Genomic DNA, 144,179 nt, shown 5'->3' with positions numbered 1-144,179 from the left:
TGATGGTACCCCCGTACCAGGTCCACTTTGGAGAAGAAGCGATTGCCTGCCAGGTTCGCTGCAAAGTCCTGGACATGCGGGACCGGGTAGCGGTCAGGCTTGGACGCGTCGTTGAGGCAGCAGTAGTCCCCACATGGGCGCCACCCACCATCTGACTTAGGGACGATGTGCAGGGGAGACGCCCAGGTGCTGTTCGAGCGCCGAACGATGCCCACCTGCTCCATGTGCGCAAACTCTGCCCTGGCGACGGCCAGCTTCTCCGGGTTGAGGCATCTGGCCCTGGCATGGAGGGGAGGCCCACTGGTCTCAATGTGGTGCTCCACCCCGTGTTTCACCATGGGCGCGGAAAAAGTGGGCTTGCTAAGGTCGGGGAACTCGGCGAGCAGCCGAAGGTACTGGTCACTTTCGGCGAGTGTATTGGACCACCCGCTGTAGACGGCCTCCCCCTGCGCAGTCCCGGCGCCATGGGCGGGCATTAGGGGGCCGGGCCCGCCCACTGAGTCAGCTGTGCCCACCCTGGTAATTATTTTATTTTATTTATTTTTTTGTCAATCAAAGTCAACTATCCAAATCCTTAGTCGGGGACAGCCCTAGTGGGCACTGATGTCAACAACAACACTACTGAAGCTAGCACGGCACTCTGTGATCATTCGTTTTCTACCCTCAAGAACGTCTTTACAGAACATCGCCTTAGTATGCTTCATCGACGCAACTAAGGCCAATTTAATTCAGTTGGCATTTGAGAAGGACTTAACAAAAAAGTTTAGGAATGAGTGGAGTGTTTTGGAGGGCAGTGTTTTAAGAAGATTTCACTCTGTCCCCAAACACTGCTTGCCTCTCTACTTATGATGGTGAGTAGCCTCAGCCTGTGGAGGAATTTTGTTTGCTTTTTTATGCACCTTATTTTTGTCAGTTCAGTTCAGTTTGTCAGTGAATTCAGAAGTGTTGAATAAATGGAGACTTTTCAAAGATATAGAATAGAATAGAATAGAATAGAATAGAATAGAATAGAATAGAATAGAATAGAATAGAATAGAATAGAATAGAATAGAATAGAAATGTATTATCCTGAGGGAAATTTGACACTGCAAATCACTCAACATTAAACATTTAGACAGAACAAGTCACGAATAAGAATAACAAAACAAATGGCCTAAGAATAGAATAAAATGAAATAGAATAAAAATTGAATAAAAGATACAGTAAATAAATAGAGTAAAAATATACTGAAGTCTACAGTAGGTGTAATATTGCACAGTGCTGTTTAAAAAGTAAGAGTCCAGGAAGATGGTAACTGTCACTCTGTGCTCAGTGATGCAGTGAGGCACAGTGATGCATTGTATAGTCTGATGGCTGTCGGAATGAAGGACTTCCTGTGCCGTTCAGTGCTGCATTTAGGTAGTGTGAGCCTATAACATGCTCCTCCTGTCAGCCAAGTCTGTGTATAGTGGGTGGGAGGGGTTTTCCCTGATGGCCTGGAGCTTAGCAAGGTTCCTCCTCTCCGCCACCCTTGCTAGAGTCCAGCTCCACCCCAACCACGCTACTGGTTTTCTTGACCATCTTATCCAGCCTGTTTGTGTCCCCTGCTCTCAGTCCGCTGCCCCAGCACTGCAGGTCTGTTATATATATCCGTTCAGTCTGTTTTTGTATAAGTGAAAGTTCTTAAGATAGAGAGAAATTCGATTTTTCAATTGCCTCTCTGCTGTTTAGTTCAGCACTGTGGGCAGCGCCAAGCAAGCCACAGTGCCGCTGTCCCAGCTGAAACGTATAAAAAACGTGTTGAAAAACCATTGTGCCCCCCCGAGAACATTTTATGCCCCCCCACTAATTTGTTTCTGCAGCCTGGTCTGCCCCTGCGTACAGGCAAAGGAAGCGAAAGTCTGTGAGTTGACCAGGCGCTTGTTCCCCACGTCCACTAGCAGGTTGTGGGCGCACAGAAAATCTGCACAAAAAAGAGGGGAAATGTGACAGCCGCAACGACAAAATCCCACAAAAAACATTGTCCTCCGAAGCATACGTCCACCGCCCTTGTGCCGTAAGAGTGGATGGGTGTGCCATCCGCACCCGCCAACTGCGGACCGTGCTCCTCCTCAGCCTGTGGAGGAATTTTGTTTGCTTTTTTATGCACCTTATTTTTGTCAGTTCAGTTCAGTTTGTCAGTGAATTCAGAAGTGTTGAATAAATGGAGACTTTTCAAAGATATAGAATAGAATAGAATAGAATAGAATAGAATAGAATAGAATAGAATAGAATAGAATAGAATAGAATAGAATAGAATAGAATAGAAATGTATTATCCTGAGGGAAATTTGACACTGCAAATCACTCAACATTAAACATTTAGACAGAACAAGTCACGAATAAGAATAACAAAACAAATGGCCTAAGAATAGAATAAAATGAAATAGAATAAAAATTGAATAAAAGATACAGTAAATAAATAGAGTAAAAATATACTGAAGTCTACAGTAGGTGTAATATTGCACAGTGCTGTTTAAAAAGTAAGAGTCCAGGAAGATGGTAACTGTCACTCTGTGCTCAGTGATGCAGTGAGGCACAGTGATGCATTGTATAGTCTGATGGCTGTCGGAATGAAGGACTTCCTGTGCCGTTCAGTGCTGCATTTAGGTAGTGTGAGCCTATAACATGCTCCTCCTGTCAGCCAAGTCTGTGTATAGTGGGTGGGAGGGGTTTTCCCTGATGGCCTGGAGCTTAGCAAGGTTCCTCCTCTCCGCCACCCTTGCTAGAGTCCAGCTCCACCCCAACCACGCTACTGGTTTTCTTGACCATCTTATCCAGCCTGTTTGTGTCCCCTGCTCTCAGTCCGCTGCCCCAGCACTGCAGGTCTGTTATATATATCCGTTCAGTCTGTTTTTGTATAAGTGAAAGTTCTTAAGATAGAGAGAAATTCGATTTTTCAATTGCCTCTCTGCTGTTTAGTTCAGCACTGTGGGCAGCGCCAAGCAAGCCACAGTGCCGCTGTCCCAGCTGAAACGTATAAAAAACGTGTTGAAAAACCATTGTGCCCCCCCGAGAACATTTTATGCCCCCCCACTAATTTGTTTCTGCAGCCTGGTCTGCCCCTGCGTACAGGCAAAGGAAGCGAAAGTCTGTGAGTTGACCAGGCGCTTGTTCCCCACGTCCACTAGCAGGTTGTGGGCGCACAGAAAATCTGCACAAAAAAGAGGGGAAATGTGACAGCCGCAACGACAAAATCCCACAAAAAACATTGTCCTCCGAAGCATACGTCCACCGCCCTTGTGCCGTAAGAGTGGATGGGTGTGCCATCCGCACCCGCCAACTGCGGACCGTGCTCCTCCTTTGCCACATCCGATCTCTCTGCCGGAATTATGCTCCACTGGGCACCCGTGTCGCAAAGGAAACTGCGACCAGAGGCGGTGTCTCGGATGAAGAGCAGCCTGTTGGTGACGCCAGCACTCAGGGCCACTACTGAGCGCCGGCCCCGCCATTTCCCGTAGGTCCGAAGGTGCAGGGTGAGCGGCACTGTCTGGCCTTGGCGCCAAACGTGGCATGGAAGAAACAATGGCCCGCTGCGTTACCGTGCTGGCCAGAAGGCCTGGTGTCATCCCTCGCTCTCCTGCGACGGTCCGGTGGCGGGGCGGTCGCGGGAGCGAGCAGGTCGGCGGACCGCTGAGGCATGGCCAAAACGAAACGGTCCGCCTCCCTGGCCAGGGCGCAGGGGCCCACGATGTCGGTGTTGGCCAGCGCCATCCTAACTTGGGCCGGCAGCGTGTGCATGAACAGCTCCGTAAAGAGGATCATGGGGTCTTCGGTACCGAGCAGATTAAGTATCCTCTCCATGCGCGCAGAAGGTCTCTCGTCTCCCAATTCCGACATAGCAAATAGGCGACGCACCCTCTCCGCAGCGGACAGTTCAAATGTATCTAGAAGTAGGGCCTTGAGGCGCTCATATTTGTTCGTCACCGGGGGATCAGACAAAAAACCTACCACTAGAGCTGCGGTGGAGCTGCCCAACATTGCCACAGCATGGTTGTACCGGTCGTCATCGTCATCCACGTTGCTCTTGTTGAAATGCACCTCCACAATAGCAAACCATGCAGCCGGAGTCGAGTCCCAGAACTCAGGTAGCTTGAGAGTGGGAGTGCGCGCACCACGAGTTTCCCTGACAGAGGATGGTGATGGCTGCCGATGGCCTGAACGTCTTCCTCGTCCGGACATTTTGCAAGAATGTTCGTTCGCTGATTATTGTACACAATCATGTAACAAAAATCCACGTCGGGGTCACCAGTGTAGTGCCGGAGGAAAAAGGTATAAACCTAGGCAACATAATGCTTGTTTAATGTACAAAGCAACGTCAGTCAACACAGAACAAGAGCACATGTAATCGCTAGCACAGTAATGAATAACAACAGCGAGTGCAACCGCAATAGATGTCCCCTCTGGCCGCGGTGCCAGATCAGTAGTTCCCTCCCACTACACAACACAGTCAGAGGAGAACACGAACCAATAATGTAGTCACTACACTATATTGCTAATAGTTTGATCATTTTCAATAAAATACTGAGGATAGCTTACTTTTCTCTAGCCATTCCTAATACCATTTAATATATTCCAAACACCTTTAATATTATATTTGTTGTTATCTAATATTCTACTATAATAATCCGTCTTACATATTCTCATAATATTAGTTAACTTATTTTTATATTTCTTATATTTATTTTCTGCCTCTTTAGTTCTGTTTTATAAATTCTCTATAGTGTATTTTTATTTTTACGTGCATTCTGTAATCCCCTTGTGATCCATGGGCTGTCTGAGTGTTTATGTTTACTGCTATATTATTTTATTGGACAATGTTTATGATATAATAAGTTAAATATAGATACGAATTTTTTACTTTATACATTTAAGTTCCATGTGGATAATCTTGCCTCTAAACTGCGACAGAAAAGTGGTTTCCACATACAGAAACAGATCCAATTGTCCTCTATTTAGTAGGAAAATTATTGTTGAATCAGTCTTATCAGTTTTGGATTATGGTGATGTAAGTAATGTTGCAGCATCAACTCTTATTAAACCTCTGAATTCTGCATATCACTTCTGTAGCTCTTTTTGACTGGTGACAGATACTCACCATTGTGTCTTGTATGATAAGGTGGGTTGGCCTTCTCTTGCAGAAAGGCGCAACAACAAACACTGGTATTTATTTATTTTTAAAGCCCTTATTGGTAAACAACCTTTTTATATCTCTTCTAATGGACTACTGCAATGGTTCTCAACACAGGGTCCAGGGACTCCCAGGGGTCCTTGGTGAGGTGTCAGGGGGTCCGCAGACAAACAGGGAATAGTTCATTAAAGTTAATAGTTAATTAATGTCACTGTTTTATTAACTGGAAGTACAGTGAATAGGCCCTTGTTCTATTTCTTTACAGATATCATGTACAGTATTCTGATCGGTTTCACTGTCTCCACTGTTATCTCCTCAACAGTATAAGCAGTCAAGTCAAGTCAAGTGTAACTTTCTTTATTAATCCCCTTGGGGACATTCAGGTGTCATAGCAGTATGGGGGATGGGGGAGGGGAGAGGAGGTACAGGCAGGAAAAAAGATAATAATAGCGTAGAACATATAGTAATACATGTTACATGCATATCGTGCTGTATATCGTAGTAGCACATTGCCCCAGAGTCTGTGCAGTGTGCTCCAGCCGTTAGTTCTCCAGCTATTGGCAGCAGTCTATGCCCACGGTTGTGAAATTCTGGACATAATCATATCTCAAGACTAAAATCTTGTCAGATAGAGATCCCTGGTCCATGGTCTGTGTAGGTGGAGAAGCACTGTACACAGCCGTGGGCTAATAATACTAAGGCCCTGCTAGAATCCCATTCATTCCTTCATTTCCGTTATTCATAATAATCAATAACCAGGCTTTAATTTTGGGTCTGAGAGAAAGGGGAGGGGAGGGTGGGTGGGTCTATGGGACTTATGTCTTAATCTGCTTAGGCACTTCCCTCTCTGCCGGCTGGCGGCTGGGGTTGATGGGGAGTTTGTGCTAGCTTAGCGCAGCTGTCAAGAACTGCCTGCCGGTGGATCAATACTTGTCTCTCTCTGGATCACTCTCTCTCTCTATCTCTCTCTCCACCCCCCCCCCCCCTCCCACCCCCCCCCCCCCCCCCCCCCCCCCCCCCCCTACTTCCTCAGCCACAGCTGATATCGGCTCCCCTCGCAGCTTGCCGGTTGAAAATCAATGGGTCCTGAAACTGATTAGCAGGTTCAAGTTCAGGTCAACGGGCACTAGTAAAGTATGTTTACCATATTTTATTTTGTTGTTGTTTTGCATAATTTTTTTATGTACAGTAAATTTGACTATTTCTGTCCTTTATTTTGCTCACTCCACTAATGCATTTGCGAGGTACTTCCAGCATAGTTTCTAATTTTAGAATTCCATACTTTTTCTAGACCCTCATTTCTTGACCGGATTTGAAGATTGTGGTTGGTGTTGAGCATGATGACACACTATGCCTATATTGGCTACTAGGCAATAAAACTGTCAACCGGTCAATATCACTCTATGGAAGATTTCACCTTGACAACATAAACGTTCTAAATGTACTATATTTGATTTCCTGTCAGCTACTGATACTAGCAAACGGAAAGGGATTAGCCTTTGAAATCTGTCCATTTTGAAGGAAAAAACGCCAAGGCCCTTGTTCTATTTCTTTACAGATATTATGAGGATATTGAGCTGGCACTATTTATTCATTTTGGGAATATCCACACTAGCTATCATCTTCATCACAAAGTTCAGCAACAATAAATACCACGTCATTGACAGGTACAACTATATTATTCCGTGCTTGTAGTGCAATTCCCAAATACACTGAACCCCTTGAACCTATCGGGATTGTTTTTTTTAGACTTTTCTAGGAACCCTGTAGGCTACTTGTATTTGCTGTGGATGTAGACTAGAGCAGTGCTTCTTAACCTGGGGGCTGTGGAGATGTATACAAGTTACACATTATCATTTATAATCACTGGTAAATAATAATCATATGAAGTCTCATTAGAAGTGAAGTAGCCCCAAAAAAGGCAAAATAAAAGTAAACTTGGTGTTCTCTCTATGCTTCAACATGTTGGGGGGTAGCACACATTCCTCTCAGTATTTAGGGTCTGTGAACAAAAACATTGAAAACCACAGCACTGGAGCACAACTTACTGTAAGGGACCGACCAGTGTGCTGTTGTGGGAAACTTAAAGAGATAGGGCTAGGGTTCCAGAAATCACAACTATTTCCTATACTTACCAATGATAATATTGCCCAGTAGGGTCCTTTCTCAGCACAATCCATGTTGTTCCTCATACTAGCTCCGGATAGTTAGCCACAAACTAATGCAAAGTCAGGTTTCACGCTCCTGTGTAGAGTGTACTGACTTTGCATTGGTTTGTGGCTAACTATCCTGACTTTTATGAGGAACAGCATTGGTTGTGCTGAGAAAGGACTCTAGTACCGATCAACATCACCACTGTGCAGCTAAATAAGAAATAGAGCTATACGGTTCCAAAAATCATAACTATCTCTATACTAAACTACAAGTCTGTGCATACAAGGTCTACTGTGACATGAACCGAACCTAAATCATGCATTCTATTATTTGTCTACTGTATGTGAAACTGACACCAAGACACATTCCTGTACATACAGTATTTAGTGAGTTATGATGAATTATGCCTCTATTGTAGCAGTAAGTACAAGTTCAACTGAGAGAGTACGCTCAATAGTGTGTGTGTGAGTAGGGGGAAGGGACTCTCTTATATGTATTCTTTATTTAACATTCCAAATGTAGCCATATAATCAGAACAGTGATGATTGAAACAGTACAAATGTAGCCAAGAAGAAAAACAGTGTTACTGTTCCTCAGCATCCGAACGCCCTCACTGAAAATACAATTGCGCCCCCAAGTGGAATATCATGTGCATAACAAGCCTCATGCTGCGAGGCAACATCTACATACATCAAGGTGCTGTGAACAGATCATTCCTGTGTCCCCATTGGTTCCAGAGTATGCAACTAAGTATGTTTTCTGAATGCATACTTAGTGTGTTTTTTATGTATTCAGAAAGTAAACTAAAGTTGTGTTAAATTGAAACCACTAAAGTTGTACTTACTTAAAGGTTGTTTGTACTTAAGATGTGCTTAAATATATTGAAATCATACTTTTGATGTATTTTATGGTTATTTTTGTTTATCAAAATAGTACACTTGGTAAACATCTCAAATGTTTTTAAGTGTGCTTAGATTACACACAGCATATTCATGACTATCATACTAAACATGTGCTTTGAATTATACATGAAAGCACATAAGAAGCACCAAAATACATTGCAAGTTTACTCTCAGAAAAGTACATAATGGGTATGAATATTATTTTATCACACTTAATTTACTAAAAGTATACTTTCAGTATGAAAAAATATAGAATATTTTGACTTGGGTTAAATATGAGAATTCTGTGGTTCACGTGGTACTGATCGGACATGTTTTATTCCTCAGGAGGACAGAAATAAAAGCCACCTTGTGAGTCGGCCAGGGCTGCACATGCAGCTTTCACACTGTCTTCTGTATATATTCCAAAAGCCATTGGCAGTAGTTTTTCATTTCCAAATGAGCAACAGATATGAACTGAGAGATGAATTCTGGAGCACATGGTACATTTTATAATTTTATTGGTGCAACCAGATTTATGTTTCTGAAAAGTGAGTCTTCTTCAGAGTCAACAAATAAAGGCTTGAATGACAAGTAAATACACAGTCGCTCATGTCCAGCACATAATTTAACCAAATAAGGCCGATGCAACATTTGTGTGTATAGTACAGCCAATGTCATCTCCCCTAGAATTTGAGGGAAGCAACAGAGCCAGTGATATAATATTTTATATAACACGGTAGTTTGGGGGATACAGTGGCCCGGGAGGTAGAGCAGTCTTCTGGCAATCCGGAGGTTCCCGATTTGATTCCCGCTCCTCCCGGGCAGCGTGTCAATGTGTCCTTGAGCAAGACACTTAACCCCTAATTGATCCCGATGAGCTTGGCCCCGTTCCCCGTACCTGGTTCAACTAAGTCGATCAAGATGTCATTATCCAGATTCAGTTAACCCGATGTTTGAAGCCGGGATTTTCCTGTTCCTCGAAGGTGGATTCAGTCTCGTTAACTCAAGCCAGACTTGAGACCCAGGCTAAGTGCGCGTGCCCGCCTCAGCCGAGAAGGCAGCAAGTGTCGAGAGCAGAGATCCTGATTCTCTAGCGGCATTGATTGATTAATTGATTTAAAACTTTAGTAACATATTGCAGTACGGCTCAATCGCCTCGCCGACAAGTTAAATGCGTTATCTATAGGCTAATTTTAAGTCCCTCATTACCTCAATCAATCAGATTATATTTCTTTAAACTTGCCTGCTGGATTGAATAATCAAATGAGATCTTGCTAGCGAAAATAATTAGTAAAACTGTTATACAGAATAACGATACGGCTCCCTTACCCATTGATTGATGTATGGTCGATCTTTTACTTATCTTCTCTGTGGTGTAACGGGTTCTTCTTTTGACTTTCACGCAGACGACCGGGGTTCGAAACCCAGTCGTCTCCTTCTTTTTGCAATATAGGAATAATTCAATTTGGTGCACGTTGAGAGCTATATAAAGAATGACATCCTCAATGCATGTAGATTTATAATATTTTAACTTAAAACCAGGCTACCTTTGCGTATAATAATTAATATTCAAAAAAATTATAATGGAAATACGGGGTTTCAAACACCGGTCGCTGGGTTGCCAGGATTGAGCACTACCGCTAAGCCACTGTGCCAGATGAGATAAATTCATTGTTTATACATTAATGAACGAGAGACCCGTGTTTAGAATATTATTTATTTTGTTGTTGTTGCACCGAGCGAGCGCCACGGTATATAACGTGCATTATTTAGGACAAAGTGAATTTAGTATCAGCATTTTGGGTCTATTTTACATTTCAAAAGACCCCTCTGGAAGAATGGAGCACAAAAACGTAATTCAGAATGGTATAACGCAGATCCTAGACTGTGGGAATAATTTCAGGAAACGCGCTGTCACTCCTTTGCGGGGGCGTGGCGATGGTTGATCCGGCTAACTTGAACTTAAACCCTGCTTTCGACCAGGCTCAAACTTTTGGATCTGTTGTCATGGTGATTTGGAAAATCCAGGTACGGGGAGCCGGAAAGTCCGGCTTAAGTCAGACTTAACCGAAAGTTATCCGGCTAACTCAGTTATCCAGGTACGGGGAACGGGGCCTGGTTGGCACCTTGCATGGTTGCCTCCGCCGTCGGTGAGTGAATGTGTGAGTGAATGGGTAAAATGTGAGTAACAAATTGTAAAGCGCTTTGGATAAAAGCGCTATATAAAAAAGCAGCCATTTACCATTTTAGTTTGGTTCTTTTTTAGGAATGTGTTAGGAGGGACACCACATGATCGTGTCCCCTTGGGGTCCCACCACCACCTCAGGGTTCAGACTCAAGTCTTCTAAACCAGTGGTTCTCAGCGTGTGGTCAGGAGACCCCCAGGAGGTCCCCAGAAAAATGGTTTCATAATTCACTAGAAGTTAATACAATGAAAGAATGTATAATAATAATAATAATAATAATAATAATAATAATAATAATAATAATAATAATAATAATAATAATAATAATAATAATAATAATAATAATAATAATAATAATAATAATAATAACTATGCTTATAGGTTTCACTTTCTACTCTTATCTCCACACACAGTTATGGAATTCTCAACTAAATCATATCTAACACATAATCTTCTCAGGTAGGGGTCCCTGACCAATTACACATCAATGAAAATGTTTGAGGACCATTGCTCTAAACTACTGTATCTACAATTGTGAGCAGCCAAAAATGGGGTGACATATACATTTAGTCATTTAGCTGATGCTTTAATAAAAAATGTAAACGACTTCCTGATCTCGTACAGTGATCCATCTCCAAAGCGCATCACTCCATGGCCTTGCTTCTGGTCCAGAAGCCCATGCACCTCCCTCGTATTGATCCCCGTTCCTGTAGAACACAAGACACAAGGTCAAGGTCTGACATCAGGCACGTGCACACATAGAGCCCAAGGGGTGCTTGAGCACCTGCCTTTTTGAGCCTCATAAATCATGCTTGCCATGAGACTCCGGTATCGCTTGCCTGACCGCAGCAGTTCAAAGAGGCAGTTGTTTGGGTGGCTGGAGTCTTTGATTATTCTCTTAGCCTTACTCATGCAGCGCTTGTTGTAAATGGCTTGGAGAGTGGGAAGCCCCCCTCCAATTGTGCGTTCGGTTGAACGGGCCACTCTCTGTAGTCTGCTACGGTCTTGTGCGGTGCTATTCCCAAACCAGGAGGTGATATTGCAAGTCAGGATGCTCTCTATTGTGCATGAGTAGAAGTTCTTAAGGATCTTCTGACTCACTTGGAACTTCCTTAGGCGCCTAAGGAAGTAGAGGCGTTGCCTTGCCTTCTTGATAACACTGTCAATGTGTGTGGTCCATGTCAAGTCCTCGGATATGTGGACTCCGAGGTACTTAAAACTGTTCACTCTCTCAACCGGTGCCCCGTCAATGCTGAGGGGGCTGTAGTCCCTGACCCCCGACCTCCTAAAGTCCACAATCATCTATTTTGTTTTGCTGACGTTCAGGGAGAGGATGTTCTCCTGACACCATCCCGCCAGAACCTTTACCTCTTCCAGGTAGGCCCTCTCGTTGTTTGCAGAGATCAGGCCCACCACTACTCTGTCGTCAGCAAATTTGATGATTGTGTTGTTGTTCCGCTGTGCCACACAGTCGTGTGTGTACAGGGAGTAGAGGAGGGGACTCTGAACACAGCCCTGGGGGTGCCCTATGTTGAGAGTGATGGATGAGGAGTCTGCCCATCAGGAAGTCCAAGACCCACTGGCAGAGGTCATAGTTCAAGCCCAGGTCCCTGAGCTTGGCTATGAGTTTGGAGAGGACTATGGTATTGAATGCTGAGCTTTAGTCGATGAATAGCATTCTCACATAGTTCCCCTGCCTCTTGTCCAGGTGTGATGCTGCCGTGTGCAGCACATGGGCTATGGCGTCCTCCGTGGACCTGTTGGGGCGATATGCAAATTGCAGGGGGTCCAGGTTGATGGGGAGGGAGGAACAGATGTAGGCCTTCACAAGATTCTCAAAGCACTTCATGGCTATGGAGGTGAGAGCTACAGAGCGATAGTCGTTGAGGCAAGCGGGCATGGATTTTTTGGGTACAGGGATAATGGTGGACCTTTTCAGACAGGTGTGTATGACAGCCTGTTCTAAGGACAGGTTGAATATGTCAGTGAATACCGGGGCCAATTGGTCGACACAGACTTGTAGGACGTGGGCGGGGATACCGTCCGGTCCTGCTGCCTTCCTGATATTCACTTCTTAAAGGTCCTCCTCACCTCATGTTCTGTTATCCTGAACACTGAGTCTCCATCGGCAGTGGCTCCCCCTTCTATTGCAGTGGTCTGTAGGCTGGTGTTATTCACAGCCTCAAACCTTGCATAGAAGGTATTGAGTTCATTTGCCAAGGAGATATCATTGTTCAGCTTGAGGGAGGTGCCTTTATAATCTGTCATCGTTCTGAGGCCCTGCCACATACCTCTGGAATCAGCCTGTTCAAACTGAAGTTCAATCTTATCCCTGTAGCGCCGTTTTGCCTCTGTTAATGTCCTCCTGTGGTTTGGCTGTGGTTGGGAACTTTCAATAAACCAGTAGTAGATGATCGTAATGTTCTAGGGGGCACATAGTTGACAAGAGAATTGGCAATGTAGCTTGGTCCTGTTCCATTTAGTGCTTTGTATATAAGGAGGAGGACCTTGAAATCGATTCTAAATGTTACCAGAAGCCAGTGCAGAGTAGCTAACATTGGGCTGATGTGGTCTCTCCTCTTGGTTCTAGTTAATAATAGCCTAGCTGCAGAGTTTTGAAAGAGTTGGAGTTGGCTTGAGATAAAGGCATGGATATGGTTTTCAGCGTCCTTTTGATTTATAAATGGCCGTACTTTAGCTATGTTTCTAAGGTGGAATAGTGGAAACACTTCTGCATCAGGGCAGGGCAGGCTACGCAGTACGCAGGCTACTTTCTCGCAGCTGCTGCCTCTCTGTTGGACTCCGGTACTGCATGTTACTCACAACACAAGGATGTTTTTTTTAAAGATATGATTGATTTATTGATTGAAAACTTTATTAACAGATTGTAGAATGGGTACAATACAGTACGGCTCAATAGGCGGCTGGGTGGCGCAGCGGACATTGCGCTCGTCACCAACGCGAGAGACACTGGTATCGAATCCGGCTGTCAGCGTTGCCTCCGGCTTGGCCGGCCGTCATACTGGCTCGATTGGCAGAGTCAGCGGGAGGGATCTGATCGTTGTAAAATCGCCTGCACAGCAAGGACAGGAGATGGCGAGGGTAGTGTGAGCCTCCCACACGTTACACCTCGCCAATGAGAGTCCGCGCTGGCAGGTGAAAAGAAGTGGCTGGCTGACTCCGCATGTATCGGAGGGGACATGCGATAGATTCTTCAACCCTCCCTACGACCGGCCAGTGGGGGGCACATGCGAGCAACGATCAGGACATGGGAGGGAGAATTGGCACGAGAGGAAATTGGGATGGGAGAAAAAACACAGAAAAAAGAGGAGAAAAAGTGGATCAATTAAAAATACAGTACGGCTCAATGGGGTGAGGGGGGTGCAAGCATAGGGAGGGGGGGTTTGGACATTTACGGGGGCCAGTTTCGAATTGCAGCCTCTCGTATGTGCTCTTCGAGAGCGGTTTTGAAGGTGGGTAGGGATTCACATTTGTTTACGGCTGTGGGTAGGGTGTTCCACATTGATGTGGCATAATTGCGAAACGTGTTTAGTCCCTTGTTTGAGCCGAATCTGGGTTGAACATGATTTGTGGAACTCCCTCTGGTGTTGCGGTCATGGTATTCACTGACCTTTGGGAAGTATTTCGACATGTACATGGGTACCTTAGTGGTGTAGTGTATCTTGTAGACCAGGCCCATTGCAAGTTACTGTACTCTTGTCTGTCATCTACTCTAAGCCATCCTAGGTTGTCAAAATGGGCAGAGGTGAGGTGGGTTCTAGGAGTAAGGTCAAGCAGTAGTCTGACCAGTTTGTTTTGTGATGTTTGTAATCTTGTTTTTAGTGCCTTTGAGGTGCTTTGGTACCATGAGGTGCAAGCATAGTCGTAGTACCCTTGAATGAGTGCTCCTGTTAGAGTCTTCAGGGTATTCTTCTGTTCTATTCTATTGTTCCAGGCCACTTCAAAAAAGCTATAGTTGAACCTGTGTTAAAAAAGCCAAATCTTGACCCTTCATCTCCTCAAAACTACAGGCCTATATCTAAACTCCCCTTCATTTCTAAAGTCACTGAAAAGGCTGTAGCAAAACAGCTTCTTGAGACTCTGGAGGAACATAATATTTTAGACAAATTTCAATCTGGTTTCCGTCAGCGGCACAGCACAGAAACCGCTCTCTTACGAATTACAAATGATATTCTAATAAATGCTGATCATGGTCAATACACTGTCCTTCTACTACTTGATCTGACAGCTGCATTTGATACTGTAGATCACAACGCACTTCTTCACAGGCTTGAGCACGAGGTTGGGGTAGGTGGGACTGTACTGAAGTGGTTCACTTCCTACCTGTCAGGAAGGTCTTTTTCTGTTTCTGTTGGTGGTGTAACAAGCTTGATAATAATAAACAAACCTGTTCAGCTATAAAGAATGAGAGTACTGGAACAGTGTTAAATTCAAAGTGTTGTATTAACCAAAAAGAGGATCAAAATAAATGGGGCACCCCATAGCAACGTATGGTACAACAAAAATCATCTCAAACCAATAAGAACGGTCCTGTCAGCTTTACAGTCCATTAGCCCCAACATAACAAAATAAATGTAATGTTAAAAAATAAATGTTACCATGTATGTTTACCATGTATGTTTACCGTGTATAATGTTACCATGCCTATGTTACCATGTATGTTTACCATGTATGTTTACCATGTATAATGTACCGTGTATGATGTTACCATGTATGTTTACCATGTATGTTTACCATGTATAATGTTACCATGCCTATGTTACCATGTATGTTTACCATGTATGTTTACCATGTATAATGTACCGTGTATGATGTTACCATGTATGTTTACCATGTATGTTTACCGTGTATAATGTTACCATGCCTATGTTACCATTTATGTTTACCATGTATGTTTACCATGTATAATGTACCGTGTATGATGTTACCATGTATGTTTACCATGTATGTTTACCGTGTATAATGTTACCATGCCTATGTTACCATGTATGTTTACCATGTATGTTTACCATGTATAATGTACCGTGTATGATGTTACCATGTTTACCATGTATGTTTACCATGTATAATGTACCATGTATGATGTTACCATGTATGTTTACCATGTATGTTTACCGTGTATAATGTTCAGGCCTACCAGACCATGCAGCCTGCATGGTAGTTATTAGTGTCCAATAACACTCAAACCTTTGAGTGTCCAAAAGGTGATAAGTCCTGGGTTGATCCACATCTTAGAAAAGGAAAGGAAAAAGAAGTAATCCACTGGGAAGCAACACTGCAGCTGACCTGTCCTTGGTTACTGAAGAATCTTTTAGGAGGCCTGGCAAAATCCCTCCTTCCTCTCACAATAGCAGTAGCAAACAAAACTCCATGAGGCCATGATTCCAATCCAAGATGGCCCCCTGCTGGTTGGGACCGCCCCTAACCACACCCATACCTGGAATCTTAAAGGTCAAGTGACCCAAATATGCTGACATTGGCACATCCTAACATATTGGGCCCACACTTCATTTATCAACACATTGACATCTTCTTCATAAAGTAACGAATGTTACACATCCCCCCCACCAAGCGTAGTACCACCGCCATAAAACATCTTCATGTTCTCAACATGCAAGGTTTCATGGGTGGTGGGACTGCTATCCATGGCTACTCTGTAGTTCACTGACCCTAAATGTCTGAGAACTGTGGCTGGCCCTCTCCACTTTGGAGCAAGTTTTGCCATAAACATGGCCTTGGCATCAGACTGTGGGTGCAGCTTAACCCATACCTTCTCTCCTACTTGGTATGTGACAGGAGACCTCCTTCTATTGTAGCTTCGAGCTTGATGCTCCTGGGCCTGAGCCACATTTTGCTGAACTTGTTGCAGGATTTGCTGTTGCCTTTCTAACATGGAGTAGGCCTTTTGGTCCGGCTTGGGAGGCTGATATAGAAGTCGCTCCAGAGGTCCTTTCAATTTTCTTCCCAGCGCAATCTCTGCAGGAGTGAACCTAGTACTCTCATGGTAGGCGGTGTTGATGGCAAAGTGGAACTCGCCCAACCACAGATCCCAATCCTGATGCTGATCTTTGACGTAAGAGGCCACCATGGTCTTCAGGTTTCTGTTGACTCTCTCGGTCAAGTTAGTTTGGGGGTGGTAGCTTGTGGTCAGTTTTTTTACTACACCCCACTGGCGACAGAGTTCTTTTAAGAGATGGCTGGTGAACTGTGGGCCCCTGTCAGATAAGAGGTACTTTGGGGTTCCCCAGCGAAGGAAGATCTCCTGTCTGAGGATATGTATTATCTTTGGTGTTTTGGAGTCTCGTAAAGGGAAGTGTTCCACCCACTTAGAACAGTAGTCTACTATAACCAGAAGATACTGATTCCCCTTCTTACTTCTGGGGAAAGGACCCATCAAGTCAATCCCCAACATCTCCCCTGGTTCGCTGACCGTGGTGGACTGAAGGAAACCCGCCGGTTTCTGACACCCAGGTTTGTACTGCTGGAATATGAGACAGTTCTTTGTATAGGCCCACACATCATTCCTGATTTGAGGCCAGTAGGCTACCTCCAGCAGTCGCAACAGTGTCTTCAGCCTTCCCATGTGACCACTAAGAGGGTTGTCATGATAATACTTCAGAAAGGACTCCCTTAGTGATCTAGGCACGAAAAGCTGTAACTTGTGGCCTAGAGTTTGACCAGGTATTTGTCTGAACAGGATTCCATTTTCAAGAACATAGACTATCCGACCTGCTTTAGGATTTCCTTTTCCTATCTCCTCCATCAACGCTTGGGATTTTGCGTCAGAAGCTTGGGCGTCAGCAATCTCTGCCCAATCCGCTGGTAGATCGCATCCCGAAGAATCACTTTTGTTCTGCTTGGTCACACAGGCCGCAGCGATGGAGTCTGGGGTTGTGAATGCCCGTGACAAAGCATCAGGTACCACGTTCAATTTTCCCTTCCGGTATACCACCTGGAAATCAAAATCCTGAAGCCGAATGGTCCACCTGATGAGCCTTGATGTGGGTTTGGGGTTGTTGAAAGCCCAAACAAGGGCAGCGTGGTCGGTAATTACTTCAAACCGTTGACCCTCGATCAAGGCCCGCCACTTCTCCACGGCCCATACAACAGCAAGACATTCTCGCTCTGCGACAGAATAGTTGATTTCAGCTGGCTTCAACAATCTTGAGGCAAAAGCAAGAACATGGTCCTGTCTGTCTCTCTGCTGGGTCAGTACGGCTCCTAAGCCAATCCCACTAGCATCGGTCTGCAGTGTGAATGGCAGGCTGTAGTCTGGCTGTTGCAAGATAGGAGCTGACTGGAGTGCTGCCTTGAGGTCCTCGAATGCGCCTTGGCACTCTGGTGTCCATTGCCATTTTACATCTTTCTTTTTCAGGGCATTAAGGGCTGCAGACCGTTCTGCAAACCTAGGAATGAACCTATGGTACCAGCCCACCATTCCCAGAAAATGTGCGACCTCCGGTAGTGTCCTGGGAGTAGGAAAGGCCTGGACTGCCTCAACCTTTTGGTTGTCAGTGACAATTCCCTCGGTAGTCACAATGTGTCCAAGGAACTGCAAGCAGTGTTGCATTAAGTTGCACTTCTTGAGGTTCAAGATGAGGTTTGCCTTCTGCAGGCGGAGAAAAACATCAGCCAGATCCTGAAGGTGCTGTGCTTCAGATTTTGAATAGACTATAATGTCATCTATGTAAACAAAGCACGTGACTCCCTGAAGATCGGCTAGCACCACTTCCATTAAGCGCTGAAACGTAGCAGCAGCATTCTTCAAGCCAAAAGGCATGACTCTAAATTCAAAGAGTCCGGCATGGGTCACAAAGGCAGTTTTCTGCCGACTGGCTGGATCCATCCTCACCTGCCAGTAGCCACTTTTGAGGTCTAAGGTGCTGAACACCTTTGCCCCATTCAGCGATTCCAAGATTTCATGAATGTTTGGCATAGGGTAGGCATCAAGAGGGGTCTTGGAGTTGAGACCCCTATAGTCCACACAGGGGCGATCGCCTCCATCCTTTTTCTTAACGATTACCATAGGCGCAGCCCAGGGAGACTTGGAAGGTTGGATAATTCCTTTTTCCAGCACGGACTTCACTTCCCTATCCACCACAGCCTTTTTCTTCGGTGAGACCCGATATGCCTTTTTTCGAACTGGCTGCTCATCTGTCGTTTGGATGGTGTGTGTCACCACCTCTGTTTGCCCAAGCTGCTCTGAACAGACCTTTGGCCACTGGAGTAGAAGGTGATGTAGGGCTTCCTTGGTGGACTGATCCACGTCAGCCTTGCTGACAAGTACTTGGAGATTGACTTCTTGCTGGGCTACAGGGGTTGCTGCTAAGTACAGCCCCACCAAGGGCTTCCTCTTTTCATCCCAGTGACCCTCCCATCCTACCTCCTCTTGAAGAAAGCGATGGAACTGGAGTTTCCCTCCATGCCTAATCCCATATGTCCCCGACTTAAAGTCAAGTTGGATTCCCATCTTAAACAGGAAGTCAAGGCCTAACACAACTGGGAAGGCCAAGTGTTCTTTGCTCATAACGTAGGCATCCATCAGCCATAAGTCCTCATGCAACTCAAAACAAAGTTTAGCCCGCCCCCAAGCAGGATGAACTTTTCCATCTGCCAGGAGGAATGATTGCTCTGGACTTGATGTCAAGGATTCCTGAGGTTTCTTTATGTGTGTCCAGAGAGACTCTTGCAGCAGGGTGTATGTAGCTCCTGTGTCCAGCAATGCATTGCACCTCACTCCACGAACCAATATTGGAACTACAATCTTACTCTGGTGTCCTTGAATGCTGGAGTCACTAGGGGAGTCATGCATGAGTGTGCTCACCCTGGTCCTAGTCCCCTGTAGCTCTCCTTTGGCTGGGAGGGATCCTTACTCGATTTGGGTCTCTTTCCCCACTCTCTGTCTCTACTTGCATTAGCATTGACTTTATCCCAATAGGAAGACTGACTAGCCCAGTCAGCTTCAATGAGAGTCCCGATTCTCACCAGCTCATCAACTGTGTGGGCGGTTCCTCTAACACTACTAGCTAACTTGGGATTGCAGTTGCGCAAAATGAGATTGACTATCTCCTTTTCACTGTAACCTGGCCTCCAACGCATACACAACGCCCTATATTGGAATGCAAAGTCTCTAATACTCTCCTTTTGGCCTTGAATCCGATCCCGAAGCCTTTTCTCTCCTTCCGCCTCATAGTCTTCTGAGAGGAATGACCTTAGAAATGATGACTTAAACTGTGCCCATGTCTTGACCCTTGACCTTTCCACCCGCCACCAATCTTTGGCGGTGTCCTTTAGCACAGTATTTAGGGTTGCCAAAATACCTTCGTGGGTCAGCTGATGAAGGGCCAGGAACTCCTCACACTTCTCTATGTATGACAGCGGATCAGTGTCGTCCTCTGGACCACCAAAGCAAGGAAACTCGACCTTCACCGGCAGTTTGTAGCTGTGAACAGGTGCTCCCATTTCTCTCCATTTCAGCAGGCTCGCTCCTAGGGTTGAAAACAGAAAAGTGAACAGACGGTGTATCATCCCGTACAGGAGTGCTAGTCCTCCTGATGGGGTTTTGTGGTTGGGCATTAAGCTGTTTGTCTCGTCTTTTCAAACACTCCACCATTGACTGTTGGAGGTTATTAATATCGCTCTGAAAAGTCTGTTGTAGTCGTTGACATTTACGGTCAATGTAATACCTGAGCATGTCATCTTGTCTAGTTGTATTTATATGGAAAGCCTGGATCTCTCTTTCCACAGCACTCAAACGTGACTGAAGCTGTGTAATGTCAGTAGCTACTTCGGCTTCCCCCATCCCAGAGGTAGATAATGCGCCAGAATGGATAACAGTGACCTCAGGTTGCTGTTCCTCACTACCCCCAGAGCAGTCATTATTCACATATAAGTCATTAAGAGTCTCAGCTAGCTCCTGTACAGGATCTCTCCTTGTCACAAAAGGGCCAACCGTGAAGTCTATGAGAGCTTCAGCAAGTTCTCCCTCTCCCTGGTCTGAGGCAACCTCTTCTTGGTCTGAGGCAACCTCTTCTTCAACAATACTCCCTGGAGTAGGAGAATGCATAGATGTAGCCATGGTATAGCAACCCCAAACTAACAAAACAAAACAAAAGCTCTTAACAACAACATAGAGAATATTTTACACTGTTTTTATTTTATTTTTTTTTAAGTCCCTTCGTGGTTGCCATTTCTGTAACAAGCTTGATAATAATAAACAAACCTGTTCAGCTATAAAGAATGAGAGTACTGGAACACTGTTAAATTCAAAGTGTTGTATTAACCAAAAAGAGGATACAAATAAATGGGGCACCCCATAGCAACGTATGGTACAACAAAAATCATCTCAAACCAATAAGAACGGTCCTGTCAGCTTTACAGTCCATTAGCCCCAACATAAATGTTACCATGTATGTTTACCATGTATGTTTACCGTGTATAATGTTACCATGCCTATGTTACCATGTATGTTTACCATGTATGTTTACCATGTATAATGTACCGTGTATGATGTTACCATGTATGTTTACCATGTATGTTTACCGTGTATAATGTTACCATGCCTATGTTACCATGTATGTTTACCATGTATGTTTACCATGTATAATGTACCGTGTATGATGTTACCATGTATGTTTACCATGTATGTTTACCGTGTATAATGTTACCATGCCTATGTTACCATGTATGTTTACCATGTATGTTTACCATGTATAATGTACCGTGTATGATGTTACCATGTATGTTTACCATGTATGTTTACCGTGTATAATGTTACCATGCCTATGTTACCATGTATGTTTACCATGTATGTTTACCATGTATAATGTACCGTGTATGATGTTACCATGTATGTTTACCATGTATGTTTACCATGTATAATGTACCGTGTATGATGTTACCATGTATGTTTACCATGTATGTTTACCGTGTATAATGTTCAGGCCTACCAGACCATGCAGCCTGCATGGTAGTTAGTAGTGTCCAATAACACTCAAACCTTTGAGTGTCCAAAAGGTGATAAGTCCTGGGTTGATCCACATCTTAGAAAAGGAAAGGAAAAAGAAGTAATCCACTGGGAAGCAACACTGCAGCTGACCTGTCCTTGGTTACTGAAGAATCTTTTAGGAGGCCTGGCAAAATCCCTCCTTCCTCTCACAATAGCAGTAGCAAACAAAACTCCATGAGGCCATGATTCCAATCCAAGATGGCCCCCTGCTGGTTGGGACCGCCCCTAACCACACCCATACATGGAATATTAAAGGTCAAGTGACCCAAATATGCTGACATTGGCACATCCTAACATATTGGGCCCACACTTCATTTATCAACACATTGACATCTTCTTCATAAAGTAACGCATGTTACAGTGGACCACCTCTCCACTGACATGTGGGGTCCCCCAGGGGTCAGTTCTGGGGCCGCTGTTGTTTTCCATCTATATGCTGCCCCTTGGACAGCTTATCAGCTTATTTAAAGACATTTGCTATAATTTTTATGGTGACGACAGCCAGTTATATTTTTCTTTTAAACCCCAAAATGTTCATAAGCTGTCAGCTCTTGTTGATTGTTTTTCCAAGATCAATTCATGGATGAATAGTAATTTCTTACAGCTGAATAAGGGAAAAACAGAGTTACTATACTTCTGGCCTGACACACAAAAAGCTGATGTTGTAACTGCACTTGGTCCACTAGCCGCTTACCTGAAGCCAAGGTCAAGAAATCTGGGGGTCATCTTTGATCAGTTTAAAAATTTTAACGGCACTTAAAGTCACTCACCAGTCACCCGGTCTTGTTTTTTCCAACTAAGAAATATTGCAAAATTGCGCCCCAATATCCCATATCATTGTCTTGAACAGGCTATTCATGTCTTTATTTCTTCACGAATTGAATACTGTAATTCTCTGTTCACTTGCTTTGACAAATCAGCTTTGGCTAAACTTCAAACCATTCAGAATGCGGCCGCCAGATTGTTAACCAGAACCAAACGCAGAGAACACATTACCCCTGTATTAGCCACGCTACATTGGCTACCTGTAAAATACAGGATTGATTTGAAAATTGCGCTCACCACCTACAAGGCTTTAAAGGGTGAAGCCCCAAGCTACATTGGTGAGCTTATAACCCCTTACAGCCGTAATAGGGCTATCCGCTCCTCCGACCAAGGAGCGCTCGTCGTCCCCCGGACCAAACTAAAAACCAAGGGTGACCGGGCTTTTTCAGTCGTAGCACCCAAGCTATGGAATCAGCTACCTTGTGAAATCAGGTCTGCTGTTAGTGTGGTGTCTTTTAAACAAGGTCTAAAAACCTTTATATACAGTCAGGCTTTTAATTGATCATGTATGTGGTGTAACATTTGTGTATGTAGTTGTATTTTAATTAATTTAGTTTTTGAAGTATTCTACAATCTTGTATGTGATGTAACATGTGTGGTTATTTTATTCTGATTAACTTTTTACTGCCTGTAAAGCACTTTGTGATTTTAATCTGGAAAAGCGCTATACAAATAAAATGTACCTTACCTTACCTTACCTTACCTTCTTTTTTACCAGAGAGGAGATCCGGTACAAGAATCTTGTTCGTTGGTTGACTTTTTTGATTACATTGGATGCCATCTTGTCACAGGAAAGATTTGCCAGGATGGAACCCAGGTATGTAATTTGATCTTTCCTTGTGACAATATAGAGAGTTCAAATAGAGAAGGCATCCGCGAGGTACTTTTCGACCTGTTCATACTACTACTACTACTATACTATCATACTACTACAGACAATTATTTCCATGACTTTCGAGATGGAGGAAAGAATGGAAACAGGGCATATTTGCCTGGGTCTAATTTGCTACCTTTTTTGTGCAGGGGGGTCACTCTCGCAATTTTGAAGTCTTTGGGGACGTGTCCCTGTTATATATCGTATATGGCTATCGTGTCCCGCTCTAGCCTAATGAGATACCCCTTATCTCCTAGTACCTACTGTACATCAACACGAACAACTTAATGCACCCATACCTGATCGGGCCCCGCCCCTATGGAGGCGTAGCCTATAAAACCATGGCTATGGTCACCAAACACTCTTCCTCTATTTTCGTTCCATCGTATCGGCTGCGTGCACCGTATGTAACTAGTAGGATGAAAAGATCAGAGAAGATTCATAATGTTGAAAGCTTACCGGAGGATTGCTTTTCCCTGGCTTCTTCGGAGCTTGTTTCAGCGACACATGGGGCCTGTGCTGATGTGTCCTCGGCTGACGACGGCAGACCGAGGGGCAGCGTGCAAGGTTTGACTAACAAGTCGGCTTGTACAAAGGTGAGGTCTGTGTCAGTAGGCATCAATGTCGGTGTTGGTAATGCTGTGGAGTATGTTTCGGCGCCAGGGGCGGCTTGGCGATCGTTCCACTGCAGTGGACGGTTTCCTGGCAATTCTGGAACACGCTGTTAACACTAATGCTGCTACTGCTACTTCTGCTAATGCTGATGTTGACGCTGAAATGGATCGTTGTTCTAATAATCCCCGCCGCGGGATACCGCTTTTCCCTCCTCTTACCAGCTTCATTGATGAAGGTCAGTCGGTGGTGGATGTGGGGGGTTTCGCTGAGTCCTATTTACCTTTTTTGCAGGTAAAGGGGTGCAACAACAGGGTGCAGGCCGGGGGTACCGTGGCTAAGCAGCCAGGTAGCTTTTTTCCTGTGCCCAGGCGGGGATGAACAACGTTCCGCCCGGCCGATGCTTGATAGCGAATCGGATCGGAATGAATGAATGAATGAAAACTTTATTTAACAGATTGCAGAATGGGTACAATACAGTACGGCTCAATACATACAATTGTTAAGGGGATGCAGACCTGAGAAAGACGTTTGTCTTGTTTCCATCAGGGTCCCCAATTTTCAATTCATATAGGAGGGTGGCAGTATGGTCGGATGAGTTGTATACTGCTACAGGATGGTATTTAGCGGCGGCCAGTGTTATGGCTCAGCTGGCTAGTTTCCTATCCACAATGGCGTCGGGTAGTAGGACTTTGGGTCCAGCCGGCATTGTAAACATGGTTCATGTTTGTGGTGTTATGGAGATCTTGACTCAGTCGCAAGCTATAACTGCAGGGAGGATTAGGATGCTATCAACTTTGGTTGTTTGGCATGTTTGGTTGGAGCATTCTCCTCTTGGGGAAGAGAATAGGTTTTCTCTCCTCACGACTCCTTTTTCCACAGATAGTCTTTTTGGGCGTTCTGTGGAGGCGCAGGCGGTTGTTGATCTGGGTCCTACACCGCCTCACGCTGTGCAGCCAGAGGTGGGAGCACGGTCTCGTCAACGACTGTGGTGAGATCCTCGACAGGCAGCCATGTTTCCCCCGCCAGTGGTGCCCTGGTTGGAGAGTCAACAGGGTGCCGCGAGGCCGACAGCCTTGGCGGCCGAGGGATCGGCCATTTTGGGTGAATTCGAGTTTGGTAAAACAAGCCGTCGTCATTTTGCTGCGAGCAGCCCGCTCCCCGTTCAATCCTCTCTCTGTTACTCACGGATGCGGGGCTCTGATCGTTCTCCTTTGGCTGCGGGCCGCGAACCTTCATTGAAGCGTATGCGGCCCCATTCTTCACTTCTCATGGGGACAGGGGCTGACACCCAGTTGATGGCTGAGCCTGGGTCTGTCCGTGAGAATGTTCCGTCGCGTGGTTCCTACACCACAGGTTGTGGGTGGGAGGAACCTGGTGTTACAGCTGCCACTAGCTACAGTGGTCAGCTGGGGGACTCGTTGCCTCTTCTGTTGAATGCTCAGCAGGGGTTACCCCGGCTTCGCCTTCGCCAGGCGGGGTATCGCGCTGTTGCCTCCCACTCCCGTCACAGCGGCAGTGGTCTGCAAAGGAGAGGCGAGCGTGATTTGGGTGGTAGCAATATCACTGCAGGGCTTCGGTGTGTAGGAGCCCATGGGGTCCTCATGCCTTGCGTGTCTAGCTGCGGAACAACTCCTCAGCATGCGCTAGAGGGGTGTTCAGGGGGGGGGTGTGTGTCAACAAGTTTGATGACAGCTTCTCCCGTATCAAACCGGCCCTTTCTGTCGGGGTCCCCCCTTGGGTGCGTCGCACAGCGGGAGGGACCGGGCCAACTATCTACTGTTCCTTGCGGCCCAGCGTCAGTTGACGGCGGGTGCGCTGTGGGATTATGTTCACATATGGCGACAGGAATGCCGTCTGAATCGGTGGATGGAGAGAACATTGGAGGGGGGGCTTGTTTTGCAGTTCGCACAACCCCATCCTCCGTTCTCAGGTTTGGTGCCGACCCTATTGTCAGGGTCAGACGCAGTGACAGCCCTGGCCGACGAGATCCAATCTCTGTTGGCGAAGCAGGCCGTCGTTGTGGTCCCGAGAGAGGACGCAATGTCAGGCGTCTACTCCCGTTATTTTCTGGTACCCAAGAAAACAGGGGGGGTCAGACCTATACTGGATCTGTCCGCGTTCAATCGGTTGATTGTAGCGAGACCATTCAGAATGTTGACCGTCAAACTCCTTCTGCTTGCTGTCAGGAGGGGAGACTGGTTCACCTCCATAGACCTGAAGGATGCGTATTTTCACATCCCCATTTTCCCTCCTCACAGGAAATTCCTACGGTTCCTGTTTCAGGGCGTAGCGTACGAGTACCAGAGGATGCCGTTCGGTTATTCTCTGGCTCCCACAACATTCACCAAGTGCGTGGCGACTGCACTGGAGCCCTTACGTCGTCGGGGGTTACGAGTTCTATTCTATCTCGACGACATTCTACTCCTCAGTCGTTCGGAGGAGGTTGCCAGGTCTCATACTCGGCTGGTGGTGGAATTCCTCACCAGCCTGGGTTTTGCTGTGAATTGGAAGAAGAGTACCCCTCTTCCCAGTCAACAGGTGGAGTACTTGGGCTTGACATTGAGGTCGAGGCCCATGATTGCAACCCTCTCGGAGCGGCGTCGGGGGGTTCTCCGTCACACGCTCTGGGGTTTCCGTCTGGGAGGGACGGTTACGGCGCTGCAAGTGATGTGTCTGCTGGGCATTATGTCGTCTGCTCACACGTGGTTCCTCTTGGCCTCCTCTTCATGAGGAGGATACAGAGGTGGTTTCTCTCGTTGAGAATAGATCCGGTGAGGGACAAATGGAAACGGTTGACGGTTCCTTTGTCGATATGGGGAGATCTCGCCCACTGGAAGAGGCTGGGTATCCTCACCATTGGGGTCCCCATAGGCAGCAGGGGCTCACACATCACGGTCTTCACCGACGCCTCTCTCACGGGTTGGGGAGGGACGTGTCGGACCCATGCAGTGGGGGGCAGCTGGACAGGTCATGCTGGCCCGGCTACCCTGCATATCAATGTGTTGGAGTTGAAGGCGGTCCTCCTGGTCCTCAAACGGTTCGACCACCTGGTGCTAGGCGAACACGTTCTGGTCAGGATGGACAGTATGACGGCGGCGGTGTATATCAACAGGCCGGGTGGGACTCGTTCCATCCACCTGCTCCGGGCGGCGGTCGAACTGTTGCTATGGGCATCCCGCAGGCTGCGCAGTCTCAGGGCGCTCCACATTCCTGGTACAGAGAATATGGGGGCGGATATGATGTCTCGGGGCGGTCCTCATCACGACGAGTGGGAACTCCGCCCCGACATAGTCAGACAGATCTGGGATCGGTTCGGGGAGGCCTCGGTAGATCTGTTTGCGTGCCGACGCTCTCACAAGTGCCCCTTGTGGTTCTCGCTCAGTCAAGCAGATCATCCCCCCTTGGGGGTGGATGCCTTCTCGACCTTTCCATGGCCGCCCGGTCTTCTGTACGCCTTTCCTCCTGTACAGCTGTTGAGTCAGCTGTTGGAGCGGATACGGAGGGAGCGCAGGACGGTGATCCTGGTCGTGCCGGACCGGGGCACGGCAGTGTGGTTCCCGGTCTTGATCCAGCTTCTGGTCGCTCCTCCTTGGGTCATTCCGTGGTCGGCGACGGCCATCTCACAGCACGACGGGTCACTGTTCCGTTTTCCGGTGTTGAACCAACGCCTGTTGGTGTGGCTGGTGGGAGGGTGAGTCTGGAGAGGATGGACCCCTCTGTGGTTGATACCATCCGGTGTGCGCATGCTCCCTCCACTGTCGCGGTTTACGCGGGCAGATGGCGTGCATTCCAAGAGTGGTGTAAGGGGGGGGGGGGGGGCTGGGACCCAGTCTCCTGCCCCCTGGATGCTGTCCTGAGTTATCTCCAGTCTCTTCTTGATAGACTGTCGGCCTCGACGGTGAGGGTATATGCGGCGGCTATATCCTCCTATCATGAGGGAATTGAAGGGACTGTTTTGTTCAGCCACCCTCTTGAGAAGCGTTTCCTGCTTGGCGCTCGACGCGTTAAGCCGGTCCAACGCTCCTTGGCTCCGACTTTTGAGCCGCTCGAGCAGGCGCCGTTGGGACAGCTGTCTTTCAAGACCGCGTTCCTACTGGCTGTCACTTCCGCTAAACGCGTGGGTGAGCTCTGTGCTCTCTCGGTACGTCCAGAGTGCCTGTCTTTTCGGGCCGATTGCGGTGCCACTCTGCGACCTAATCCTGCTTTCATGCCTAAAAATATCCGGAGTTCCTTCCGCTCCCGGGATATTGTGGTTCAGGCGTTTCGTCCTCCTCCTCACGCCAGAGTTGGATGCGGGCCTTCACCTGTCATGTCCAGTCCGTGCTTTGGGAATTTACCTCAGCCGTACTCAGGACCTCAGGGTTACCGATCAGCTTTTTGTCTGTTACGGTGGGTCTCGTGCTGGTAAAGCACTGTCGAAACAGCGCCTGTCCCATTGGTTGTGCGAGGGCATTGCCCTCTGCTACACATTGGCTGGGCAGGATCCCCCTGGGGGCGTCAGGGCGCACTCCACTCGTGGGGTGGCTGCCTCTGCCACTCTCCTGGGTGGGGCCTCGGTGGAGGACATCTGTGCTGCAGCTTCATGGTCCTCCCCGGGCCCCTTTGTAAGGTTTTACCTCATGGACATGACCGGGGGTTCTGTCTCCCAGGCGGTTCTGGGGTCTGTGGCCTTTCCTGCTTCCCGTCCTTGGTAGGGTAGCAGGAGTGTGTGGGTATGGGCCACGGTGTGTTGAGTCACACGTGGGTTCCGCCTGTGCGGTGTGTTCAAGGGGTTCTAGTTCCCTCTTGTTCGCATTCAGGTGGAGTTGACTGCGCCCCCCCTTCATTAGGAAGGATGGGGTGACAGGGCTCCCCGCACCCCTTGATGTGGGCTTACGGGTCCTCAGGGGGTACATCTGTCGGGTCTCGCGTCCGCTCTAACCCATATCTCATTAGGCTAGAGCGGGACGCGATAGCCATATACGATATATAACGATAGGTTATGTATATAACCTAGTTATATTAGTATTGGCTGAGCGTCCCGCTCTACGCGGCCCTGAGTTCCCTTTGAGGGATCTTTTACTGGAACGAGATTTGGCGAGGAAGAGTGTTTGGTGACCATAGCCATGCCTCCATAGGGGCGGGGCCCGATCAGGTATGGGTGCATTAAGTTGTTCGTGTTGATGTACAGTAGGTACTAGGAGATAAGGGGTATCTCATTAGGCTAGAGCGGGACGCTCAGCCAATACTAATATAACTAGGTTATATACATAACCTATCGTTTTATATATAGGTTTATTATGTGTGTGATGACTGCAGGTGATGGTGGCTGCTGAGACTCTGAGGAATTTGGAGGGGATATTGTCATGGTCAGTGGCCTTGTTAGGGTGGAGGGCGATCAGTTTTTTTAGTACCTCATCTGTTGTTACCATTTCAAGTTTGAAGTCGTCTTAGGTTTTTGTAGTATGCTAGGATGTGCTCTACCCCAAAATGCCCTGAGTGGGAGGGTAGTTTATTAACCAGTGTTGTGGCTATGTTACTGAAGAATATGTTTAAGTATTTGGCCACATCCAGCTTGTCTGTGTTGAGAGTGTTTTCTGCCATTATGTTTATGTTTGTAAACCTGATTTTTTGTTTTTTGCAAAGTTCACAGGGTTTGTTTTTGTTTTCTTCAGTTTTGTAATTTGTTTGCAGATTTGATCTTGGTGTTTACATCATTTGTTTGTATTTTGAGTTCATCCATGGAGAACACTGTTTGTTTGTTTGTATTTTGAGTTCATCCATGGAGAACACTGTTTGAGCTTTTGGCAAGCTTTGTCTGACTTTTATGAAGTTCAGAGCATTTTTTGTCTCTGGTTTTCATAGCGGTCAGTATTTCAGAGTGCATCCATGGTTCAGCACGATTTTTAACCCTGGTGGTTCTTAGGGGGGCCATGTTATTAAGTATTGTTGTGAATTTGGTTTTAAATCCAAACCATGTTTCTTCAACTAGTGTACCACTGAGCTCATCTGACCAGTCCAGGCTCTCCAGTTCTTGGTTAAAAGCCTCTCTAGAGTAGGTTTTGAGGTCCCTAGATGTGACTGTTTTCGTGACAGCCAGCCTTTTGATTTAGCTTTTTGCGGGTACAGAATATAATGATCACTTAACCCGCATGCTATCACCCCTTTGTTGGAGATCATGGACTTGTCAGAGGTCAGAATGAGATCAATGGTAGTTTGTGTTGAATCACATATACTCTTGTGGGTTGGGTGATTAGCTGGCTGAAACCGTGCAGATCACAAAACCTACTGAAGGCCTTGAAGACGGGTGCTTCTTTACGTAGCATATCCATGTTCCAGTCCCCAATAAAAAGAAATTCTACACCTTCCACCCCAGCTAAACACCCATCATGTGTATCATAAAAGCCACTCTGTTCTGGCGGTCTACACTGCATGCCATGCTGGACGCAAGCCAGAGGGCATAGAGGAAGACAAGGCTCTAGGAAGAGAACGGGGTAAGTTTTAATAAAAAATTTAACACACACATTAAAGTATTTTATGAATAATATGTAAAAAAATATATATCTGATCTAGTTTCATTAATTTAATTCTTTTTTTATCCACTTTTTCTCCTCCTCCTATTTTTTTATTTATTTTGTATCCACTTTTTCTCCTTATTTTTCTATTTTTTCTCCCATCCAAATTTCGTATTTCCAATTCTCCCCTCCCCTGTCTTGAACGTTGCTCGACTATGCCTCCCACTGGTTGGTCGTAGGGAGGATAGAAGCCTTGCATCACGTGCCCCCTCCGGTACACGAGGGGGCAGCCTGTTGCATCTTTTCACCAGACAGCGCGGATTCTCAGTGGCGAGGTGTAACGCATGGGAGGCTCACACTACCCCTGCTACTTCCTGTCTCTGCTGTGCAGGCGTCCCCCAACCGACCTGTAGGAGTCGCTGTCCACAACGTCCAATCCCCACCCATCGACTTCCACCCATCGACTTCCACCCACTACCTCTGCCAATTGAGATAGTATGACGACTGGCCCAAGCCGGAGGCAATGCTGACACCGGGATTCAAGACCGGAGTCTCTTGCATTGGTGACGAGCGCAATCTCCGCTGCGCCACCCAGCCGCACCTTCCTCCTATTTTTCTTGTATTTTCCTCCCATCCCAATTTAGTCGTTATGCCAATTCCCCGCTCCCCTTCCTGGTCGTTGCGCACATTTACCCCCTACTTGCCGGTCGGGGGTCAGGGACTACAGCCCCCTCAGCATCGACGGGGCACCGGTTGAGAGAGTGAACAGTTTTAAGTACCTCGGAGTCCACATTTCCGAGGACTTGACATGGACCACACACATTGACAGTGTTGTGAAGAAGGCACGACAACGCCTCTACTTCTGCTAAACGAAAAAAAATAATCGCTAAACGAACAATAATCACTATGCAACAACCATCAAATGCACACAGCACACACACCCACACGCACACACTCACTCAAACAAACAACACACTGCAGCGCCCACTCTCCACACTTTAGATCACACAAACACACTTACACTTTATATTTATTGATAAAGGATTTGCACTACAACTCGTACACCTACTGTGAATTGTACCTAAACTGCACCTTGTCCATTTATGCCTTGCACTATATAGTATTGTATATTAGTACACTGCACAGTATTGTATATTGTATGGTAACTACGTCTACGAACATTGTACATATGTCTAAACTGAACACTGTGACCTCTTTTTTTACTCTAATTTTTACTATGTTTTTATTTCATACTTATCTTGTCATGCACAGTCTCTGGAGCGCAACAGTAAGAAGCATTTTGTACAAAAGTATTCTGTACTTCTGTATGACAACTATTAAAGAAACTTGAAACTTGAAAACTCAGGCACCTAAGGAAGTTCCAAGTCAGTCAGAAGATCCTTAAGAACTTCTACTCATGTACAATAGAGAGCATCCTGACTGGCAATATCACCTCCTGGTTTGGGAATAGCACAGCACAAGACCGTAGCAGCGCCTCTCAGGGAGGAGTCAGACTTTTGGAGGATACTGTGATCGCAGACGTTAATGTAGCCTGTAGCCTGTAGGCCTTGTGTATGTATGTATGTGACAAATAAACCTCTTGAATCCTGTCATATATTCAATCAGTTTCAGTAACTACAGAACACATAATACTAGACAACTCACTTGTTGAGGTCCGGCCGTCTGGACGGTCTGGGCTTCCACAGCACATTCCATGATAAAAAAAAAGTATCCGTTTAGTTAGATAGATGATAGATCATCATCCAACACTGTCTACAGTATCCTATCCTGTGTTCTGATACGACCGCAGGCGCCGGCACGGTCACCGGGCGTTGTAATACTAATAATAGTCTCCACCGGAGCAGCCTGTGATCCCGCCTCCTGCTGCTCTGTCAGCTTCACTGTCTTCGTGAAACCAAAATTGGTTAGGCTTACTTGTTTTCGTTTAGACATTATGCATTCCTGAGTGACCTTATTTACTGGCTGTCAAAACGATCACTGTGTCAACAAGTCACAGCACAGGTTACAAAGTGGGTCAAGTTTGATTTGTGCCGTGCGTGCGTGCAGGCTGCAGCGCCGCCGCGCTCCGAATGGTAATTGCAAGAATAGCATGCATGTTGCCATATTACGTGTGAATTAGTGCGCAAATCATTAATCATACATCCAAAATAGCATACGTTTATTATTATACACGATGATGATACAGAAAATTACAGAAAAATGAGAAATGCATGGCAAAAGTAGCATTTATTTTCAGTAATTTAGAGACCCCCAGGGGAGCTTTAGAGACCCCCAAGGGAGCTGATGTCTGATCTAGGGGAGCTATAGCGGACTGAGCTCCCCCCGTGGATCGCACCCTGCTCATTGGGTGAGTGTAACGCGTGGGAGGGCACACTACCTCACCCAGATCCCTTCCTCGCTGTGCAGGCGCCCTGACCGACCTGTAGGAGTCGCTGTTTACAACGACCAGATTACCACCCACCGGCTTCCCTGCCGCTGACACTGCCAATTGTGTCAGTATGACGACCGGCCAAGCCGGAGGCACCGCTGACAGCTGGATTCGATACCAGTGTCTCTGCGGTGGTAGACAGACGCTTAGTCCGCTGCACTACCCGGCCGCTTCTTTCATTAATTAATTCATAACTTTTGAACAGTAGATTATATTTCTAATCTGGCAGCTGTTCTATATTGCCAACAACATTGTCTACATTCCACACACTCAAATATTTGTCCTACCAAGTAAGGAAAGTGCTTGAAAATACATTTTTATCTTCAAGTTCAAGTTCAACTACATAGAAGAACAATAACAATAACAATGATGATAATCATACACATATCTTATATAATTGGAAATCCCTAGTTGTTAGTTTCAAAATGGTATCAAATATGAGGTACTTTGACATACCCAGTAACTAATATTCTATCACACACCAATCTAAATTCAAGTTCATGCATTTTCTAACCGGGCCTGGGGGGATTAGGAGGGTTATACAGACAACAGTCATAACACACACTCTGAAACACAGTTATACAAACAACAGTCATAACACACACTCTGAAACACAGTTATACAGACAACAGTCATAACACACATTCTGAAATGGTTATACAGACAACAGTCATAACACACACTCTGAAACAGGTATACAGACAACAGTCATAACACACACTCTGAAACACAGTTATACAGACAACAGCCATAACACACACTCTGAAACACAGTTATACAGACAACAGTCATAACACACGCTCTGAAACACAGTTATACAGACAACAGCCATAACATACACTCTGAAACACAGTTATACAGACAACAGTCATAACACACACTCTGAAACACAGTTATACAGACAACAGCCATAACATACACTCTGAAACAGTTATACAGACAACAGTCATACTGTAACACACACTCTGAAACAGTTATACAGACAACAGTCATAAGACACACTCTGAAACAGTTATACAGACAACAGCCATACTGTAACACACACTCTGAAACAGTTATACAGACAACAGTCATAAGACACACTCTGAAACAGTCATACAGACAACAGCCATACTGTAACACACACTCTGAAACAGTTATACAGAAAACAGTTGTGGTATCCTTGACTGGCATTTCATAACAAATATGTTATTATATGTGTATATAATTAGAAAACCAAAATGCTAAAGTCTGGTGTGCCATAAGGAGGGATACTAGCGTGACAGAAAACCAGGTAAAACTGTTTGAGCCCCTATGAAACCCCCGCAGGGTTGAACTGTATTCAGGAGACAGTCAACAAACCCCCACACAAACAGATGTACTCAACTGTTTAGAACAAAGGAACTAGAAATGTCACACCCAACTGATAGCAGAAACAGAGACAGTCAACCAAGCCCCACTCGAATGACTGAGGACTGTGTGACTCACTTGAATAGAACTGTTTAAATCAATACAATTAGAGATTAGAGACAAAACACACTGTTACATCATCACTGAAAACTGCAAATATCTGTGTATAATGAAAATGGTCATAAACAAGATCATATTAATTAAACTGACTTATTAGATAAAAGGTATTTGAATGTCATTTAGAGTGTCAGTCTGGTAAATACAGATTGGTGCTGGCCTCTATGATGTTTGGTATCAGTCTAGAAGCAATGACTGTACTGGGGTGATATTAGAGATCTATAGATCATTGCATGAACCATGTACATTGGAAAATCAAATAATATAAAGGGAATGTTAAAATGTCTGATTCATCCAGAGGGGAGAAAATGAGCCTCTCCCTCCTTAGCAGCAAAGGAGGGGGCCACAAGCAGACCCCCCTCTGTTTGCTGTAGGAGACCACACGAGGAGGAAGACAGGGGGGCGGACCGCCCCCCAGAAGACAAACCTGATTGGAACCCAAGAAACAGAAGAACCCCTGTTTTTAGAATCAAGAACCAATTGGAACTGTTATGGTTTGAAACCGACCCCAATCGCACAACACAAGACAGGTATTAGAGTAAGCCAAAACAGGGCAATATTTATTAAATAACAAAAAGCGCCACAGTCCCTTTAAGGGAGAACACAAAAAACACAAGAGTCCATGAAATATGAAACTCCGGCACTGTGCCTTTAACAGGCGAACAGGCTAAGGGACCAGGGCTAAGGGACCAGGGCTAAGGGCCAGGGCTAAGGGCCATGGCTAAGTGTCAGGGCCAGGACCAGAGCAAGGGCCAGGGCTAAGTGTCAGGGCCAGGACCAGAGCTAAGGGCCAGGGCTAAGTGTCAGGGCCAGGACCAGGGCTAAGTGTCAGGGCTAAGTGTCAGGGCCAGGACCGCTTACAGGGATGAGGACAGGGTTACGACGGCAGAGGCCGGGCACGGGGACAGGGGCCCGACGGCGGAGGCCGGGCACCGGGACAGGAACCCGACGGCGGAGGCCTGGCACGGGGACAGGGGCCCGACGGCGGAGGCCTGGCACGGGGACAGGGGCCCGACAGCGGAGGCCGGGCACGGAGATCCTCCTCCCGTCCCTACACCGAGTAGGGCTCTGCTGCTCAGGAAGGAATCCTCCTCCTCCTCCTCGGATGCTGCAGACGGGCAGCGCAGAACAAAGGGGGTCCGAGGGGAAACGGGATGGGCACACGCCATCCTCCCGTGGAATACTAGGGAGCGACGGCGAGCCTGGGTCCGAGGGGAAACGGGATGGACACACGCCATCCTCCCGTGGAATAATAGGGAGCGACGGCGAGCCTGGGTCCGAGGGGAAACGGGATGGGCACACGCCATCCTCCCGTGGAATAATAGGGAGCGACGACGAGCCGGGGTCCGAGGGGAACGGGATGAGCACACGCCATCCTCCCGTGGAATAATAGGGAGCGACGGCGAGCCTCACCCCAGGAACGAGGATCACGAAGAGACGCCTTCCTCCCATGGAATCGGGAGCGATGGCGAGCCGGCTTGACGTCTGGAGTGGGAACACTGGAAACCTCCCGTAGAGAATTAGAGAGCGAAGGCGGTGTCCCACTCCAGGCAAACGGCGACAGGTGGTGATGGCTGGCACGTCGTCTCACGCCAGAGACGCGGCAGGTGATGGTAACGTACAGAATACAGAACGAACACAGAGTCCAGAACACAGAACGACCCGACCAGGACTGGAGGGGTGTCTGCAACCTAAGTACTCTCCCGAGCCGATTGCAAACTCCCAACAGGTGCGTGAAGGTAGAGGAACAAGAATGTCCAAGGGTGGGGGCTGGTGAAGAGTATGAGACAGTGAAAAGTTCTCGCAAGGGTGGGGGCTGGTGAAGAGTAGGAGACAGGGAAAAGTTCTCGCAAGGGTGGGGGCTGATGAGGAGAGGAGACAGGGAAAAGGGGTCCAGGGACAGGCGAATCCTCACAGGAACAGAACGCCAAATATATAGAAATAACTGATTGGCTATGGATCAAGTCAACTTGTGACATCATTTTGAGTATATAAAGATGAGAACTAGGGATGTCCGATATTATCGGCCGACCGATATTATCGGCCGATATCGGCAGTAAAATGTGATATCGGAAAATATCGGTATCGGTTTAAAAAAAAACAAAAAACAATAACAATATTTGTTATATATATATCCAGTGAAATTATTAGTTACCTGAAATTATTCCGTTTTTTGGACAGGGCAACCCTGCATATATCGGTATCGGTTGATATCGGTATCAGAAATTAAGAGTTGGACAATATCGGAATATCGGTATCGGTAAAAAAGCCAATATCGAGCACCCCTAATGAGAACTCATTGTATAATTAGGCCAGACAGATACCACCCGCACCACAGGGGGTGCTGGCCTCCACCACTCCAGAGACTATGCGGTTGCCATGACGTAAGTAAACCATAGAGTCACTGTTGGTGATGTTTAGTTTAAAGGTAAGGTCCCTAGTTGGGACCAGGTTTAACTATGTGATGGCAAAGGTGTAGTCTATTTCATTGAAGTAACATGACTGCTATTATATGTACAGAACTTGTTTGATGTGTAATTCTCAACAATCCCTTTTGTACAAGCATGTTTTACTATGAAATGATCCCTGTATGTAACTGCTGCATTTCACCTTTGGGCCTCTGCAATAAATATATGAGTTTGAATTAGAGCTCTGTTGTCTGGCTGCACAAGTTTATTCTCTACTGGCTATTTTTGGGAGTCAGATGAGGACCATGTTTCTATCACTCTCCTTCTCTCCCTCTTGTTGGCAACCTCAATGCACTGTAATTAATCTAATGTATTGACTTAATATACGACACAGTCATAAGACACACTCTGAAACAGTTATACAGACAACAGCCATACTGTAACACACACTCTGAAACACAGTTATACAGACAACAGTCATACTGTAACACACTCTGAAACACAGTTATACAGACAACAGTCATAACACACACTCTGAAACACAGTTATACAGACAGCAGTCATAACACACACTTTGAAACACAGTTATAGCACCCAGAACACACCCTGAAACACTGTACTGTACAGATTACCCCTGAATTTTCTGCAATATAAATCTTCTAATAAAAAAACTTGCCGTGGTCTCGTCCATTGTCATTGGTCTCAACATGTTTCTGCAGTGATCTCGCCAAGGTATTGGATTTACAATATTGATGTCTATACACACAAAGTTAATGTGTGCAAAACAGTTTAGAGCCTTGGGATAAGTGTGAGACTATGTGCAAAGTTTATCTGCATGGTTTTTAGATGAAGTGCCCCTGCATTATGGTGTTTTGGCATTAACACTTTGGGTGCCAATCACGTGTTAACATGTTTCTGGGCCCCAACCGCTGAGTGCCAAAAATGTGTTAACACGTTTCTGGGTTGTCTTTCATTTTTTTTCATATTTTTATTCATTATCCAGCCAGGGAGGCTGGTGTTACCATAGGGAATGGGTCTGAGGTCGCCAAAGTGCAATACCGTCTGCATCCAGCTAGACGGCGGTATCGAGCACCCTTTGAAACCTTGTATATTGGCCTGTGCGTCGATCTAATGTCTCCAGGTAGTTTTTTTTTCCCGTGCAGGGGATCGGTTATAATGGTTGGATTGAGATGAATCAAATGCTCCCGATGCATGATGTGTGGTGGATTATGTTGGCGACACGATGGACATCAATACTTGGAATCGTGATCAGATAATTGGAATATTTTTTTGGGGTACATCCTAGTCAAGGTAAGGGCTATATGATATCAATCTTGCGTTGATCCAAGCATGTCTTCACCTTGATCCGAACGTGTGTGTGTAACGTTAGTCCACAACGTATGCCGTTGTTGACGATCGAAGCATCAAACCCCCCCCCCCCCCCCCCACCCCCTTTCATGCATTTATGATGAAACATGATACCTATGATATACAGATGAAGCCTTTAGTTTTCATGGACACTTTGCCACGAGGGGCGCATGGTGATGTCACGTCATTGGAATTCATTAGGAACCCAGGCTGCTGTTCTGTTTTATGCCGCCAGGAGGCGTAAAGCCGACCGGCGGCGGTCTATTGACTTCCTCATTCATCACTGTGCCTTTGTGTCGATAACAGACGAGCCACTGTCAACGTTGGGATGGCGCGAGACTGAGAGAGACTTTATTGTGAATTTAAAATACGCTGGTAAAGTGGGGAGGGAGATTGTTCATTCAAGTAAGCTATAATACAGTTGTAAAGGCCATATGAGTGTTTTGTTTATTAATATTATTATTATTGTGCTTAGGATAGTATCTTATTTATGTTTGAACACTAGAGGGCTCTCCGCCTCCATTATAGCCACTCTTCTATAAATAGCCTAGCTAATTAACGTAATCCCATGCACCTGTGATGAGGATACATTTTTCTACCTGTCTCACCGTTTGGAACTCTGAATGGAGCAATTGACAACTGTTCCGATTTAACCCTTCATTCACCATCATTCACCCTTGGACAACAATAAACTCTGTAAACAGCAGCAACTTGGGACATTCCATATTTACACCACAAACTTTGGGACTGAGTAAGATAATTAATTGCGGGTGCATCGTGGACGTTTGTCGATTCATTGGGGAGCGACAAGCGGACACTACAACAGTATTATATGGCCACCAGACATATTCTCTCCGTGAAATTGCATTTATCCGTCGCGCAAAAAGCTGTTTTCTTTTACTTTGAAAAATTGTCACTTCCGCCTCAGTATTGAGCTACAGTACAGTTGATTGAAAATACTGTACGTTGGTAAGCTAGCGAACATTGCATTCCTGTTATGTACTAGAGGCCTGGGCCCTCATTCATCAACGTGTTCTACGCACAGATCTGTGCTTACCCTGTGCGTACGATCATTTCTAAGCAAAGAGTGGGATTCATCAATTTCGATTTGAACTTGACTCCGTGCTTACATCTACGCACAGGTCAGACCACACTTACCTGACGCCCAGTGGTAGAATATATTATTACAACAAGGAAATGAGCTTCTGTGCATAATAACACTGGCATGTTCTGTACGAACCGTAGTTCATTATAGTTCATTGTAAAATAGCAACAGTAGTGTAATTATGGTCAAAACCCTATAAATAGCATTTGTAATAATAGATCTTTCTCTCAGAATGAATGCAGCATGGTTTATATAGCGTTATCGCAATATACGGGGTGTAGGCTACTGACTGACTGCGCTCCGCGTAGCTTGATTGATTGATTGATTGAAAAGTTTATTAACAGATTGCAGAATGGGTACAGTACAGTACAGCTCAGTACATACAATTGTTAATTGGGGATGCAGACCAACTTTCGTCTTGTTTACATCAGGGTCCCCCATTTTCAATTCATCATAAATCATAAAGCTCAACTCGTTATTATTTTGCGCACAGACCGCCGAAACACGGGAACGTTTTGATTATATTTAAAAGGCTTTACGTTAAACGAAACAAGTGGAATTTCGAAGCTGTAAGCAGAATAAGTCATATGAATATAGTGTTCTTCCCCCTTTTTACTGTATAAGAAAGAATAGAAAACGCATTGCAATGACACCATGCAGATAGTGGACAGACTATGTATATGATGGGATTCAAGTTCGCGTTTTTGTTGCTCATAGGCATGCTGTCAGAGTATGATATCTTAATCAAACATTCTAGAACATTTGTCGTCACAGATCATGTCCTAATAGAACATAGGCTATGGCATGGATCGTGATATTGTGTGGACTGTAATTATTACTGTACCGGTACCACCCATTGTGACAACAGCCTTGTGAGTCCCGCACACAAACATGATGGAATTCAAGTTCATGTATTGAAAGGCATGCCTACATCATACATGCAGTGAGATTCATTGTTCTTGTATATGCTCTCTATTATTGTTTATATAGGCTACCCAATACTGACATCAAAATAGATTGTAGTATGCCTCTAGAATTCATATGCAGCAGGTAGAAAATTGACGGGAGATCCATCGCGATTTGGAATAGAATTGAGGAGAACTTTAATCCCTGGGTATCAATCAAACAACACGGGAAAAGGCAGTCATATTCCAGCGCGGTCTTTATTAGCCGACAACAAAATAGATGCCTCTAAAAATCATATAGCCAATCGAACACAACTAATAAAGGCATTCATATTACAGCACGGTTATAATGACACACAACCAACGCCAAACAGTGGTCAACGAACGGTCTTTATTAGTATTCTGAGCTGTCCAGGCAGAATTGCAGCAATGGTCTTAGGGAGCCGTTGATATCTGACATCACCGTTTACAAGTCCGCCTTTTATTATTTATCCCATAATACGCGATAGTGTCTTCTTGGTTCGACAGCAGTGAACAATCTTCGTGGAGTTTCTCAGGGTTCCGCTCGGGTCAGTCCATTATTTCACATCCCATGGGGGGTGTTTCCTCATTTTCATGACCATATATGGATAATCATGCACGAGCATTGACGGTAGAACAAAGTGGTATTCATCAACACGGAGGGGCATAGAGCCTGCGTACGCACCTGTGATGAATCCCGACTTCCCTGTGCGTACACTAGTTCTACATTCCGTGCTTACGTGTGGAAATAGAAATGTTCTACGCACACTATTGATGAATGAGGGCCCAGGTCACTCCTGTGTCACCAGGGCAGGCAGGTGAGGGCTGCCAATTAGCCAATTAGTGCTGATTGGTTACCTGCTGGGGAGCTTCAAAGGCAGACCCAGAAACACACATGCCTGTGCCTAGTGAAAGAGCTGTCAGGTTCTTACAGTCCTTGTCCGTTGGGTTACCAGTACATTAGCTTATAGTTATATTAGTAGTTCCTTGGTTTAGTAGCATTTTTGAGTTAGAGCACAGGGTTTTGGTGTTGATTACACATAGGTTGCGTACCCATGAGCCAGGGTCGTAACAATTCCTTATTCATTTCGGTAACGTTATGTTTTCAAAGAATTAAGGACATGTCAACAACAGGGTGGATCTGGAATGCAACTGGATTATGCATTGAAACTACGATGGAGGACTACGATGTGTTGGCTTTGTTATTACACAGACGACGAACGAGGTAACGTAACGTTTACTCCAGGGACAACGATGGAAATAATGAATGAATGAATGAACGAATTTTATTTAACAGATTGCACGGAATGTTTGTGTCATTATACTTCTTTCAGTATGGCTGCCTGTAACCATTGATGACCACTTTCAAAAGAAAATGACTAATTTCTGTGCAGTGATAGAGTAGCCTAGGTAAAACACTAAAAAAGCATGACATTACAATTATACTGTGACTTGTTTACAAGATCCAGTAATAAGACACAAAATTATTATTATTTTGTTGATATAATTTGTCATATATCATTTGTCATATAGCAACTATTATGAATTGAAAATGGGGGACCCTGATGTAAACAAGACGAAAGTCTTTCTCTGGTCTGCATCCCCTTAACAATTGTGTGTATTGAGCTGTACTGTACTGTACCCATTCTACAATCTGTTAATAAAGTTTTCAATCAATCAAATTATCTTTATTCATTGCCTATAACATTTTTTTTACAGACAGTCATGCTGGAAGAAAGAGAACTACACAAACATTCAGTGCAATTTAGAAATATAGAGTATATAATATACGTTTAATTAAAATATGTCCACTATAAACATTTACACATTGAATAATCAATTAATAAACAAACAGTTCAATGATACTATGTACTTTATCTTTACAGGAGCATGTGGACCATTCCACGTCCCTGTAGTTGGTGGCAACATATCAGTGACAACTGGAACAACAGAGACTGGCAACTCAACTTCAGGATGAAAAGTGTGTCCTTCCTGCACCTGTGTGACATCCTGTGACCCAGTTTGACACGCCAGAATACCAGCTACCGACGCCCTGTCCCTGTTGAGCTACGGGTGGCAATATGTCTGTGGCAGTTGGCAACCAATCTGGAGTACAGATCCATCTCTCACCTGTTAGACGGGACCCACATTGGCATCCTGGCACCAGCTGATGACCCTGCAGATTACTACAACAGGAAAGGATTCTACTCGGTCCTGATGCAGGGTGTAGTGGACCACGAAATGAAATTCTGGGACATCAATGTTGGCTGGCCAGGTAAAGTCCATGATGCCAGAGTTTTGGCCAACTCATCTCTATATCATCGAGGCCAGAATGGCACGTTGTTTCAGGGCTGGACTGAGAGACTTGAAGGTGTGGATGTGCCCCTGGTCATTCTCGGCGATGCCGCATACCCACTTCTGCCTTGGCTGCTGAAGCCATTTCAAGAGGGCAGAGGTGTAACACCAGCTGAAACTCAGTTCAACCATCGACTCAGTCAGGCACGAATGACTGTTGAGAGGGCCTTTGGACGTCTAAAGGGTAGATGGAGATGTCTCCTCAAAAGATGTGATGCACACATTTTCCCGGTCAGCCACATCATCACAGCATGTTGTGTTCTACACAACTTTTGTGAAATTCACAATGAACAATGGGTAGATGAGGATCCTGAAGATGATGGACAGGCTGGCAAGCCAGAGAACCCCTATCAGGCCAACCATGGTCGCCACATCAGAGATGCACTGTGTGCCCATTTCGCACAATTAGTAGCATTTGTTCTTGTTGTTGCAAAATATTCATACCATACCATACTGTCAGTTGAACTGATCTAAAGTTCCATGACAAATATTCATGAGGGAAACTGAAGCCATTCATTCTCATGTATGTTCTGCTATTTACACTGTTGTGGGTTGTTTTGGTACTATGTACCACTTCCGGTTTGGATTATTGTGAGTAAAATAAGATGTGGACATATGTTGTGCATCAAAGGGTTAAGGCTGTTTATTTTTCTGTTTGATATCTCAATGTTTTGTAATAAAAAAAATTATTCTGATTGGACAAGAGATAACAATTATTTGCATCTTTGTTGTAACAAATGTATGAACAGTCAGCAATAGATGTCAAATGATTTACAGTAATATCAAAAGCCGTTGTAAATGCTGGTATCGAGAAACAGTGCAACAATTTTATAAATTGTAATTAGTCAAATATACATTTGCTGTAGGTTTGTATTAACCATTAATCCAAATAGTGCCAACAACATGTTGCCCACTTTGCGTGGCGTTCATAGAGTGTTGATACGGACATGCCGCTACATGAGCAGAGAGACCTGCTGCAGACAGAGTGGAGCTAATTAATACAAAATGGTAACTGAGTGTTTTGACTGACAATACGCATTAAGCATCAGGTATATTGCTGTGCATTGTTATGAGATGTAATAAAATTGGTAGTGTAAGGTATTTCATCCAAATTGTGAAATAATCCTCACTTGTAAATTGTCAAATAATCCAGTCTGGCCTTCACCCAATTTAACTCGTATATCTGACTATATTCAATATCCAAATTGTCATGGTCAATCATATCCAATAATGAAAGGTAGAACTGACATCTTTCAATGGTTTTATTCAAAGTGAATCAGCATAAGTTTATACAATCAGCACAGGTATACAATATGTTGAAATGTCATAATTTCAACGGGCAGACATTCTAGGTTCTGCCAGGATCAGAAAGTAACAAGTGACTTATATCTCGACCATTAGCCAATGGAAATGCATCTTCAGAAATAGGATCAGAGAAACAAGACTGACACAAAACCAAATAGGGAACAGGTATTGGTCAGCTAGGTAAGATTGGATTACAACTGAGCTCAACATGATTAGAACACAGACTCTCTGGTGCCTGTTGTATAGGTCCACAGGAATGACATTTTACATAGTGTCATACATAGTCATATATTCAATTCACATAGAATCAGTTTTAACACAGTAGATAAGTACATTGTAGGCACTGTTTAAGTAATTTACAATAGTAAATTATAATACAATTTCCTGTATTAAGCTAGGCTTGCAGGGTTTGGTTATAGCTCGTATCAATGTGTGTAGCCTGAGAAATAAGTGCTATGAAATTGAATGTATGGTCAAACCTAACTGGATTAATATCCTTGCCATCTCTGAAACGCACCTTGATGATTCCTTCTCTGATTCTGCTGTAACTATAGAAGGTTATAATATTTTTTAGAAAAGATAGAAACAGGTTTTGCATTTGGCATTTCATCTACATGTATTGATCATATTTATACAAACGTGCCAGGCCAATGCTCAAAGGCAGTCTCTGTTCCTGTAGAGACTGTGCCATCTGATTAGCACTACACTCAGTAGTACTAATTTGTATATTTACAGTTGAATCACCTGTACATTGTATATTACTGTTGCACTTTACTGCTACATTTGCACTCTGGTTGGATGCCAAACCTCTTTTCATTGTACTGTACTTGTGCTGTATAATGACAATACATTTTAATCTAATCTAATCTAATCTGATCTAATCTAGAGGAAGGTGCTGCAGCACATGGATCATCTTTAGACAAGGTTTAATAAGGTGCAAGGTTCAAAGTAATCAATTATTAGTATCAATTTATTTGTCTAAAGATGATCCATGATCCTTTTTGATGACTGCTATGGTCCAAGTGTGAGTAGCACGGTCCTCATCTGAACAGGTTTAGAGTGTGAACTCTCTCAAATGGCAGCGATGTCAGTCGATCCAAAAGGCATAATTTTTATATAGTGGGGACAGAATTATTAACATTTGTTAACAATTCTCGTGAAAGTTGATGGATCCAAAACCATGTCTCGCACAAGGTTTACAGAAGCATGCGCATCCAAACGATAAATACTAGGTGCTGGACAATTAGCATTTCAATGGTGTGTGTTTGTGTGTGTGTGGGGGTTGCGCCGCATTCCAATGTTCCCGGCAGCGTGTCAAAGTGTCCTTGAACAAGACGCTTAACCCCCAATTGCTCCTGATGAGCAGGTTGGCACCTCTGCCGTCTGTGAGTGAATGTGAGGTATAAGTTGTAAAGCACTTTGGATAAAAGCTCTATATAAATGCTGTACTCTGTCGTCTACTCTAAGCCATCCTAGGTTGTCAAAGTGGGCAGGGGTGAGGTGGGTTCTAGGGGTAAGGTCAAGTAGAAGTCTGACCAGTTTGTTTTGTGATGTTTGTAATCTTGTTTTTAGCGCCTTTGAAGTGCTTAGTCGTAGTACCCTTGAATGAGTGCTCCTGCCAGAGTCTTCAGCCATGTCCTCCAACACAAAACCTAAAGAAGTTTGACATCCAACCAGAGTGCAAATGTAACAGTAAAGTGCAATAGTGATATACAATGAACAGGTGATTAAACTCTGTGTAAAATATATAAATTAGTACTACTGAGTAATAGTGCTAATCACTACTCAGATGTGATTTTTCCCTTCCTTTTTGTTGTATTTAATTGCAGTGTTGTATAAAAAGCAGGTAACACAGTGGGTGAGCCTCCTTCCTGCCCTTGCAGTGTGTTAAACAGTTCTGTCTGCCCCTGAGCGCTTCCTAACCACCTTATCCCTGTTCACCTGGTCCACAGCCAGCGTCTCCAGCTCTGCTTGGGGAGGGACCAGGGGAGGGGTGCCGTGTGGGATCCTGTGCGCCACGCCCACGTGTACCCGATACTGGCGGTCCCTTGCGGGGCTGTGGTGGGGGCTGGAAAGGGTGCTCAGGAGAGAGACGGAGGAGCACTCGGAAGCTATAGGGGGGATAAGCGCAGGCCGCTCTTGCAGGACCTGAGGCTCGAGTGTCTCTCTGCCCGCCTGCAGGAAGGGGGTGGGGTCAGGCATGGCATCCACCACCTCCCGGAGAACCAGGCGCCTCCCATCTGAACCCAGCCGGTAGACCTCCGTGAGCTCCGGGTGGAAAGATTGGGACAGGCTCTTCTTCATGCGGTGGCGGGGGGTCTCGGGCTGCCTGTCCTTGGCGGGGGGAGGGGTGGGCTTGTAGAAGCAGACCGGGCTGACTTCTTTTCCCGCTCCTTGATGCTGCTCTCCAGGACCGAGATCATGGCGTTCTTCTGCTCCAGGTCCCGCAGCAGCTCCGTGTTCTCCTCCTCCTTCTCCTTCAGCTGAGCCTCCAGCTCCTCGCACCTCCTCTGCAGCTCTTGGCAGCGGGCCTCGCTGCTGTCTGCACACACACAGTATCACACTGTTAGTACCATGCATTATGATAAAGCCAGATATGGACACATGGAACGTAAACACTATTATTAGTACAATACATATGATAGGAGCTGGAGCACATAAGTACACACACACACACAATCACACATGCACAAGTACACAAACATAAACACAATGAATGGGAAAGACATCGATACAGATGCATGCACACACGTGCACACACACACACACACACACACATCCCCTGACCATCAGACCATCAGTCCATTAGTACATTAAAACCAGACACTGTCCGCAGACTCTTTACATCTTTACTACCTTAGGCTCCATCACCTTGGAACAGATAATACTTGTGCAGGCTCTATCACAACATTATAGAAAGATGTGTTTGTTATTAATCAAGCAGGCTTGGATCCCATACATGTAGGTTTAACAATAGAGATGTTTACAGGCTCAAGACAGTTTTCTGCTCTGTTGTGAGTCCTGTTTGTTTAAACGGAGGAAGATTTTAACCTTGTCTGGCCAACAGTACCACTTTCTGGCCTGTGATTGTCTCTCTCTGGCCTGTGGTTTTGATTGTGACTGGCTGGCTGTATTCCTACCTGTTTGCAGTCAGTTCAATGTACAGTTTCCTCCCCCTCAAATGTATATATTCTCTTTTAGAAACTGTCTATATATATAGACAGAGTTGTCTGTATATCCTGTATGTCATAAATGTCTGGATGTAACAGTAGTGTATATCTGTATGTTGTGTATTTTATAAATGTCTGGGGACCCTGATGTAAACAAGACGAAAGTCTTTCTCTGGTCTGCATCCCCTTAACAATTGTATGTATTGAGCTGTACTGTACTGTACCCATTCTGCAATCTGTTAATAAACTTTTCAATCAATCAATCAATGAATTTAAAATGGGGGACCCTGAGGTAAACAAGACAAAAGTCTTTCTCTGGTCTGTATTGTACCCATTCTGCAATCTGTTAAAGTTTTCAATCAATCAATATATTGTTTAGTAACGTTAGCTAGCTAGCTAGTGATTGATCGATTGAAAACTTTATTAACTAGGCAGCTGTATGCTAACATTTGCCTATGTGTGATTGTCAACTGACAAAACCTACCGTGCTGTTTTTAGTTGGAACAAAGTCCTTTCGGTTGGTATTCTTAATCCACTTCTGGCGAATATCTTGGTCGTCTGCACGGCCAGGGAATCGATGCAAATGGTATGGTCTCAGACACGGGCAGTGGTCGGTCAAGTTGAACACAAGTGAGGCACAGAGCCACGAATTTCATAATAAAAGCGGCGACTTAAAAAAATTATAAAAAACACGCTTGCGCCCAAAGGACATTTTATAAAACGAGGCATGATACAATACTATACATACAATACAATACTATGTATTTTAGCCAAAACATGTGGTCAGAACACAGTGGATTTAGTCCATTCGCTCTCATTCTCTCTCTGCCTCTCTCTCTCTCTCACTTTGTCGAGGGCGGAGCTCTTCCTGAATGAACAGAAAGCATGCACCTCGGCACGTTGTCACACCAGCTGTATTCGAGCGCCCCCGCTGGTCATTGTTGCCCAAACGGTCCCCAAACAGTGGTTCCAGGACTAATCCTGGCTTCATCTGTAGATTTGATTTGAGAATAATAGCGGGTCCAGGCAAGAAACGGCAATGGTTATAGTATAATACACGCATAAGGCTATATTCCTCAGCATTTCGGGAATTACCCCAGACCGATCTAAAAACATACTTATATTCACCACGGTATAGGCTAACGGGTGAATGTATGCATGGAAAAATTCTCTCTTTTTTGCATCTTGACCGAAAGAAAGTCACTGTCAAATGACCATAGTATTGTATCCATAGCTAGAATATAGAATATAGTTATAGCTCTACAAACAAGGTGACGGACTACTATCTTTTTTAAAGCGTGGCAGTGAATAGATGGGGACCGAAAAGGGGCCGTGGCACCCAATGTGTTAAGCATGAACAGAACAGGAACAATTTCTGCAAACTTAAAGGATAGTAGCAACATTATGGGACATTGCCGTTTTCCCCAGAGTTAGACAAGTCCAATTTCCTCTCTGTACATTCAGTAGAAAGCTATCCGGCTGCAAGCTAGCCTAGCTTAGCACAAATTAATGGAAGTGGATACGGACCACTGGCCTAGCTTAAAACTCCGGGAGAGGTATTTTTGGCTAACAGCCAGGCTAGCTGGTCTGTATCCGCTACCATTAATTTGTGCTAAACTATTCTAGCTTGCAGCCAGATAGCTTTCTATACCCACATCAAGTCCAGACAATTAATGTGGCAACATGTGGGTGTTTATGCAAATAATGCTTCAGATCAGGACAGAGAGAAAAGAAAACTGTCAAAAACTTGAGAATTGTTTTCATGCATTTCTTTTGTCCAAATTAAAGTCCCTTTACAGGTTCCGACTATGGAGGTATGTGAATGCTGTGTGGGGATCTTTGTACTGTATCATCTCTAGACAAAATCTGTACAACCTATAGGGTTTAGTTAGTTTCGTACATTTTGGGGGGAAAACTGTGATAACAGAAACAGTGATGAACTTCACAATTGACCATAGGCACCAGCTATGAAAACTGGACAATCTCAGAAGATTACTGATTACTATTACTTACATACATAAATGTAAGATTTAAGGCTGCTGCTATAGCACCACATTCAGGACTGTTCATAAAAGGTGATATTTGGCTGCAGTTAAAAATATATATATAATGTGAGAATGCCTGTATTATGGGCTCAAAGTAGAACTGATATTTGAGACAAGAGAACATTGGGACATCAAAGCATTTATTTGGGAGACAGAATGGTTAATGTGTAACAACGGCATTAGAAAAAACACAACAAGAAGCATCACATTTCAATTAGTACATAGGGAATTCAACACAAGGGGGATGGGAGGGGGGGCAGTCGATATCTGACGACATGCTACAAAATGCATTGCTATAAATACATGTGAGAGGATTAGTAGTCAATGTCAATGTTTGCAGTTTGAAGCCAAAGCTCTGTTGGTCTCATGCTGTTTCATGTAGGCTGCAGTGACTAGAAGAAGAAATACTAATAAGAGCCAAAGTGTTCTATGAGGTTATCAACCTTCACTGTAGCAGTTCCCAATCTGTTTACAGCAGGCAAACCCCACATTGAAGTCTGAGAAACTCACACAACCACAGCCTGTAAAGCAACGTCTCATTCCATCGTTGGACCATGCAATCAAACTGGTCAGTGACAAACTACTAAGGCAGCTTGGCTTCTCCTGTGTCAAGAAGCCTTGAGCGGCATGTCAAAGATGATGTCAGATGTTAGATCATTACTGTAATTTGAGTTTGATTATGAATCCTCTAGGACCCCCTTTACTGTGATGTGAACCACACATTTTTCTTTAAAATACATGTTCACACATGAAAAGGTAAGCTATGGCTATAAAACAAGACTGTATTTCTTCTTCTTTTTTTCGTATTTAATTTTTTTTTTTTACTAATAAAGCAAAGATTACCTATAGAAACCAGACTTAAATTATTCACACAGAGGATACATTGTATCGTCTCCTATTGACACTATGTGATTATAAGCTAGTCGGTAAACATTTCCTTTAATCTTTGCCTGAGGTTTCTTGGTCTGTGTTTCCTCGTCCACCGCCCAAGCGGCGGCTCAGCTCTGTCGTCAACACGGAGCAGCACGATTTCTGCAAAGGAACAGAAATTAGATGAGACCTTGTCATGAAATTAATATACCGTAGAACCTTGTTTAAAGGAACATGCCAACATTATGGGAAATGTGCTTACCGTCTTCTCCAGAGTCAGATAAGAAGATAGATACCAATTTCCTCTCTATACGTTCAGTAGAAAGCTATCCCGCTGCAAGCTAGCCTAGTTTAGCACAATGAATAGAAGCGGATGCATAGCGGCTAGCCTGGATTAAAACTCTGGGAGTGTTGCTAGTTGGCTAACACTTACACTTGCCGCTGTGCATTAGATTCTGGAGAAGACAGTAAGTGTGTGAACTCGCCTTGCTGTTGCATTGAAAAAAAGTTTTGCAATGCACACAGTTCTACACATTCACACCTAGGAGTTGCCCAGTACAACCACAGTCTGACACTGTAGCATTTGGGGATTAACACAATGTCTGCCACGCAGTTTGACCATCTTATAGCGCTCACTGCCAGCGCTGTAAGCCTATGGAGTCGCTCACCTTCTTTGCAGGGCTATAACTTTTTAAATATTATAGCTATATCGACGTTACTATGGCCCATTCAACATCGGGTATCTATCGTTGTGGATGTGGGAACGTTATATTTTTCCATTCATACATTGCCGTGTTAATACCGTCGTGAATATAAGTACGTTTTTAGACTGGTCTGCAGTAATTCCTAGAACGCGAGTTATAGGCCCCGACGCATATTATACATAACCGATTGGCGTTTCGTCCCTATACACGCTACATAAAAATATTCAAATGCATATGATCGGTATACATTATGCTCCATCATGCGTGAAGGAAAGGGGGGGGGGGGGGGGGTCGTTTATGATTCCTTGATTGTCAGTAACGGCTTTCTTTAGTACGACATCATACGTTGATCAGATTGATTGCAATGAAATAAATGGACAATCGAGCTGGAATTAACGGTAGATTCCTCTTACCTGTGGCCGATGAGTCTGGAGAAAAAATATTCCAATTATTTGATTTCCATCTGCTAGATCCGTTTTCCGTTTGTACGATGCAATAAATTCCGAAAGCATATTGATTCTTGCATCTCGAAAGCAATCCAATGCACTAGAGTGTTTGTCTGGATCCACATAACAAGAGAGCTCTGCCCGGAACATTTTCACCGATGCACAGAACGCACCATCCGGTTTAGAGTGGGTGCAACATCGCCCGAAATCCACTGAGCCGTTGCAATATCAGACAGAGTCCAGAGTCTCCCAGCGCCTTGCTGGATGAATTATGAATGGCAATAGCGAATAAAGGAAATAACGATCATAAAAACGAGTAAACTCGTTCTTGGCGCAGAAGCCGTTAAGTGCCTTGCTCAAAGGCACTTCTGCTGTTGGTATTGAGGGACAGGAGAGCGTTATTCATTCACTTCCCCGCCCATATGTCTTCTGCCAGTGCAGGGGATCGAACCAGCGACCATCTGGTCACGAGGCTGCTTCTCTAACCTTTAGGCCACCGCTGCCTCATATTGCACTTGGAAACAACTTTGCAGTGTACTTTATCGAATTAAACATTTCAGAAGAGCTTCCGCATATATTTTCACACATATTTCTACGATACGAACATTTCAGTCTAACGAATGACGTCCGTTCCCGAGGGGTTCGGGTGAGAGAGGTTGTATTGTGGTCGGTAGAGCAGTTCCCCTCAATACCTTGTGTTCCTTGGCCTGGCTGCGCGCCTTAGACACAAGCTCCAGCAGTGCCAGCAGGAGCCCCAGGACAAGTCCCAGACCCAGGAGGAGGAAGAGGCCCCGCAAGCTGTGGGCCTGCATGGCCATGGAGGACTGGGCCCCGTCGGCCTCCTTGCAGCTGTGGGGCCACCACTTATTCCTCAGGTAGGTCAGCTCACCGGACTCGCTCAGTTGTAGGATGGCCACTGTCAGGTTCTTCATCATGGGGAAACCTGGTGGTAGAACATAATAATAATAATAATAATAATAATAATAATAATAATAATAATAATAATAATAATAATAATAATAATAATAATAATAATAATAATAATAATAATAATAATAATAATAATAATAATAATAATAATAATAATAATAATAATAATAATAATAATAATAATGGATTGGATTTATATACTGTAACACTCTTCATGACACCCCAGTGACCCCAGAGCGCTTACAGAGTCCATTATTTGTTCATACACAGTCATACCGGTGGTGGTAAGCTACAATTGCAGCCAGAGCTGCCCTGAGGCAGACTCACGGAAGCGTGACGAATAATCATCGCCTACGGCCCCTCCGACCACCACCAACATTCATTCACATGCATACACATTCATACGAGGCAAGTAGGTTAAGTGTCTTGCCCAAGGACACAACGGCAGTGGGATGGACATGGGCTTGAGCGGGATTCGAACCACCAACCCAACATAGGGAGGAAGGGGTTGTGAAAGACAAGTGAGCGTGTGTGTGTGTGTGTGTGTGTGTGTGTGTGTGTGTGTGTGTGTGTGTGTGTGTGTGTGTGTGTGTGTGTGTGTGTGTGTGTGTGTGTGTGTGTGTGTGTGTGTGTGTGTGTGTGTGTGTGTGTGTGTGTGCGTGTGTGTGTGTGCGTGTGTGTGTGAGAGAGAGAGAGAGAGAAAGACCCAAAAGGTATAAAAGCCAGGGAGCCCCATCTGAGAAGACCTTTGTTGTTATATTTTGTCCAGATTTCCACAACTGTCCATATGGTGTGGAGATAACAGTGGAGAGAGGGTGAAACCTATGATGTAATTTTTAATGGACGTTGGGCAGTCCACCTCCTTTGGCATGTTGTCCTTTACTTACTGTAGATAGTAGGAAGGCTAATGGTGCAGTTCCACCTCTTACAGCCAAGTAATTTCCAATGTAGAGGAGCGTATGCCATACCTTGTGCATACCTTGTGGCTGCATACGCTCCTCTACATTGGAAATGTAGACTTCACTTGGCTGGAGTCAGTGGAACTGCACCTATAGGCCTTTCACACCGGCCGGGCTCCGTGCCGGAGCTGGTTCCCGAACGTAGTGTGACGGAGCCCGGCCGGTGTGAAAGGCCTCAGAGGACACACAGGGAGAGTAGGTTCTAGTAGGAGCAGATCCCAGGCCAGTAGTGCATTAAGTACATGTGGTTCCAGAGGCAGGGGTCTTACCTGCTTGACTATACTGTATTTTTCTCATACACTCTCTCATTCTGCTAATTTCCTGTGAAAGATAGTGAGATTTAACGATCCCCTGGAAACCTTTCAAGGACTTCATTTGTGAACCACAGACACCCTTGTACCCAGCCTTGCACGCCCCTAGCTACTCACCCAGAGGTGCTGCGATACTGTAGCCCCTTTGCGCGATCTCGTCAGGGGAGCGGGTCAGTTCGCAATGGCGGCCAACAACCAGTTCCAGGGACACAGCCTCGCCAATGAAGGCAAAGTTCCCTTCCAAGGTACGGCGGATCCCCTCCTCCATGCTAGCCACGTAGCTCTGCCTGCGCTCCATTTGGTCGTAAATACGTTGGTAGACAGCGATTTTAGAATTCTGGAATGGGGGAACAAATAAAACACATCTTGAATCTGGAAATAATACAAAATCCTTAGTCACAGTTTTAGATTTTTCATTTATTTATTTCGAAGTTGGATGTCCCTTTTCTTGTACCACCACACTAAATAAAGGCCATTAGAAAAAGCTTAAAATTATTAAAGTATTTGCTTAAAATAATAGCTTACAGATCAACTAACAATCACACACAATACAATACATATATCTACAAACTATTGATTTAAGCCTATAGTGACAATTTTTAATATGTACAGAACAAAATAGTTTGTGGTAACTAGGATGACTACATATTAGGGGTGGGAATCACCAGGGGCCCAAAGATACAATATTATAATTTTGTAATATCACAATATTGCGATTTATTAGCTTTTTTCAACTGCAAATGGAAAACTTTGTCATCTGCAATAAAAATACATAATCTGTTTTTATCTAAAAAGATAACGTTTTCAGTTTGTTCACCTCATTCCAATAATTTTTATTGCAGTAAAATGAGATTGTCAAGAAGAAATAAAGTATTTTATTAATTTATTAATATTGATATTTGGCACCACTGTATTGATATACTATTGGAATGCAACATATTGTGATATACTGCTGTATAAATGTTTTCCCCACCCCTACTTATATCCTAACAATGACCTATGTACAGTACCTTGAAGAAAGCCATTGAGGCGCCACCTTCAACTGTCCCATAATCTATGACATCCTGTTTGGAGAGATCATCAAAGCTCTGGATGGAGACATGCTTGGTGTCAGCATGCAACATGGAGTTGAAGTTGGCAAAGTAGCAGGCCAGAAGAAGTACCGCAAACACCCACCAGATGGCAGTGATGAAGCGTCCAGACAGGGCTTTAGGGTGAGGACCAGCACCTGGGGGAGGGAACAAACGATTGATTGATTGATTGATTGATTGATTGATTGATTGATTGATTGATTGATTGATTGATTGATTGATTGATTGATTGATTGATTGATTGAAAAGTTTATTAACAGATTGCAGAACGGGTACAGTACAGTACAGCTCAATACATACAATTGTTTAAGGGGGTGCAGACTAGAGAAAGACTTTCGTCTTGTTTACATCAGGGTCCCCCATTTTCAATTCATCATAACATATATGACACACACGGCACATTGCAGGGAGCGATCATGGAGTAGACGTGTTTCACATGAGCTCCCTTCTACCGTGCTGAATATACGTTTCTCCCCATTAGTCTTTATTTTATTTTTATTTGTTTTTTATCTGTTTGCTAGGTCGTCGTGTTTAGTATACATTCATCGACTTTGACGATGACGGGGGTGGAGACCAGAGCCATGACTGCCCCAACCAGCAAACCATCACCGCCGGGCCTGGCAGCACCGTCGCCCGTTGTCGGGGAGTTAAGCGAAGCTGTGCTCTTGGTCATGACCAAGCTACACGCAGACTCTGAGACACGCATCGCTGAAGCACAGAAGAAAGTGTTGGCGGATTTCTGTGTCAGCCTCCGTCGTGAGATATCAGAAGAAATACGGCTGGCGGTAGTACCGCTGACAGACAAGATGGAGACGATGCACGCTGTCTCCTCGGCTAATGCTAACGAACTAGCCACGCTAACGACGGAGGTATCATTACAGTGCGAGAAGATGGCGGGTCTCGAATCCGCCCTGCTGGCTAGGCAGGCTGAAGTCAACAAACTACAGTCGGCAATGGAGGAGATGCAGTCCCGGGATAGACGCCACAACGTCAGGATTGTTGGAGTACCGGAGACCAGCGGTGAAGGCCGTCTCTCTGAGACCGTGCCCGAACTGCTGCAGAAAATACTAGGGACGGACGTCCTCCCTTCGCCTCCTATCTCTGAGTCGGCCTACAGAGCGGGCAGGTCCACTCCTGGTGTGAACAAAGAGCCGAGGCCCATCATCGTCAAGCTGAACAGGCTTCAGCAGAGGGAACTCATCATGCGGTCGGCTCGTGCCAGAAGGGGTAATCTGAGGCTTGGCGATCACAAAGTGGCCATTTTCGAAGACTTTACACCGGAGGTTCAAGCACAGAGAGGCGAATACAAGGTGGTCCTGACTAAGCTATGGAAACTAGGCCTGAGGCCCACGTTATTCGCTCCCGCGAAATTATCTGTGTTGGAGAAGGTCGGTGGTCAGCGTTTGTTTTGGTCGTTGGCTAAAGCGAAGGAATATCTCGCGGAGATACCCGAGTCCGTTGCTTGATATCTATGGCGGGTGAGTGACTTGGCGGTTTGGGCCTATATACATTGATTAGGCCGACTATTCACAAATACTTGCTGTCATGCCCAGACATGCTAACTGCCCAATGCCCATCCAACTAGCGGGGCTTCCCAATGACTTCTGTTACTTGCTAAAGCTGACCTCATGGTCATACTTGTGTATCGCCTCTTTGGAAGCTAACGAGCTAGCTGAACAATGTACATAATAGGCTAACGTGCTATCCGGATTCATCACTAGCTTACGCGCTAGCCTCGGGCTAGCCAGCAGGCTTCGTCTATAGTCTGCGCTGAGACATTCGAGACCCGTTAATGGTTACGTATTTTGGTTGCTGTTGCTGTTCAAAGGGACATTGGTTTGCACAATTCAAGAGTGATCGAATCCCTAACTAACTTCTGGTATGCTTTTATTTTTATATCCAGGTTGTTTTGAGCTTTGGGATCCATAGTAGAAGCCAAGGTCGGTTGAATATGCATATACAATATATGATAACAGGTTGGGTCGGGTATGGCTTGCACTTCATGGCTATATGGTTATATGGCCTGCACTTTAGCCATGACCCTCTTTTCCTTTCTTTTTTCTTTCTTATTGTCGCTGTTTTTATGTCATCTGTATGCGCGATTTAAATGTGATCCGATTCTACCTTGGACTAACTGCTGAATTGCCTTAATTTTGTTTTGAATTTTCCGTGATCCATTTATGCTATAACGTTGCGACATTAATATGCAGACTCCAAGGTAGATGGTTACAGGGTTGATGCTGAGTAATTATATAATAATTATTGTCGCTGTTTTAATGGCATTTGAGTGAGCAATTTAACTGTGATTCGATCCTACCTTGGACTAACTGCTCCGACCGATATCTTTATTGAAACAATGTATGATAACAGGTGGTGTCAGGTGTTGCTTATTACCATCCCCGGATTGATTAATTAATGAATGTGTTTAATTCTATTCTTACATAGGTTATGTCATTTCAGCCGTTGTGCCTGATCAGAGGGACAGCTAAAGGGGTGCACTTTGACCATAACCCTTTTTTTTCCCTTCCTTTTTTTTGTCATTGTTTAATTGACATTGTTCACACAATTTTGCACAATTAACCTGTGACCCGATCCTGCCTTAGACTATCGGCTGGGATGCTTTAATTTAAGTTTGTTTTGAATTTTCCTATACCCTTTTAGGCTATAACAATGCGACGTTGAAGCGCAGATTCGGAAATAGTTGGCTGCAGGTTGATGTGGAGTTATTATTTAATAATGGCTATTTTTACCATTATGGTTGTCTCATGTTGGGGCCAGGGCTCAGGTGGGTTTCGACCGATATCTTTATTGAATTTTATTTTTATTATTATTTGTGTTTATTGGACTAGTGGGGGTTTACTCAGGGGTTTATCTAGAGGGGGGTTGGAGTGGGGAGCGTCTTATTGATCCATGTCTCTAGTGGGAAGTGATAGGAAGATGACCATCCTCAGTGGATGGGGCATAGGGTGGGGATTGGAGAGTGGGTATAGGGGGCCTTATAATAGGACGGGGGGGGTTAGGGTTTAGAGTAGAAGGAGGGGGGGTTGTAGCTGGGGTGGTATTTTTATGTGTTTTATGTACTGTTGTCTTATATGTGTGTAATTGTTCCTCCTCTGAACTCCTGGGATTGACCATCCGGGCCCGCCGGGATCAGCACCTCTGTACTCAGCCTGGCTGCACTGGTATGTTCTCTACGCATTTATACAAGCTCGACCATGGCTAAATTGAATATTTTAATTTGGAACGCAGGAGGGCTTAACGCCCCACACAAGCGTGCCAGTGTCCTTTGGCTATTGAAGAGGAGAAATATTGACCTTGCTCTCCTTAGTGAGACGCATTTATTGGTAGGTGACGTGTCAAGACTGGCAAATCGGCAATATCACGTTATCTCCTCATCCTCAGCCGATGATAAGACGAAAGGAGTAGTCATAGTTACAAGACGTAACCTTGATATCAAAATCTTGGATGTATGGTCGGACACGGAGGGAAGGATTACTATAGCAAAAGTTGAATTCTTGCATAGGAAGATGGCTATAATAGCATTGTATGCTCCTAACACATTTGATTCAGCGTTAATGCGTGCTGGGATGCGGAGATGGATAGGTCCGGGCCCTCTGAAACGAGCGACCAAAAACGGGCCTCTAAGGCCCTTAGGATGTGGGCGAAAGACACGGGGCTCACAGACCTTTGGCGCTTATGCAACCCCACCCTCAAAGATTACTCTCACCTGTCAGCCAGACACAAAAGCTTCTCTCGAATTGACTATACATTCGCGTCCCCTAATATGTTTGATAGTTTCGATGTCTCATTGGTTCCCTTGGCTCTCTCAGACCACAAGGGGATTTTCCTTACGGCAACCTTTGGCAGGCTCTCCGCAAGAGCTCCCAGATGGCGTTTTAATTCGACCTTGCTAAAGAACGATGACTTCTGTTCTGAGTTCAGGAGTAAACTAGCTGAATTTTTGCAGAGCAACGTTGGCACAGTAGAAGACCCTAGGGTCCTGTGGAACGCATTGAAAGGATTTATCAGGGGTCATGTCACACTATTTGCCTCCAATTTGCAAAAATCCCGGTCAAAAAAGCTAGAAGGACTGGAATCATTATATGCGGACCTATACGCATCCTTGCAAACTAACTATAATGAACGACTAAACACACAACGTAAGATAGTCAAAAAAGAAATAAACTCCATACTTAAACAACAGTCTGAGTTCTTGATACATAGGACAAGACAAAATTACTATTTTCACGGCTCCAGACCTAGCCATCTATTGGCAATGAAAATACGCTCAAATGATCATTTCTCGGATATCCCCTCGATTAGGACGAGCCAGGGTGCAGTCACTACTGATTCTAAAAAGATCAATGACACTTTTAAAGAGTTTTACTCACAGTTATATAGCTCAGAGGGTAATCTTGATGACTCTAAATTTGAATCGTTCATTGGCGGGCTTGAGATACCCCACATTTCTGAGGAAGAGGCCAAGGAACTGGGGAGACCGATTACTCTCGTAGAATTGAGGGAGACGATTGTTGAAATGCAGAGGGGTAAGGCACCAGGCTGGGATGGTATTCCACCCGAAGTGTATTTAGCTTTCTGGGACCAACTGGGTCCATTGATGCTCGATATGATCAATTACGCTATCGAACAAGGGGAGTTCTCAAGAGATGTCAATATGGCGTTGATTTCTTTACTTCTCAAGAAGGACAAAGATCCCAATGATTGTGGTAGCTATAGACCCTTGAGTCTTCTCGGGGCCGATTTAAAGGTGTTTGCCAAGGTGCTGGCCCGTCGCCTGCAGAGATTTATGTCTGTATTGGTACACTGCGATCAAACTGGTTTTATCCCGAGGCGTCTGGCTGCAGATAATCTTAGGAGGCTGTTGCATGTAATCGATAACAGTAAAGACAATACAACTCCATCCACAGTTCTGTCTTTGGATGCCATGAAGGCGTTTGACAGACTTGAGTGGTCATACCTGTGGAAGGTACTTGAGGTCATGGGTCTTGGAAAGAGTTTTATTCATATGATTAAAGTCCTGTATGCCTCGCCGTCTGCGATGATACTGACAGGCAAAAACTGTTCCACACTCTTTCCAGTCTCCAGATCTTCTAGACAGGGTTGCCCTCTGAGCCCGGGACTGTTCGCGCTTTCCTTCGAACCTTTGGCCCAATTTATTAGGCAATCGGAGGACATCGTCCCCATAATGGTCAACAATACTCCACACAAAATTGCTCTCTATGCGGATGACCTGCTGATTTTCATGGACGACCCCTCCCGGTCGGCCACAAAATTATTGAGGATAATCGACGACTTTGGTAAATTGTCAGGTTTTAAGATTAACTGGAACAAATCAGCCTGCCTACCTCTTAATGAACTGGCCAAGGCGGTACGACTACCAGCTGATATCCCCATAGTAGAACATTTTAAATACTTGGGCATAGAGATATTCCCCACGCTGAACCAAACTACTAAGTACAACTTCACGGGTACTTATGATAAAATACGCCAGGATCTAGACAGGTGGTCGTCCCTTCCTAACTCCTTACAAGCCCGGGCTTCCATAATCAAAATGAACATCCTGCCTAGGATAAATTTTATTAGCTCAATGCTCCCCCTGCCCCCTCCAATAGACCACTGGCGCAAGGTACAATCGATGGTATCTAAGTTTATCTGGAATAACAAACGCCCGAGAATCAAAAGGGCTACTACTCAACGTAGAAAACAAGATGGGGGCCTCGCAATCCCTGATTTTAAACTTTATTTCTGGTCCTTTTCACTGAGACCTCTGATGTGCTGGCTAGACCCTGTAGAGGCTGTATCGTGGCGCTCCTTAGAAGCGGCGGCGGTATCTCCGCTAAGATTGTAGGATGTAGTGTACTCCACAGTCTCTATTTCGAAATGCCGGCTGAGGTATGGACCGATCATAACTCACGTGATCCAAACGTGGCGTAATGTACAGAGGTCGTGTGGGGTTAAATGCCCTTGGCACCTGGACTCTCCAATTTTTAATAACCAGCAATTACTTGTTGGACACAAGCCGGTTAATATTCCTCAATGGCAAAGGAGGGGAGTGCATACTCTGGAGGATATTTATGATAAGAACGGCCTCCGTGCGTTTCAGGACTTAAGAGAATTTTATGATCTTCCCGGCGAGTCCTTCTTTCTTTACCTTCAACTAAGGTCAGCACGGTCTCTTGGGAGGGGGAGGAGGAAATGTTTTGTCTGTCTTGTCTTTTGTCTTGTCATCTTGAGTTTAGCTGGGGATATTATGGGGGGGCAGCTATTTAACTATTTCTTCACTGTTTGGCCACTTTTACACGGTCTCTGTGAGTCTATGGAACACCTCTACAGGTTTTTGTTTTTTCATGAAGGTTCATTGCTCTGTTTTCGGGTCGTGTTCTCAAAAAATGGTCCTTGTGGTGGATTGGAGATGTACGTTTTATTAATATAGGGTCACACGGCCGGGAATCGGGGCTGAACACTGGGAAAGACCATTTATTAGATAGTGCCCCTTGGAATTTAAATTTAGAAGGTTGAACTCTGTTTTCTTTTCTCTTGTCTGTATAATTGTTAGTCTGTATTATTATTATTGTTTTTGTTATTTTCTTGTGAAGTTCTATGTACTGTGATTGTGGTTAATGTGTTGTCTTGTTTCATGTGAATAATAATAAAAAATTTGATAAAAAAAAACATATATGACACACACGACATACAGATAGACAGTACTGCTACATCTATACATTTATGACATACCAGATTTGCAAATACAGTACTGTTTGTGATACAAAAAGTGTCCAGAAAAAGAGTGTATATACATTTGACGTAGAAACTGTACATTGGAGGAGGTTGGGTAGGTGGGGTGGGGTTGGGTGGGTGGGGTGGGGGGCTGTACATTGGAGGTGGGGGGGGGGGTTGGGTAGGGGGAGGGGGATACGTACATCGACTGAGAGGATGTGGTTTACTGAACCAAAAGGTCTTGATGATGTCACAATGAAGTCACATGGTTTAAATGCAGACTTTGTGTGCCAAGTCTGGTATGTCATAAATGTATAGATGTAGCAGTACTGTCTATCTGTATGTCATGTATGTCATATATGTTATGATGATTTGAAAATGGGGGACCCCGATGTAAACAAGACGAAAGTCTTTCTCTGGTTTGCATCCCCTTAACAATTGTATGTATTGAGCTGTACTGTACTGTACCCATTCTGCAATCTGTTAATAAAGTTTTCAATTCAATTCAATTCAATTCAATTAGGTGCTGGATATAAACAATGTCATCCCTCCTCTGTCCAGCAATCAGTATGTCTGAACTCTGACTTCATAACCCTCAGCAATACTCTCTTGGACTCAGGTCCCCTCCCCTTTTCCTGCTTCAGGGTGCCATGTGTTTAGCAGGATACATAGCCTCCACATCTGGCTGAACGGTTACTGCTGCTCATCAGGCATCCCCTATGTGGACACGTTTACACTGTTCTGGGGAAGGGATGACCTCTTCGCCATGGATGGCCTGCACATAAACCAGACTGGCCCCCGCTTCCTGTCCTGCAATATGGACCTTGCCCTTAGGTTGGCCAAGGCATTCTGTGCCTGAAGTGGGGTCTGATGAAGTCTGACCATAAAGTGGTTATAGGCAATAAACCAAAAAAAATTATCCAAAATACAGTTAAAAGTCCTGGGCCCTCATTTATCAATGGTGGCCTTCATTTATCAATGGTGCGTACGCACAGATATGTGCGTAACCCGTGCGTACGATCATTTCTAAGCAAAGTGTGGGACTTATAAATTTGAACGTGTGCTTGACTTTGTGCGTATATATACGCACAGCTCAGACCGTGCGTACCTGGCGCCCAGCGGTAGAATAGGAAGACTGCAGGGTCTGCAGCACGGAAATAAGCTTTCGTGCATTACACTGGCGTGTTCGGTACCCGTAATTCATTATAGTTAATTGTAAAATAGCGACAGTACCGTAATTATTGTCAAACCCTATAAATAGCATTTGGAATAGGTCTTTCTTTCCGAATGAATGCAGCATGGTTTATATATAGCGTTATCGGAATACTACGGAGTGCACTGGCTGCCCTCTGCGGGGAACTGTTTTGAATTGAATTAAATTGAAAACCTTTATTTATCCCCGAGGGGAGATTAAGATGTCCTTTACAGCATAAACAGCGTAACAGCAATCTAAAAACAGCAATTAAAAAAACAGTTTATACATAACATACATAACATACACTTATTAGTATTTGTTAAAAACAAGATGGACAAGTACACAGGGATAAAAATAGATAAAATAGGACTAAAAAGAGCTAAAAAAGTGGTGAAAAAGAAACAAGTCCAATCATGAATGTGTTGTTAAATAATTAAATTAATTTGTTACAGTCCACAACCCAGCTCCTCCAGTCCACAGCAGTTAGCCCGTCCTGGCCCTGCTTGGTTGTGGAGCCTGATTGCCACCGGCACAAAGGACTGCCCAAAGCGCTTTGTGGTATGTCGGGGGGGATGAGTCTGTGGCTAAACGTGGACCGCATTGCGGTCAGCTCATCATAAAGGGGGTGGCAGGGGTTCTCAAGGATAGCATGCAGCTTCCTCCTCGTCCTCCCCTCTGCCACCACCTCCAGACTGTCCAGGTCCGTTCCCACCACAGAGCTTGCTTTTTTTTACCAGTTTGTTTATTTTGTCTGTGTTGGTGTTGCCCCCCCAGCATACCACAGCAAAAAAAAGGGCACCCGCCACCACAGACTGGTAGAACATCTGCAGCAGTTTGCTGCAGACATTAAAAGACCTGAGCCCTCTCAGGAAGAACAGTCTGCTCTGTCCCTTCCTGTAGAGGGCCTCGGTGTTGTCCGTCCAGTCCAGTTTTCAGAGATAGGGTAGTCTATTTGCCGAGAGAACATAATATTATAGAGTCCGCTATACCCGAGACACATTCTCCTTGATTTGTAGAGCAATTTGGGACCCAACTTAAGTGTGGAACAAAACGCACATGCCATCCCCATGCACACATTCAAGTCCTCTCCACCCTCGGGTCTTTGGCCACCGGCATGGTCCATCGTAATATATTGGAGATGGATCGAGCAATGGACTGTTACAGTACCACCCATAGCTGTCAAAGCTCCATCACAAATTATGTGAATAGAAAGGGATTCCACTCAGTCAATGTTGCGATGTGCATTTGGCTGATACATGTTGTTGCTGGTGACAGGCACGCATTGTATTGAATTAAATTGTAATACTGGGGTATCTGTAATTAAAATATCGCTTAAATGCAGGTGGTTGGGGTTATCCACTGAAGCCATAGTTAATGACTCTGACCAACCCAACGAACGACCCAACAGGAGTGCGTTTGGCACGGGGGGGAGACGCAGAACACCCACCTCCAAACACAATTAAATATTGTTTAAAATAAAAAGCGAAATACTATTATTTTGTGTCATGTTTCCAAATAAGATTGATCACAACGAAATGCTTTCTACTTCAATTTGTTGGTTAGAATAGATGACCTCCGTTGAAACTTCACTGAGACTAACACAGTCTATTTGTGCACAGATGTGATGGAATTCAAGTTCGCGTTTTTATTGATCACATGGCAGGCTACACATGGTCTTTCTATATGCAGGCTATACATGGCAGTGAGATTCATTGTTATTGTATGCTCTCGTGTTATATTATGCTATTGTCAAGAAAGGAAGTACATTATTTTCAATCGTGGCTTTAATTCGTAGCCGAGAAGCAGTCTAGTCTTAGCAGCTTCATTAATCCCGACCCGTCTCAGCCACATGCATAACTGAGACCGGCTATGGAAACAAATCATAAAGACTACTGTAAATAAAAGAGCCTATAATATTATAAAGGATAGGCTATACATAGGCTGCACGTGAACCGGACATCACGGTAGGCTATTTAGAGCGGAGTGTGCAAAATGATTCCTTTTTTGTCAATACACACACCCACTACTAGGCTATGCGAGGCGAGCCCCACTCATTTAATATATAGTGCAAATTAAGTGTTCAAATGAAGGCATCCAATAATAGATTAACCATTGTCTTACCTTAATGCAGCAAAATGCGACGTTTCATCTTGGCATCAATGATCTTTTCTGCTTTAACTTTGTCTGTGAGATCACTTTCAATGTGAAGCAGACTGGCGCATTGTTGTTCTTAGCCAGTTTTGGATGTGATGTGCCTCATTGCTGAGAAAGACCTTTCACAACTTGAATCACAAGTTGCAGTGCTGACAGCAATGAAGGGAACGTTTTTCGTAATTTAGATCTCATCATGCTTTGAAAACAATGTACATACAGTAGCTCTAAAAAGTTTCCACGATTTGATGAACTCGGACTCTCATCATGTCCTCTTAGAGCAAGCCCTTGTTTGCCAAGATAAAACAACATACAGCCTCAGGTGATCGGTAGTTATGGCCAGGGCCAGCCCGGTGCAGCTTCTAAATTACTTTGGCCTTGGAAAAATACCGTATATCCATTTAGCTTTTTGAAATTTGACTCAAAATAGTGTGCTGGTGTTCGCTACAAAGCGATCGGCGGGCTGAAATTCGGAACGCAGATGTTTGCTTTACTCGGCCTGCGGGATCAGGATGATGTGATTGGCTACATTATTTAACCTGAGCCTATGCGTGATTGGTTACTGCCTGTACCTGGAATGTTAAACGCTGCCACCGATTGACACCTTCGTCGTTGACACCTCAGCCAGCGGGCTGCAGCACAAGACACACACAATAGCCAGCGCACATTATATATACATTTCAAAATTCCCAGCATAATATTTTGGGTAGGCATAGCCTAGCCTGGCCTTATATACCTGCCGCCTATGGCTATATAGCAGGGGTAGAGGCGTTCCCAACCGCCCCATGATTCCTTGGAGACATAGGAATATGATATAAGGTATACTGGTCGTCAGCGAGGAGATATAGCCCACAGCGGATAGCAATTAAATGCCATTTGAGAATATAGGCTATTAAGGCAAAACGACAGCCTATAGCCTATACATAATATTTATTGTTTTCATAAGCGTAAAGATACAACAGCTAGATTAACGATCAAGTTAGTTTACTGTATGCAGGCTTCGCAGGGCTGTGCCATGTGTTATATATGCGTTGTTGCATAATGTAGGCTATACTATTATATCTAATTTATATAGGCTACCTAATACCGACAACAAAATAGATTGTATGCCTCTACAAATCATATTATACCCGGTAGCCAATCGAACGAAACAAATAAAGGCATTCATATTCCAGCATGGTTATAATGACATTGACACCAATGCCAAACAGTGGTCAACGGTCTTTATTAGTATTTTGCGCTGTCCAGGCAGAATTGCAGCAATGGTCTTAGGGAGTCGTTGATATCTGTCATCACCGTGTACAAGTCCGTCAGCCTGTCACGTATTTCTCCCATAACACACGCTGTGTCTTCTTGGTTCGACAGTGCGTTAAATTCGTTGGTTAGACCTCGGTGATCAATCTCGCTCTCAGTGAAGTTTCTCAGAGTTTGCTCGGGTTAGTCCATTATTTCACATCCCATGGGGGTGTTTCATTACCATATATGGATAATCATGCATGAACATTGACAAATGGTATTTATCAACACAGAGTGTGCGTATGACCTGTGCACGCACGGTTGATAAATCCAGATTTTTCTGTGCGTAGAGACATTCTAAATTCTGTGCTTAAGAACGAAAATAGAACAGTTTCTAAGCATTGTTGATAAATGAGGGCCCAGGGCACGATTTTAAGTATTTGCATATAGAACCGCCCGTAATTAACCATATACGGTAATGAAACACCCCCATGAATGTGGAAAAGTGGACTAAACCAAGCGAACACGTGGGAGAAATACGCAACAGGCTGACAGACGTGTACACGGTGATGTCGGAAACAATCGGATATGATATTAACTTCCTAAAGACCATTGCTGCCTGGGCAGCGCAAACACTAATAAAGACCGTTAACCACTGTTTGGCGTTGGTGTCATTAATAATAACCATGCTGGAATATGAATGCCCTTTTTCGTTTCGTTCTTTTAACACTTTCTTCGCCAGGCTTATGTACATCATTATACCATCCTCTGCCAGCTCTATTTGTCTATGGAGAAGTTCCCCTTCTTTGCAGGGCTATAACTTTTTAAATTGTATTGCTAAATTGACATTACTATGGCCCATTCAACATCAAGTATCTATTGTTCTAGTGTAGCAACGTTATACTTTTTCATTCACATATTCATACAAAAATACGGTCTAAAGTATAAATATTTTTTTATCGTTTTCTGCAGCTTTCTGCAGAACGTGATTTATAGCCCTAAATGCATTATATTGATGATTGTATACAGTTTGATAGCGATCGGCGCGAGATAAAAAATTTCAAATGGATGTGCTTCTAGAAGTTACTACTTATCATCTGATGTTGACCGGATGGGGGGGGGGGTCGTTTATAATTCCGTGGCCAACGTTAGATGATTCATCTAGTAGGTGATATGATCATTAGAGCAGTTTGTATCGAACACGGTAAAAAAAAACGCTGAAACTCACCGCAGCTTCCTCCTAGCGTTGGGCGATGAGCGTGGAGCAAAAATATTCCTATTATGGGATGTTGAAATATGCGATCCATCTCCAGGTTGTATAATAGTATATACGTCCAAATCATGTTGTTTATCGAGTTATTGGTAACGGATTGCTATCCATTGTGTCTAGCTCGAGTCCCAGGACTATTAGCGAGTGATCGGACCGAATTGGAATGATCACCAGTTTCCGTTTCCGGTTACCGGTTTGGGCGATCCGCCAATCAGCCACCAGATGGCGCTCTTGAACCGTTGGAGAGTTGAGAGGGGATCAACAGTAGATCTCAAGTCTCCGGGGGAGAAATATGATTGCGATCACAGATTTTTGAAATATTGATTTCAATGACGTGTTACGGCGTCATTGGCAGAATGAGCATGGCGGGGAATGACGAGTTTAGGCGTCCTTGGCAGAGAAAGTGTTAAAGTTCTCCGTCAATTTGATTCCAAATCTTGACGGATTTTCCGTCAATTTTCTACCTGCATGGTTTAATATGATTTGTAGAGGCATACAATCTATTTTGATGTCGGTATTAGGTATAGCCTATAAAATTATATATGCATAGCCTACATTATGCAACAGTAATTTGCGCATAACGCAGCATGGCACAGACATGTCACACGGAGCCCCGCGCCTGCATACAGTAAACTAACTTGATCGTTAATATAACTGTTGTCCTTTATAGGCCGTCGTTTTGCCTTAATAGCCTATATTCTCAAATGGCATTTAATGGCTATCCACTGTGGACTATCTCCAGTATATCTCCAGTATATATCCAGACGGACCAGTATACCTTTATATCATATCATATTCTTTTGTCTCCAAGGAATCGTGGGGCTCTGGGGAATAAAGGTTGGGAACCCCTGCGCATAGCCTATCCGCTATTTTATTTACAGTAGTCTATTTATGATTTGTTTCCATAGCCGGTCTCAGTTATGCTGTGGCTGAGATGGGTCGGGATTAATGAAGCTGATAGGAGACTGCTTCTCGGCTATACGAATTAAAGCCACGATTGAAAATAAGGTACTTCCTTCTTGACAATAGCATATACTATAACAATAATACGAGAGTACAAGAACAATGAATCTCACTGCCATGTAGCCTAAGCCCTGCCTATGTGATCAATAAAAATATATGTTGTGTCTGTCCACTATGTTTGTTACTTTGTTATTTCCCCCCCCTATGTAAAGCGACCTTGGGTCTCTTGAAAGGCGCTATATAAAATGAAGCTATTATTATTATTATTATTATTATTATTATTATTATTATTATTATTATTATTATTATTATTATTATTATTATTATTATTATTATTATTATTATTATTATTATGGTTGTTGTTGTTGTTGTTGTTGTTGTTGTTGTTGTTGTTGTGGTTGTGGTTGTGGTTGTGGTTGTGGTTGTGGTTGTGGTTGTGGTTGTTGTTGTTGTTGTTGTTGTTGTTGTTGTTGTTGTTGTTGTTGTTGTTGTTATTATTATTATTATTATTATTATTATTATTATTATTATTATTATTATTATTATTATTATATCACGTCTGTGCGGGAGCTCACAAATAGACTGTGTTAGTCTCAGTGAAGTTTCAACGGAGGTCATCTATTCTAACCAACAAATTGAAGTAGAAAACATGTCGTTGTGACCAATCTTATTTGGAAACATGACACACAAAATAATAGTATTTAGCTTTTTATTTTAAACAATATTTAATCGCGTTTGGAGGTGGGTGTTCTGCGTCTGCCCCCCCCCCCCCCCCCCGTGCCAAACATGGGATGGGAGAAAAATACGGAAAAAGGGGGAGAAAAAGTAGATAAAAAAAAAAGTCCTGGTAACTTAGAAACAGTTCGGACTCACAACAAATGAGTGATCATATATGTCAAAGCAAGTTTATTGGTATCCATTTTAGATACAGTCTCCATGCCAAAGAACGTGTCATTTATTGCTTTAAAGATCCAGTTGGGACCCTCCTCAATGGTTGTAATAGGTGTGTATAGACCCCCAGCTGCTGGTACCGAGCTAACCTAATTTCTCTGGCTAAATAATAACTTGGATCAACTAAAGGAAGTCAGTGATAACCTAAACCTAACCCAGAAGATAACAGAACCGATTAGACCCAACTTGAAAGACTGCTCAAAATCCACACTAATTGACTATACTTTCCAACAGAATTGACAAAATCGTGGCCACTGGTGTTTTTGAACTGGGCAATAGTGATCACTGTCCTACTGCATGTGTGAGGAGTGAGAAAATGGAACAAACTAGGTCACATACGGTCATGAAAAGGAATTCAAAGAGCCGATGTTCAGGTGACCCTTCACAAATACTTTTATTTCTTTGATCAATAAACATGCTCCTTTTAAGAGGTTCAGAATTAAAGATAGAATAGCACCCTGGATCTCACATGATGCTGTCAACTCTGCTTAAAGAAAGGAATAAGGCCTGGTTGTGTGCTAGACACTCAGGTGATCCACAGCACGTGCTTGCCTTCAAACAGTTCAGAAACAGATGTACCACAAAGTTCCTACACAAACCCGGCTCAGTTTTGGAAGGCAGTTAATCATTAACTTGTGTTGACGATTGTGTTATTTCTAGCCAGAATGAAATATGTCTTGCATTTAATAAGCGCTCTACAGAGAATATATCAGACAGACTTCTTCCTGTTGATGTTAATGTTTATATAGATACTGATTGTGTGAGTCCCATGGATCACACCCCTCAATTTTCCTTTCGTTCCTTTTCACATGATGAAGTATTAGACACTCACACTGATCCGTTCAGAACAGGGTAAATCTGCATTTCACTATGACGTCCCTAGCTCATGGAATGAACTCCAACAGTCCTTAACACTTTGAGTGCCAACGACGAGAATTCTCGTAATTTCATGCCAACCGTTCAGTGCCAACGACGAGAAATCTTGTTATTAATTTTTTTTTTTTATTTTTTTTGCGATTTCCATAATTTTTTCATCAATCTAGCCTCACGTTACCACTGGGACTCTCTCTGAGCTCGAACAGGGAAAATACCGCCCCCTATCATCTCCCGGATGGTAATGCACCCTTTGGAATGGAGTCAATGGAAATGCATGGGGAAAAGAAAATCCGGAATCCACATTTTACTTGTCAGGCATGTAATCCGAGCCGATTGCAGTCTATGTGGTCCCTCAGAACAGTATGGAATATGTGTTTCAAGCACCCAGCGTTGGATCAATAAACGCGATAGATATTTGGAATGGCGATCAGGAATTGGAATAATCTTTTTGGAGAACATCTGATCTGAGGTAAGGAATCTATTTACCAGTCTTGGGGTAATCAGAGCTTTTTTCACAGATATATCAACGTGGGCCCTTTATGTGTATGTGTGTGTGTGTGTGTGTGTGTGTGTGTGTGTGTGTGTCTGTGTGTGTGTGTGTGTGTGTGTGTGTGTGTGTGTGTGTGTGTGTGTGTGTGTGTGTCTGTGTGTGTGTGTGTGTGTGTGTGTGTGTGTGTGTGTGTGTGTGTGTGTGTGTGTGTGTGTGTGTGTGTGTGTGTGTGTGTGTGTGTGTGTGTGTGTGTGTGTTGATCAGGAAATAGATAACCGATTTTTCAGCCCGCTTCTCTAGCGTGCATAAGTACACATATACTATCGATAATCTAGCGTTTATTTGAAAACTATTCATAAATAGGCCGAAAAATGACAACGTTTTTTGTGTATTCCAGTAAAGGGCGATTCCTGTGGAATCTCTTTTTCTTTCTGGAAATCTCCAAAAACTAGCGTTTTTCAAAATGGTATAAAACGGAAATGTACAGATGAAAAAACAATCCGTTTCGACAATGTTGACTGCAAGCAAGTCATTGATAAGCGACAGGCGTATTAGACACATAGCCATAATTTAAGATATAGTTTATGCGTTCGCAAATGTGCTCGCCCTCTCATTGAATAGAGCACTGGCACTCAAGCGCTAAATCGTGCGCCCCCTGCTGGCACTGAAAGTGTTAAAGCTTGAGATTCTCCCCTCTACTGCAGAGTTAAAACCTTAGTCTCCAACCTTTGTCAATTAAGTTCTATGTGTTTTAATTAATTTGTTATCATTGCTCTTTGCCTCGTCTTGTTGTCTTATTGTAATGATTGTATATGCTGTGTGATTTCTTCTACTTTTTTGTAGTACACTCCGTAAATGAGGGAAACCTCAGTTGCCTTTCGAGTTTAAATAAAGGTTTGAAATTCAAGTTCCTAAGTAGAGATATATCAATACTGCTATTGGATGATGATACCAGATAATTACCAGGCTAAAGCAGAGTATCTGTAACAGATAATTACCAGGTTAAAGTAGGGCATCTAGTAACAGATACAGATAATTACCAGGCTAAACCAAGAGCCATGTGAGAAATGCCAGAAATCAAATAAAACACAATTGATTTTCTGCATTTTATTTGGGTACAGAAGCATATTAGATATCTCTAATGGAGATAAAATGGACTCTATCTCAGTCATTTTTGTCCTACGATGGCCGCTACTAGTTTTTAGATGGAGAACGTGCCTGGGGCGGAGGTTAGCTCTCTGCCACGTTACCTTGCAGTGCGAGTGCTCCTGCGATGTACCAGAAGCTGTGGAGCAGGGTGAAGCTGTGTTTCTTCGTGTCTGGCTCCTCCCACTCACAGGGGCTGATCCTGGAAACAAGAAGAAGGTAGAGGAGCAGGGGGAAAACAGGAGAAATAGCAGCAGGTCTGTAAACCATGTTTTTTATTTACATTTTTTTGTATAACATTTGAGGCAGGAAATGTTAGCATTAGCAATGCTAGTGGAAGTCAATGGGGGCAAGTTTTCAGAGACAGGCTTGATGCCCCCATTGACTTCCACAACATGGCATACAAATGCTAACATTGTCTTGCTCAAACAGTGGAACACTGGTGCATGTGCTATATGGATGCAGTGAAAGGACTCAAGAGTTTGTAACAAATCACACAGGCTTCTTGAAAATGTGGACTATCCCTTTAAAGTTACTGTTCAATCATAGAGTTTACAATCATAACTGGTGCTCAGAACAAGTGTAGAGACCAACAATGGGAAACTGAACAAAAGTGTGGTCTGCACTAAAAAATAAATGTCTTTAAATAATTTATTCCATTTAGGGGACAGCAGAGAGGAAGGCAGGCATACTCTGTAAAGACTCAGTACAAGCAATGCAGTAGGGAGATCCTCTTAGGTTATCCTTAGATTCTCTAAGGTCTCAATAGAAGCCCGGTTTACATTAATTGTTTATTTTGGTTTGCCATTTTTCTTTTAATGTAAATGTTATGTGGTTTCACCTTCTGAGCCACCACTATGTCACCAACATCTTTATTTAATCACATTTTGGTAATTTAGCAGGCTACCATCAATCTTGGTGTCCAAGTCGATATAATAACTGCATTAATGGAAAGAGCAGGAGCTAATCAGTCATATTTTCCCAAGCACCATTGAGGATCTGGTGCAGTGAAGTAATAATAATTAAATAACCCATATGATTAGTAAATTAATAGCTTGTTATTTATTTGTTTTATTTTGATGTGTACATGCTGGTACATGTCAAGTAATATTCATACTGGTTTAAATAAACAATTTGATATTTCCCATGTTTGCTGAGCAATATTTTTGTGAAAAAGGAATTAAAGGCCTGTCCCCAATCAGCCCAATCTCACTTAAAATATGTAAATAAAGTACTTGTTGTTATGTTATAGGCATAAGTAATGTATTGACATATATATATATATATATTTTTTTTATACTTTCTCTTTTTCCCCCCTTTCTTTTTCCGTTTTCTCCCATCCCAATGTTAGTCGTTATGCCAATTCCCAATCCCCTACCTGGTCGTTGCGTGCTCTGCCCCCTACCGTCGGTCTGGGAGGGCGGAGACTATCACATGCTTCCTCCGACACATGTGTAGCCAATCCCCACTTCTTTTCACCTGGCAGTGCGGACTCTCACTGGGGGAGTGTAACGTGTGGAGGACACTACCTCCCCCAGGATCCGACCTCGCTGTGCAGGCGCCCGACCGATCTGTAGGAGTCGCTGTTTTACAACGACCAGGACCCACCCTCGCCGGGTTTCCCACCCTCTAACACTGCCAATTGTGTTAGTATGGACGGTCGGCCAACCCGGAAGCACCACAGCTGGATTCGATCCCACTGTCTCTGTGGTGGTGGGCAGACGCTTAGACCGCTGCGCCACCCGGCCGCATTGTATTGACATATTTACAAAAATGTACAATGTAGTGCCTGCTCGCCTGCTACAATGTGGCACCCATATAGACGCCTGTCCCATATAAAGAGTTCAGTGATTTCAAATAAAAGCCCAGGCTATTAATTTAAGTTTGACTGTATATACTTGATCAAAACCAAGTTATTACTTAATATGATTTATTAATTAATATTTATGATTTAAGTTATTATGGTATCATGTCCAGGGACTCACCTGGCCACCAGATAGATGCAGAGGCCAGTGAGCAGGAAGGCGATGAGGACACCCACCCACATGTCTGAGGAGAATGGTGTCAGGAAGCCAAATTGACTCTCCTCAGACTCCAGATCCTTGCTCAGGATGAAAGTGATACCCGTTTGCATGAAGGGTGTGGTCATCTCCACAGCCTGCTCTCGGACCGCCGTGAGGGTCAGCGGGGCCACAGCCAAGTCCGCCTCCTGATGGGGTGAAAACACACACCAACATTATGGGAAATGCTCTTCTCCAGAGTCCGACAAGAAGACATGGGCTACATGTATACCAATTTCTTCTATGAGCGTTCAGTGCAAATCTGGCTGTAAGCTAGCCTAGCGAAGCACAAACGGAAACTCTGGGAGAGTTTAGATGATGACTACTTCCTGATGACTTGTCGTACAGACATGTAAGTCACTTTGGATAAAAGCGTCAGCTAAATGACTAAATGTAAATTAAATGTAAATGCGGGAGGTGTTTTTGGCCAACAACTAGGCTACAGCTGGCTTCTATACATTGTGCTAAGCTAGGCTAGTTTGCAGCCGGATAGCTTTCTATTGAACGCAGAGAGGAAATTTGTATCCTTTTATGGTATCTTAACAATAACAATAGAGAGCATCCTGACTGGTAACATCACCTCCTGGTTTGGGAATACCACCGCACAAGACCGCAGCAGAATACAGAGAGTGACCAGTTCAGCCGAGCGCACAATTGGAGGTGGGCTTCCCACTCTCCAGGATGTTTATAACAAGCGTTGGAGGGCCAAGGCTAAGAGAATAATCAAAGACTCTAGTCACCCAAACAACTGCCTCTTTGAACTGCTGCGGTCAGGCAAGCGCTACCGGAGCCTCATGGCCAGTACAGAGAGACTCACAGCCCAGACACCAGCTGCGCACAAAGGCGGGCGGGCGACCAGTGCATCACTTTCGCTCCCATGTTAACGGACGTAGCTGTGCCCACCGGCCGCACGCGACTCGCGGGCTGGAAGCGATCGTTTTCGCTGTGGTTGGATTCAGAGGCGTGTGCCACGCGCATTTTCACAGAAATACACTCAATATCTGCATTATTATCACACATATAGATGTTGTTCAACCAGCTAATGTGTCTGTGTCTTTCCGAATACAAATAAACCATATTACTATACTTTTTCAGGAGTACAGTCACACTGATCATCATTCTAAAATTAATTCTAACATTCTAATTAATTATATAATAACTAAGGCTGTCAAAGTTAACGCGGTATTAACGCGTTATCGGCCGATTCTATTAATGCCACTATTTTTTTTAACTCACAATTAACTTTTAAGAAAAAAAAATATATAGGCTATATATATTTTTTTAAACTTTTTACTAGACTTCACTCAGGTGTATTATTGATGCTCTCATTGATACTATGTTTGTTTCTGAAGTGTGTGTGTGTGTGTGTGTGTGTGTGTGTGTGTGTGTGTGTGTGTGTGTGTGTGTGTGTGTGTGTGTGTGTGTGTGTGTGTGTGTGTGTGTGTGTGTGTGTGTGTGTGTGTGTGTGTGTGTGTGTGAGATATATATAGAGAGAGAGGGGGGTGAGAGAGATGAGGAAGGGGCAAGAGAGAAAGAGAGTTGGGAGAGTGTGTGTGTGTGTGAGAGAGAGAGGGGGCGTGTGTGATTACTCAGCCCTTGTGTGGGTGAATGTAACAAGTTCCTAACATTTTCGTTCCCCTATTATTTCATGCACACTTTATTCATTGTTTTAATTATTATTTTCTTTTAAGTTATTTTGTGCATCACTCTGTTTTGAATTTGATGCAAATTTCAATGCATGAGGGTCATCCTTTTGTGTTAAATGGCTGCATAAAGCAAACATTTGTTGACTCTCATGTTGATAAGAGTATTACAACTTAAAAAATATCCGTTTAAGGTAGATACAAAATAAATAAAAATAAATGCGATTAATTTGCGATTAATCGTGAGTTAACTATGGACAACCATGCGATTAATCGCGATTAAATATTTTAATCGATTGACAGCACTAATAATAACTGGTTATACATGCAAAATGGACAATAGAACAGAACTGGAAATCTTTCAAAAATCTTCAAATGGGGACTGACTTAGGTTAGATTAGGTTTACTTTATTTGTTCAAGGGGGACAGTGTACATTAATAAAACATTTTACAAATGTAAATGCACCCAATTTTAGCCAAAAGGTAAGAATTCGCAATAGACTAGGCATTTACAGCTGTTCCAATGTAAATGTGTCTTCCTCTGTGCACTTTCGCCCGCTCTGAAGTCGGACTCATGTGCCCCGCCATGTGCGCGTTCTCGCGCGGAACCCGCGAAAGCATGCACACGCGGCTGGTGTGCGTGGGCCGTCAGAAGGAGCTTCTATCCCCAGGCCATCAGCATGCTTAATGACAATGACACTATGTAACAACCCATCATCTATTCTACACACACTGCACACACATCCACATGTACACACTCACTTTAAACTAACACTCACCTTACCACTCACTTTATTCACTTTAGACACTTTAACACACTTTATATTTATCTATTATTAAAGAGATTTGCACCACATTACGTCATTTGCACCCTACCCCAAGTTTTGTACCTCTGCATTCTACCTCACTGTTACTCATTTTACTCTGTATTGTATATTGACTTTACCTACTTTTTACTTCTTAATTTCTTTACTTACTTTCTCTTTACTGTATGTAGCACACTCTCAGGGGCTCAAGCATTTCATTATAAAGTATACTATATTTTGACAAATAGAGAAAACTACCTTGAACTTGAACTTGATCTTATCTTTTTTGGTAAATTAAAGTAAAGCAACTTAATTTCATGCATTTTTGGCACAAAATGTTGGATCTTTGTAATGGAGACTAATGGATTCATATCTTAATCATATTTGTACAGTGATGCCAAGCTAATGGTCTAAACCTATTATAAGTGGCTGAGGGGAATAGTGGTTGATGGCTTCTACATTCCCGCCCGTTGGCTCCTCCCAATGGAGAAAAGAGGACTGACTGGCTATACCAGTACACAGTGTTGCCCTTTGGCCTGCACGGAGCCCCAGCCACTTTCCAAAGGCTAGTGGACAAAGTGTTTCACCTCACCAAGAGTATGCAGCTGCATATCTAGATGGTGTGGTAATTCACAGTGAGGACTGAGAGAGCCACATAGACAGGCTTGCAGCGGACGGTATTAGAGGCTCTCCCCAGAGCAGGTTTAACAGCCAATCCAAAGAAGTGCAAGCTTGGTTTGGAGGAGGCTGAATACCTGGGTTTCACCATCTGATGAGGAAATGTGAAACCACAGGAGCGTAAGGTCTATTGAGGAGTGGCCCCTACCAGCAACTAAGAGACAGGTAAAAACCTTCCTGGGACTTACCTCCTATTACTCTTGGTGCATCCCTAACTACTCCTGTACAGCTGCTCCCCTCACAGACCTAGCCAAAGCCACCAAGCCCCACATGGTGGAATGGACGGAAGAGGCAGAGAAGGCATTCCAATACTCAGAGAGACGCTTTGTGCACGGACCGTTCTGGTATCCCCGGATTTCACTCAGGAGATGATGGTACAAACGGATGTGTCAGAGGTGGGAGTAGGAGCCGTACTCTCTCAAGCGATACAAGGTGAGGAACATCCACATCAGTAGGAAGCTGAACCAAAGGGAGCAAGGATATGCTACGGTAGAGAAGGAAGGACTGGCTATCAAGTGGGCACTGGAGCGTCTAAGATATTATCTGTTGGGCCGACATTTCTCTCTGGTAACTGACCATGCCCCGCTGGTCTGGATGTCCAAAAAGAAGGAGACCAATGCTTGAGTCAGTAGATGGTTTACTTCCTTACAAGAATTCGATTTCTCTGTGGTCCACAGGTCGGGAGCGAAACACAGGCACACAGACGCCCAGTCCCAAAGAGATGCCCTCTGGACCTCGTTTGTCTCTCCCAAGCAGAGACTGGGGGGGGGGGGGGGGGGGGGGTGGTATGTAAGGGGCTGAGGGGAATGGTGGTTGATGGCTTCTACGTTCCCACCCGTCGGCTCCTCCCAATGAGAAGAGAGAGAGAAGAGGACTGACAGCTTCACACACACACCCACACCCACATACAGTACACAGCTGTCTCCCAATTAAGCAATCAGCATGCCTCTCAAAGAGGACAAACAAAGAACCTCAGAGTGTGTCTTGGAAGGGAGAGAGCAGGGCCCTATTCCCCGTACCTGGTTCAACTAAGTCGATCAAAAGTCCCATTATCCAGATTCAATTAACCCGACGTTTGAATCCAGGCTTTCCCTGTTCCTCGAACGCTGATTCAGTCTCGTTAATTCGAACCAGACTTGATACTCAGGATAATTGTGCGCGGCCGCCTCACCTGAAAAGACAGCAGGTGTCGATCGCAGAAATCCTGATTTTCTAACGGCATTGATTGATTGATTGATTGATTTAAACTATATTAACAGATTGCAGAATGGGTACAATACAGTACGGCTCAATAGCCTCGCTGACAAGTTAAATGTATAATCTATAGGCTAATTTTAAGTCCCTCATTACCCCAATCAATCAGATTATATTTCTTTAAATGTGCCTGCTGGCAGTAGGCTTAATGGAATGAATAATCGAATGAGTTCAACTCTTTCAGAATAAGTAGATAAAAACAAGCCCAAAGAGTATTTAATTGATACGAATTAATAGATACTTATATCTGTACTGTATGTGCTTAGGTATCATGTACTATATAAATACATGGTTCCCAAAGTTTTCAAGGCGCGACCCCCGAAATAACGTGTCAGAGAGGCTTGGAGGGAGGCTATACAGTTTCACTATTAATCAGGTTTTAATCTGTTTCGGACATCATCCATACATGCATTGAATTGATTAACCTTTGGTTTATACCAGTGACACCAGTCATGTTAATCACCCTCTTGTTCATCATCAGATAACAGTGCTTGAACAGATAAATGCATTTTCTCAAATTCATTCATCAAAACGTCAAAAGCTTGCAATTGCTCATTCATTTTCTCAAGTCACGTCCACGTCATCAAATCCGTCAAACAGCGCATCTCCTCCTCAGACATTTTAATCCCAGTTACAATATCACAATAACGTGAGTGACAGTGATACAATTCAACAATCCACATATTCAGATTTGTCGTAATTCACATCCACAATCCATGCATAGACGCTTCAATGTATGCTTGAATGAAACACAATCCGGGCGCTCCGTTAAGCAAAACATCCACAGCCGAGAATATGAAACGACTCAGAGCCAAACATTAAAAATATCGCTGCGGGATTCACATTTGCAATGATCCGTTATTAAAATAACCACATTGTGTGTGTCGCGACTCGCGAGCGCCGTATCCGTACGGTATAACTATGACGTGCATTATTTTGACAAAGTAAATCCATAGGCCGAATATGATTTATTATCAGCACAAAAACATAATTCAGAATGGTAGGAATGGGATCTAGACTGTGAGGATTATTTCAGGAAGGGAGCTGGCATTTCTTTGCGAGGGCGTGGCCATGCAGGTTATCCAGCTAACTGAACTAAACCCTGCGCTGGAGCAGGTTCACATTTTTGTATCTATTGCCATAGTGATTTAGACAATCGCGCGTTGGGGAACCGACAGGTCTAGCTTAAGTCAAGTTATCCTGAAAATTATCCGGCTAACTCAGTTAGCCAGGTACGAGGAACAGGGCCCTGTTGGGACACATCTAAACCGTGAGTTGACAACCGGTAAGCCGGACAGCGGTCCGGCCTAGTTAGGGACTGGCCTTCAATAAAGATAGTTATCTTATCATACTGGCCAATCACGTCTCGCTCTTCGCCATAATGAGATATCTCTTATCTTCAGCACCTACTGTGCTCATGAACAAAACAATTGCACCCATGCACCTGACCAGGCCACGCCCCAGCGTCCTCCTATAAGACGCCGGACATGGTCATACTCTACCTTCCTCTTTTTTTTGTTTCCAACATGGACGCTGCAGTGCACTCCATGAACTAGTTGTTATGAAATGCAGAGAGAAATTACACAATGTTGGGTTTTCGCCGGAGATTCACCAGCCCCTGGAATCTTCTCGGCACATCCTAACAGCACATCGGGCCAGTCCTGGGGTTTCCTCATCTCGTGACAGCGGACCGAGGGACGTCGCACGGCGGCTAGCTGCCGGGCTAGGTATTAATGTTAGCATTTGTGATACTGCTCGTTGTCCCGTGAGACAGCCGAGTTGTGTATTGGCGCGAGGGGCAGGATATTTGGGAAAACATGGTCGTCATGACTCTGTTTTGGGTGTTTTCCCGGCTATCCTAGTGCGCGCGGCTAATGCTAATGCTACAATGCTGGGTCTCCGTTCTTGTTCCCCGCCGAGGGCTGTCTTTTCTAAAAGGTCTTCCCTCCTCTTAACCATTCATGCTGACGGTCAATCGGTGTCTACTGTTGGGAGTTTTGACTGGGGCTTGTTTACCATTTCATGGGTGGATGGGCTGAGGCCTAGGGCTGGTGTGCTTTTTGTGAATCTATGAATTGTGTGCGGGACTGGTGTTTCTCTGGTCTGCATCCCCTTAAAATGTGTGTGTATGGGCTAGCCCATTCTGCAGTGTGTTAGTGGAGTTTTCGTTCATTTATTCATTTACCCCTTCATGGGTGCACACCACAGTGGAGGTTGCTGCATTCCTACTAGTGAGGCAGTGCTTCACTAGTAGTAGTCTTTTGTTGCAGCCGCCACTGGTGCTCCGTGCTTGTGAAGTAGGTGGCATCAGTCCTTTGTCTCTGACATGGTGGAACGGTGTCCCACCCGGCCGACGCCATGAGGCAAGTCGGCCCGGCAGGTGGCTGGTGGGCTGTTAAGCCTATACCGCCACGGTATAGAATTAGCAGCGACTAGTAACATTGTTCGAATAGCTGTTTTTTCTGTCAAAAATGGTGTCGGGTGGCGGGGCCTTAGGGCCAGCCGACGTCGAAACATCGCGCAAGGTTTTGAGGTTATTAGCTTTGACCTAGCCGCAATCTATAACCGCAGGGAGGGCTAGGATGCTGTCAACGCTTGTTTACAGACATCTTTGTTGGATCAGTCTCCCCTTGAGGAGGAGAGACGTTTTTTCCCTCCTCAGGGCTCCCCTCTCCACAGAGGGACTTTGGTCTTTCCGCAGGAGCGCAGGCGGTATTTGACCTAGGCCCCACACAGCCTCACACCACGCAGCCAGAGGTGAGGGTGCGGCCTCGCCAGCGGCTGTGGCGAGGCCCTCAACAGGCGGCCATGTTTCCCCCGCCTGAGGTACCCTGGACACAAAGACAATAGGTGATCGCAAGGCCGACAGCCTTGGCGGCCGAGGGATCGGCTACATTATATGAGCATGCCCTAAAAAAACGTTGCCGTCTAGCTGTGTCTAGCTCGCTCTCCGGTCACTCCCCCCCCCCAACACCAGCGGGATAAGGGCTCTGATTTGTTTCCTTTGGCTGCGGGCCGCGTGCCTTCGATGAAGTGCAAGCGGCCCCACGTTTTGCTTCTCATGGGGACAGGGGCTGACACCCAGTTGCTGGCTAGGCCTGGGTCTGTCCGTGAGAATGTTGTGCTGTCAAGCGGCTCCCACGCCACACGTTCTGCGTCTGTGTTTGGTGAGCCTGGTGTTGTCTCTGTCAACAACAAAGGTTGTCAGCGGGGGAGCTCGAGGCCCTTGGGGTCGCAGCGCGAGTTCCCCCTGTCCCGCCCTCGCCAGGCCAGGTATCACGTTAGTGCCTCCCACGGCCGGAAGACCGGCAGTGGTCAGGCAGGCGCGTGTGATTTGGGTGGTAGTAATATCACTGCAGGGCTACGGTGTGTAGGAACCCACCCTATCACGCAGTGTGGGGACCTCACGCCTTGCATGTCCAGCTGTAGAACAGTTCCTCAGCAATCTATGCCGGGGAGGTGTTCAGTGGGGGAGCTTTTGTCACCCAGTGTGATGTCAGCTTCCCCCATATCAAACCGGCCCTTTCTGTCGGGGTCCGCCCTTGGGTGCGATTGCCTCGTTGGTAGTGTCAGGGTCCGATATCCCGACTCCGCGAGACACCCTGCTCGCGCGGTTGGCGGGTCCAGGGTTGGCAACGCACAGCGGGTGGGACCGGGCCGCCTATCTGCGGTTCCTGGCGGACCAGCGCCAAGTGGCGGCGAGTGCGCTTGAGATTATCATCACATATGGCTACAGCAGTGACATATGTCGAGGTGGATGGGGAGAACGCTGAGGCGGGGACTTGTGTTTACACAACCCCACCCGTTTTCAGGTTTGGTACAGACCCTATTGTCGGGGTCAACAGCAGTGACAGCTCTGGCCGACGAGATCCAATCTCTGTGGGCGAAGCAAGCCATCGTCGTGGTCCCAAAGGAGGACACGATGCGTGGCTTTTCCTCCCGGTATTCTCTGGTGCCCGAGAAATCGGGGGGGGGGGTTTCAGACCCATACTGGACCTGTCACATGGAAGGTCAGAATTTTGACCGTCTCCCACCTGTTAGACGCTGTCAGGTGGGGGCCTGGTTCTCCTCCATAGACCTGTAGGATGCGTATTCGCATCCCGATCTTCCATCCTAGGGCTTACCTACGCTTCCTTTGCAGGGCTTAGCGTACGAGTACCAGAGGCTGCCGTTCAGCTATTCTCTGGCTCCCCGCATCTTCACCAAGTGCGTGTAGACTACACTGGGGCCTCTGCGTCGTCGGGGGTTACGAAGTGTATTCTGCCCTGGACGACATTCTGGTCCTTGGCCGGTCAGGGTAGATTCCCAGGTCTCATACCAGGCAGGTGGTGTCTCACCAGCCTGGGTTTTGCTGTAGACTGGAAGTAGAGTTCTCCTCTTCCCAGTCAACGGGTGGAGTACTTGGGCTTTTTCTAAGCTCAAGGTCTATATGGGCATCCCTCTCGGAGCGGCGGCGAGTGGTTGGGTTCTCGGCGCACTCGGGAGGTTCCGTCCGTGATGCGCCTGCTGCTGGGGTCCCTCTTGGCCTCCTCTTCATGGGGAGGATGCAGAGGTGGTTTTTTCCAGTATGGAAATGGACCCGGTGTGAGCCATATGGAAGCGGCTGAAGGTTCCCATGTCAGTACTGGGGGACCTCGTCTTCTGGGGAGGGTCTGGTGCCCTGCGGGGTCCCCTTGGGCAGCAGGCTGTCACACGTCACAGTCTTCACCGACGCCTCCCTCATGGGATGGGGGGGGACGTGTCGGACCAACGCAGTAGGGTGCGGCTGCCATGCTGCCCGGTCTGCGCTACATTCAATGTGTTGGGATTGAAGGCAGTCCTTCTGGTCCTCAAACGGCTCAGCTCTTGGTGGCCCCGCCGTGGCCTGTTCCATGGTCACCGCGGGCCCTCTCTCAGGCACGTGGAACTCTGTTCTGCCTTCCTGTTCTAGGGAAGCCTCTAGGCTTGGCTGCTGACAGTGTGAATCTGGTGGGGATGCGTCTTGACTTTCTGTGGTTAACGCTATCCGACTCCATCTTGTTATTCCCCGCGTACCAACAAAGATCACGTGACGCCGTCGTGTCACGTGAGACAAAGAAGTGGACTGACGAATCAGAGGCCACGCTCCAGGACGTGTTAGCAGACACGGATTGGGATATGTTCCAAGGCAGCGCCAGTGACGTCAGCGAGCTCGCAGACACAGTGGTGAGCTATATAACAACAATAGCTTATAGTATCGTCCTCACGAAAAAGGTGCGGGTTTTCCCAAACCAGAAACCGTGGGTGGACAGTACTATTAGAGCAGCTCTGAACTCTCGCACCTCCGCTTACAACCTGGGTAGAGAGTCAGGAAACATGGAGGAGTATAAGGCTTCAGTCTATACTCTACGCAAGGCTGTTAAACTTGCTAAGAGGACATATGCTGACAAACTGGAGACACAAATGGCACAAAACGATACAAGAGGATTATGGCAGAGACTGAAGACAATAACTGACTACAAAGTCAGCGCCCCCTCAATGGGGAGCGACGACGCCTCACTCGCGGACAAGCTCAACTCTTTCTACGCTCGGTTTGGTGTAGACAGTGGCGCTGCTGGCTCTCCGGCTAGTGACGTCACTGGCGCACCGGCTGTTGTGGAGGGGGGGGGGGGCAACCGGGGGGGGGGCGGGGACGCTCTCTCGTTGTCGGAACACAGTGTGAGAAGAGCATTTATGCAGGTGAACACCAGGAAGGCTGCTGGCCCAGATGGTATAACAGGACGCATACTTAAGTCCTGTGCCAACCAGCTGGCCCCGGTGTTCACCGCCATATTTAATCAATCCCTGGCGGAGTCAGTGGTCCCTGCCTGCTTCAAGATGTCTACCATCATCCCTGTACCGAAGAAACCCTCCCCAACATGTCCAAATGACTACAGACCGGTGGCACTCACCTCTGTGGTCATGAAATGTTTCGAGAGGCTGGTCAAGGACCACATTTGTGCCTCCCTCCCCAGTGATATGGACCCTATGCAATTTGCATACAGGACAAACAGGTCCACTGACAACGCGGTCTCCCAGGTACTGCACAGCACCCTCTCCCACCTTGACCGTCAGAAGGGGGGCTATGTGAGACTGTTGTTCATTGACTACAGCTCAGCGTTCAACACCATAGTCCCCACCAGACTGGTGGACAAGCTGATCGAGCTGGGTCTGAGCTCCGCCCTGAGCGCCTGGGTACTGGACTTTCTGAGTGAAAGACCCCAGGCGGTCAGGGTGGGGGGTCAGACCTCCAACACCATCACCCTGAGCATCGGGTCCCCCCAGGGCTGTGTTCTGAGCCCCCTGCTGTACTCACTCTACACACACGATTGTGTGGCCAAGTTCAGCTCCAATTCCATAGTGAAGTTCGCAGACGACACGGTGGTGGTGGGGCTGATCTCGGACAACGACGAGAAGACCTACCGGGAGGAGGTTGAGGTACTGGAACGCTGGTGCCAGGACAACAGCCTGCTCCTGAACATTGGTAAAACCAAGGAGCTGATCGTGGATTATAGGAGAGGACAGCAGGAGACACACACACCACTGATGATTAACGGGGCTACCGTGGACAGGGTGAGCAGCTTTAAGTACCTGGGGGTCCACATCTCAGAGGATCTGACATGGTCAACACACATAGACACAGTAGTAAAGAAGGCGAAACAGCGCCTCTACCACCTGAGACAGTTAAGGAAGTTCAGAGTATTGGGGAAGATACTCCAGTCCTTCTACTCAGGAGCTGTAGAGAGCATCTTGACCGGAAACATCACTGCCTGGTATGGAAACAGCACGGCACAGGACAAGAAGGCCCTACAGAGAGTGGTGCGCTCAGCCGAGCGTACCACGGGTATTGCACTACCTCCCCTGCAGGCTCTATACAACAAGAGGTGCAAATCCAGAGCAGCCCAATAACAGCCTGTTTCAGCTGCTGAGGTCAGGCAGACACCTGAGAACCCCAGCTACTAGGACAGAGAGGCTTAGGCTCAGCTTCTTCCCCCAGGCCATCAGAGTCTTGAACAATGAACATTGAGTACCACAGAACACTGAACTATCCACACATAAGCACACATGAGCACACACACGTCACGCACGCTGTGCACGCTCACACACTAGCAGCCACTTTAACACTTTAACATGAGCGGACACACACTCATGCCGCACACACCCACACTTATTGCCAAAAGGAAAGGCCACTTTAAATTAGTATTAGCAACAGTAACAGTGTATTGCACTACCAAAGCTACCTAGCATGTCCTATATGCTCTGTAAATAACTATGTACAAATACCGAGATGTCACACCATGTTACCTGTTACCTGTTACCTGTTATTGCACAATGTTTTTGTATTGGATTCTATTATATGTTGTACCACTGTATTGCACATCATTGCGGGCAAGACCACCCGCATTTCATTGTATACTCGTATGCCGTGACAAATAAAACTATTGACTTGACTTGACTTGACTATCCGGTACGCGCACGCTCTGTCCTCTACCGCGGCTTACGCTGGGGAGTGGCGTATGGTCTGGTGGGACATTCCTGCTTGGCACTCTGCGTCTCAAGCCTGTGGAACGTTTTCTGTCTCCGAGTGGGACCTCCAACTGGTCCTGGGCCGGTTGTCGGAGGCCCCGTTTTGAGCCTCTTGAGCAGGCGCCATTGGATCTGCTGTCTTGAAGACCGTGTTATTTTTGGCCATCACCTCCGCTAAACGCATGGGTGAGCTGTGTGCTCTCTCGGTGCGGCCTGAGTGCCTGTCTATTCGGGCCAATAGCGGTGCGACTCTGAGGCCTAATCCAGTCTTTGTGCCAAAGAATATCCGGAGCTCTTTTCGCTCCAGGGATATTGTGATTCAGGCGTTTCATCCGCCTCCTCACGCTAGTGGGTTAGAGGCGAGCCTTCATCTGTCATGTCCTGTCCGTGCTTGGGGTTTTACCTCAGTCGGACTCGGGATCTCAGGGCTGCCGATCAACTGTTTGTTTGTTACGGTGGCCCTCGCGCTGGTCAGGCACTGTCCAAGCAGCGCCTGTCACATTGGTTGTGCGAGGGCATTGCCCTTTGCTACACGTTGGCTGGACAGGTTCCCCCTGGAGATGTCAGGGCGCACTCCACTCGTGGGCAAGGCGGCCTCTGCCGCCTTGTTAGGGGGGGCCTCGGTGGAGGACATCTGTGCTGCGGCCTCCTGGTCCTCCCCGGGTCCCTTCGTTAAGTTTTACCTCATGGATATGACTGGGGGTTCTGTCTCCCAGGCGGTTCTGAGGTCTGGGACCTCCCCTGCGTCCCGCCTGTTGGTGGGTTAGCAGGGGTGTGTGGGTGTGTGCCACGGGGTGATGTGTCACACGTGGTCCTGCCTGTACTGTGCGCTTTTAGGGGTTTCTGGTTCCCTTTTTTTCGCACATTGGTGGACTTGACTGCCTCCGCCCCTTCGCTAGGACGGGCGGGTGGACGGGACTCCCCTCCCCCCTGGTAGTAGGGCTTGCGTTCCCTCAGGGGGTACACTTGTCGGGCCACGCGTCTGCTCTGCCCCATATCTCATTATGGCGAAGAGCGAGACGCGATTGGCCAGTATGATAATATAACGAAAGGTTATCCTCAGGGCCGCCTGGGAGAAATGCGAGGCCCTGTGCGAGATTTAACGCGAGCCCCCCCCCCCCCCCCCCCCCCCCCCCCAAAAGGTTAAAAAAAAATATATATATATATATTTTTTTATTTTTTATTTTTTTTATACAGTCAACATATTCTTAAATAATAGCGCTGCCCGAGGCGGGGCATGATACAGTCAACATATAGCAAAAGAGAGAGCGAGAGAGAGCTCCCGTTCTACAGTCAATATACAGTGTACAGAGAGAGAGAGAGAGAGAGAGACACATTGGAAATAAATTGAAATGCTATTTGGCCCTAAACAGAGAGTACACAGTGGCAGAATACCTGAGCACTGTGACTGAAGATCCTTGAGCACAGCCTAGCCATCGAGAAAGGCCGCCATAGGCAGACTGTGTGTGTTAGAAAGAGAGAGAGAGAGAGAGAGAGAACATGTGTGTTTGTCATGTGTGTGTGTGTTAGAGAGAGACTAGAGCATGTATGAGAGATTCAAAAGGACAAAGATCAACACTTAAATCCAAGAGAGAGAGAGAGAGAGAGAGAGAGAGAGAGAGAGAGAGAGAGAGAGAGAGAGAGAGAGAGAGAGAGAGAGACACACATTGGAAAGAAATTGAAATGCTATTTGGCCCTAAACAGAGAGTACACAGTGGCAGAATACCTGAGCACTGTGACTGAAGATCCTTGAGCACAGCCTAGCCATCGAGAAAGGCCGCCATAGGCAGACTGTGTGTGTTAGAAAGAGAGAGAGAGAGAGAGAGAACATGTGTGTTTGTCATGTGTGTGTGTGTTAGAGAGAGACTAGAGCATGTATGAGAGATCCAAAAGGACAAAGATCAACACTTAAATCAGAGTCGGCGCCAGAACCAACTTAATGGGAGGGCATATTGTAACAGCGGGGGGGCATACATAAATAAAATATAGGCGTCAGAAAACGAATTTCCCGCGAACCAACACACGTTTCAAAACATGAGTGCGCATAAGAGATAAGACATGTCTCTCTCTCTCTTTCTCTCTCTCACGTCACAAACACACTCACGTCTCACACACACAAATTAAACAGTATGAAATAGCCCGAGGCTGGGCTTAAATTCATTAACAAGTGAAAGTATTATTAATAATAACAAGGGGCAAGGCGGCTTAAATTAAACAGTATGAGTCGTACTGTATGACTTACCCATTAGAAGAGTTGGAGGCGGCGAGTCGTGGCACTGAATCTCCTCAGGACGGTGTCCCACTTTCGCGTGAGGTCTTTTGCAACTTCAAACTCTGCCTCAATTATAGGCGATATTATCCATTATTATTATTATGATGACATATTATGATTATAGACCACGCTAGCTTCTGCTGTGACAGATGCAGCTGCAGCGGCAGCACCGGGCGCTTCTTGGCAGACTTCGTCTTCATGGCGCCTTACCGAAAGATCTTCAACGTTAGATGTTGGAGGACCGTCACCAGGGAGGAGGCCGTGAAGAAGCCTTAGGTGCCCCCCCTGCCCCACCATGCATGGCATGCAACCATTTTCGTATATATCCATTTTATGTCCGTCTCCAAGTGTTATATTTTACCCACTGACTCTATTGTACTTTTCACGCTCACTCAAGTCACGCAGTCACGCTCTGACTACCCTACCCATCAACTCAACGTGACCAATTACGCAATAACAAATTCAAACACACACACCAATCAGCGTGCGCTCAAACATACACTTCTTTTAAGACTTTTTTTTGTTTAATTTAGTTTAATAATAGGCTAAATAGCCTATTTATAAAGGAAAACATCTGACTTTTACTATAATAAAAAAAAAAATGTATGTTTAATTATTTAATTTTTTTATAACAATTGCCCATGACGTTTGGAGGGGCACAGTGCGCCATCTGGGGGGGCATGGCCCGCGAATGACCCCCCATGGCGCCGACACTGACTTAAATCCAACAAGAAGAGGGTCTATACCAGAGAAACCAAAGCAGCAAGGAGCCAATGGCCGACATCAGCTAAATAGGCTAGCCAGGTACTGTGACACCAGGCCACACACAGCTTTGGCCAACGGCCCAACGCTACCCAAGCTACACAAACGACCATTCACACACAGCACATGTCGTATCTCCAAATGTTGTGAAGTAGCATATGTTTTGCCTGGAAAAAAACATTGTTATTAACAAAACATTCGGGAGGGGAAGGAAGGAAGAGTGGGGTAATGTCATGACATTTTCATTAATCTTACCTGCACAAAAGGAACGCAGGGCGAAAGGCCGCAACACAGGTCTCCACGTTGACGAAAGGCCTCTCGCTGTCGGGACAAATAAGCTATGGCCAGAGCCTTGTCATGGTGCAGGCCCGACTACATCTTCTGTCAAAGATGATGTCGTAGTCAGAGTGCCAGGGCCTGCTATTCTCAAGGCTAACTGATAGCATCAAACGAACGTTCCCAGCTGACGCTAAACAGCTAACTGGCTAACAGTTAGCTCAATCAGGCACCTGGCTGTATGTAGCCGCATAGCTTGCTTCTGCGTTCTGCAAGCTATGCGGCTACATACAGCCAGGTGCTCTCACCAGGCACACACCGTTAGCTACTAGTAGTACTATATTAGCTAGTCGACCAGTTTGGCTCCAGAGAGAGAGAAAGAGAGATAGGTCAGGTCCACGGCGGGAATATAATCATAGGTTGACTCACCATAACGCAGTATCAACGCGGCGCCAATGGTAAAGTTGGAAGGAGACTTTCTTGGCCCACGGTGTAATTTCTTCTTCTTCTTCTTCGAGTACTTTCCGGCAGACTGGACACCTTTCGGCGTATTGCTGCCTAACAGATTTATCTGCTCACAAGTTCTCTTCTCCTTCTTTTGAAAAGACATCCACTCGCCTCGCTCCTCTGAATAGCGCTGAATTAGATCATCCCTGTACCTCATGTGTCCGAGAAGAGCCCGGAAACACTATCCTAAAATCTGTAGAGCAGCAAAGCCTGAGAAACCGGAACACTGCAGTCTGCAGAGCCGCAGAGGCAGGAACAAGTCAGACACATTCTACAAACGTGTCTAATGTGAAATATATAAGCATATAAGCAAAACTAGATTTTAGGTCTGTGATGAAAAAGGGCCTCGTGGGAAGGTGGGCCTCGCAAAAAAAAAAAAAAAAAAAATTTTAATTTTTTTTTTGCGATGCCCCCCTTCCCGCGAGGCCCTGTGCGACCGCACTGCTCGCACACCCCCTGAGGCGGCCCTGGTTATCCTATAACCTAGTTATATGAATACTGGCTGAGCGTCTCGCTCTTAGTGCCCTGAGGTCCCTTGGTTGGGTTTTCAATGTTGGAAAAAAAAATTCTGAGGAAGGTAGAGTGTGACCATGTCCGGCGTCTTATAGGAGGACGCTGGGGCGTGGCCTGGTCAGGTGCATGGGTGCAATTGTTTTGTTCATGAGCACAGTAGGTGCTGGAGATAAGAGATATCTCATTATGGCGAAGAGCGAGACGCTCAGCCAGTATTCATATAACTAGGTTATAGGATAACCTTTCGTTAGGTGCTCCAATGGGAGCCAGTATGATCTTGTTGTTTTGCTAAATTGTCTGTTCTGCTTAAATAAATGGCCCTGGCCATTGTCCAGCGGGGAGCTTCAGCTATTGACTGTGTGTTTGATTAATTGTACAACCATATTGCACCTTCCATATGATCAACCCCTTCTGCTACCTTTGTTACCTTTGTAAAGTAATTGGATCCCAATCATTGTACTAACAGCTGGTGTGGCGCTGCGTTCCCTTCGTCCCCTTCTTCCCACAGTTAGTTATACTCACCCCTCGGACCACCTCGCCAATCATCCCATTCCAGTTCCCGCTGGCATCAAGGATGCCGTAGCGGCCGTCTTTCACCAGGTGCAGTTTGTAATTGAAGCCCACCTTCTTTGAGAGCTTGGCGAGCAGGTCGACACAGAAACCCTCCAGCTCAGAGCCACGGGGCATGGTGTATGGATCTTGCTGAGTTACAAATAACAACCAAAAAGCCCCCCACCATGGTTAAAGGTTAATGGTTAAAGGCTGAAACCTACTCCACAGTGCAGTGTTTATTTCAGGGCTTGTACAGACTGGAGCTGGGCCCCATTGACTTTGCATTAGTTTCGTGCCTAAGCTAGAACTGTGGACATCCAGTATGAAGAACTGCATAGATTGTGCTGAGAAAGGACTCTACCCAATAGACAACATAATTGGTTAGTAGGATATAGGGCTAGGGTTCCAAAATTATGAACTAATATTTAAAAAAGTATTGGTCTCAAAAGAACACCAACATTTATATGACTTGTGTTGTTCCATCCGAGGGAACACAACCTCCTCGACTCAAGAAATAATTAGTCATATCAATGATTTTCTTTTTACTTAACCAACAAATCTGTACTACAACATTTCTGGTACAGCGAAAGGTCAATACCTGTATAGTTGTGATGGATAACTCCTTGGAATCTATGAGAAGGGGAAGACACACTTCAATAAGGACTTCTGTTAAAAGTAATCAAGTATTTGTACAAATAATGATAGGATTTAATCTAAGCCATGTCTTTGCCTAATTATTTATTTTCTTAATTCAGCTAATTAGCAGTTTTGGCTCAAGACTACAAGCCCTGATGTTGTGAAACCCTACTGAGGCCTAGCACTGCTTTGTGTTGCACTCGGCGGTTACTCTTCCAATTACAGGAGTAAATATCCACAGAGCCAGCAGAGGATAATGCCTGTCTTATGTGATTTCTTTCTTCAGGGGCCGCAAGCAAAGAGTGGGCACTGGGCACTGCACACTGTGATGAAGCCCTGTACCTCCAATACTAGCACTGGCACTATTAGAAACTTGGGAGAGTTTATACTGGCATGATTCAAAACTAAATGTAGCCAGCCAGGCAGATGAGAGAAAGTATATACTGGTACTATTATAAAATAAAGGTAGCCAGCCAGGCAGATGAGATAATTTATATACTGGTACTATTATAAAATAAAGGTAGCCAGCCAGGCAGATGAGAGAAAGTATATACTGGTACTATTATAAAATGAATGTAGCTAGCCAGGCAGATGAGATAATTTATATACTGGTACTATTATAAAATAAAGGTATAGCCAGCCAGGCAGATGAGAGAAAGTATATACTGGTACTATTATAAACTAAAGGTATCCAGCCAGGCAGAGGAGAGAGCGTTGATAGTGGCACTATTATAAACTAAAGGTATCTAGCCAGGTAGAGGAGAGAGAGTTGATACTGGCACTATTAGAAACTAAAGGTATCCAGCCAGGTAGAGGAGAGTTTGATTGATTGATTGAAAACTGTATTAACAGATTGCAGAATGGGTCCAATACAGTACAGCTCAATACACACAATTGTTAAGGGGATGCAGACCAGAGAAAGACTTTCGTCTTGTTTACATCAGGGTCCCCCATTTTCAATTCATCAGGAGAGAGTTGATACTGGCACTATTAGAAAATGTAACCAGCCAGGCAGAGGAGAGAAAGTAGACCAAGGTGTGTTTAAATAATGCAATGTCGATGATCTTATTATCTATCCTTCTACTGTGCCCTGCCTATTTTGCTCTCTCCACTAGTTCAGTTAAGTTGAACCTTTATTAATCCCCTTGGGGAAATTCTCTGCATTTGACCCATCCTAACTATTAAGGAGCAGTGGGCAGCCACACATAGTGCGTCGCTTGGGGACTTAACTCCAGTTGGTCAGGGACAATGGCAGGAAACATAACATCCAACAAGCATCTTTTGGGCTGAACCCGGCGGCGAGCGCAGCTCAGTCTCCTATCTGAAAGCCCTCCCCTTAGCTGCCCTCCTCCCCCTCTATGTCCGGTAAGTCTAGCACGTTTCCCCACGACACTACAACTCGTTTTTTTTGCTGCAAGCCGTGACCAATGGCATTTGGAGCATGTCTGCTCAGGACCTAACATGCCCTGCCAGGCTTTGGTGGAAGCAGGGGAGGGGGGGACAAGCGGTCCATGCTTCTTCCTAACCGCCTGGCATAGGAAAGCCAGCATGCTTGGGTATAGGAGATCAGTGCGGTGCCCTGTCATTCCCCTGCAGAGCTGATGACACCCTGTCAATCTCCTTTAGAGAAGATGGCAAGACCTGCGAGCTGCGGAGATGCCTGTCAGTTTGCGGCCTGCCCGCCGAGTCATCCCCCCACGCCGTTAATTGATTTATCACAGTCCTTTGTGAGCGGCCTCCCTCTCGGCTCGTGAGAAATGGGAAGCTGCCACAACCAGTGATCTCCCCCCTCCCTCCCTCCGTCCATTGCTTTGATAGGACTCCAGCGGCTTCGTCCAGCTGCCAACAGGGAAGGGGTCAGATGTTGAGACCGTTATAAACCATTTCAAAGCACCCTCCCCCTCCCACCATGGGCCAACCAGTGAACACTGGGATACTGGAAGACCTTCAAACAGAGCCTTCTAGTCTGGTTTATGACCAGACAGATCACTAAGAGACTATTCAAAATGGCCAAAGAAGAGAGCCATTGCAGGAAACAGCCTGCTAGCCTCGAGTTTGTATGTATTCACATCACTTTCAATTAAATGGCACTATTACTTTTGTTAACAGAAGCAAAAATGAGACAGCATGCAGTACATGGAAGTGAAGTCATGATAGAATGATGTTACTTTCCAGCTATTTAAACAATTCTGAAAGGTATTTGTATTGGAAATATATTTGTTGTATCAGCAATGTGTTACAATAACATTTCATGCATAATCTAAAAGGGATATTTCATTTTAGTAGAACTTGTCAAAAATCAGCAGTCTTACCTCTATTTAAAGTATCTACAAGTAAACTACCAATCACTGCTATCCCTGTCATCTGCTGTCAACACCAGCGTTCCTCCCATAGGTGATTCACTTCCATTCATTTTGAGGACCATTATCTAAATATCATACTTCTGAAGTATAAACAAACTATACAACGATATTATGCTGTGCAATATACGTATTCTTCTATGTTATTTTTAGCTAATGTTGCCATTTTTAAATGATCAGTAAAGGAACTATTTCTCACTTGAGGTGTAGTTTGACCAACTCTCAACTTCTCACAGAATGTTTGGAATATTTCCTCCAGCAATGCAGCAGGTAACCATATAGGTAACCACCCCAACATTCTATGGCACACTCAAACCTACAGCAAATTACCTGGATCTGTTTTTATTTTTCAAAGGTCATACATCTGTAAAGACACATCAAATCCCAAAAACAAACATGCACCTTTGACTCAGAATTGTCTGCTTTATTGAAATCTGCACAGCATCAGTCTGTTTACTTCAGAAGTATGAGATTTACTGTAGACTAGATCCCCAAAATGAATGGAAGTGAATAAGGAGTGGACAACAGGGACAACAGCAGAAGGCACTAGCTTACTTGTAGATGCACTTAGAGGTAAGACTCCTGAAACTTGACAAGTTCTACTAAAGTGAAATATCCTTTTAAGACCCCCCCAAAATATTATAAATATTACGTGATATTATAGCCTTACCTGCAGTGCACACACCTACAAGCAGAGCCGCCACACATAAAACCAACACTGTGCACATTTTCATGATGGCACTGTGAGTCTGAAAATGACAGGAACATATGAGTGTCTATAGCACTACTTGATATTATCATTATTTATAATTTCAACCAAACCAAACTTTGTTTTTTCCATTATTGTAACAGTAGCCTACCTTCAAAATAAATAAAGTCAAAGGTAATTTACTCTAACATTACTTTGTCTTCCAAGAAAAATATTCCTCCCCACCACCACCAAAATCTGTGTCCTTACCGTCCCTCCTTACTGCGAGAAGAGAAACTCGACTGTCACGGTGAGTGGGAGGACTCCAGACGAATATATAGCTTGTGGAGGAACTGTTACCACAAGTCCTGCAAGAACCAGATGTGATGGACAGTGTACGGAATGAGGACTAAGTAGCAGAACCCCCACAATGTGGGGGTGTGGGGGGTTATGTGGGTGGACTTAAGAGGAAGGAGAAGTGGCCTCAAAAGAAGAAAGGATTTGGTCGTTGGGGGAGTGTGTTGTGGAGGGGGGTTTAGACAGAGCCGTGTATAAAGTGAACAGGCGCCGGATGTTGACCAATAGTAGACCAAAGTTCAAACCCTTTTGAGGTGGTTGTGGGGGGTAGAAAGAGGGGGTATTTAGGGGGGCAGAGAGGGGGGGTGAAGGTCAACAGTAGAGGTCACAAACCTGAGAAACCTGAGACCTTGAAGATTAATTTGAGATGTTATCAAAATTATGTTATTATGAATTTCCTATTCATAATAACAATAAAACAATAACAATATTCATGTAATGTGTGTTTAGAATTTTGCCTATATGTGGTTTCATCTTGACCAGGTTTACTTCCTGTAGCAGTGTCCAAACTTAGCAACAGAAGTCCAGTGAAACGTCTATTCAAATCTTGAAAGTTTGGGACGTTATCTGAGAGTCTACTGTAAGCTCAACCTTCTGTTCTTGACCCTCTGATCACACCTTGGCAGCCGTTGCTATGTGCCTCAGCTTGATCTGGACTCGTTCCAAGTTCTATGCACTTGGAACATTTGAGCTATTCTTTCCTATGGAGAGTATCTGTTTTTTTCCACCCTAGCTACATTTCACAACCCTAGCTACAGGGTGCAAATCATGGGGGAGCTGGGGCAGCCATGGCTCCCCTAGATCAGACATCAGCTCCCCTGAAAACATGATTTGTGAATTTTTGGGGGGTCTCTAAATTACTGAAAATAAATGCTATTTTTGCCATGCATTTCTAATTTTTCTGTAATTATCTGTATCATCATCGTGTATAATAATAAAATTATGCTATTTTGATGTATCATTAATGATTTGCGCACTAATTCACTGTAATAGACAATAGCATAAATATGCACTGCAGATATACCCTATATCGGCACTGCAGATATACCCTACTCGTAATAGATGGCAACATGCTATTCTTGCGTTTACCATTCGGAGCGTGGCGGCGCTGCAGCCTGCAGGCACAAATCAAACTTCATCAAACAAGCGTAATGTCGAAAGTTAAATGAAATATCAAAGAAGTAAGCCTGGTTTTACAAAGAATGCGAAGCAGCCTGCTGCGGGGACTACTTCTGTCACATGCAGATTTTGAGAATTGGGCAAATCTTCACCATCAGGTCGGTGGCGATAATGTTGCATTTGCCTACTACTATAATAATGTTAGACTCGATGTGTTTGGTCGTGGACTTGTTGTTCGGTATTGGTTCATCCGTGTGTTTATGTGTAAATAGGACTGTTGTGTGTGAATTTTAGTGTTGGATCAGAGGGGTTAATCTGAGCATGTGTATTTTAATATGTGCGTCTCCATCATGCCTGCAGACCTGTGTGGTGTGGACTATGTGTGGTTCTGTAACGTTACTCATACCCAGAGTCATATTCTATGACTCTGCTCATACCTATAGCCTAATAGGGCCCGTGTCGACCAGGGACGTTTTATGAGTTGTCAGCTCCTGTCTGCCCCGGGAGCTCCCCCGAAAATCATGGTATGGATCGCACACTGCCTAGCTATGCTACTGTAGCTACATATAACAACCCTATCTAGCTACATCATCATCAACCTTTATTTATTCTCGAAATTACAATTGAGGTCACCCTCATTTTCAATGTAGTCGAGACTTTACAGACATTTCAATGCACACATTTCTACAATATAACAATAATAAATATGAATAGCTATCTACATAGTACTCTCAGTCCAGAGTGCACCACAGCAATTAGTATAAAAAATGTAAAAGAAAAGAAAATGAACATGGGCATAAAATCAGCACACAAATTGACAAAATAAAAAAATGCATAAACTTCAGACATAAGAATATGTATAAAATTTAATTTTTTTTTAAATATTATCCAATGGGGGGTCCGGGAGGGGGGGTACGAGCTAGAGCATATGTGTGTAGGGTATTAGATAGCAGGTATTAGGGGTATATCCTGTATAAGACAATTAACTAAATGGTGATTTCATTGGATGTGCACTGTTAATTAATGCTTGTATATCTTATCGTGTGTTGTCATGTTTGTTTATGTGTTTGTTTAAAAAATAATAAAAAAAATTAAATACAAAAAAGAATAGGTATAAAAGACAATAAAAGTAGTGTAATGTAGGGGCGGCTACGTGGCGTAGTGGGCAAGGCGCTCGCCACGAAATCTGGAGACGCTGAGCTCGCCTGTTCGAGCCCAGCGCTCCACATTTGCTTTCAGTTTAGCTGGTCGTCCGTACTAATACACATTGGCCGTATTAGGGGGTGGGAAACTGATGGGTGGGGATCGGGCGTTGTGGACAGCGACTCCTACAGGTCGGTTGGTGCGCCTGCGCAGTGGAATCAGGAAGTGTCGGGGGCAGCGTGAGCCTCCCACGCGTTACTCCTCACCACTGAGAGATCGAGCTGCGCAGGTGAAAAGATGCGACTGCTGTTACTTCAAGTACCGGAGGGGACTTGTGCTATGTATGACTTAGTCCACATTGCAGCCGGCTTGTGGGAGGCAAGAAACAGCGTTCGTGACAGGGGAGGGTTGAATTGGATGATACGAAATTGGGATGGGAGAAAATATAGAAAATTGGAGAAAAAGTGGATCAAAAAAAAAAAGTAGTGTAATGTAGATGTGCAGATTTAAGAATAGGCATAAAATAAGTACAATAGTATAATGTCGCTCGAAGGCATGTGAACCCCCCCGGCACAGTCAGTCCCCCGAACACCCCACACATCAATCCCTACCACATCCCCATCCAAGACACACCCCCGATAAAGCACGCCATGACCGAAGGAAAACACAAACAGCCCGCGCGCCACTCACACCGCCATGCACGGCGATGGGAATGCCAACCCCACGGGCCGCTCCATCTACCCCAGCCCGGCGCCTCCGCCACCACAAGGAAAACCAGCGAACACCACTCCCCCACCCCCAAACTCCACAGAGAAATGACAGGCCACGCGCCCCAGGACCCGCAGCCACGCCAAAGGAGACACGACTCCACACACTCAAACAGACAGACACAACAGCGGCCAAAACGAGAAGACATGCAGGGTCGGTCCGAGACACCCCGGAACACAGCAGAAGCCAAAGCGAGCCCCCCACGCAAGGAACCCCAAAACCAGTCAGCGAACCGAGGGAGCCCAACGCTGAAGACCAACCAAAAATCCACCAAAGCATACGCACGAGACCAATACCCAACTTCGGGGAAGGCCCAGGAAAGGTCCAGTCGAAGCCACAGGCGCCATAGGCTCCAACCAAACCCCCCCCAGACCTCCCCCAGAGTCGAACACCAGCCCCCCGCATGCCCCCCGAAGGACCCCGGCCAGCCCCCATCGCTAAACTCCCCCAACCCACCGACACCACAAGGATCCCCCGCACAAAGAACCCACCATAACCCCTACAGTACCCCAAAGTGCTCCAAAGGTCCCAGAGCCATCCCAGACCAACCACAACGCCACACGCCCCCCCATCCAACCACCACCATGTTGTCCATCCTCCCGAACATCCAGAATCACTGCCCCCCTCGGTACAGCTACAGGCCATGGGGCACACAACCCGCCACCCCCCCACCCCCATAGAATCCTAAAGCAAAAACATAGAATCCACCGATCCCCCCGCACTGACAAGGCCACCAGAACCAGAGGCAACAAAGCAGCCCACAGAAACGACACCCCCACCACTACACACAAACAATCCAAGTACACTCAAACTACCCGTGTCCCCCTCCAGCCACGACACACCCCACTGGAAACTGTGTCCCAAATGACGACAAACAACAAAGACCAATGTGCGAAGCACCTCAAAGGCGATAAAAACAAAATTACAAACATCTCAAAACAAACTGGTCAGACTACTGCTTGACCTTACTCCTAGAACCCACCTCACCCCTGCCCACTTTTTTTTTTATAAATTTCTTTATTACAGGAAAAGTAAGTTGTACATTTACAATTGGCAGCAACATCATTCATTTTCCATCTTTTTCTTTTTTCTTCCCCTTTTATTTCCCCTTCCCCTCCCTCATACCCACCCCATCCCCCCCACACCGGAGTTGTTGAAAACACATCTGCAAAACATCCAAACATACAGCATAGATGCTACTGGGAAAGAAAAACAAAAAAAACAATAATAATATCAATCAGACCCATCTATATTATGCACAAACATTTAGATAAAAAGGAGTAAAGAAGGAACTATAAAAACACAGAAAGAAAACTCTCCAGCACGGCTGTGGCTGTGGAAGAAAGTCATCAATGAGATTATTTCGCTCTTTCCCTCACCCCTGTCTATAGTATTGTGGTACCCCTGCCCACTTTGACAACCTAGGATGACTTAGAGTAGACGACAGAGTACAGCAACTTGCAATGGGCCTGGTCTACAAGATACACTACACGACCAAGGTACCCATGTACATGTCAAAATACTTCCCAAAGGTCAGTGAATACCACGATCACAACACCAGAGGGAGCTCCACAAATCATGTTAAACCCAGATTCGGCTCAAACAAGGGACTAAACACGTTTCGCAATTATGCCACATCAATGTGGAACGCCCTACCCAAAGCTGTAAAGGAATGTGAATCACTATCCACTTTCAAAAACACTCAAAAAACACCTACGGGAGACTGCAATTTGAAACTAGCCCCTGTAAATGTCCTAACACAACCCCCCCCAATGTACATTAAATTACCAAGTATGGTCTTGTCAATATTCCAATGTACAGTTTTGCTTGTTCAGTTGTACAGTACTGTTTACTAAGCTAGAGTATAACAATAGGACAGTTGAGAAACGACCCCCTCAGGCACTCAACTGATACTAAACAGGACACATTCTATAGATACAGCTGCTCTGAAGGAGGGGCAGGAAGAATCCTCTTCCCCACCTCTGCTTGTAAAGAGGGGGGGGGGGAGATGGATTCTGACTATTATGCTTCTAGTTTTAAATGTTTAGCAAATACTAAGCCCACAAGGGATTATACTTAGGAGTCCAAATGTAATTTATTTAGAAGCATCAAACTAACTTCAAAGATATTAACCTAGAATACATAAAGTAAAACACTTTGTCTTAAAACCAACAATAGGTTTAATTAGGTATTTAGAAGGCCACAGAATTCAGGAAAAGACTTGAATTAACTGTCTGAACCAAGTAATAACTAATCTCTAATTCTTAAGATAGTAAAATCAGATACTGTATACATTTAAACGCTAAACTCCAGAACGGTAACTAGTCCCCAAAAATAGAAATGACCTGCCCCTTTAAGATTCAAAATGGCTGACGTGAAGCTTTAGCCAATCAGGACTTAGATATCTGCCCCATGATGTCCAGGGGCGTGACTTAGCCGTTAAAAGTGTCTGCACAGGATCAGACAGAAAGAGAACCTCCTGAAATCTTTTATGCACAGCAGAACGGAGAAGGACCCGCTTGAGACGTTTTGCCACGAGGACAGAGAAGTCTGTTGTTACCATAACAACAAGAATCAACAACCGAAGATACATTGAAGATTGTTACTCTTAACTACTTTTATTAGACTGATATTAGTGGTATTGCGACATAGTGCTCTTCCTACTAGTATCATTGCGCTTTCATTGATTGAACCAGAACATTTTTGTATACTTTGTGGACTTTGAATAAACCAACGTATGAGAAATAGACACCTCTCATTGTTTTCTTCTTCCGCCGTGCTACAACAGTTTTTGGTAAAAGACTTAGAGCCATACACAACGCAGTTGAATACAATATTAGGATCAGAAGGCTCTGGTCAAATTTACATTACATGTTTGTTCACCGGCGCTCGTGTATCACAAAATTGGACCGTGATGAAATTTACACAAGGCGTTTTGAGATAGCGGCATTAGAAGAGGACCATAAAGACCTGATTATTATGGCTCAGCTCCAGGCTTTTGGTCGAAGGGCGGAATGGACTATTAGAAAAAAAATCGATTTCCAAAAAAAGACAACGCGCCAACACGCACTACTTCTTTGGCGCTGTACAAATCTGCCGTGAAACTAATAACATGCCCAGCACCAGCCAAAGTATCAAGCAGCGGTTCAAAAAGACCACAGTGATCACTCTGGAGAGGCCATCAGAACATTGAACATTGAACATTGACTTTAGCATGTCTATTTTATCATGCCTATTTTTCTCGTGTTATTTTAAATGATAATAAAATCTTGAAACTTGATTTGTCTTGTTTATATCAGGGTCCCCCATTTTCCTTATAATACATTTACATCTAGTCATTTAGCTTTTAGACTTACATGGTGTTAGTTTGGCTACATTTACCATTGACCGGCAAAACAACATTTTAAATATAAATAAAATGGGAAAAGAGGAATTTCCACACACCTCAACACAATAATTCAGATATGGAAGGACCAAAGCATTATATAAGATAAAAGAAGATTGTTGGTTCAGCCAATACCTTGACCTCCACTCAATGCTCTTACATGGCTTATGTGAGGCTTCCAACAAATTGACATAACAAAAGAGCCTGACGCAAGGTGTTAATGTCCCCAGACAGTGAGGGGGGCCATGGAATACAATGCATTATGGGTAGGGTTGTAGTTGTTTAACACACAAGTGTGAAACTCTCCAGAAAGTTTCAAGGCCATTAATCTCTGAATGCGTTTTGTGATATCACCATGATTCATAGGAAGTAGCTTGAAAAGTATCCCACCAAAATGTTCAAGTGATGGCTTATTTTGAAGGTATGAATCTGTACTTTCATAATATGTAAATAAAAATAAAAAATTACGTTGCCTCAACAAGTCCATCCTCCCCACGGCTAGTCACATATACTGCCCTAAACTAATATAAGTATCACAACCCTATAGCTATGCTACTGTAGCTACATATCACAGCCCTAGCTGCTAGTGTAGTTAATTATCATTATTCGTGATGATTACAAAACGACACAGAGCGGATTAAATTTTCAAAAGAAGATTTATTTATCACATGGATCAAGCCATTTGACAATACTCTGATTTCATTCATCACAAGACAACCTTTTATACATTAATTTGTGTGGGTGTATGCATGTGGATGTGTGTGTCCTAGACTCTGTGTTGCAATCCTTGTGCATGTGAAAATATGTGTGTGTATATGTGTGTAAATGTGTCTGCCTGTGTGTGGGTGTAGAAGCCAACCTTGGCGAACTAAACTGCTGTGTTGTAACTCAACGTGTGTGTGTGTCTGTGCGCCCAGTGTGAGTGCGTGCGTATGTGTGCGTGTCTGTGAAGGTATGTGTGTGTGTGTGTATATCTGGCCAATCACAACCAAGTGTATCCCTGTGTGTGTGTGTGTTCCCTCTTTTAAGAGACTAGGTTAGCAATAACAGACCTATCTGTCATATAACAGACCTATCTATCATTCCACATCTGCTCGATTTTCTAACTGCGTATTGCATTTGGCCAATCTGTCTAAAAAATTGCTATTGCCTAACTTCTCCATGACTTTCTATTCATGCAACCCAGTCCCAGTTTCTCCTTGCCCTCCCATGGCCTCTTTGCATGCTGTCTCCAATATGAGTTTTTACAATACCGTTTAGAGGCTCAAAAACATATGTACAACAAGTATGTGTATCCAGTAACCTAACATTCCACAACACTAGCTATACATATCACAACCCTATCTATGCTACTGTAGCTACATATCACAACCCTAGCTATGCTACTGTAGCTACATATCACAACCCTAGCTAGCTACATATCACAACCCTATAGCTACGGTCAGGGGTGTAAAAACACACTTGAGTAAAAGTCAAAAGGTTTCTACTTTGAAATTTACTTAAGTACTAAAAAGTAAAAGTAAAAAGAAAAAATGTATTGCAAGGGATAGACCAGGGGTCTCAAACCCATTCCATCGTGGGCCAAGTTTTCATTTTTTTTTTTTTTTTTTTTTTTTTGATCTTTTTTCCCCTCCATTTTCCTCCGATTTTCTCCCATCCCAATGTTAGTCGTATGCCAATTCCCAATCCCTTCCTGGTCGCTGCGCACTTACCCCCCACAGTCAGATCATCTGGGAGAGTGGAGGCTACCACGTGCTTCCTCCGACACACGTCCAGCCAATCACCGCTTCTTTTCACCTGGCAGCGCGGATTCTCATTGAGAGGGCGTAGCGTGTGGGAGGATTACACTATCCCCCTCAGGTCCTATCCGCGCTTAGCAGGCGCCCCGACCAAACTGTAGGAGTCGCTGTTTACAACGACCCGGACCCACCCCGCCAGCTTCTCCCACCCTATAATCAGGGGAGGAAACTAACTTTTTGGCTTACCAGCCAACTGGCGAGTATCTGATTTTTTTTACCAGCCAAACAGATTTTTTACCAGACAAAAAAAATCGCTAATTGTGATAATTACTTCTTTGTATGTCAAGCCGTGTCAATGTTGTGTATGCATCTGGGTAGGCACACTGTGCCTTTAAGACAGCACGGTGGTCTTACGACAGTGCTGTGAACTTGAAGTACCGTCAAGTGTTGTGGTAACGTCAGTTGGGTTGGTGTGCTGTTGTGCACAGTGCACTGGTTGAGCTAGCCCCTTTCGTGACTGCGATGTGCAAGCCAGGGGCTTTTGAGCATGAAATAAAATGTCTAACCTTACGTCGTAGTCCGGTGCTTTTTTGGAAACATTATAGTCATAACAGATACACCTAGCTGGCTGCTTTGAGCACACAGGGCTAACGTTAGCTAGCAAGCAGCTATAGCTAAAACGCTATAGAAGCTAACCACTGTATACAGTTCCAGTAGACTAACATTACACCTCTGTGATTTAAATGTGTCCTTAGTAACTTATACTCGAGGGTTGTACTAGGGTTGGATGCAGTTCCCCGTTGGTCAGTCTGTCTGTTTTCCATCTTCTGCTGTGTTTAACGTTATCTGTTTGCGAGTGCTCCTGATGGCTAGCCTAGTACCGCGGGACTTTTATTATTATATGTCCGCGGGTTGGCCAGTACTGCGCAAACGTTTATTAAACATTATATGTCCGCGGGTGGTCTTGTGCAGTGCTCTCGTGGCACTGTCAACTAAAGCGAACACTCAGAAGACGCGCACCGTTTGCCAGTGCAGTGATTGCAGAATGTTTTATTTTTTTGTATACTCGCCAGCAGGGGAGGGAACTAACTTTTTGGCTTACCAGCCAACTGGCAGGTATCTGATTTTTTTTACCAGCCAAACGTAAAAAATACCAGCATTTGGCCAGTAAAGTGGCCTAATTTCCTCCCCTGCCTATAATACAGCCAATTGTATTAGTGTGAACGGCCAGCCAAGCTGGTGACAACCCCGGAGCTGTGAGCTGGATTCGAACAGGCGAATCCAGCTCACAGCTCCGGGGTTGGTGACGAACGCAATCTCCGCTTGGCCACCTAACCGCCCCCCAAGTTTTCATTTTAACTACACATTGCACCAGGTGAGTTAGTTGAAGAGGTGAGCCAATTAGTGAAATCATCAGCTGGTGTTTACTGTTTAGGCAATGCTGGAATGAAACCAAGCATACACTCACACAAGGACCAATCAGCATGGGTATGGGCGGGTTACTTTTCCATTGATTTGATTGGCTGTTATTAAGTGCGGCCGCAGGATTAATAACGTTAACGTTAGTTCTGCCAGATAAACCAATATACTAATTCAAATAGTTGGACCTGTAATATTTGTACTTTGTAGGTCTGCATTTTAAATGTAAGGAATAAAAAGTGTTATGGTTTGTAACCGACCCCAATCGCACAACACAAGACAGGTATGAGAGTAAGCCAAACAGGGCATTTATTCAATACAAACAAAAAGCGGCACTGTCCCTTTAAGGGAGAACACAAAAACACTGGAACAAAGAAATAGGGAAAAATGTGGCCTTGGACAGGGCGAGGGCCAGAGCTGCTTACAGGGATGGCAGGGTTCCGACGGCGGAGGCCTGGCAAGGAGATCCTCCTTGGAAGCGATGCGCGCCGGCTTGGGCGTCTGGAGTAGGAGCGCGCCGGCTTGGGCGTCTGGAGTTGGAGCGCGCCGGCTTGAAGAGACGCATCCTCCCGTGGTATAGGAAGCGATGCGCGCCGGCTTGGGCGTCTGGAGTAGGAGCGCGCCGGCTTGGAGAGACGCATCCTCCCGTGGTATAGGAAGCGATGCGCGCCGGCTTGAGGTCTGGAGTGGGAGCGCGCCGGCTTGGGCGTCTGGAGTAGGAGCGCGCCGGCTTGAAGAGACGCATCCTCCCGTGGTATAGGAAGCGATGCGCGCCGGCTTGGGCGTCTGGAGTAGGAGCGCGCCGGCTTGGAGAGACGCATCCTCCCGTGGTATAGGAAGCGATGCGCGCCGGCTTGAGGTCTGGAGTGGGAGCGCGCCGGCTTGGGCGTCTGGAGTAGGAGCGCGCCGGCTTGAAGAGACGCATCCTCCCGTGGTATAGGAAGCGATGCGCGCCGGCTTGGGCGTCTGGAGTAGGAGCGCGCCGGCTTGGAGAGACGCATCCTCCCGTGGTATAGGAAGCGATGCGCGCCGGCTTGAGGTCTGGAGTGGGAGCGCGCCGGCTTGGGCGTCTGGAGTAGGAGCGCGCCGGCTTGAAGAGACGCATCCTCCCGTGGTATAGGAAGCGATGCGCGCCGGCTTGGGCGTCTGGAGTAGGAGCGCGCCGGCTTGGAGAGACGCATCCTCCCGTGGTATAGGAAGCGATGCGCGCCGGCTTGAGGTCTGGAGTGGGACACTGGAAAACCTCCCGTAGGGAATTAGAGAGCGCAGACGGTGTCCCACTCCAGGCAAACGGCGTCAGGTGGTGATGGCTGGCACCTCGTCTCACGCCGGAGACGCGGCAGGTGATGGTAACGTCCAGGACTCCATGAACACTGAACACAGAAAAGGATAAAGAGTCCAGAACAAAGAACCAGCATACAGAACGACCCGACCAGGACTGGAGGGGAGGTCAGGTATTTAAAGCCCTCTGGGGCGCTAATCATAACTTATCACAGCTGTGAAAGGTAGTCCAAGGGTGGGGGCTGGTGAAGAGCAGAGGAGAGTAAAACATCGCGAGGGTGGGGGCTGGTGAGGTGAGGAGAACAGGGAATAAAAGGTCCAGGGAACAGGCGAAACCTCATAAAAAGTCTGTGTTTTTTTCTCTGAAATGTAATTGAGTAAAAGCACAAGTATACAAACCTAATAATACTTGAGTAAAGTACAAATCCCCCAAAACAGTACTTAAGTATTGTAACGAAGTACAATTACTCAAGTACTTTACACCCCTGACGATGTAAAATTGATGTTCAAAAGAGACAAACTTGAGCCCTCAAGCGACATCACACTACAATATGTAATTACATGTTTCTTTCTCAAACTCATTCTATACCTAAACATGCAATCCAGGCAACTTGTCAAATACTCTGCCCTCTGGATGCTGATGTTTGATAAAAAAAAAGTCTTAAAAGGAACATGCCAACATGATGGGAAATGCCAAAAAGATTCCTCTCTGTGCACGTTCAGTAGAAAGCTATCCGGCTGCAAGCTAGCCTAGCTGTTAGGATGCGGATTGCAGCTTCTCCTACGTTGCATTCGGAGGAAAACTTGGAACTTGGACACCTGGAACATGTACAGACTACTAAGAGAAGAGAACTGAACAGGTGGACACACCATTTTTATCAGCTTGCAGTGGCGACAGAAACATGCTGGTATTCCTGGTCATCGATACCTAGCATAGTTGAGGCTAGAGCCATGTATATTTTAAGTGGAGAGAGCTACTGTAGGCTGCTTCCTAGTTTTCCATGAAACTAAAGAGCTGTTCTCACTAAGGCTTACACAGTATCCTGTGGTACTATGCCTGTCTGTAGTATCAGCTGCCCAGTCAGCATCGCTGTAGGCTACTATGCCTAGCTTCTCATTGACGTTTCTTCTGAAACACAACTCCTTTTCTGTAGTGCCTCTGAGATATATTAGCATGTGTTTCACTGTTACCCACTGTTCCTCTGTAGGCTCAGCTAAATATTGCGATAATTTGCTTAGCAAAACTTAGGTCTGGTCTTGTACATGTGGTTAGGTATATAATGCTGCTTACTGCCTCCCTGTAAATCTTTACTGCATACTCAGTGTAGTCTAGTTTCTGATTGCAGGGGGCTTACAGTTTTGCACAACCATTCCAGTATCTTGTTAATATACTTTTCCTGTGACATCTTTACACACCCATCAGACTGACTGAAGTGTTTTAGCCTGCCCAAATCTTTCATCTTAAATTTGGCTGACAGCATCCCTTTTACTTATTTATTTTTCCGTTGCTATCTGCAATTATCAGGTCATCTACCCATATAATCATTATGACCTTCCCACTTTCTGTCTCTTTTGCATAGACACAGTTGTCTGCTGGGGTTTGTGTAAAGTAATTTTCAGTTAGACAATCGTGCAAGATCCTATTAGAATTTCGACCAGATTGTTTTAGACCATAGAGAGATTTTTCCAGTTTACACACTAGGCCTTCCCCTTTTTCTTCATAACCCTCTGGTTGATCGATGTAGATTTCATAATCTATGTGTAGCAGCCTGAATATTCTACTAAGTATTCAGAAGTGCTAACTAACTGTTACTTTCCCTGTGTGTGTATAACGTGCGATTAACAGTGTTCTTTTGGATAGCTCGCCCAGTCTAACGACGAGGTGAGGTGCTACTCTTCTCCGGTTTCAGTATGGATTACTAACAATAACATTGAAGCCCTTTTTCCCTTTCAGGAGCGGTCCTTGAGTGGGACCAGTGGAGGTTGCCAGCAGGGGGCGGAGTGGCAGTGGTGGCAGGTGGAGCGGAGGAGAGAGGAAAGCAACGAGGAAGAGGGAGTTACCTGGGAGCGAGAGTACCAGGAAGCTCTCTTCGGCAGTGGACTTGACCGTGATCAGTCGCAGTCACAGCGGGCGTGTGCTTTGGAATAGCCCCGTTGAAGAAGTTATGAGGAGAGTCCCGTTGGAACGAGCAACGGGTGATGAGAAGTACTTGCTAGTGACGGGTTATCCTAGAAGTACTAGCGATAGTGTGAGAGTAAGAGATACAGAACCGAAGGACTAACGTCTAGAGTTAATGGGACTAACGTCTATCGTTAGCGGGTTATAGTAGTTACAGTGTGCGGTGTATTAGCATGCTGCTAGCGGCTCCGTCTGACTTCAGTAGACTACCGGGCGCGCGGCGCTGAAGACCGGTGGTATAGTCAGCCACGTTGCGTTAGTAGTACAACCGATATAGCAGGAGGGTGCATCCAGACCCGAAGCTTAGCTGTGTTTAGGGTAGCAACAGTATTAGCTCGCGCGACAGCAGCAAGCAACAGCCAGCAGTGGACGTCCCCCAGACGGTACAGAGGACGCCTCTTCCCACCAGCAGAGGACGCCATCCAGCACGCTCCTCCAGCTAACCACTGCCTATGTTGTTCGCCCAGCCCGCTGGCTGTGCTCGCGGGATCGCCGACACCATCTTGTCACCTGGACGAGTGGTGACAAGAGTGGGTCCGCCATCTTGGCTAAGTACTACCGGTACCTCGTGTATCAACAGCAACGTCCATTCAAGTGAACGCTAACAACCAGTGTCTAAGGGGTACCCCAAACAATTTAAGCCGGCTTAGGTTAGGTTTTATTTTGGTAACGTGGGCACACATTTACTTGGTTTTATTTTTGTTATTCTGATTATTTGGTTATTTGAATTCCGAATGTTTCTCTACTTTATGCCTGGGTTCCCCTAGTACAAGCGGAGTGTTTTAATGTATTGAGCATGCAGTGCCTATGGTGGGAAGAGCTTCCCCTACATTAACAGTGAGAGCACCCGTTGCCATGTATGAATAAATGGAAATTGTTAATTGTAATTGATAACCTGCCCAGGCTTCAGTAAAGTAGACCTTATTGGGAGCATTGTCTGTGTGTCTGTTTCTTCCATTTGCTATTCTAACCCCTGGGTAAATATTGTGACTGCATAATTATTTAACGCTTACACCCCATTCACAGAGTAGCATTTGAAGGGTCTATACAGGTGGTCAAGGAAGGGTACTGCTTAAAGGGAAGCCCAATAATACTATTGAACTGACAGTCACTGGGTGTGGGAGGGCTGTCGGAGGTACTGGGGGAAGTGAGGGTGTGTGGGGAGTTACTGCTGACCGCCTTGGAAGGCGAGGGAGACCAGAGTACCAGTCCCCAGGTTAGTAAATCCTGGGCCCCATCCACTCAAGCTGCAAGCCCTCCAGAACGACGTTCCGGGCCAAAGACGGGGGTACATATAGGTCCAATACTATAGTATCCTACTACCCAGTGTCTGTGTACTACTACTCCCACAAGCAGGGATAATCCACCCTTCTACATATGGGGGCGTGCAAGTAAGCAGTCTTTACATCCATCTGATGTAGCAACAGGTTCTCCTGTGCTGCTTTTCTTTAACAACATTCTTACACTTGTCAAGTTGGCCGTGGGTGAAAACGTCTCTCCATAATCTATCCCCATTCTCTGGCTGTAGCCCTTGGCCACAAATCTAGCTTTGTACCTATCACTTTTGATAGAGTAAACCCATTTACCCGCCACTGTCTTCTTGCCTTTGGCAGATTTGTCAAGGTAAACGTGTTGTTTTCGTTTAACAACTAGATTTCCTCATCCATTGCTTTGACCCACTCTTTTGAGTCAGCTGACACCATAGCCTCCTAGAATGTCTGTGGGACACTACACACTGCTCTGTAGCAGTAATCTATGGTTGTATGAATCCCGTCAATATCACTGTCTTCAGTTAGGAAGTCTTTTAAGTGACTTGCTTTCTTCCTGTCTCTAGTCGGATACCTCCCATCCTCAGATTCACCACGTCCCTCACTCTGTTGTGTTTGATTGGTGTCAGACATAGTTACTGGACTATCATTTTGTGCACCTTCTCTTTGTACACTTTGCCCTTGAGCGCTCTCGTTACTTTCATAAACCTCCTGTGTGATCCTGCTAGCCCTAGGCTGCCTCACACTGTCATAGTCATCACTCGGATTTGGCTTGAGTGTCTGTTTCTCCACAGTTACCTTGCTCACAAACTTGACCAAGCTTTTGCACTTTATCAGTATCAGGGTGATAGACCAAATATGTGGGGTTGTTCTTATCATAACCTACAAAATATCCCTGGTCACATCTGGAATCAAGTTTTCCCTTGTCCTGTTTGTAGGTGTAGCACTCAGACCCAAACTTCTGCAATGTAGATAAGTTAGGCTTTTTACCTGTTAGCATTTGGTACAGGGTTTTCCCTGTGCACCTATTAAAACATCTGTTGCATAAGTGTAAGTGTTAATATGTTTGCATGTAACTGCACTTTAACTGTTCCACAGTAAGAGGGCGCTATAGGCGTAAGGAGACGCAGCTATTGTAGATGACGTCAGGTAGCAGGTATAAGGGATTGTTCCCTCCCCCTCTGTCTCTCTCTCTCTCTAGCTCTCACAGAGAGCAGGTCTAGTGGTGAAATGTACATATGTGAAATAAACCACGCCAGTTAAAGCTAAAGAAGACCTCGTCGTCATGACCAGTTATTGCTCCCCATGTGACTCTGTCAACACATACTATGGCTGCCGTTTGGACCACATAGTTCCATAGTCGCTTTGGTAGCTGACTCTCAACTAACATGCACCTGCCCCTCTCAGCGGTGCCGTGCTGGTGGGGTGAATACGGGGCTGATGTTTCATGTCTAATCCGGTTTTTCCTTAACAGTGTTTTGAAATCTCTACATGTGAACTCTGTCCCATTGTTGGATCTGATGGGGTGTATGGGGCTATATCGGCTAGGAACATTTCCGTAGCCTGCACTGTGTCACTCTTTGCTTTTAGAAAGTATGTGAACATTGTGCTTGAGTAGTCATCTGTGAATGACTATACATATTTGTAGCCATCTATGGATTTTGTAGCTACCCGACAGGCAAGGTCTGTGTGTACCATTTGTAAGGGAGCCTCTGCTCTTTTATCAGGGTTTCTATTTCTGGTTTGTGTACATTTTCACTGAACACATACCTCACACTCTTGAACGGGTCTATCTGTCTTGCCCTTTATCTCCATACCTTCAACAACATTTAGGTTACCACCATACCTAATAATTATTACCATACCTGGCTGAAAATAAACTTTGCTACCTGTTGTGAATGTATTTTTTCCCTGTAGGCTAATACATAGGCATATATTTTTGCAGTTGAGCAGTTTTTGCAGTTGTAGTTGAGCTACAGGTGTTTCGTGCATCTTTATCAAGGGAACCCTTGTCCTAATGATTTTAATAATATTATGATTATACGATATGGACCTACCTAGGTCACTCACAGCAATGTGGGCTTAGCCAACGTGATGCTGACAAAATAACATTGCCTGTGTCTACTCCTCTGCATGGCAGTGGGCCACCTCTTGCTGCACAATGTCGGGTACTGTGGATGACGTTGAAGCAGCAGCCCCTAGATTTTTAAATGTTTTGGCGGGAAATTTCTCTGCACCCCCCTTGCGCTTCTTCTGTTTATCCATTTTCTGAGCGGCATCTGATCTGACACGAGAAACAGAGAGGACAGTCAGAGAGGGAGGGGTTGGGGCTTAGTAAGAGATGTGATTGGGCCAGCCCAGTGTCAGTATAGAAAATGAACCAATGGGCCACTGTCCCTGCTTTATGGGCTGGTCGTTGACCAAACTTTTATTTACATTTTTTATAAATAAAATTATATCGCCCCCAAGATGCGTCGGCCCACCGGGAAAATGCCCAGTATGCCAGATTACCAGTCCAGCCGTGGCCTCTCCTCTGTCCTGATTCTTTTGGACCTGTTGGCAGCCATCGACACGATCAACCATCAGATCCTCCTTGCATCCCTTGCAGGAATGGGAGTGACTGGCTATGCACTGGCATGGCTGACACCCTACCTCGACGGCCGCTCCTACCAAGTATCATGGAGAGGAACCCTGTCGGCCCCGCCCCTTTCGGACGGGTAACATTAACATTATCACGTTTCATGCCGTCTCGTATCATTGCTATGCCGATGATACCTCTCCTCTCCTTTCCTCCCTCAGATATCCATGTTTCTGAGCGGATCTCCGCCTGTCTGTCCGACATCCGCCTGGATGACGACCAACCACCTCAAACTGAACCTAAGCAAAACAGAATTGCTTCACCTGCTGGCCAAATCATCCCCACTGACCGACCTTTCCATCACAGTGGAAAATGTAGCCGTGGCCTCGTCCCCAACCGCCAAGAACCTTGGTGTTGTCCTTGATGATCGGCTGAATTTCTCTGCTCATATTGCCGCAACGACCAAGACCTGCAGATTCCTCCTGAGAAATGTCAGAAGGATCCGACCCTTCCTGACAAAAGAAGCCACTCAACTCCTTTTCCAATCAACTGTCATGTCTCACCTCGACTACTGCAATGCACTGCTCGCTGGTCTACCGACCACCGCCACAAAGCCTCTTCAACTCATCAAGAACGCGGCTGCCCGTTTGATCGCTAACCTACCAAAATCATCCCATGTTACCCGACTTCTCAGGGACCTGCTCTGGCTCCCCATCGCCGCACAAATCCGCTTCAAGGTCCTCGACCTGGCATATCGCACAGCGAAGGGAACGGCTCCCGCCTACCTCCGGTCAATGGTCTCTAACTACACACCCTCAAGACCCCTCCACTCTACATCCTCTGGCCGCCTCAGACCTACTCCTATCCGAGCTCCGGGAGGGTCATCAAAGAGAAGCCGCCTATTCTCGGTCCTCACACCACAATGGTAGGAATGAACTTCCCACCACAGTCAGGACAGCCGAATCCCGACTAATCTTTCACTGTCGACTAAAAATACACTTCTCTTCAATCAATATCTGAAATGAAAAAATACAAATAAAACACTAACCTTCTTACTGTCCTATACTACCATGCACTCCTCCTACTATACTAATATGTCTTATGGCTATGCACTCAATACTGCAGCACCCAATTTTCAGCACTGTTTGATCATTGTTACTCAGCTGAAAGAGTTGTACCCTCCCTGCTGACTTGTCGTACAGAACTTATAAGTCGCTTTGGATAAAAGCGTCAGCTAAATGACAAAATGTAAATGTCTCACATTCACTCACATATTCACACACCAATGGCGAAGGCAATCATGCAAGGCACCAATCAGCTCAACAGGAACAGTTAGAGGTTAAACGTCTCGCTCAAGGACGCTTCGACATGAAGTTGGGAGGAGCTGGAATCAAACCCGGGGACCTTTGAATTACCAGATGATTAGATCATCTTGAGAACAATGGACTTAAATAAACTAATTCCAGATGCAATTAGGCAGAAAATCATCCAAAGGATTTACTCATCATCCATTTAGTCAACGACGTGTGGTTGTACCATTCAAGATAGTTCCCCGACTTCATTGGTAAAACGGTTTGGCTGTCTAGAATTAGACCTAAGTTGGACCCTAAGTGTGACAGATGCAAGCAAGCTCCTGCAAATCTATTACATCTGTTCTGGACTTGTCCAAGATCATACCATGTCTGGCTGTCTATTTTCAATATTCTCTAATTGAGCCAATTGATCCAACTCCTTGTATTGCTTTATTTGGTGAATAAATATTATTGCTTTATTTGTATCCATAATACAAGGCCCGGTGGAGACATGTATCCCGCCCGTCCAGGTAACACTGGAGGGGGGTGAAATGTCTCCTTGGGGCGCCTTGTTTGAAGACGTCGGGGAAGACCCTCTGACTCGTCGGCAGGATGCCCTACTATCAGCCACATCGGAATGTGGCTCCTTGACCAGTCGTAGCCTGCTGCATGTGAGGGATGCGGGCTCGGTGGAGGAAAGTCTGCAGGGGGAACTGCAGGCTTTGTTTCCCGAGCTTATGGCGGTGGCGGCCGTTGCAAACGGCGTGCCGCTGCCGCAGCCACTGCCTGTTCCTGTCCCTGATGATCTAATAGGTCATCTCTGGGAGCGTCGCCCGGTGAGAGGGGTGGACGTTGTCTACCCATTTTTCCCCTCAATGGGGGCCTATGTTCGTCGGGGCCAGGTGGTGTCCCACATCATTGGCCTCACCCCCGCCTACGTACAAGTTACGCGGGTGGCGGGTTTGGTCGAAGGTATGAGAGAGGGCGTGCCACGGCTTGATAGGCCGATGGCCGCTCTCCTCTGTCCGGAGGTGGTGTGGGAGCCGTTACGCAAGCCGGTTCCTCAAGGGAAATCGGCAAGGCGGTTGGTTTATTGGAGCGACCAGTCATTAATCTCTGGAACACAATCTCTGGCTGCCGCGTCTAACGTCGCGCAGCTGGCAAGATTCATATCCGGGATATTGACGGGCGGCATGGAGCTGAGTGATGTCCAACATGACCAGCTCACCCAGGCGGCAGGAGCTGTCCTGCATCTGACTCAGCTGCAGGCCATAGCCGCTGGGAAAGTGCGTGCCCTGGCGACTCTAACCCAGCGCCACCTTTGGCTGGAGCAGGCCCGTGTGCCGGAGAAGAAGAGAGGTCCTCTTCTAACGGCCACCCTCTCCGATGCTGGACTGTTCGGGAAGGCCCTGCAGTTGATGACCTCGACGTGCAGAGAAATGCAGGAGGAGCGCTCCGTGCTTCAACCTCATTTTCCCCCTCCCGACATCGCTGGTGGAGTCAGACGGCTGCCACGTCGTCGAGCTTCCTCCGCCGTGACTGCTGCTGCTACCACCGCCACTGCTGGCCCTTCGAAGAAGGCCAGGAGGAGAGAGGGCGCCGCCGCTGCAGCTGGCCCATCTGCGCCTGGAGGAGACGGTAGGGATCGCCGTGACCAGCCGCTGATTGTCTACCGTCCCTCCGGGGCTTCCCGGGGTGGCAAATCCCAAGCGGCTCGAGGCGGCAGGCGCCGCTAGGCCCAGTGACTTTTTTCCCCTGTGGTCCCCTCTGTTAATCCCCTCCCCGGCCTCTCATATAATTTTGTTCGACAATAAAAAGTCCCCTCTAAAGGGGGACTGTATTTTTTGTTAACAAACTGTGTGTTTCTTCACCAAAACATATGATGAGGTTGCGAAGTGTGAATCTTCACTAGTATACATTGATAGAAGGGTTGCGTTCGTGTTATGAGCTTAAGCAAGGTCTGCAGCCTACACTCGGTTATAGAAAGGTTTCTACCTCGGCCTGACACTCCACATGCAGGTAGAGGCTAGTTGTATGGTCTGTTGCTTACACAAGTAATGTTGAGCTACAACACTGTTGTGTTAGTTGCAGTAATGCTCGTATACACACGTTCCACGGCCCAGCCGTTTGCTCTCTCTATCAGTGTTTTTCTATGTACAACATAGGATGCGGGTGTAGGATTCACACACACACGCGACAAGGGTTGCCCTGACTCTGCTCCTATTAAAAACAGGCGTTGAGTGTTGGGTTTCCCCCCGTCATGGCATACGTCACTACGCACGTTGCTATTGACGATGGCTTCCGTAAGTCGGATCTTTACGTACGATCTGTTGTATCAAAGTGTCGGGATAGAGCGTAGGACTTACGGGTCCACTACGCTCGATTTTATGTGTAACTTGAGTCAGTTGGTCACATGACTCGTAGTTACCATGGCTTTTTCATTCAGTCTGAAGTCCTCTGTGATAGGGGTGACTGGATGTAAAAATGTAAACAGTTTTTACCCTCGGCTGTGTAAAATGGGATTCATGTCTGTTGGTGCTTCCTTCTTTTTAATAAAAAGAGTTGGAGTATAGGAAGCACCACACCCCTCTTGTCGTTTCCCCTGGGCGCCTTGGGGATTCACTGAAAGGTCTAAATAGCCTGTTCATTGATGTGGTTGTGTCCCGACGCACGCATAGTGCTAGCTCGGGGTGTTCTGTTAAGGATCATGCGGGTAGCTAGTACGCCTTGGTTGCTTGTGGTTAAAAACGCGTTTTTATAAAGCAACTGGGATGGAGGTTTTTTCCTCTTCCGACAACCTGTTACTGGTTCTTGACGGATTCTCGTTCATATCTGGGGGATGATAACGGAATGGATCTGAACATATGTAGAGGGGTCTCACGCCCTTGGGGTGGGCCACCGAGCGCCGTTCACACCGGCCCGTCAGGGTGGCGCCCTCTTTTCATGTTTTAGATCAACACGCATATCTGCCCCTTCTCCTGGAGTAGGCATGTCGGCGTGGTTAGGGCACGGGACTGGTTCTGGTCGCGCTGGTCCAGGTCAGTTAACCCGTTTGTCCGCCGGGGTTGCAGATCTGCTGTTCTGGTACCCTGAGGGACTTGGGCTTTTTTCCAGGGGGGAAAAAGGCCGGGTCGGCCCGGGGCGTCACAAGGTTAGGCGTTATAGAGACCCTTGTTGGGTACTTTGTACCTGGCACTATCATAAGGGGCTGGTTCTCTTTTCCGCACCTCTCTCACGCATGGCGGAGAGGGGGCTGTTGGGGTGGTCTTCTGGACCTCCTCTGGTAACCCTGTGTGCTTCCCGGCCCGCCGGGCCCGGTCCGAAGTAAAGTTTTGTTGATACCGTAGACCTGGGATAACCCTTTTTTCTTGAGGGGTTATAGGAACAACCACCGCATCTGGTAACGACAGGGTGGTTGGTTCCCTGGTGTGTTGGAGCAGAGTCAACTCCCGGGTTACCTGGTTGAGTGTGCCCCTGACATCTGCCAATCATGTCAGCCTTCTCTGCCTCGACCCCTCTGGGTGGGTTTTTTTTGATGGAGGCTTCGTCATGGTGATCAACAACGCCAGCGTCCGCCCCTTCCGCCGGGAGGGCTGTTTCCAGCTGACTCCTTTGGCGCCTGTCTCGTCCGCAGTGCTCCAGGCTCAGGTTACAGCCTGTTGCCTGGTTTCCCCGGTACGCTGCCTGCTTCCGTTGGTTAACCTTTTGAGTGCTTACGGCCATGCTGACTGCCTGTTCTGCAGGGTCAGTATGCCAGGCGGTGTGCTATTGGGGGGAAAGGGCCCGCTCTTGGAGGGGCCTTATCCGAATACGCTGGCGATGTGGGGGGCGGCCCACATCGCCACTAAGTGACCACCTGGTGGGGTCTTGATGCCTGGCGTCATTGACCTCTCCGGGCCCCCTTTTTCCGGGGGATCCAGTTCCTTCAGTGGGTCTGGGTCTTCCTTCGCGCTCCGCTGCTACGGCCTTGCCACAGGGTTGGGTTTGCTCTTGACCCCGTGATTTTGGGGGCTGTAACGAGGTTGTTCCCTCGTTCGTTCCCGGGTGGCATGCGGGTTGTGCGTGTGGGTAGTCGTGGGGTCAAGCCACGGTCTGCTCACCCTGTGCGTTGGGTTGCTTGAGTGCCTCTTCGCACGGTTGGATCCGTCGCCCTCCCGTGAACCTCCAATAGGGGGGGTATCCTCCATTAGGGAGGGTCGGGGGGGCTCGGTCCTCCCCGGTCTGATGGTTGTGGGGGGCCTCAGCGGGGTACATTGGTCGGGCTATGGCTCCCGCTCAGCCCCTGTTGCAGACAGGTGCTGAGCAAGCCATTAACGACATAGAACGAAGGGTTATGTATATAACCCAGTTCTATGAGTTAAATGGTGCGCTCAGCACCTGGACGCCGCTGCGGCCCTTGATCTCGCCTTGTGGTGAAAGTTTGGGAAGGAGGCGAGTAGGTGACCACACACCTGCTTATGAAGGTAAGCGGAAGGGGGTGTGGTCAGACGGATGTTGGGATGTAAAGGTACATGGTGGAATTTTTTAATCAGTGCTCGTGCACGAAGTGAAGTACAGTGCAGACAGGTGCTGAGCGCACCATTTAACTCATAGAACTGGGTTATATACAAGGCCAGATTAAGACTTCAGAGGCCCCTGGGCCAGATTCTTGTGGAGGCCCCCCCCCCACACACGTGCACGCACAGTGGCGTTTTTATATGTCACTTTAAAAAATATATAGAATACCGTAATTCCTCTAATAGTAACCCTGGCTTGTATTTGTTTCAACTGTAGTGGATACCAGGCTTGTATTAGGAGGAGGCATGTATAAGAGAGAGGCCTATATTTCAAATTTTCAAACAGATCATAATGAATAAATCAACATTTTGTGTCAGTTTGAACCCAGTAAAATGTACTGGGTTCATTTATTGAAACCAAGTACTGTATGCAATACGGTAGTAAACAGTGCAATTACAGGTGGTCAAAAAAAGTAAAATAGAGTAAAATAGTGCAATCACAATACTGGTATAATAATAATAATAATAATAATAATAATAATAATAATAATAATAATAATAATAATAATAATAATAATAATAATAATAATAATAATAATAATAATAATAATAATAATAATAATAATAATAATAATAATAATAATAATAATAATAATAATAATAATAATAATAATAATAATAATAATAATAATAATAATAACTTCGTTTTATACAATTCTGAGGTAGGCTTACTCTCTTGGTAAACATTAACACACCTTATTACATGGCGTTTTCACATTCGCCGAAATGCTTGCTTGTGATTGGTCAATAGCCCCCCGACAGCGGTCATTATTAGACAATAATGACCGCTGTGGGACAATAATGACCGCTGTGCGCAGCTGTTCGCAATCAAGCCCACTGACACACACTGTTTCAGTGCAATTAGACACTGCCGGTGTTCTGCTGCCGGCGATGACAGGGGGCGGAGCGACGAGCGGAGCCAGAACGCAGCCAGAACCAGTGTTGCGAGTCGATGTAAAATGAATTGGGTATATTGTTAGTAACTTAGCCATGTAATAAGCGGGATAATGTATAGCTATACTCGGTCATTGTCGCAAAATAATTGACCTTCACTGACGTTTAAAACACCTCGCCGAGGCGGCTCGGTATTTTAAACTCTGTCGGTCAATTATTTTGCAACAATGACCTCGTAGCTATACATTATCCCTTACATACCATTAAGTACTGTATGAAATACGGTAGTAAACAGTGCAATTACAGGTGGTCAAAAAAAGTTAAATAAAGTAAAATAGTGCAATCACAATACTGGAATAATAATAATAATAATAATAATAATAATAATAATAATAATAATAATAATAATAATAATAATAATAATAATAATAATAATAATAATAATAATAATAATAATAATAATAATAATAATAATAATAATAATAATAATAATAATAACTTCGTTTTATACAATTCTGAGGTAGGCTTACTCTCTTGGTAAACATTAACACCATACCATTAAGTACTGTATGAAATACGGTAGTAAACAGTGCAATTACAGGTGGTCAAAAAAAGTTAAATAAAGTAAAATAGTGCAATCACAATACTGGTATAATAATAATAATAATAACTTCGTTTTATACAATTCTGAGGTAGGCTTACTCTCTTGGTAAACATTAACACCATACCATTATATGGTATTTACTGCACAGCCAGGCCAGCATATAACAACAATAACAAAATATATTGCCTTTGGTAAATCCGTTGAGGGAAATACCGTAATTCCTCTAATATACATGAAACCCTACCCCACCCCACCCACACAACCACCTCCAATGTACAGCCCCCCCCCCCCCCCCCACCTACCCTCCAATGTACAGTTTCTACGTCAAATGTATTTACTCTCTTTTCTGGACTTCTGTTTACATCAGGGTCCCCCATTTTCAATTCATAGTTGATTGATTGCATAATTAATTGAATACTTTATTTTGACACAATCGTAGGACAAACATTTGAAAGACAAACAATAACAGTGTCAACACGCTGGTCAAAAATGGATAAAACACAATAAAGCCAAGGCTTGTTTCCATTGTGGTCCATACATGGAACATAAAAGGCACAAAAACACAAATGGACATGTACACTAGACAGGACACATCCTAAAAATTAGTACAATAACACCTAACCTGACAACTCATACAGTCAACTAATGTTAAAAGAAAATCCGCAAAACCTTAAAAGCAACTCATGATATAGAAAGATAAAAGCAAGTTATGATAAAAGAGCTAAAAACCATATTAAGGCCAATTTGAGTTGCTGCTGAGCCATGTTTTTAGGGCGGATTTAAATTTATGACTGACACACAACATATATATGACATCATCATGACATTTATGGCATAGGGACATACATGACATACAGGTATAGTACTGTTACATTTGTGACAGATATACGATATGCAAATATATGATATTATTATAACAAGATATGCTGCACGCACCTCTCTCAATAAGCACAGATTTGATCCTATCGCTGCTTGTGTCTTCCCATAAAGCTGGATCCGTAACATAGTCCAACCAACCCTCCTGGTTTTCATGTTCAAGCACCGCCGGCGGCGGGGTGTCATCATCGCGGTCTGCCTCAGCGTCAGAGTCTTTCGTGTTGGTGTTGGGGCTGGGCTGTGGAGATGCGGCGGGCGTATACGAACAGGTGGCAGCCACTGGTGGGCCGGCTGAACTAGAGGCTGCCGCTGCCTCTTCTCTGTCGCTAGCATCAATAATAATAACAACGTTAGCATTCTCGTCCTCTCTGCCCGCGGCGCCTGGCTCAGCCTCTTTAACGTCGCTGCTACTAGTGCTAGCCAGGCTAGCCTTACCTGACGGGGTGAAAAAAGTAGCGATAGTTGGTATGCTTTGCCGAAGTAACGCGCTCTTTCTGTCCCTTTCCTGTTTAGACTTTAACTTAGCAGCTCCGCTTTCCCACCGTTTACCTTTTTTATCCATGTTTTTTGAGTGTCACAGTCATATGATCAATTGATCATACAGTACTACTCCACTCGAGACGAGTCTTAGCCTACTTGATCAACTTGCAAGTGCAATTCTCGTGATCAGTGGTCACCTGACCTGGCTCAATACACACAATTGTTAAGGGGATGCAGACCTGAGAAAGACGTTTGTCTTGTTTACATCAGGGTCCCCCATTTTCAATTCATATAGACATTTATGACATACACAACATACATGACATTTATGGCATAGGGACATATAGGTATTTAGTACTAGTACTAGTGTGTAGTGTGGAGGCCCCTAGTCGCGTTATTTCTAAACCTAGCCGCATTTCTGGCAAGACGCTCTCTGATTGGCCGACGCCTGTTTCTACACTGGTTAAGCTTAGGCACTCTTTCGAAGTTGGTTAAGGTTAGAGTTTGTCTTAGAGCGTGACGGGCTGACGGCAAGTTCTTTCGACGGTTAAGCTTAGGCACTCTTTCGAAGTTGGTTAAGGTTAGAGTTTGTCTTAGAGCATGGCGATAGAACGCCAGGTAGTTTGCAGGCTGTTTGACGAGGAAATGGGCAAAGACACAGCTTGTCACGCGATTGGGCAAACATGTCAGTGGCCAATCAGAGAGCGTCAGTCAGAAATGCGGCTAGGTAATAACGCCCCCTAGGGCCCTAGTCACTAGGGGGAGCTCGATGATATCCGCTATCAGCACTCTAGTGACGAGGGGCCTCCAAAAGGCCTCGAGTGACGAGCGGCCTCCAAAAAAATAAAAAATAAAAGTAAAAAAAAATAATAATAATAATTTGGGGCCTCTTGTGACGAGGGGCCTCCAAAAGGCCTCTTGTGACGAGGGGCTTCCAAAAGGCCTCGAGTGACGAGCGGCCTCAAAAAAAAATGTAAGTAAAAAAAAAAAAAAAAAATGTTGGGGCCTCTAGTGACGAGGGGCCTCCAAAAGGCCTCTAGTGACGAGGGGCCTCCAAAAGGCCTCGAGTGACGAGCGGCCTCAAAAAATAAAAAATGTAAGTTAAAAAAAATTAAAAAAATGTTGGGGCCTCTAGTGACGAGGGGCCTCCAAAAGGCCTCTAGTGACGAGGGGCTTCCAAAAGGCCTCGAGTGACGAGCGGCCTCCAAAAAAATTAAAAATAAAAGTTAAAAAAAAAATTATAATAATTTGGGGCCTCTTGTGATGAGGGGCCTCCAAAAGGCCTCTAGTGACGAGTGGCCTCAAAAAATAAAAAATTGAAGTTAAAAAAATATATAAAAAATGTTGGGGCCTCTAGTGACGAGGGGCCTAAAAATTTAAAAATTTAATTTTTAATTTTTTTGGAGGCCCCTCATCACTCGAGGCCCACGGGCCGCGGCCCGGTCGTTAATCCGGCCCTGGTTATATACATAACCCTTCGTTATGTTACTAGTGTTAACCGGTGTTAACCGGTGTTATGGACTAGAGCTGCTTCCTTATGTTGTTTCATTTAGGAGAATCAGACCATTTCCCCATCATATAGACCGTCGTTTGTTGAAGAGAAGACGTTCTTGAGCTGGTTTCATCATTCACAAAGTATTTATTTCAGAAATGGTCAATCTTGTCATAAAGTTCACAATGGGTTAATATCACACTGTTTTCTAGCTCTGTCTCAGGTTAAATCCAGAAAATGAAGTCACTCCCCTTTCTCTCCTATTCGTCAGACATATTCAAATAAAGGTGACCTTTTCACACTTTTTAGCCAATGGGAATTAGACAGCAGAGTGCCCCCATGGTGGCACTCTGCTGTCCTCCACTGATGACATTATTTCAAGACAGGCTCGTCAGTATTTTGAAACACAAACATCAAAGAAAGTTTGTTGAACAGCTGTTCTGGTAAAACAAAGAAAAGTGGCTTCACCTTTGTTTACAACACTAATCATGATAAAAGACATAACATGATTGTTGTGAAGGGCCAGATTAAACCGAATATATATATTTATTTATATATATATATTTAATTGTATTTGTATATTCTCTAATATTCCCTGATATCCCTTGTATATTCCTTGTACAATATGCATTGAATATCCATTCTAGCCTACTGAACATCCCATAATAGTCTCCATTCTACTATTGGTCGAGACCTTGGTGCCAGGCTGCCATACCCCTCAGACCCAGTTCAAACGTACCGCTCGACATGTACGAACAAGTCCTAGTTCCGCGTAGGAATTTGGCTACCGCACCACTAATGGGACTATTTGTTCATAGTGCGTATATATACTGCGCTACTAAAGTAGGACTTCCTTTTCAGTTCAGTTTCTTACCCTCCAATAGAGTCACAGACGTAAAGCCTCCCCGCGACGCCACGTGTGGGAGTAAGGCCAAGTTCGCCTACCATTGGTATTGAGACATCGTGTATATTAATATTTGAATAGTCATATTTGGCACTATATCGTCGAGTTGGACGTAGTCGATTAAGCTAATAATAGTCTGTTAATATATAGTGCTTCGTGCGGTGAGAATACTACCGTAGTCAGTACCCCATCGTTTCGGGCAGATAACTGGCTGCTTACCCAGGGTGGTTGACCCCATGTGAAGCTGCACCCGAGGAGCCCCAGAGCCGACGAGCGAGTGGACCTGTATACCGGATTATTCTACCGACGACAGCCCGCCTTCCCAGGCACGGATTATGCTTTGTATACTTTGATTATTCCATGGATAAAGACCCCCGACACTGCCGTGTGTTGGAACCCCCCCCCCTGGAGAGGACGCAAGGTGAGGAGACGCTCTGCAAGACGAGGTCGCTTCACGTCTCTCCCCCGTGGACCGGAGAGAGCCGGCCCACAAAGAGTCCACCTGCTTTCATCTGTGGTCCAAGGATCGCCGGCGCATTGAACGGCACTACAGTGGGTTCACCTGGGATACCCTTGGCCGGACGAGGCAGCCGGATTCTACCCCCCCCCCCTCCTACTCCTGTCGGCTTACAAGCGACCGGATTAACCCCCTCTAGTGTATCTAGTATATAATCATTAAAGTATCATTGCTGTTATTCCTTAACTATTCCAGGTCGTATATTTACCACCTGCGCCTTCAGAGATTGGACATTCTCTATTGATATACCGACAAATACTCTTTGCCATAAAAGTGCATACTATTTCAATTCATAAATGTAATTAAGTGATTAAGTGCTTGTTCTACACACCATCGCTGTGTAGAAATAAAGACCTGTTTCGACTTCGTACATTTGTGTTGGATCCGTTTCATCTACGTGAGAGTGTTTATGATAATATATTTATGCCGTGTACTGGGTGGCCGAATATTAAGTACAAAGGTAGTGGTAGTAAGTATCATATCTAGTAATACAGTCAGGGAATTGTACCCCTCAGTTACAATTGGTCCTTCGAGCCGGATGGTAATTAGTGTAATATTAATATAGTGTTATTAATATTGAAATGGCCTATGATGAACACTCCACGAAACGATCCTCCTAACCAACGCCCGCAGCGCGAACGACGGCTCCCTCAGTACTTAGAGGCTTACGCTGTCAGTCAACAACCTAGTCTTCTACTAACAGTAAACGCGGTAAAACTAGAAAGTAAAAGTATGTCTAACCCCAACGCCCAGACTACCCCGACCATAGAGGCCCCTACGGGCTCTAATGTAACTGACCAAGTTCACGGTGGGGACCAGTGGGAACCAGACATGACTTCACACCCCGCCAGTACTGAAGAAGTAGTCCCCGATGAGTCCCGGGAGGAATACAACGCTACCGAGAGAGAACTCGGCACGGAAGAAGACGGGGAGAGCACCGTGGAGATAGAACTCCAAGGCTCCGCAAGGAGTACCCCGAAAGAAGGCTCCCCTATACAACCGCCTTCTCCAGAGGCAGAGAGGACCCTACAGCAGGCCTTCCTCATCAGCCTGAACGCCGCTGCTGAACGCGACCGACTGCAGATCCAGCAGCGAAGCGAACACGAGCAGATACGTCTAGAAATAAGACGCATTCAGATGGAAGAGAATGTGGCCCGAGAACGAGCCGGTGCTCAACGGGACGCAGCGCGCGACAGACAGCAGTCGCAACTAATAGAACAGCTGATCAGACGGACAACACCCTCTCCCTCCGCCAGAGGCTCCAGGAACTCGTCTAGACACACCTCCAGGGCGGCATCCCCTAGCCGAGTAAACAACCCTGAACTTGACCAACAGACGAGGTCTATACCCCCCACAGACCACCTCCCCCCACCGGTCCAAGCGAGACCTAGCAACCGGGAAGGAGCAGCATATCCTGTGGAGAGGCTAAACCAGAGACTACAAGCACTGGATGACCTAACTGAAGACGAAGAGGAAGAGGAGGAGAACCACGCCCGAAGACAGCACAGTACTCTACCGGACCAGGAGGTCCGGTACAGCCCAGGCTATACTCCCGCGGAGCTGCGCTACAGACCCCCGACTCTATACACGGGTGAGCACGACGCACGACCCGCACCGAGGAACAGCACCTGGACAAGCGGGCCATGGTACACTGCCGGTACCAGCCCATACCAAGGAGCGGGAGGAGACTCGCCTAGGAGGCCTCTCCCCCAACGCTCGCCGATGTATCCACAGTCAGCGTCATACATTGGCACGCCTATGGTACCCGACTTCACCCAAGAGAACCGGGCCCAGTATACAGAACTCCGCATGTGTCTGGAGACCATGTTGGTGGATGTATTGGATGAACGCCACAAATACGCCATCCTACTGCAGCACTTAAAGGTGCCCCGCGCACATAATATAGCGCTCGCCTACGCGACTTCCACCACCCCATACACAGCAGCGCTGGTAGCATTGGACCAGAGGTATGGGCGCATATGGGATTACGTGATCCAGGAGATCCGACACATCGACCGCTTACCCCCAGCAATAGACAATCGAGCACTGGACGACCTGTCCATCAGAGTGCAGTCCCTGGTAGGGATGTTGGGAGCGCAAAGAGAGAAGGGGAAGTATGAACTTTACGCCAACTCAAATGTGGAAAGGATTCTGGAGAAGCTGCCGCCCGCTCGTCAGGAGCGCTTTAGGCGGCAGAGGGACCACAGAGACCCGAATGGCCCCGAACCGAACCTCCTCGATCTAGCAGACTTCCTGGCGAGAGAAGTCAGCAGCCTACGGCTAGATACATTCGGACGGAGCACCCCTGGCTCCAGAGAAGGAACCAGACGACTAAATGATGGAAGAAGATCGGTGACTGTGATGCACCAATCGGAGTCAGTACCGAGCAGCAGGAGCCACAGTACCCCCTCCAGAACGGAGAAGTGGAAGATAGTGTGCCCCTACTGTGAGAAAGAACACTGGCTAGCGCAATGTGACTCCTTCCCCAAGCTGAACGCGGAGGAAGCAGGTCAATGGATAAAGTCCAACAAGCGCTGTTTTCGCTGTGCGCGCTCACACATGGCAGCCGAATGCCGCTTAAAGAAAAGGTGCACCAAGTGCGATGGAGCCCATCTGGACATACTTCACGACAGTAACAGACGGCGCCCTTCACCTGCACCATCCAGCCGCAAAGCGAGCGTCATGTACATCGATCCCGCCAGCAGCAGTGGAGCCTGAGTACTCCTAAAAGTAGTGCGTGTGACACTAAGCTACCAGAATAAAGTCCTGGACACTTACGCCGTCCTCGATGACGGGTCAGAGAAGACCCTGCTGCTCGCCTCCGCTGCGGCCCAGCTAGGGCTGCGGGGAAGCGAAACCCAAATGACAATTCGGACAATAAGACGAGATTTGAAGACGATAAAGGGCGAGAATGTCTCATTCTCTATCGCAGCAAGCGGCCAGCCTGAGCGACGGTACCAGATTGCAGACGCTTTCATCAGCCAAGAAATAGGACTGTCGCGGTACACATACCCCGTCGCCAAGCTGATGGAGAAATATGCACATCTGCGCAAGTTACCGATCCCGCTCATAGACAATGCTATGCCGACCCTGTTGATAGGCTCCGACCATGCAGACCTCATTGTCCCGATAGACCGGGTTCATACCGGACCCCGAGGCTGCCCTGCAGCAGTCGAGACCCGTTTGGGATGGACTCTCCAAGGCCCGCTCGCCAAATCTCTCAACCGAAGTACAGCCACTAGATGTCTCCACTCCCGAGTCACAGAGGGAGAAACCGCACTCCTGCAACACGTAGAGCGGCTATGGACCCTAGAACAAATGCCCTTTAAGAACGGAAAGAAAGACATTTGCTCTAAAGATGACATTTACGCAATTCACCTCCTCGAGACAGGGACCAAGAGAGTCCCGGTCAACGGCGTGTTGAGATACGCCACGCCACTCCTGCGGCGAGAAGGAATGCCTACTTTCCACGCCAAGACAGACGCCACAGAACGGTACCTGCTGAACACGGAGCGGCGCTTAGCCAAGAACCCCGCCCAAGAGAGTGTATACCGCGCTGAGATTGAGAAGCTCATCACAGCGGGACACGTCACAAAGATGGACATTAAAGAGGCTGACCAGACCACTGAATCGTGGTACGTGCCCCACCACAAGGTCCATCACAACGGTAAAGACCGCATAGTATTTAACTGCAGCTACCAGATCGGATCCCAAAATCTGAATAAAGAGTTACTGCCCGGTCCCACACTCGGCCCCTCCCTACTCGGCGTTCTACTCCGCTTCCGCCAGGAAAAGGTGGCCATCAGCGGGGACATTAAAGGAATGTTCCTGCAGGTGAGATTAGTAGAGGCGGACAAGCCCCTGTTACGGTTCCTATGGAGAGAGAAGCCAGGAGATGAGCACCCAGCCATCTACCAATGGGAAGTCCTCCCCTTCGGAACGACGTGCAGCCCCTGCTGTGCGACATTTGCACTACAGAAACATGTAGCAGAGGACCCAGCAGCGGACGAAGAGGTCCGACACAGCGTAAAGAACAGCTTCTACGTAGACAACTGTCTACAAAGCCTTTCAACCCAGGAAGAAGCCAAGGCTCTCCTGATTAAACTCCGCGCCTCATTGATCAAAGGCGGCTTTGATCTCAGGCAGTGGGCCAGCAGCGATCCGCAAGTACTGCGCAGCCTCTCCTCCGAGGACAAGGCAGCCAGCAGCGAGACCTGGATGGCTACAATCCCGGGAGAAGCCCAGGAGATGACCCTGGGATTGGTGTGGCGATTCAAAACAGATTCGCTTCACTACAGACACAAGCCCCTGACTACGGAGCAGGGAAGGCCGGCGGCGGCGCCGACCACCAGACGGAGTGTGTACACAACACTCGCCCGACAATATGACCCGCTAGGATGTATTCTACCGTACACCACCAGGGCAAAAATGATTGTACGAGCATTGTGGGACAAGGACCAGGGCTGGGACGACCCCATTCCCGCACACCTTGCATCCACCTGGAGAGAGTGGGAGATGGAGCTCCACTCACTCCCAGGCGTTAATATGCGCCGAAGCTACTTCCCACCCACGGTGAGGCCAGAGACATGTAAAATGGACTTACACGTCTTCAGTGACGCCTCAGAGGTCGCATACGGATCAGTAGCCTACTTGCAGGCCCAAGACCAGGGGGGAGAGATCTACACAGCATTTGTCCTCGCCCGCTCGAGAATAGCCCCACGCAAGCAACAATCTATCCCACGTCTAGAGCTCTGCGCAGCCCTAGCCGGAGCGCACCTAGCCACGCTCATCCAACGTGAGCTCACCATACCGGTGTCTAGAACAATCCTGTGGTCAGATTCCACGACGGTACTCGCCTGGATCAAATCGGACTCATGCAAGTACAAAGTCTTCGTGGGAGTCAGAGTCACCGAGATTCAAGACTTAACCGAAGAGTTAACCGGAGAAACAGAGTGGCGCTACGTTGATACAAAACAGAACCCAGCTGACGTCATCACCCGGGGGATGCCCCTGGATGACCTCACCCGTCGCAATGTCTACAGTGACGGCCCCGCATTCCTAAGACTCCCGGAAGGACAGTGGCCCATGCCTATCCCGAGGGAAGCAAGTCCAGAGGAGGTGGAAATTAAGAAGTCTGTGTTCTGTGGATTGAGCACCGTAGCCTCCACCGACCCTAACATAGACGATTGCACGTCCATAGAGAGTGCACAACAAAGAACATTCCTGCGGTACCACCCGGAGTGCAAGTCCCCCGCTGATATGTCAGCAGCTAACTACGAGGAAGCAGAATTGCTTCTACTGCAGCGAGCCCAGAGAGACTCATTCCTTATGGCCTTCCGAAGATTCACATCACGGAAGGGAAGACCGTCTACCCTATTGTCCGATCATGGGACAAACTTCAAAGGCGGCGAAAGAGAGCTGAGAGAGAGCTTCCAAGCTATGGGCCCAGAACTTAAGACCCACCTCGCTCCAGCACAGGTTGATTTCCAATTCAACCCCCCAAACGCACCCCACTTCGGTGGCACTTGGGAACGAGAAGTGCGCTCCATAAAGACAGCCCTGTACGCAGTACTTGGGGCCCAGACTGTGGCGGAAGAAGTCCTAATGACAGTCCTCACGGAGATTGAGGGAGTACTTAACTCGAAGCCCCTCGGATATGTCTCCAGTGATGTGGCGGATATCGACCCAGTTACCCCCAACACACTCCTGATTGGGCGGCTAGATCCTGCATTACCACAGACAATGTACCGGCCTGAAGAAGCGAACGGCCGACGAATGTGGAGGTACAGCCAAGTATTAGCCGACAAGTTTTGGAACAGTTTCCTACTGCACTACCTACCGTCTCTACAGACCCGCCAGAAGTGGGTAAAGGAGAGAGACAATTTGACAGAAGGAACAGTCGTCATGATTATTGATCAATCACTGCCCAGAGCTATGTGGCCGGCCGGCCGCGTAAGCAAAGTGATCACCGGTGCCGACGGCAAGGTCCGAGCAGCTGAAGTGCTCGTCCAGGGTCGCACTTACACCCGTCCCGTGGCAAGGCTCATAGAACTGCCTCGACTCCCAGACACAATCGATGATGACCATGACCCTACGACCCTATGACTTTGTGAAGTTGACTGACCCCTACAGCAAACCCTTATGTGTAAATAGACAACGCGATTAATCTGTCTCTGTTTAACTGATTAGGTCTGGGACCTATTCAGGGGGTGGCTGTTGTGAAGGGCCAGATTAAACCGAATATATATATTTATTTATATATATATATTTAATTGTATTTGTATATTCTCTAATATTCCCTGATATCCCTTGTATATTCCTTGTACAATATGCATTGAATATCCATTCTAGCCTACTGAACATCCCATAATAGTCTCCATTCTACTATTGGTCGAGACCTTGGTGCCAGGCTGCCATACCCCTCAGACCCAGTTCAAACGTACCGCTCGACATGTACGAACAAGTCCTAGTTCCGCGTAGGAATTTGGCTACCGCACCACTAATGGGACTATTTGTTCATAGTGCGTATATATACTGCGCTACTAAAGTAGGACTTCCTTTTCAGTCCAGTTTCTTACCCTCCAATAGAGTCACAGACGTAAAGCCTCCCCGCGACGCCACGTGTGGGAGTAAGGCCAAGTTCGCCTACCATCGGTATTGAGACATCGTGTATATTAATATTTGAATAGTCATATTTGGCACTATATCGTCGAGTTGGACGTAGTCTATTAAGCTAATAATAGTCTGTTAATATATAGTGCTTCGTGCTGTGAGAATACTACCGTAGTCAGTACCCCATCGTTTCGGGCAGAGAACTGGCTGCTTACCCAGGGTGGTTGACCCCATGTGAAGCTGCACCCGAGGAGCCCCAGAGCCGACGAGCGAGTGGACCTGTATACCGGATTATTCTACCGACGACAGCCCGCCTTCCCAGGCACGGATTATGCTTTGTATACTTTGATTATTCCATGGATAAAGACCCCCGACACTGCCGTGTGTTGGAACCCCCCCCCCCCTGGAGAGGACGCAAGGTGAGGAGACGCTCTGCAAGACGAGGTCGCTTCACGTCTCTCCCCCGTGGACCGGAGAGAGCCGGCCCACAAAAAGTCCACCTGCTTTCATCTGTGGTCCAAGGATCGCCGGCGCATTGAACGGCACTACAGTGGGTTCACCTGGGATACCCTTGGCCGGACGAGGCAGCCGGATTCTACCCCCCCCCCCCCTCCTACTCCTGTCGGCTTACAAGCGACCGGATTAACCCCCTCTAGTGTATCTAGTATATAATCATTAAAGTATCATTGCTGTTATTCCTTAACTATTCCAGGTCGTATATTTACCACCTGCGCCTTCAGAGATTGGACATTCTCTATTGATATACCGACGAATACTCTTTGCCATAAAAGTGCATACTATTTCAATTCATAAATGTAATTAAGTGATTAAGTGCTTGTTCTACACACCATCGCTGTGTAGAAATAAAGACCTGTTTCGACTTCGTACATTTGTGTTGGATCCGTTTCATCTACGTGAGAGTGTTTATGATAATATATTTATGCCGTGTACTGGGTGGCCGAATATTAAGTACAAAGGTAGTGGTAGTAAGTATCATATCTAGTAATACAGTCAGGGAATTGTACCCCTCAGTTACAATGATACAAATACAGAATCAGTCAGGGGTCTCATGAAGACCCAGAATACATCTGTTCCCACAGTCTCTCTGTGTCTTCACAAGACAGCTGTGAGGCTCTGATTATATAGTTAACAGACATTGGTAGTAACTCTCCTGGCCAGAGTGGCATCTTTATTGTAATACTATCAAAGTTTAAAACATTCCTTCATTTACTTTATTTATATGAAAACAGTTACCGCAATTATTTGAATAGTAATTGGTTGGTCCGGTGAGCAAAAACAAAATACTGTTTTTCTAAACAAACCCGGGCTGTTCAGGAGTAGTTTCTTGTCTCGTGGTCAATGGCGTTCCACTGTGTCACAATCTTCCACCTCCATCTGGGAACCCCAGCTGCTTTATGCATGTGATTAGTTCCGCCTCCCCAGACGTTTATCAATGAGCTTAGCCCATTTATTTCTCTCAATGAAAACCAGCCTAGACAAAAGGTAAATCAAAGGAAGGAAAATGGAAGAGGAAAAAGAAGATCCCTATCACATCCCTCTCATTCCTAACAACCGATCTTCCACATAAATCCAATGGTAATTCGAATTGAGCTAATTGGTTTTTGTGTTGCTTCTGCACATTCCTAGACACACCTTTTGAACAACCTGTGGCAGAAAATCCACGTGCCCTCCATAGAAAAGAATGGCTTGAATGTTTGAGTTCATCAAACTCAAGACGCCTAGCTATCTCCACTCTAGCATTCGATTTGAGCCCGCTAGGGCCTCCGAAAGACATTCATGTTGGCAGGATTGCCAGCATGGGGTTAATACAGTATGTACAGTATGTGTCTTATGCATATGAATATCCTGCACATCCTTCGGGTCCACAGTACCCGGCTCTGCACCATGGGTGACCGAGCCTTCTGCTCGGCAGCACCACGCCTTCTGCTCGGCTGCACCACGCCTGTGGAACAGCCTCCCTATCCAGCCGAGGGCACCACAGAGCCTGGACTATCTGAAAACCTATCTGTTTCAAAAGGCCTTTGATTGCTAGCTTTTTTTCTTTTTTTTGGATTTTATTAAAAATATTTCTTGTGCTGTTGTCTTTAATTTTCTGTTCTATTTTTATTTAATTTTTTTATTAATATTTTTTTAATTTTTTAACAGTTTTAACCCTGTAGCACTTTGGGATCCTAGTTAACGAAAAGTGCAATACAAATACAATTTATTATTATTATTATTATTATTATTATTATTATTATTATTATTATTATTATTATTATTATTATTATTATTATTATTATTATTATTATTATTATTATTATTATTATTATTATTATTATTATTATTATTATTATTATTATTATTATTATTATTATTATTATTATTATTATAATTATTATTATTATTATTATTATCTACAAATTTTGTACAATACTTTGTTCAAATCTGTATTGACAACCCTTGCCCTGAAGGAAGCGGACCATATAAGTCCATTTTGATATTTGCAGTTGTAGAATCAATCGAAATCACTTGGAGTGTGTGAATGTGACATATCACCAGAAAGTATGCCTCCACTGTCTTGAACTATGAATGAACACAATAGCCATTTTGTGTCGGGATGTACCAATCCGACTGTTTCAGCCCGATACAGAGTACTGATCAATTTTTTTTTAATTTAATGCAGCAAATCAAGTCACTTTGCTTCGATTTCTGGAATGTTGTGTTTCTTGGCATTGGATTTTAGTTTTGGGGAAATTCTCCCGATACCCCATTTTAGCCTGATATCGGACCCTGGTACATCCCAAATTTTGTGACAATGAATCAATTCCATAGGCTTCCTGTCTAAATGTACCTTATTCACCTTGTAGATGCTCAAATGAATGAGCTTAAACGACAGTTTAGACTAGAGGTCAGTGGGCCTGTTTTGAATTGCCTTTTGTTTTAGATTGAGTTGTCTGACGATTAACCCTTTCACTGCCACACAACAGAAGGTTAACCCTTTACTATCACACAACCGATGGTCGCCGTGAAAGGGTTAACCGGCTGTCGTGTGGCAGTGAAAGGGTTAACTTTCTGTGTATTGTCACAGTGAAAGGGTTAACCGTTTTGGTAGTGCATCGGTGAAAGGGTTAACAGACTTGTTTTTGTGAGGTTACATAACAGGACACAGCCAGGGGCTCAGAGCTAATGAGATGGATGGACGGAGGTCCCAGGCAGTCAGTGGTGGCTTTTGGGAAAAACTCCTCTTTTCCAAGGACCAATAAGAGAATGGAAGGAGAGTTGGAAGTTAGAGAGGAAGAGACGATCCTTATTTGATTTTTTTTATTGCAAAAAAATTACATATTTAAAAATAAATATGTCCAGTGGTGTCGAAAGAACACAAATCCTTTACTTAACTCATTGACCGCCACGCTTAAAGGAACACTCCAACATTTTGGAAATTAGCTTATGTGCCATCTACCCTGGAGTTAGACAAGAAGATACATACCTTTTTCTTCTCTGTGCATGCAGTAGGAGTAGGAAGACGTTGGAAACTAGGCTAATGGAGGAACTTACTTCCAGTGACTGACGCTAAGCTAGGCTAATGGTGCACGTCTTCCTACTCCTATACTGCATGCACAGAGAAGAAAAAAGGTATGTATCTTCTTGTCGAACTCCAGGGTAGATGGCAAATAAGCAAATTTCCCAAAATGTTGGAGTTTTCCTTTAAGTGCACGAGAGGGCGCTAGAGCGCCACTGATTTAATCAATGGGAGGACTGGGAGATTTGCGAGTGCTTAAAATATATCTTAAATTATGGCTATGGGTCTAATACACTCGTCGATTATCAGTGAGTAGCTTGCAGTCGACATGTATGAAACGGATTGTTTTTTCATCTGTACATTTCAGTTTTATACCGTTTTGAATACGAGTATAGTTTTGGTGATTTCTAGTAATTCCAGAGAAAGACGTGATAATAGCCCTTTAGTGGAATACACAAAACACGTTGTCATTTTTCGGCTGATTATCGAATCGTCCTGAAATCAACGCTAGATCATCATTATTGTCCTTCCTCGTGAATACATGAAATGGCCCTCGTAGCACGGTTACTCGTAGTGCACCTCCTGCACCCAACGGAAAACAGCCACACATACACACAGATACAGCGTCGATCGGGGTAGAAATACATATCAGATCAACGATCAAATTTATATATAATGTTCTTACCTTATATCTGATGTAATGCAAAAGAAATAATCCATTCATCTGATCGCCATTTGAAGTACTGGGCGCGGAGGTCCGTGCCACGTTCAACAGCATTGCATATGAGGGGGGGGGGGGGGGGGGCAGCCTCGCAGATGTATCGTTGAAATCAGGTTACTTCGGCTGATTATTTAAACCACGCCCACACGGCTTGGATCGTCCCAGAAAGAAAACTATACCATTCCCAGTGGAGTGCAATACCAGCCGGAAGGCGTAGGGGGCGGTATTTGCCCTTTTGCGAGCTCAGACCCATTACCAACGATAACATCAGGCTGGATGGATGAAAATGTATGGATATCGCTAATAAAAGAAATAACGACCAAAACCCGACTATACTCGTGATTGGCGCTCAAGCGAGTGTTTTACTTTGCACATAATCTCACACACATCCAAAAACACTAAACCATTTTTCACACATTAATTTAGTTCGACAGTTTACTGAGAGTAAATGTTTTTTATATATTGCCACCAGTGATGTCCTCAGGGACATTTGGTCCTTGTGTTGTTAATTACAGCTCTGTGAGATAGAATGAAACATTGCAATATCATGTCTTATAGGGACTGCTGTAATTAATTGTAATTAACAAAACATTTGATGCCCCCAATGACATCACTGGTGGCCATATTCAAAGAAATTTACTCTCAAACTAAATGAATGTGTGCAAAACAGTTTTATGGATATGTGTGAGATTATGTTCAAAATAAATCACCATTGTTTCACCAAGTGCCCCTTTAAGCAAAAGTATGAATACCCTATTTGAATGCCTAGGAGTGTTCAACCCTCCATGTATTGAACTTTATGGTGATGTGGTTGGTGATGAGTTACACTGGATCTATTTACTTCCTTGGCAGGGTTGAACTTTGAAAATATGTAATTTTCATAAACCTATATCCCGTTTTGAATGCAAAACAAGTTCAAAGTAATCAATAATTGCAGGGTTAAGTCAAGTCAAGTCAAGAGTTTTATTTGTCACGGCATACAAGTATACAATGAGATGCGGGTGGTCTTGCCCGCAACGATGTGCAATACAGTGGTACAACATATAATAGAATCCATTAAATCCATTAAAACAACATTGTGCAATAAACAGGTAACATAGTGGGGCATCTCGGTATTTGTACATAGTTATTTAAAGAGCATGGAGGACATGCTAGGTCCCTTGGTAGTGCAATACACTGTTACTGTTGCTATACTATTTTTAAAGTGACCCTTCCTTTGTGGCCATAAGTGTGTGCTTGCTCATGTTAAAGTGGCTGCTAGTGTGCAAGCGTGTACAGCGTGCGTGTCGTGTGTGTGCTCATGTGCGCTTGTGTGTGGAGAGTTCAGTGTTCTGTGGCACTCAGTGTTCAGTGTTCAAGGCTCTGATGGCCTGGGGGAAGAAGCTGAGCCGAAGCCTCTCTGTCCTAGTAGCTGGGGTTCGCAGGCGTCTGCCTGACCTCAGCAGCTGGAACAGGCTGTTATTGGGGTGGTGAGGGTCTTTCATTAGTCTGCAGGCTCTGGATTTGCACCTCTTGTTGTATAGAACCTGCAGGGGAGGTAGTGTAATACCCGTGGTACACTCGGCTGAGCGCACCACTCTCTGTAGGGCCTTCTTGTCCTGTGCCGTGCTGTTACATACCAGGCAGTGATGTTTCCAGTCAAGATGCTCTCTACAGCTCCGGAGTAGAAGGACTGGAGTATCTTCCCAGATACTCTGAACTTCCTTAACTGTCTCAGGTGGTAGAGGCGCTGCTTCTATGTGTGTTGACCATGTCAGATCCTCTGAGATGTGGACCCCCAGGTACTTAAAGCTGCTCACCCTGTCCACGGTAGCCCCGTTTATCCTCAGTGGTGTGTGTGTCTCCTGCTGTCCTCTCCTATAATCCACGATCAGCTCCTTGGTTTTACCAATGTTCAGGAGCAGGCTGTTGTCCTGGCACCAGCGTTCCAGTACCTCAACCTCCTCCCGGTAGGCATTCTCGTCGTTGTCCGAGATCAGCCCCACCACCACTGTGTCGTCTGCAAACTTCACTATGGAGTTGGAGCTGAACTTGGCCACACAGTCGTGTGTGTAGAGTGAGTACAGCAGGGGGCTCAGAACACAGCCCTGGGGGGACCCGATGCTCAGGGTGATGGTGTTGGAGGTCTGACCCCCCACCCTGACCGCCTGGGGTCTTTCACTCAGAAAGTCCAGTACCCAGGCGCTCAGAGCGGAGCTCAGACCCAGCTCGATCAGCTTGTCCGTCTGGTGGGGACTATGGTGTTGAACGCTGAGCTGTAGTCAATGAACAACAGTTTCACATTGCCCCCCTTCTGGCGGTCAAGGTGAGAGAGGGTGCTGTGCAGTACCTGGGAGACCGCGTCGTCAGTGGACCTGTTTGTCCTGTATGCAAATTGCATAGGGTCCACATCACTGGGGAGGGAGGCACAAATGTGATCCTTGACCAGCCTCTCGAAACATTTCATGACCACAGAGGTGAGTGCCACCGGTCTGTAGTCATTGAGACATGTTGGGGAGGGTTTCTTCGGTACAGGGATGATGGTAGACATCTTGAAGCAAGCAGGGACCACTGACTCCGCCAGGGATTGATTAAATATGGCGGTGAACACAGGGGCTAGCTGGTTGGCACAGGACTTAAGTATGCGTCCTGTTATACCATCTGGGCCAGCCGCTTTCCTGGTGTTCACCTGCATAAATGCTCTTCTCACACTGTGTTCCGACAACGAGAGAGCCCCCCCGCCCCCCCGCAGTTGCCCCCCCCCCCCCCCCTCCACAACAGCCGGAGCGCCAGTGACGACACTGGCCGTTGAGCCAGCGGCGCCACCGTCTACACCAAACCGAGCGTAGAAAGAGTTGAGTTTGTCCGCGAGAGAGGCGTCGTCGCTCCCCATTGAGGGGGCGCTGACTTTGTAGTCAGTTATTGTCCTCAGTCCCAGCCATAAGCCTCTTGTGTCGTTTTGTGCCATTTGTGTCTCCAGTTTATCAGCATATGTCCGTTTTGCAAGTTTTACAGCCTTGCGCAGAGTATAGACTGAAGCCTTGTACTCCTCCATGTTTCCTGACTCTCTGCCCAGGTTGTAAGCAGTGGTGCGAGAGTTCAGAGCTGCTCTGATAGTACTGTCCACCCACGGTTTCTGGTTTGGGAAAACCCGCACCGTTTTCATGGGGACAATACTGTCAGCGAGTGTTGTTATGAAGCTCACAACGGTGTCACTGGCGCTTCCTTGAAACATATTACAATCCGTGTCTGCGAGCGCGTCCTGAAGCGTGGCCTCTGATTCGTCAGGTTCATAGATGAATGTAGGGGAATAAAAACTAGAATACTCAGACATTTAGAAAATGGAAGTAAAAGTTCCAAGTGCTCAGTTTCAGTGCCTTAAAAATGCTAGATCCCATGGCCCGGAAGAAACTTTTTATATATATATATTTTTCATTTGTAGGTAGAGGGAGTGGTTAAGGTTAGGGATATGTTTATAAAGGTTTCGGGTGAAAATTATGACATGTCGGTTTGCAGCTTGGCCAAAAATGGATAACCCCCAATGAAACGCTAATGACCCTGTGTGATCTAAGATACTATAGAATAAGATAAGATATTCCTTTATTGATCACCTTGGGGAAATTTGGGCGCCATAGCAGCATGGGGGAGTTGAGGTACAGGTACGGGCATAATAGTAGAAAACATAAATATAGTCAATACAACTATAGTAAAGATACAAATAAGCAGTGTAAACAATATAAATAACTGAATATAAGCATATGAGCAAGTAAACAGTGTAATCAAAGGTGCAGATGAGGGTCTGTATGCCCTAATCAGTTATATTACACGTTACAATAAATATGGGCAATACACACTTACAATCTGAATATACTGAGTAAATAAAGTATACAGTATACATAAGGTACCCTAACTGGCATGGTATACGTCATACGTTGTAGTCCGTGCAGTTTAGGTGGTTCTCTAGCATGATGTACTTATAGCTGCACTATGGAAGACCAGCACCCTGTTGCCATGAGAAGTAAAGTGCAGCGTTTTTAAATATACAGTATGAGATAAAATTGCAACAAAATACCGTTGGTACCTTTGTGCCGTCCACATTTCATTCTTCAGAAATGAGATTGTAGCCTTTTACAGATTTTGTGGCACTGGTCATTATGACCAACCAGAATGAGCTGAAACAGGACATTTCACTGGGGTTCTCCTGCTTAGCCTGACTTTGTGACTTAGCTTGCAGCTACACTGTATGATAGCATTGCATTATACTGTATATATAATTATTTATCTATATCTGCAGATATACCTGTTTATATACACTGTATATTTTCTTGAATTCCCCCAAGGGGATCAATAAAGGAATATATTTTCTTTTCTTATCTTATATACTATATGCAGCAATCTAGACACGCATGGACCAGTCCTATATTAAGAATTATTATAAAGATATTAAGATGAAATCAAATCAAATCAAATTTATTTGTAAGGCCCGACAACACACGTTAATGTCCCCATGGGCCATACACGTCTTCTTTAAACAAGTCAAGAAGAAACATAACAATAAGTCAAGAACAGAACAAGAACACCATAAGGTCCAACAAATTTAAAAGAAATGCAAATAAATGAAAGAATGCAAGCACTCCCAGACATACCCCACGCGAAGGTAAGGAACAACTCACTAAAACCTAACAAATATCCACAGTTTACCACCGTGCCCCTCTGCTCTGATGATCTAAGTCAGGGGTTCCCAAACTTTTCAGGCCAGGGCCCAGAAAATAAGGCGTCAGAGAGCCGCGGCCCAATGCACATCGTCAGGCTTTTTTTTTCTTTTTTTTTGCCAGGCGACCGATTTTTTAAGCCAAATATCACTTCAATCCTATTAAGTTAGTTCAAGTTAGTTATTCATTTATATGTGCTATTTATGAGAGGGCTAACTTGTTGCAAAATAATAATGATAATAATAATAGCCTCATTAAAATGCTATTGTTGCTTCGGTTGTTTTCAGCGTTTTATGTGCATAATCTGTTATTTAGTTTGAAATGTTCGTTGAAATAAGTAGATTTTTCGTTTTTGTTTATTTATTAAGTTAATATAAAACCATATAGTCACATTTTAGAATACAATAGAATAGAATTTTAGAATACAACTAGAAACACTGTCCTGGCCTGCTTCTAAGTTCAGTGGCCTGACAAAAAAAAAAAAAAAAAAAAAAAAAATGTAAATCATCTCGCGGCCCACCCGTGGCTGTTCGCGGCCCACCTTTGGGTCGCGACCCCGACTTTGGGAACCACTGATCTAAGTAAACAGTATAATAACAAGAATAACTGTTTTCTTCTGTCTTGTATCTCTTCTGGGATATGAAAGGGCAACATGGAACTCCTTCCCCGCTCTATAAGAGGCAAGAGTGTAGATGTTTGGTAGTGAAAACTACACACTGCACCATATTTTACATCAATCAATCAATCAACGTAGACAAGTGATATATTTATGTTTATTTATTAACACATGTGCTGGGAAAGTAAGACAATTATTCAATAAGCAGACCACAGCCTGCCCATGCTCTGATGCATGCTATTATATGCACACTTCTGTGCAGATAAAACTCTGAAATAACATTTAAATCCTTTACCATGTTCAAAAATAGTATAATAATAGCATATTATGAGGTTATTGATGGATTTGTCAACTCCATCAGTTTACACGTCAACTCCGTCAGACACACAATCTGATGGAGTTGACGTCTGACGGAGTTGACAAAAGGGCACACATTTTCCCTCCAAGCCTGTATTGTGCACTGCAGCTAGCTAGTTTTTTTGGCAGTTGCTAGCTGTCTTAATAATCTCACTGAAACACTTGAATTCAATCCACTATTGTTTTTTTAAAAGTATAATAACGGAGAGACGGTGTTGACATGTTCCAGCTGTGACCATCGGAATATTGACATTGTTTGTCTAAAATATCAAAAAGTGTAAAACTTACCAGACCATGTGTGGTAGTGTTGCATTCACCACATTCAGGGGAAGGAAAAGGGGTCCTCAGGGATAGAGCTAGCCATGCTATTGCCTGATTTAATTAGGTTTATGAAAAGGTCTGACAGAGTTGACATAAACTGAGGACACAACTTTGATAGGTAGATTTCTATGGGCAATATTATTTGAGTTTCATGGCATGCATTGTTTTATACATGTATAACCCTTATCTTTGATTTGATATGTATGTTTTCACAAGTGGAGAGGTCTTTCAAGCTTTTTTGGGCTGGTCAATAATGTAACCCCTTGCTGAGGACAAGATAATTAACATGGGAGCTTCTAACCACAGATTATACATTTAAACAAATATCCCCCAAAAAACAAATATATGTGCTAAAACATAACATCAGTATACACAATACCTTTAGATGTAACTTTGTGAGTATATCACTCATTATGAATTTCTTAATTTTTTATATAAATTAGACTTTTCTATGTAGGACATGTTTTGTCCCAACTCTCAAGAATCAGTGATATATATATATATATATATATATATATATATATATATATATATATATATATATATATATATATATATATATATATATATCCCATACCTACTCTTATTAGTTAAATAGTACCACTGGCCAGTATGGCTTTCTACCATAGTGTATTTATTAGTGCTGTCAGGCGATTAAAAAAATTAATCTAATTAATTACAGGATTTGTAATTAATTAATCTAATTAATCGCATTTTAATCGCATAACCATTTTATGCCTGATATTCTATATTCTATAATCATATTTCAAATTGCATGTGTCCGGATGGCAGAATTGAGTACTGTATCTACAAAACCTTCTGTTTAATCATCTTCCATCTATTAATTTGCTTAGATTTTTCAGGTCTGGTCAATTTGAGCATAGTGTTATTCACAGTCAAAGATAAAAAAAAATTATTGATATTCTCATTTGGTTCATTACAATTTACTCAAGCCTAGTAACAGACACAGTATTTCTGACACTGGGAATACATTCCCTGAGATCCATAGATGTCCCTAGAATCAGATACCAAGAACATGCAAATGGACCATATAAAAAAAGTCTGTAATGTGTATTCTACGTTCTTATGGAATGAATGAGATAAAAAAAAAAAGGTTATTAAAAAAAAAAAAAAAAAAAAAAAAATGTGTAATGAATTTTTAGTTAATTTTCATAACGCGATAATTTGCTGTGTAATTAATTAATCTAATTAACGCGATAAACTGACAGCCCTAGTATTTATACAGTATCACTGTACATGCATCTGTTTAGCATATTACATATCATATATATATATTCCATCACTTGTTTACATTTAATCAGACTGTATATTGATAATGCACATTATTGTCACCTTGCACTCTGGTACATCACTCAGTTCTCATTGTACTGTATGGGGACAATACATTTTAATCTAATCCAATCTAAAGCAGCAATATTCTTTCATGAAAAATATTCATAGTGCAGGTTTAAGTGCTTGGTTACTGTAGTTTGTTCCCTGAAGTTGATTAACTAGAGCCTCTTAATACACATCAAGTTCAATTCCATTAGACTGTTGCCTTTCTCTGCAAAAGAGGCAAATCATTACGGTTGAAGCGTTGGTCTACAAAACGTTATTTACTTAACAATATAGGCTTCTTCAAAGGCTTCAAAAACAAGCAGTGACTGCATTAGGAGGGCAGGGGGTGTGCCTTCAGCCTTTACGGACAGAAACATTCTCTCAGCACCAAAGTGCTCGACAGGGCTCAAGACTTTGGTTAGAATGCCAAATCCTCTAGATAAATACGGCTTTAAGAGGCAGAGGCGGGCCCCCTCAGAATCCTAATGAAGTGGTCTTTTGTGAGTCTGTGTGACAGTGGGGCAGAGTCTGTGGCGCTTCAGAGGCCTCACAGTGTCCAGGAAGAAGCCCGGCAGCCTATGACAGCCCACCAGAGGTGGCCATCGCCTTGGAAACCACCAACCTCCCCAATGGCCAGGGCTTTGATTGACACATCAGCAAGCGAAGAAAAGCACATTCTGGCTGTTGTGTTGTCATTTATTATTATCATTATAAAAATATAAAAATTAAACATTCAATTATGACTTTTATATTATGTCACAATCACAGCTTATAGTTTAAATGGTTTATCAAAATACTGTAGTTCTGTAGTCCATCACAAAAAAACCGACAAGTCTTTAAAACGCACCGTGGGTGGCGAGTGTTGGTGAAAGGATGTTTTTCTCTCCTTCAACAACTGACTGAGCATGTAGTCTATTGTGCAGCCAGCCTTAAATCATTGTTCCGGGACATTCTCCTCTCTGGCAGGGGGTCTCGAGAGGAGTGCCAGGGAGGTTAGGGTTGGTAAACACAGGCACCAAGGCAGGGGCCATAATAAGAGCAGAGACCAAGGCCTTTTACATGTCAACTCATGTTAAGGCTTATTTCAGTTTGTCAACCACAATGTCTTTGTTTCAACACAGAGACAACTGTCAGCGAAGCATGAAGGAATGGAATAAACGAGACAGGAAGCTTCCATTCAGTTAAGAGATTTATTCGGGTCATAATTACATATGATTAGAATTAAATATATTGTCCCCAAGATGTTGCACAAATAACTGGCATGGCAGGGCAAACAATACAGTAGACCTACAGAAAGAAACGTGCATTTTGATTCATTCCCATGTCCTGCCAGTACCATTGAGACAATAATAAGAATATTTCGACATGAGAATAAGACCCATGTCAGACGATCTGAGCAGAGTGCGTAGAAATCTTAACAAATCTTCATATAAAAAGTCTTTGTAAAATAAAACAGACCCTTTGGATAAATATTACAGTGCATAAAAGACATGCAGTTGACTTAAAAAGGGCTTAACAGGAGATGTCTGTAGCCCTGTCTACCATTGAGAACATGCCTCCGTGATGGGAGCATCTGCGAAATATTGGCAGCTCAGTCAAATTACAATGTAGGCTATTCACTACACAAAGTAATAGTAAAAATGTAAAACACCTTTTATTCTACATCATAGGAATCATTCCCTCCTATCATTTGCAGCATAGACATTGGGACAAACCTCTGCCTTTAGCAACAACCCCATTCATAAAAAAAATTTAAACATCTACATGATCTTCAATATGATACAATGTCATCATTTTCAAAATATTGCTAGCACATGGCTGGGCTACTGATGATATACATATAGAGTATTAGCAGTAGTTGTACGTACGCACGCAATTTCCCCCCCACCCGTCTGACAACTTAAAACAAATTCAGTCCACTAAATTGTCTATTGCTACTATATATTCATGTCAACATTCAACGCTCAAACATAAGAGTCGGTCACAAACTTGAAACAGGCATATAAAAACTCCGGGGGGAGTGTCTTTTTCTTTCTTTTTACTAAATACATTCTAGCGTTTATTAGACATTTTATGCAAACAGATGGCGCCGTTGGATGCTTAGAGGAGTTGCTCTCCTCTGGTTTCAAGAGGCCGTTTCTGTGTGGCGTTGGCTTCGCTGAAACCTTAGTCTTGCGACGTCCTTATGTGGGCACATTAGAGATGATCATGTTGAACTAATACAGTAAGAACAGACTTTCCTGGAAGATGTAGAAATAATCTGTATTTTCAACCAGTTTTAGCAATGAGTTCCAAGACATACAAGTTGACTTTTCTAATAAAAAAATTATAATAAAAAAAAGGATCACAATTTCCACTTGTGAAAAGCTGGATGGCATTTCGAATGAGTTCCTGTCAGTGTCTCTCACGCTCAGTTCCAAGCCAGTCTGTCAGTTCTCAGAGCTTGAGCATGAAAAAGACTTCATTGTTGTCTGGGTCTGGGGAGGACTGGGACTGTCTGGGCGTGGGGGATCCTACGGGGCAGAGCTGGCTCAGCAGGTCCAGACTGGTGCAGGGGCTCCGGGCCACGCAACATGCACCCTCTGGGTTCCCCCGCTCCTCAATGGGGCTAGTACTGCCGCTGCTACTTATGCTAATGCTTGCACTCCTGCCCTGGGCCAGGCCCTGTAGCCTCTGCCTTTCTTGAGCCTGCTTAGCCCTGTTGGCGATGTAGCGCACCCGGCTTTGGCTCCGGGACGTCGTCCTCCGCAGTGGGGGCTCATCCTCCTCCTGGGGCTCCGGGTGCCTGTTGTGGGGGCCAAAGTCACTGGCCGTCAAGGGCTCCACATCAGTCAGCCTCCGCAGCTGCTCCGTTAGGTCGCTGGGTGGCCGGGAATTCTGCGGGCTGCCCCTGCGGAGCTGCTCCCTGGTGGGTCTGACGATGAAGCTGCGGCTGATGCTGCGGTACTTGCTGTCAAAGTTACAGGCGATGTCGTCAGACGTCAGGTCCCCGAGGCTCTTGGACATGGAGGCCCCGGAAGAGGTCGGGGCTGTAGCCACCAAGGACGGCCTCTTGGCAGAGGAGGCTGTGGCAGACGATTGCTTCAGTCCCTCCATGTAGAGACGGTTCCAGGTGTGCCTCCTCTGCATCAGCTTGCCGGGCGAGTCTGCCAAGGATTCCCGAGGGGCCCCCAGGGGCCGCGGCTGTAGGTCGTCTTCCGGCGACTCCCCCTGTCGGAGGTTGGGATTGGACTTGCTCTTGCTGACCCGCGGGGTGTCATAGGAGACGATGGCCGAGCGAGGGCGGCTGACCCAGGGAGGGTCAGGCATGGCGCCGGCTGTGGGCAGGCTGGTGAGGCTCTTCCTGACCAGGTTGGGCAGGGACAGGTCGATGACCGTGTCATTGGAGGAGATGGAGGAGCAGGAGGACACACTGTCACGGTGGCTGCCCGGCTCCAGTTTGCTC

General features: G+C 45.4%; 2 protein-coding genes and 1 pseudogene across 4 annotated transcripts in view; all 3 read right to left on the bottom strand.

Annotated features, from left to right (window-relative positions):
• Nucleotides 1-45,518: 45,518 nt before the first annotated feature.
• LOC311244053 (coiled-coil domain-containing protein 92-like) lies at nucleotides 45,519-47,792 on the bottom strand (annotated as a pseudogene). The gene is made up of 2 exons: nucleotides 47,711-47,792; nucleotides 45,519-46,173 (listed from the first exon to the last, which is right to left on the bottom strand). The product of its transcript is annotated as a coiled-coil domain-containing protein 92-like (transcript).
• Nucleotides 47,793-49,414: 1,622 nt separating this feature from the next.
• LOC311243737 (putative glutamate receptor) lies at nucleotides 49,415-90,646 on the bottom strand. The gene is made up of 8 exons (XM_084333076.1): nucleotides 90,619-90,646; nucleotides 89,991-90,170; nucleotides 73,159-73,382; nucleotides 71,278-71,375; nucleotides 54,077-54,294; nucleotides 53,184-53,403; nucleotides 51,559-51,809; nucleotides 49,415-49,878 (listed from the first exon to the last, which is right to left on the bottom strand). Exons 2-8 carry the CDS (start codon nucleotides 90,153-90,155, stop codon nucleotides 49,786-49,788), a joined length of 1,269 nt encoding a protein of 422 aa, XP_084189202.1. The 5' UTR covers nucleotides 90,156-90,170; nucleotides 90,619-90,646; the 3' UTR covers nucleotides 49,415-49,785.
• Nucleotides 90,647-141,935: 51,289 nt separating this feature from the next.
• Nucleotides 141,936-144,179, bottom strand: part of plch2a (phospholipase C, eta 2a) — a 371,794-nt gene continuing 369,550 nt past the window's right edge. For both annotated transcript variants that reach the window (XM_084333948.1, XM_084333949.1), the window contains one exon: nucleotides 141,936-144,179. This exon is cut by the window's right edge and continues 601 nt beyond it. In XM_084333948.1, coding sequence (XP_084190074.1) covers nucleotides 143,171-144,179 — 1,009 coding nt within the window. In that variant the 3' untranslated portion in view covers nucleotides 141,936-143,170.

The sequence above is a fragment of the Notolepis coatsorum genome (assembly GCF_963971535.1).
Source record: "Notolepis coatsorum genome assembly, chromosome: 17".
Classification (NCBI taxonomy): Eukaryota; Metazoa; Chordata; class Actinopteri; order Aulopiformes; family Paralepididae; genus Notolepis; species Notolepis coatsorum.
This window is presented reverse-complemented; position numbering and strand designations above follow the sequence as displayed.

Coding starts and splice junctions, on each gene's coding strand:
- LOC311243737 (XM_084333076.1), bottom strand. CDS start 90,155: ATGCCCCGTGGCTCTGAGCTGGAGGGTTTCTGTGTCGACCTGCTCGCC. Junction 71,376..73,158: donor TGCATCTATCTGGTGGCCAG/GTGAGTCCCTGG, acceptor TCTTGTTTCCAG/GATCAGCCCCTGTGAGTGGG. Junction 53,404..54,076: donor CCTCAATGGCTTTCTTCAAG/GTACTGTACATA, acceptor CCCCCATTCCAG/AATTCTAAAATCGCTGTCTA.